The sequence below is a fragment of the Vulpes lagopus genome, chromosome 5 (assembly GCF_018345385.1).
Source record: "Vulpes lagopus strain Blue_001 chromosome 5, ASM1834538v1, whole genome shotgun sequence".
Taxonomy (NCBI): Eukaryota; Metazoa; Chordata; class Mammalia; order Carnivora; family Canidae; genus Vulpes; species Vulpes lagopus.
Genome location: NC_054828.1, coordinates 98662420 through 98772535, shown reverse-complemented (window position 1 = coordinate 98772535; position 110116 = coordinate 98662420). Strand labels below are relative to the sequence as shown.

General features: G+C 41.6%; 2 protein-coding genes, 1 non-coding gene and 1 pseudogene across 3 annotated transcripts; 2 read left to right on the top strand and 2 right to left on the bottom strand.

Annotated features, from left to right (window-relative positions):
* The first annotated feature begins 9593 nt into the window (after positions 1-9593).
* Positions 9594-50479, top strand: LOC121492103 (two pore calcium channel protein 1-like). Its single transcript, XM_041757411.1, is given in 20 exon segments — positions 9594-9617; positions 9619-9669; positions 18222-18310; positions 19322-19436; positions 21673-21801; positions 25466-25582; positions 25679-25797; positions 25997-26098; positions 27644-27770; positions 29581-29782; positions 38029-38173; positions 39570-39755; positions 40831-40895; positions 41715-41799; positions 42383-42452; positions 44608-44827; positions 44966-45056; positions 47432-47545; positions 47783-47907; positions 48692-50479. Coding segments are annotated over 20 exon segments (2322 nt in total). The 3' UTR covers positions 48838-50479.
* Positions 50480-54939: 4460 nt separating this feature from the next.
* On the bottom strand, positions 54940-97111 carry BUB1 (BUB1 mitotic checkpoint serine/threonine kinase). The gene is made up of 25 exons (XM_041755915.1): positions 97023-97111; positions 93355-93414; positions 93137-93275; positions 91943-92139; positions 90252-90295; positions 89354-89454; positions 87405-87457; positions 87125-87309; positions 85749-85900; positions 80336-80595; positions 78529-78587; positions 76692-76820; positions 76486-76596; positions 75623-75722; positions 74494-74575; positions 72140-72314; positions 70305-70389; positions 66386-66624; positions 64671-64814; positions 58373-58488; positions 57868-58029; positions 57531-57688; positions 57259-57433; positions 56608-56714; positions 54940-55248 (listed from the first exon to the last, which is right to left on the bottom strand). The coding sequence occupies exons 1-25, from the start codon at positions 97046-97048 to the stop codon at positions 55053-55055; spliced, it is 3255 nt and encodes a 1084-aa protein (XP_041611849.1). The 5' UTR covers positions 97049-97111; the 3' UTR covers positions 54940-55052.
* LOC121492293 lies at positions 68394-68534 on the bottom strand. The gene has a single exon (XR_005988189.1). It is a non-coding gene; the product is annotated as a small nucleolar RNA SNORA29 (small nucleolar RNA).
* A 3395-nt stretch (positions 97112-100506) lies between the features above and the next one.
* On the top strand, positions 100507-100942 carry LOC121490640 (annotated as a pseudogene).
* The last annotated feature ends 9174 nt before the right edge of the window (positions 100943-110116 follow it).

The window sequence follows — 110116 nt, the reverse complement described above, 5'->3', positions numbered from 1 at the left end:
TGCATCCTGCCTGGTTCCAGTTACATAGCATTCTGGGGAAGGCAAAACTATAGAGACAGTAAGAGATAAGTGGTTACCATGGGTTTGTGGGGAGGAAGAAGTGTTGAGTAGGTAAAACATAGCAGATTTTTTAGGGTGACAAAATGTTACATATGATACAGTAATTATCATTATTACTATAATATTACAGTAACATTATGCATTTGTTAAAAATCCATAGAATTTTACAGCACAAGGTCTGAACTGTAATATATGCAGTATTTTTGAAATTTTTAATTGTGGCAAAATATATGTAACATTACATTTGCCATGTTAACCACTTTTAAGTGGCAGTGAATACATTCAATGGCGTAGCCATTCCAACTCTATTCTAATATCCATTTCCAGATCTTTTTCATCATCCCAAACAAAAACTGTGTCCCCATTAAATAACTCTCTTCCCCTTTTTTACAGCTCCTAGTACCCTTTATTATACTTTCTATTTCTATAAATTTATCTATTCCAGGTATCTCATATAAGTGGAATCATACAGTATTTGTCCTTTTGTGTCTGGCTTATTTCATTTAACATGTTTTAAAGGTTTTTCCATATTGTAGCATGTGTCAGAACTTAATTCCCTTTCCCAACTAAATAATATTCTACAGTATAGGTAAATACCACATTTTCTTTGTTCATTCACTGACAGATGGGTTGGGTTGTTTTCACCTTTTGGCTTTTATGAATACTACTGTTATGAATGTTGGTATTCAAGTATATGTTTAAGTCCTACTTTCAGATCTTTTGGGTGTATATCTAGAAGTGGAATTTTTGGATCATATGGTACTTCTGTGTTTAGCTTTTTGAGAAAATCCCACTGTGTTTTACACAGAGGTTGCCCCATTTTACATTCCCACTAACAATGCACCAAGGTTCCAATTTCTCCATCTTTGCCAACACTTGTTATTTTCCTTTTTTTTTGGTAATAGTCATCCTAATGGGTGTGAGGTGCTATCTCATTGTGGGTTTAATTGGCATTTCCCTGATTAATGTTGTTGAGCATATTTGCATGTGCTTAATGGCCATTTGTATGTCTTCTTTGGACAAAAGTCTTTTTGAGATTTTTGCCCATTTTTGTATCATGTTGTTTGCACTTTTTTGTTGTTGAATTTAGTTGCTCTTTATATATTTTGGATACAGATCCCTTATCAGATATACACTTTGCAGACATCTTCTCCCATTCTGTGAGTTGTCTTTTTACTATCTTAATAGCATCTTTGATGCACAAAAGTTTTACATTTTGATCAAGTTTGATTTACCTATTTTTATTGTTGCCTGTGCTTTTGATGTCATATTCAAGAAATCTTTGCAAGTCCAATGTCATAAAGATATTCCCCTATGTTTTTGATGAATTTTGAGTTAATTTTTATATATGGTTTGAGATAAGAGTCAAACTTCATTTTTTTGCATGTGGATATCCAGTTGTCCCAGCATCATTTGTTGAAAAGACTGTGCCTCTCTCATTCACTCTTGCTGAAAATTGATTATATATGTGAGAGTCTATTTGTAGATTTTTTTTTTATTTGTAGATTTTTTAAAAAGAGTTTATTTATTTGAGGAAGAGAGAGAGATAACAGGGAGGGGGAGGAGCAGAGGGAGAAGCAGGCTCCCTGCTGAGCAAGGGGCTCAATGTGAGATTCAGTCCCAGGACTCCAGGATATGACTTGAGCGAAAGGCAGAGGCTTAACTGACTGAACCACCCAGGTGTCCATATTTGTAGACTTTGTAGACTGTTCCATTGATCTATCTGTCTGTCCTTATGCTAGTCCTACACTGTTTGATTACTGTAGGTTTGTTGTAATTTAAAAATCAGGAAATGTGACCATGCTGGGTGTGGAGCCTACTTAAAAAATCAGGAAATGTGAGTCCTCCAACTTTGTTCTATTTTTGATTTTGTTATGGATATTCTCCTGAATACAAAGTGGTATATCATTGTGATTTTGATTTGTGTTTTCCTAATGATGAATGATGTTGAATATTTTCATGTGTTTATTTGCCGTTTTTTTTTTATCTTCTTTGGAGAAAAGTCCTTTTCCCAGTTTAAAAACTTGGGTTCCTTTTTTGTTGTTGTTGATGAGTTGTAAGAGTTCTCTCTATATTTGGAATACTAGACCCTTATCAGATATAGGTTTTCCCCACTATCCAAAGGCAGAATATTCCTAAGAAATCTAAAATGGTGTAAAGTGAAGAAGTAGTTACTATTAATTTACAGTTGACCTTTGAGCAATATGGGGGTGAGGGGTGCCAACCTCCTGTGCAGTCAAAAATCCATATATAACTTTTGCCTCCCAAAAAGATAAGTAGTAATAGCTTGCTGTTAACTGGCAGCCTTACTGATAACATAAACAGTTAACACATATTTTGTTTGTTATATGTATTATATACTGTGTTCTCACAATAAAGTGAACTAGAAAGAAGAAAATATTATTAAAAAAAATCGTAAGAGAAAATAAATTTCCAATACTATACTGTATTTGTCTCAAAAAAAATCACCATATAAGTTGGGCCCACACAGTTCAAACCCATGTTGTTTAAGGGTCAACTTATATGGAATTATTTTTGAGTGTTCTGAGACCCCGAAAATAACCTCTTAGGCTTTTCGGATACCTTAGGACACATCTTGTTAATGGATGCACAAAATAAGTTGAGATAAAGCACATGTGTTCAAAGACAGAGTTCTTAAGTACGGCAGCTGGATGCTGAGATGCTGAGTGTGGCTCCTAGGAAAGGAGCGTGGTGGCGCCATTCTCGCTGCTCAGGGTACAAGCTGCCTCTAGGTCTCAAAGCAAACCCAATGCTGAACAAATTGGCCAACAGACAGGAAAAAATGCTCAGCATCACTTGGTACCAGGGAAATACAAATTAAAATCACAGTGAGATACCACTTTATACCTGTTGCAATGGCTAAATGGAGTTTGTGGAGATAGGAGAACGCTTTCTGGGTTGTGGGGATGCAAGCTGGTGCAGCCACTCTGGAAAGTAGTATGGAGGTTCCTCAAAAAGTTGAAAACAGAGCTGCCCTATGATCCAGCAATTGCACTACTGGGTATTTACCCCAAAGATAAAAATGTAATCATCTGAAGGGGCACTTGCACCCCAATCTTTTATTTTTTATTTTTTTAAAAGATTTTATTTGTTCATTCATGAGAGACACGGGGGTGGTGGCGGGGAGAGAGGCAGACATAGGCAGAGTGAGAAGCAGGCTCCATGCAGGGAGCCTAACATGGGACTCGATTCTGGGTCTCCAGGATCACACCCAAGGCCGAAGGCGGCACTAAACCACCCGGGCTGCCCACACACCAATGTTTTAGTAGCAATGTCCACAATAACCAAACTATGGAAAGAGTCAAGATGTCCACCAACAGATGAATGGATAAAGAATTAGTATATATATATATATATATATATATATATATATATATATATATATATATAATGGAATATTACTCAACCATAGAAAATGAAATCTTTGCCATTTGCGATGACGTGGGTGGAACTAGAGGATATTATGCTAAGTGAAATAAGTCAGTCAGAGAAAGACAATTATCATATATCTCACTCGTGTGGAATTTAAGAAACAAAACAGAGGATCTTAGGGGAAGAGAGGAAAAAATAAAACAAGATGAAATCAGGGAGGGAGACAAACCTTAAGAGACTCTTAACCACAGGCAACAAACAGGGTCACTAGAGAGGAGGGGGCAGGGTAATTGGGTGATGGACATGAAGGAAGGCACATGAGGTAATGAGCCCTGGGTGTTATATAAGACTAATGAATCACTGACCTCTATCTATGAAACCAGTAATACATTATATGTTAATTAATTGAATTTAAATAAATTTTCTTAAAAAGGAAAAATAACCCAATGCTGAATGCTGCTTTTGCTTTTCATCTTTTTCATAACAACGAAAATCCTCTTCGGTTTTCTTTTGGTTAGTGAAAACAGATACTAATGTAGGTCTTTCAAAAAGGCTAAGTAAAACAAGCAAACAAATAAACAAAAACAAAACACCTAAGTGGCTCAATGAGAACTTTCAAAAAGCAGAGGATACCTGTGTATGATTTTAGATACAGTATTTTCCTCATTCTGTGGGTTGCCTTTTCACTCACTGAATAATGTTCTTTCATGGACAAAAGCTTTTTTTTTAAAATTTTAATGAAATCTAATTTATCTATTCTTTTATTTATCTATTTTTTCTTTGGTTGTTTGTGCTTTTGGTGTCATATTGGAGAAGCCATTGCCAAATCCAAGGTCATAAATATTTGCCTCTATGTTTTTCTTCTAAGAGCTTTATAGTTTTAGCTCTTTTTTTAAAAATTTTATTTATTTATTCATGAGAGACACGGGGAGAGAGAGGCAGAGACACAGGCAGAGGGAGAAGCAGGCTCCATGCAGGGAGCCTGATGTGGGACTCGATCCCAGGTCTCCAAGATCACGCCCTGGGCTGAGGGCAGGTGCTAAACCACTGAGCCACCCAGGCATCCCCAGACCAGGGTTTTAAACAGCAGACTTCATTTTTGAACTCTTTCAGGGTTCAAAGAATACATAGCTAGGTCAGACTGCAGCTCTGGCAACAGCCCTTCTGCTTGAGGGAAATAAACAAGTGACCATCTCTCCATCAGGGCACAGGTAAGATGCAAAGTGGGGCTCTGGGCCTCCTAAGGGAGGGGAGGAGGAAGCCTTGAGAAAAGTGTCATTTGGAAATAGCTTCACACTCCTCTTTTCTGTGGTCGATTGCAAGGTATTGACTGAAACCATTTCATACCACTTCTAAAAATTCTCACTCAACAAATACTTGTTGCGGGACACCTGGGTGGCTCAGCGGTTGAGTGTCTGCCTTCACCTCAGGGCATAATCCTGGATCAGGGGATGGAGTCCCACATAGGGCTCCTTTTTTTAAAAATTTTATTTATTTATGATAGGCACACAGTGAGAGAGAGAGAGAGGCAGAGACACAGGCAGAGGGAGAAGCGGGCTCCATGCACCGGGAGCCCAACGTGGGATTCGATCCCGGGTCTCCAGGATCGTGCCCTGGGCCAAAGGCAGGCGCTAATCCACTGCGCCACCCAGGGATCCCCCCACATAGGGCTCCTTGTAGGAACCTGCTTCTCCCTCTGCCCATGTCTCTGCCTCTCTCTGTGTGTCTCTCATGAATAAATATATAAAATCTTTTTTAAAAAATGCTTGTTGCAAACCTTCTATTTTTCAGGCCCTGTTGCAGATGCTTGAGAAATATTTATGGACAAAATAGAGATTTCCGCCTATATGGAGATGCAATTCTATCAGGCATAAACAGGCACTCAACAATAAACCTGAAATATCAAAAATTATATGGTGCAGTAGAGGTGATAAGGGCAATGTCGGAAAGTAGAAGATCAGAAAAGGAGAGCAGCGGGAGAGCAGGAGTGGATTAAAACATTGAGTAAGTGGGTCAGGGCCCATCTCCCTGAGGAAATGGGATCTGAACAAACACTAGAAGGGATGGAGAGTTGGGCAGGTGGCTGCTGAGGGATTGGTTGGAGCTAAGGCCCTGCAGAATGTTTGAAAATCAGAAAGGGGGCCAATGAGGCTGGGGCAAAGTGAATAAGAGGAAGGAGAGGGAGATGGGGTCAAAGGCTAAGCAGGCCTTATGGATGCACAGTCACGTAGATGAGTTGAGAAGATTTGCCCTCTACTGTCAACTATGTTGTCTTCACCCACATATCCTGACTCCGGCATCTTGGTGTTTAAGACACTGCACCGGGGCACCTGGGTGGCTCAGTTGGTTGAGCATCTGCCTTTGGCTCAGGTCATGATCCTGGGGTCCTGGGATGGAGTCCTGTATCTGGCTCCCTGCTCCGTGGGGAGTCTGCTTCTCCCTCTCCCTCTGCCCTTCCCCCTGTGCTCACATTTCTCTCTCTCTCTCTCTCTCTCTCTGCCTCAAATAAATAAATAAAATCTTTTAAAAAAAGTAAAACATTGTACCAAATCTCATATGATTCTAGGAAATAATTGGCAAATACAATTAGGTAGAATCTTTTGGTTAAATATGGACTAACTTTTTCTCAGCTGAAACTACCTTATAGCTACTTTTTTTTTTTTTTTAAGATTCTTTCTTTCTTTATTTATTCATGAGAGACACACAGATAGAGGCAGAGACACACACAGAGGGAGAAGCTAGCTCCTCACAGGGAGCCCTCTCTCTACAAGCCAAGGAGAGAGGCCTCAGATGAAACCAACCCTCCAACACCCTGATCTTGACTTCTAGTCTGAAGAACTGTGAGAAAGCAAATTTCTGTGGTGTAAGCCCCCCAGTCTGTGGTATTTTGTTATGGCAGCCCTAGCAAACTTACACAGTATCCCAGAGGTACTGTTATGGGGTGCGCTTTTTGGTAACTGGTGTCTAAAAGCTGTGCTTTCTAAATCTGTTTCATTCTTTCCCTGCAGAGGTACATTCTCCCCACCAGCAGAGATGCTGCCAGGAACAGACATTCTCAGGCACGGTTACCAGACTTTTAATTTTTTTCCATTACAAAATAGACAAAATCTTTCATTAAATAGACAAAATTGCCATTTAAGCTCCATCCCTCCATCTCTGTTGATTTTACTATATACAAACATATGAAAGTAAAATAGTTAAAAATGAAACCTTGTAGGAAAGTGTAAGAGGGAAAAATTTATCTCTCCCTTCAAGCTCCTACTCCCTGCTGTGTGCTCAAAGGAAAGCACTGATGACAATTTACTTATGTATCCTCCCAGGAACATATTTTATTTGTTTATCAGAAAATATAAGTAAACACGACCTTTACAAAATTTATACAAAAGATCCCTCCTCCCCCATTTAGTATCTTGTAGATTTTTTTTCCCCTATCAGCCATATAGACCAACTTCATTCTGTCTCCTGGGCTGTATAATATAGCTCACATAATTCTAAGTTTAAAGGTCAGATGGTTCAGGGGAGGAAGGTTCCAAAAAGTAGTCCTTCCATGAGGCCATCAGAGACCTGGCTGCTTGCACCTCTCTGCTGTGCCGTCTGCAGCATCATCTTCACCTGAGACTGGTGGCAAGATGCTTGCCAGTGGCTGTTGGGAATACATGTTTTTTACCTTTGCATTCATAGGACAAGGGGAGGGAAGAGAAAGAAGCCTCTTCCTATGGGCCCTAACTTCTTTTTAGCCAGGGCTAGCCACTACAGAGGCATAACTGTTGCCAGGAAAACTCTCTGTATAGATTGGCCTAAGCCAAGCAGGATCATTCTCTAGCGGGAGATGAAGTGGAGGCCTGACCGAGTCTGGGTTCTTGGGTGGGCAAGGTGTGAACAATAGGTCAGGGGAGTAGGTCAGCAGTGTTTGCAGGGTAGGAGTAATCTCATTTGCATAGAACTGCATTCAAGTGTGTGCAGGTAAAGAAAGATGTAGAGAAGAATGTCACCACAACTGACTAATAGTGGTTATCTTTGATTCATTGTTTCAACTCTTTATAATGAATACATTTACACTTTACAAAAAAAAAATCCATTTTAAAAGACCTGCCATAAGACAACCATTCCATAAGTCACCACATGGGCTAGAAATTGGATAACTGTCTTTTCTCAAGGGCATGCAGAGTTTTAGGTGATTTTCACAATAAACATTATAAGAATTATTTCAGACATACTGCAGACATGGGTCATTGGCTACAAGCTGGTATGAATTCTGCTTTGCCATTTCACCTACTTACCATATGTCTACTCAGGAGGTGGGGATTCAAAGATGAAGGTTTCCTGCTTTCTCCTCCACTGGCAACTTATGTCCTAGTAAGGTGGGACAGCATATAGCAAATAGAAGAACTAAGGCACCATGTGGTGGTTTTCATGAAGAGCATGGGACGACAGAGAGGAAGCAATCCACTGACTGGGAGAAGTGGAGAAGGATTTGCAGGGGATATATTAGAATTATGTGGGAATAATCAGAGGAGGTGGGTGGCGGCAAATGCAGTGCCTAATATGCCCGTGAAGTAGCTGGGTCCACATGGTATTCTCATAGCAGGCCAGCCTCCTGGCTAGAACTCAACTCTGGTGTTGAAAGGCAGGCTGGTGTCCTGTATTCATTTCCTATTGCTGTGTAGCAAATTGCCACAAATTTAGAAGTTTAAAGCAACATCCTTTTATTATTTCATAGTCTATAGGTCAGACGTCCAGCAAGGCATGGCTGGACTCTATGCCCTGAGTCTCAGGTGCCTGATGTAAAGGTGTGGGCAGGGCTGTGTTTCTGGAGGCTGAGGTGGGGAGAATTTGCTTCCAGGTTCATTCAGATTGTTGGCTGAATTTTGGCTGATTCAGTTCCTTGCAGTTCCCATCTATCTTAAAGGCAGTAGAATCCTGGCCAGGCACATTGAACCCTTCCTGGACTTTTAATCTCTCACCTCCCCCTCTGCTTTTCTCTGTCTGATGCTTTTAAGGGCTCATGTGATTCCATTGGGCCAACCTAGATAATCCAGGATAATCTCTGTATTTTTTAAAAGATTTTATTTATTTATTCATGAGAGACACACACAGAGAGAGGCAGAGACACAGGCAGAGGGAGAAACAGGCTCCATGCAGGGAGCCCCACGTGGGACTCGATCCAGGGTCTCCGGGATCAGGCCTTAGGCTGAAGGCGGCGCTAAACCGCTGAGCCACCCAGCCTGCCCATAATCTCTGTATTTTAAGATCAACTGATGAGTGACCTAAATTACATGTTCAAAATCTCTCTTGAGGAGTAAAAGAAACAGATTCACAGTCCTAGGGATCAGGAAGCGGAATCTTTTGGTGGAGGGTAGAAGTGGGGCATGATTCTGCTTGCTACAGTTCTGGAGTTGGACCTTGGAAGCCGTCATTACCTAGCACAGAGTCCTGATGAACCACCATGCTTCCTGCTGGGTGACCAGGGCCAGTCCCAGCCCTGCCAGGCCTCCTCCCTCTCTGGAAAGTGTCAGTGAAGTTGGTTGGTATTGAGCCAGGGACCATCTACCCTGTTGGCCAAGGCTCATGTCAGAATTGGCCTCGAGTATTTTATACGCACTGTTATAATAAATGCATGATCAGCATTTCAAAAAATCAGAAACGGTCTCAGGAAAAATCTACATTTTTGCTTTCTCTGGAAAGTTCATCAGTTCTGGCAACCCTGAGTTCCAGGCCAAGCTGGAAATGGGGACACCGGGGGAAGGGAGGAGGGTCTGCGCCCCTTCTCCAAAGGTGTCTGCCTTAGGAGGCTCCACTAGGACGGGGCGGGAAATTCACCGGGGCCTCGCCACGGCCAGCCACTGAATGTGTATGTATTAACCCATTTAATTCTAAATCGACTATTTTATTGGTGCTTCCACGGCCGGGGCTCTAAGCCAGGGTGGCCTCCCAACCCGTCGGCGGCCCGCCCCCGCCCCCGCCCCCGCCCGCGCCCCCGCCGGCTCCGCCCCCCGCCCCCCGCCCCCGCCGCCGCCCGTCCTCCACCCTCGGGCCCCGCTGCCGGCCCCGCCGGGGTCACGCGAAGGGCCTCCCGCCCAGGACAGAGTCCGCCGCGGCCCCGACGCTCGCGCATCCCGGCCCCCCGCGCCGCCGCCCAGATGCCCGGGGCCGGCCGAGCCGCGGGGGATGCGCCGCCTGCGCCCGCAGCGCCCCCAGGAGCCGCCCGCCCGCCAGGTAAGCGGGCGAGGCCGCCGGGCTCCGGCCCCGGGACCCCGCGCTAGGGCCGCGCGGGCTGCGGGGGCGCGGGGCGCGGGGCGCAGGGACGAGAGCGCCCGCGCCCGCCGAGTCCGTCCCCCGGGCCGCGGGAGCCCTGGCGCGGGCCGCTCCGCTGGGAAGCGCGCAGGCGGCGGGAGCTCTCGGCATCCGCGCCCCGGAGTCCGTAGGGCGGCTCCGGGTCCGCGCCGCCTCCCCGGCCGGGGGCCGAGCTGAACCCGCGCCCGAGCCCGCGTCGGGGCTCCCGTGCCAAGACAGCGCGCGCCCCTGCGCTTCCCGGGCGCGGGTGGCCCGTGCTCGCCGCACTGTGCTCCATGGCGGCAGAGAAACGTCCGAGGGTCCCCTTGCAGGAAACGCCCGGGAGGAGGCTGCAGGATGTGGGGCTGGGAGTTGCTGATGCAGCCCCGGCTCTTCTGATCCCCGCGGGACGAGGCCGCTGGGCTCAGCCCTGCACTTTGGAAGACGTGGAGCTTCCCAGCAAACCATTCCTGGGCTGTTTCCTCTCGCTGAATAAGAAAACTCAAGAGTGCAGAGGGAGCCAGAACTCCAGTCGTTGGAGCCCCAGCTCTGATCCAGAAAAATCCTAACTGTGAATTACAGGATGAGGGGGCCCATTACCTGGTGGAGCCTCTGGTGTGCCCGGCTGTAAGGTGGAGATGATAAGTCACATCCCCTTAGAGGAGTCTGAGGACCTGTCAGGCCCAGGGCACAGCGCCTGGCACACAGTGTAATGACAGCCAGGCTTCAGGCGGCTGGGAACGTCCATGTGTGCCTCATTTCCTTCGGGTTGTGCAAGCGTGTGGGAGGTGAAGGGTGCCTTACTCCCCTCTTCCTCTCCTTCTTGAGCTGGCTTCTTCAGCCCTGGCCTTTCTGGTATCGCTCCTGCCTCTTCTCGGAGGGCTCCCTGTAGCCTGCTGGCTCCTTGTGTAGGGTTGGAAAGCCCTGCCCGGTGCATTGGCCTCCCTCTTTGGCCTGCTGGTCTCTCAAAGAGGCCTGGCCACTTCCAACAGGCGAATTCTACTATGTCTCCTTAGGGGAGAGGAAAGCAGGTCATGGAGAGAGAGGAGGGGAAGGATTCTTGGTCTCCAGCTCTGACCCAACCCAGGCTGTGCTCTCTTCGTACTGCACAGCCACAGACCTGTGATCACCAGAATGTTCTGTGACAAGAACATCTTTTTAGATTGAGATTGTCACTGTCCTCCTTCTGTGTAATGTTTCTTTGTCTAAATAAGAGAAGAATGTAAGAAACTAATAATAACTTGAGACCTCAAAAAATGCAAGAAGGGTTGAAAATAGCCCAGAGTCTTGATTAAGCCCTGGGTGAGGCTTTTGGCTTAATGCGCGCATGCAGGAGTCACATACTTATGTCTCAACATCTTTCAGAGACTGCTCCCAGGGGGACAGGCATAAAAAGTGAGGAGCCTGGTACCAACTGGTAATTCTAGCAGAATCCCCCATTTTCTGAGATAACTGTGATGATTGAGTCATTGAGCCAAGCAAGGCTCTGACCTGAGACACTTGGTGGCTACCATGACATGGTTTGTTTGGGTCACTTAATAAAAAACTACCTAGTCATCTGAAATGCATATCCACCCTCTCCTTTCAAGCAGTTTTTTAGAACCTTTTTCTGCCTGGTGTTTCTTTGGGAAGATTCTAAGATGGCAATCCACTCCTTTGACCAACATTTTCAGCTTTGAAATTGAAATAACCCAATGCTAGTGATTCTCAGCCTTACTGTTCTTTAGAATTCCCTGGAGAGTTTTGAGAAATGTATCTGGGTTTGGGCCCTACCCCAGAGATTCTGCTTTAATTGGTCTGAGTGTGGCCTGGGTAACAGTAACTTTAAAGCTACCAAGTATTGAAAGTGCAGCAGAGGCTGAGAGCCCATGTCCTGTATGCTGTTACTTTGTGATCTATATGTGATTACCTCTTGATATTTCTGTGCTTCTCTTTGAATGTTCTTATTCTTAAAACTTTTCATTCAAGTCTTAGATTACCTGTCTTCAGGCTCTTGGTCTCCTAGTGTTCCCTTATAGTGATTTGCAGAGAAGTTTTTTTGCAAGAGGAAAATGGAGTAACCAGGAAGGCTTGGGAGAGTATTAGTTAAATCAGGTAGTCAGGGACACCTCAGTGGCTGAGCATCTATCTGCCTTTGGCTCAGGTCATGATTCCAAGGTTCTGGGATGGAGTCCTGATTTGGGCTCCTGGCGGGCAGCCTGCTTCTCCCTCTGCCTATGTCTCTGCCTCTCTCTGTCTCTAATTAATAAATAAATTTTAAAAATCAGGTGGTCATAAGCTGAAGTGCCCACAGGGGCCAGGGAGGGGCATAAAACCAGTGGCCTAGGTGAGAATGACTCAGCTGGAGAGGAAAGTGGGGCTTGTGGTGACATAGAGGGCATGTCTTTTGCCTGAAGAAGATCTTGGTTATCCACCTCCAGTTGGTTATAGCTACAGGGGCTATCAGAGATTGCAAAAATGGCCACAGACTCTTCCCATCCTGGCTACAACCTCATTTGCAATGAGCCTTTGCAATTCCTTACATCAGGAGATGGAGTCAATTTCTCTAGCCCTTGAGACCCCGACCATGAGACTTGCTTTGGCCAGTGGGATGTTAGCCAATGTGACACAAGCAGAGACATGAAAAATACTCGAGCATTGGTGCTTACTCTCCTGATGCTTCTTGGAACCCTTTGACCACCAGCATCTGGAAGAGCCCTGGCTAGCCCGTTGCATGGTACACATGGCCAAGACATGTGAGTGCAGCTGTCCTAGGCCATCTCCTCCAGATGACCACACAGATCAGTTACGTTGGCCTAGACCAGAAGGACTGCTTGGCTGACTCACAGAATTTGAAAAAATAATGAGTGTTTATTCAGGTGACCTGAATATCAGGGTGGGTAGCAAAAGCATATTGAAACAGAACTCAGCATTGCCAGATGTTATGACCTTTCAAAGAGAAACCAGAAGTTTCACATTTTTGTGTAAGCTCCAGTTTTTTAAAAAATTTGTATTAGTAGCCAGCATCCATAAAGCACTCTCAGGGCCAAACAAAACACATCTTTAGGCTGCCCTTGGCCTGCAGGTTGTTGGTCTCTCTGCACAGAGGGACATGAGGTGTTCATACTAACAGCTAACTGCCACCCTGTTCTCTCACTGTCTCACCATGGCTGCTATGCCCCAGCTTACCCTCAGCAGCTAGCCTTTTTTTTTTTTTATGTGAAATGCCCACAGTATACTTTATAACTCCAGCTTCTTTTGGCAGTCTTTCCTTTTTGATTTGGAAGCTGCTGGTATTGCCAGTCTTCACGGAGGAAGTGAGATTTGATGTGGGTCCCCAATGAAGGAAAGTTCTAGAAAGGGTACTCCAGGTTTTAGGTGAGCAAGAGATCAGGCATGGAAGTGGGGTTGGCAGTGGGACAGTGGACAATGCATGCACTAGTTTTGGCTGGAGAAGAGGCTACGGAGGGAAATAAGGGAGACAAAGTTGGAGAGAGGGGAGATCGTGGAGTCCCTCAATGCCAAGCCAGGAGTTTTACATTTGATTCTTCAGGCACTCCTGGCAAAGAGAAGTCACTAGAAGCTTTTGAATGGAGGTTGCGTGGGAAAGCAGGGATCAGCTCCATTCCAGGCATCAGTGTGCCCATAACCAGTGGGGGGAAGGAAGGGAGGCAGGATGACGCGGACTGAAGATATACTGTTAGAGGGAAAAACTGAGATGGGAGAGAATATTCCTTAACATTTATGGTAACTTCTTTTTACCTTAGCTTATGGTTAGTTAGGTTAATTTTCTTATATATTGAAACAAAACACACTGGCTTTTTTTCAAAGCCATTCTAGCCACAACTTTGTCAAGGTTCTTGTCTGACTTAAAGGTGTCTGGAGCTTCCCATTGTTTGTTCCTACACTGGGGGCTTTGGGGAGGAACTTCCTAGCTCACTACTAAGACTTCTGGAAATGATCATTCTCTCCCCTGCTGTGCTTAAGGAATTCTAAGTTATTCACCTTTCCTCAGAATGAAGTTTCCCAGGATTGAGCAGGTTGGAGGAGAAAAACCCAAAAATCTTAAATACATTTTCCAATCTTGGGGAGAGGAAAGAAAATGTCACAGCTAGAAGAGGAGAGAAGGAAAATCCAGAGAAGTCAGTTATTGCCCTAGTGCCATGAGAATACAAAGCATACAAGAAGCTGGGCAGCCCGGGTGGCTCAGCGGTTTAGCGTGATCCTGGAAATCCGGGATCGAGTCCCATGTTGGGCTCCCTGCATGGAGCCTACTTCTCTCTCTGCCTGTGTCTCTGCCTCTCTTTCTTTCTCTCTCTCTCTCTGATGAATAAATAAATAAAATATTTAAAAAACAAAAAACAAGGCAGCCCGGGTGGCTCAGCGGTTTAGCGCTGCCTTCAGCCCAGGACGTGATCCTGGAGACCTGGGATCGAGTCCCACATCAGGCTCCCTGCATGGGGCCTGCTTCCTCCTCTGCCTATGTCTCTGCCTCTGTGTGTGTGTGTGTGTGTGTGTGTGTGTGTGTCTCATGAATAAATAAATAAAATCTTTAAAAAAATAAAAAACAAAAAACAAAGCATACAAGAAGCAGTGAGACCAGTGATTTTGCATCTTACCTGCATGTTGGGAACTTCACTGATTCATCCTGGGTCTCACTTCTTGAGGTTCTGATGCAGTTGGTCTGGGCAACGGGATCTTTTGGAACAAAGCTTTGGAGGTGGTGGTATGTGCTGTGGGAGTTCAGAACTGCTACTCAGGCAGGCATTGGTGCCTCCTCAGGGCCACGGCAACTATTTCGAGGTGCAAAGCCATCTATAAGCTACATCTGGGGGAATACTGCTTTTCAGTCTTTGCTTGTTTTCATGGTAAGACACAGTTCGCATGGAAACTTGAAGTATGCAGTTTTGAAACAGCATGTCTAACACAAGCCACATTCTTGAGTTGGATGAAAATGATTTGTTTTATGGGAAGATCCAAATGGCCTTAGTACTAGTGAGAAAGCTCATTACAGTAAGTTTGCTTGTTGAGAGAACTTCTTCCCATGCAAAGAGGGGCAGGCACCTTAGAAGTTGCAAACAAATAGGATGGAGAGAGGGAAGAAAGTAGAAGCAGAAGACAGAGCAGATGAGATTTTAAAAGAGGTGTCAAAAATGCAATAGCTAAGAATGGGAAAGCTTGGAAATATTGCAAAGGTATTGCTGTGGTTGAAAATATCAGCATATTTGAACGTAACAGGCATGAGTTCAGATGGCGAGGAGGGAGTTGGAAGAGGTGCCATGGTGCTTATATCATTCAGTATGGGGAGCCTGGTGATGTCTGAGGTGATGTCCTAACCCCCAGGGTATGGCTCGCCGAGGAATTGCTGGTGAGCATTTTAAAAAATTAGTGTGCGTTCATTAAAAAAAAAAAAGCTCTTGTTGATACTAGCCATTTCTACCTAAAACAGATTTCTAAGTATATCCTGGCGAACTCTAGAGTTCCTCAGTGTTTGGGATATTCAATGGAAAAATACTTGGTATTAATAGATTGCCTACTGAAATATTTTTTAAATATGTAAAAGAAAAATGTGTGACAAGTGTTTAACACATTTATATGGTGCCTCTTAGTTTTTAAAGATTTTATTTATTTATTTATTTATTTATTTATTTATTTATAGCACAATCGAGGAGGAGGGGCAGAGGGAGAGGGGGAATCTCAAGCAGACTCTACACTGAGTGTGGAGCCCAATGAGGGGCTCCATCCCATGATCCTGAGACCGTGACCTGAGCCAAACTCAAGAGTCAGATGCTTAAACAAATGAGTCACCCAGGTGCCCTAGTGCTTCTTAGTTTTTAATAATCTGCCTTTAAGGATTGTTATACCAGCTCTGAGATGGCATAAAACTCAAGAGGTGATGGGTTCGTTCTTATAACAGTTAATTCATCTTTGAGATTGTTGCTCCACATCTATTTTTAATCAAAATGTTTATTTTTCTTTTTTGGCCAATTTTTAACAGTTTTATTGAACTATAATTGATATAAACTACACTTATTTAAAGTGTGCAGTTTGATGAGTCTTGGTATATGAATAAACTTGTGATATTAATACCACACTCAAGGTAATGGACATATCTGTCACACCTACAAATTTCCTCATGGCTGTTTCCAGCCCATCCCTTTTCCCATCCCCTTCTCCCTGTCCCCAGGCAACTTATCTGGTTTCTGCCACTATAGATTAGTTTGCATATACTAGGGTTTTATATACTCATATATAGTAGGTATTTTTGGTGGGGGACAGGAGTTAGCTTCTTTCACTCAGCAAAATTATTTTGAGATTCATCCATTTGGTTGTGTTTATCAGTAATTCATTCCCTTTTATTGCTGAGTAAGCTTTCATAGTACACATACACCACATTTGTTTATCCATACACCTCTTTGTGGACATTTGCTTCTGGTTTTTGACTACTAAGCTGCTATGAACATTTGTTTACGATCTTTGGAATGATGTTCTAACATAAGCCACATTTTTGGATTGGATGTAAAGTCTTCGTATAGACCTATGCTTTCTTTCTCTCTCTTTGGTAAATACTTGGGAACTGGAATGGCCAAGAAGCCACCAAACTGTTTTCCAAAGTAAATGCACCATTGTCCAATCCTACCAACAACGTGTAAGAGTTCTAGTTGCTTCACAACCTTGGCAACACTTGGTGTGGTCAGTCTTTAGTTTTAGTCATTGTACTCAATATGAAGTGGTATCTCATTGTGGTTTAAATATGTATTTCCCTAATGACTAATGATATTGAGCATCTTTTCATGTGCTTATTTGCCATGTAAACATATATCTTTAGTGAAAGATCTGTTAAAAGACATATCTTAGTAATTAACTGATGCTTGTGATTTTTAATGCAATATAATTTACTTTTTTTAAAGTGTTGCAATATGAAATAAATTTAGGAAATGCAGTTCTACTGTGTCTACAAGTATGTATTTTTTATTTTAAATTTTAAAAATGATTTTATTTATTTATTTATGGGAGACACAGAGAGAAAGAGGCTTAGACATAGACAGATGGAGAAGCAGGCTCTCTGTGGGGAACCCGATGCGGAACTTGATCCCCCGGGATCACGACCTGAGCCAAAGGTCGATGCTCAACCACTGAGCCACCCAGGTGCCCCTACAAATATGTATTTTTATATATTTGTATAAAGTTTCGAATCCTTTGACCTGTCTGCATACTAGATGTGTTTGCAAAATTGACTTGCTTGAGCAGCGATGGATTTCGATTCCAACTCAGACAGGAAGATGGTCTATGTTTTGAGGAGGTAACTCTGGTAATTGAATAGATAATCAGATTGTTTCTCTCCTGAAGTACATAGGATGGTCTAAATAGCTAGTCTGCGTGTGTGTGTGTGTGTGTGGTTTTTTAAATCTTATTTATACAGAATCAAGTGTGAGTCATCACAAATGGGGCTCAACTGTACTGGTCATGAGGAGATGTAAAGTCAGATCTCAAGATGCTCCTTTGGCTGATTGATTATAAATCATTTTCAACTCTATGAATGTTGGTGAGAAGCAAGAAAACATGATGCTCATGTACCATTTAGAGTTATATCAAAGCTGTAACTTTGGGGGGAACAATTTGGTAGTATCTATCAAAATAAAAAATGCAAATACCTTTCATTCACAAGTTCAACTCAATCCCACAAAAACATTCATATGGCATAAAGATATGCATGTGTGTAATATGTATTTTTAAATATTAAATGTAATTGTGTTCAAAATAGAAAAAAAAAAGGAGCCACTGCTACAAAGGAACAAGCATTTGTTAAAAAAGAATGGGGTAGGTGTATATGTACTGTCATGAAAAAAAATGTCCAGAATATATTGTATCATACAAAGACAATTTTATTATTTTTAAATTATGTGTATGTATAGAGTGGGGTCATACCTTAAGAAGAAGTTAGCTTCAAAACTCATCAAGCAAGGCAATAATGCATGTGTCAAAATTACCCTTGAAAAACAGTCTAATCAGGCAGCCCTGGTGGCTCAGTGGTTTAGTGCCGCCTGCAGCCTGGGGTGTGATCCTGGAGACCCGGGATGGAGTCCCACGTCGGGTTCCCTGCATGAAGCCTGCTTCTCCCTCTGCCTGTGTCTCTGCCTCTCTCTCTGTGTGTGTCTCTATGAATAAAAAAAAACAAAAACAAAAAAACTCTAATCACCCATCAAGTACTCTAAATATAACTTTGTGTTTCTATATATGGGTGTGTGTAGTGTATGAATATACCATTTAAGCACATGTATACTATTTGGTGCTTTCTTGTTTTCATTTCTTCCTCTTCTGAGAGTCTATGTTTGAATTCAAGAACGTTAAGCATGCCTGTGTCCAGCCTCACTGCAGGGTTCCAGTGCTTGATTACCTCTGGCAAGAGTGGGATGGGAGGGAGATGGGGGTCGAGTTTCTTTTTGTACTTACGTATGAAAAAGAGAAGTGTCCTTTCCTATTCTAATATTCTCTCCTTACTTTCTCCCACGGAGGACGAAGACCTTCTCTTAGCAGCTGCCTATGTTTCTGATGCCCAGTACAACAGAAATGTTCCATTTGAAACATCTCCTCGGGCCATCAGGTAATTAAAGTGTTAAACTGTCACATAGAGCAAACTGTCCTTTACTACTTGAAGTGAAACCCAAACAGAAGGCAGAAGACGTTGTCTACACAAACATTTTGAGAGGTCTCTAGGGTATGGCACATAGATTTGGATAGAATCCTAAAATTTAATGTTTGTTTTTTTAAGTTATAAGAGCATGGTACCTCACACACAGAAAAGCATTCAATAAATACATTAAAGACAGATAAATGAGTAAATGAGAACATCCAGAACAGGAGATAGGACATCCAAAGTAAAACACATATCATCTTTTCCTCTTAGACATGGTTTGTCCTCTTCGAGCCATCTAAATGAAAAGCTTTATTCTTTTTTTTTTCTGTTCCCTTGGGACGTAATCCATACATTTGTTCTTTTCATAAGAATTGCACCTTTTCTCTCTCCCCCCTAAAGGTTGAACTAAGAGCAAAGATTTGGCTCAAAATAAAAGAAATCATTTCTTATCATCAGGGCTCAGCTCCAGTGCCTCCAAAAGCAATGAACGCTTCATTCCTGGAAGCTTCGAGCAGTTTGGGGAGACTGTCCCCCACCCCCAGGAAGAGAACTGTGTGACTTCGAGATCTCTCTGAGTCTATCATGTTGAGATGGGATGATGCACATTTTAAAATTGGTTAGGCTACCATGCCGCATAATGATAGGTCACTTTAACTGAGGGTTTGCTCTGTACTGGTCACTGTTCAAAGTCCTCTAAAAGTATTCTCTTATTATTGTCACAATCACCATAAGGAAGGTACTAATCCTAGCTTGAAACTGTTAAGAGACTGTGCTATGAGAGATGATAATATGTTGATTTTTTTCTGTTAGTGTTTTGTAATGTGCTCAATGCAGCACTGTCTCTTGCTCCCTAGAATTTAAAGGAAATGTGGCCAGAGCCATAGTTTGTATTTTATCTACCAAGTCTTCGTGGGAAGCTTGAATGCTGTTCAATTCCTGCTCCTTGATTATAAACATCTTTATTCTTTTCGTCTTCAGACTTTACTATTTTTATAACCACTGGACAATGCAAGTAGCCATCTACTTCTTTATTTGTGTAGACCTTTCTCTCGCCCTGTTTGAAGAACCTGCGCTGTTTCCACTGCCTTTCTTGGTAAGCATTAAGACCAAAATGGCTACCCAGACTTTGCCATTGCTGAGCTGGGTCCCATTCCTCTTCATCCCCCCTTCCCGCCCCGATTCCAATAAATATGAACATGGTTTTATTTTTATTGCTGGGGATTGGAATAATTCTCCCTACCCATTGAGCTGATGCTTCAGTCATAGGGCATTTTCAAAGGAGTAGAAGTTAAATTGGATAGACACATGATATTTTCTATTTTTAAAATTTTTTATTTAAATTTTTTAAAAAGGGGGAGGTGGAGCAGCAGGCAGACGGAGAAGGAGAAGCAGACTCCCCGCTGAGCAGGGAGCCCAGCATGGGGCTCGATCCCAGGACTCTGGGATCATGACCTGAGCTGAAGGCAAACACTTAACCCACTGAACTACCCAGGGGCCCCAGACAAATTATATTTTCAAAACATATCTATTAAGTGGCAAGTAGATAATGTCATGATATGGTGGAATATGCAACTTCTTGTGCTTGTCACATTTCCAGCTTTTTCCATAGTCCTAAATCACTAGAGTATTTATTGGTGGTTAGTAGCTGATCACATATGATTTTGAGTAATACATCAAATTAACCAACTATTCTAAATCAGTCTAAGTGATAAATTGATGATCTACTCATGTTAATTCCCGACTTGGTGCTGTCCTGCCTCTGAGAGTAGTTATAACATAGACAGAAGGACTTGTAAAGTCCTTCTGACAGAATATTTACTGTCTGGTCCTTTAACAGATAAAGTTCATTGACATCTAGCCCTAAAGAGCAGGCTTTTATTGCCTCCCATGATTCTGTGGGTAACTGGGCCTAAGTGGGCAGATTTTCTGTTCGTGTGTTATTAGCTGGGGTGGTGGATAACTGGAAGCTCTGTTGATTGCAGGCAGCTGACAGGTGCTGCTGGCCATCAGCTGGGAGTTTGCCTGGGTAGAGTGGTGGCCCAGAGTGACCTGCTCTCTTTTGCACAGCTGCTGCATGTGGCTTAGGCTTCTCTTGGATGGGGGGAATCCAAGAAGGAGCATCGTGGTCTACAAGCACTCTGAGCTCAGGCAGCCCAAAGCTGTGCGTAACCACTAACAAACAGAAGGGTGAGGCCTCGGCAAGAGAGGCAAGGGGCTGAGAAGACAACCCCAGGGAAGGCTCATTGAGTCCAGAGCAGGCCTTGCTAGGGAAGGACTAACTGGGTCTGCATCACACTTACTGATGTTCTTGTTGGCTAAAGCCTCTCAGATACTGGAGTCCTGAGTCACCACGGGAGGACCATCACCCAGAGGGCTGAAAACTGGAAGCATGGTTCATGCAGGGCCACCAAAGTGATGGTGTAACCCACTTCCGTATGATTAAGATGCCACAATTGATGGAATCTCTGAATAGAAAACTTGTAGCCCAGTGACTATCAAACACAGAGTTGGACAAAGTGGAGCTGTAGTGGCCCAGAGTCTGCCCCTTTCTTCCTGTCCCTTAGGGAATCCATTCCTCCAGCCCTCACCCCAGACCTTTCTGTCTTCCCAGTCTCTGCCAGATTGCCCTTTCCCTATCTCTTCCTGATGTGCCACCCTCCTCTCCCCGTGATGGAGATAAGTGCCCTGGCTAGGGAGGACTTACTGCCTCAAGGCAATCACAAGACAGCATGTGCTGCGGTTACAGGCTGCCCATCTGGCTGGCTGTAGGGATTTTGGAGCTGGTGTCCCGTAACCTATGGAGGAGACAGTGAGGACTTGACACTGGGGCTCAATGGCCTCTGTTGTTTGCTCTAACCAACCACACACAGGCAGAGGGCAGCAGTGGCAGAGATGGCTAAGAACGACCCATATTTCAAATCCCATCTTTGGGGAGTACTCTAGTATTAGAAAAGCTGAATGTCTAGATGCCTACTCTAAATATGAGCATGGGGATTGGAGAACACAGAACATGGCTGTTTCTATCGTCCCTGGCCTCCTTTTTCTGGGGAAATGCTTTCTGAGTCCCTTGCCTACTGATTAAGCCCCTCCCAGGAAGCCCTGCCTGTTGGGTCATGGGATTCATGGCTCAAAGGCAGGTTTCCTTTTAAGAGGAAGAAACCATCCCAACCAGCAAAGAATTTGGCTGCAACCATCAGTGGGATTAAGGGACACGCTGATTCTCAGAGGGTGGCATCAAGGTGGCTGGGGTCTGGGGCAGTTACAAGAGAGCTAAAGCTGAAACTCCCCATGGCTGGGGGCTGTGTTTCTTCTCCGTTTTCTGCATGCAGGCTACCTCAATAGCAGAAGTGCTCTGTCTGACTGCCTTCTTTGGGAGACTTGTACATTTTGCAAAAGTCACTCCCCAGATGGTTTTCTGGAAGGATACGAAAAACATCTGCATCATGGTAACCATAGTGGTGAGTGATCATTATAGTGCCCTGAAGAGTTTGTGATCAAAGGCAGAAACTATGAAGAGAAGAGGTGGAGTAGATTTGACTTGGTTAAAGCAACAGTGACAGACTTTGGCACAGCAAACACCACTAGCACAAGTACAAGTGAACCCCAACTGTGAAGCAAATAAGGCAAAATATGACAGTGTGAATGCTGTAATTGAAGGTAGCAAGAGCACTTCCAAATTGAAGGGGGGAAAAGAAAGAAACTCCAATAATGCTGAAAATAGAGGAAGGCATCTTGTAGAAGAAAAAGTAAATAATGGTAAATATGAAAAAGATGTATAATTTCATTACTTAAGAAAAATATATTAAGACAGCAATTAAAACACCATGTGTTTGTCTATGAAGTGGTGTGAGCAAAACTGCGAGAAAAAAGAACCTCTTACACTCTACTGAAGGGACGAATAAGCTGTCTTTCTGGAAGGCTCTTCTGCAGTTCCTTTCAGAAGCCTTCAATGTGTATTCCATTCCTGGGAATTTATCTTTAGGAAAGGAGGATGTGATCAAAGATATAGCCACAAGAGTGGTCATGGCTGAACTGTTCATAATACCGAAAAATTGGAAACAACTCCATTTCCTGACAGATACATGTTAAAGAAAAGGTGACACATCCACTCAGCCCTTTAAAATAGTGCTGAAGTAACATCCTGTGTCTGTTCCCAAGGGGAGGTGCTTATCATTCATTAGGTCAAAAGAACAAGTTACAATAGAGCTGAATCTCATCTTGGTTAAGAAGAAAAAGGAGAGAAGGTGTACAACATTCACAGGGCAATCTGGGAGGATATATGTTAGGCAGTTATGCCCAGAGGGCTGTACGTAATCCCCAGGGAGGCCCCTTCAGTGATTAGATAAAGGTACTTGAGAGTTAGCATATGGCAAAGCAGCCAGCCTGCCTGAACCATGGTTCTTTCCAATTAACCCCTGGCTCAGCCTGCAGGCCTCTAAGCCATCTGTTCTCAGAGCTTCCACAAACACTGATAGGTAGGGGTCCCCATGCTGTAGCTGTTACCCATTTCGCCTCCGAGTTTCTTTTGTCTGTGGCCAACTGCTTGCTAGCAGTTTCTACATCTGCGTGTCAACACAAACCTAGTGGGATGAGACCCACTGTCTTTGACTCCAGCGCTCCCCTAGCTGTTTGTGCCTTAGGTCCTGACACCCAGTTCCTAGTCCTCTTAGTCAAGATTCCCTTTTCTTTCTTGCATCTGGCCTCCCCAGAGACCCTCGCAACGCCTGTTGCCCCGTGTCCATCCTCCCTGCTTGGACTATTGCAGTAGTCTCTGAGGTGGCCACACATTGTCTCTTTGTTGCATGCCATTCTGTTCCCACAATGTGGTCCAGGCCCTGGCCACCCCTTTTGGGAACTGCCACGGTCACCTCAACCTCAGTTCCCTGGCTGATAATCCATTTGAGATACCGCAGCTGGATTAATTCTCCAGAAGCACATCTTCGATCATTTCCCTCTCACACTCAAAAATGTCTGTGAGCTCCAACAGACAATTCAGTGCCTCCAATCCTGCAAATTTGTTCACAGAGGCCTCTTCACTCTAGCCAGCCTGAGTCGCCTGCCACCCTACGCACGTACCATTCACCCCTCCTCAGGCTGCGGTGGCTCTTGTGCCTGAAATACCCACGGCCTCTTCTCACCTTGCTCTTAACATTTGTTTTGATCTCCCTTCACGCATCTGCTGAGCCCTCAGAATATATAGACTATCTATCTGTGCTTTTCTTATTTTTAGAAATATTTATTAAAATATTTGTGGCACACTCAGTCTGGGAGGGGTACCTGTGACCACAGGCTTGGGTTTGGTCTACAATGCCATCCATGCTGCCCGATGCAGAATGGCAGAAGATGGAGAGGGGAAGTGGGAGAAGGAGGTTATTTTTGGAAGAAAGAACAATCCAAAAAATCCTGAATATATAAGATAGAGGCAGATGCTCCTGCTAATCTCCTCCCAAAAGAGGGTGTTCTTTCACAACCTCATCTGCTGCTTGGCCCCCTCCTAGGCCAGGGTCTGATGTACCTCTGTATCTCCTAAAACTCCTAGCCCAATGCTTAAGATACTGTGGGCACATAGGCACTCTAAAAATTTAAGTCAGATCACGGTGCTTCCCTGCTTTGAATCTTCCAATGCCTTCAATCTCACATTGTAGAAAAGCCAAAGTCCTTGTCACAGCCCAGGCTCTCTCGTCCTCTCGTGTCTTCCACCCACCCCTTCCCACACCCTCCGTGCACAGTGGGGCTGCTTCAGGCTGCTGAGTGCACCCTCAGCCCTTTGCCACACCCGGGTGTTCTCCAGAGCACAGACTACCACCTGCTGCAGAGCATATTTATCATTGGGACTGTTCTTTCTTACTGGAATGAGTGCTCGTGAGGGCAAGCACTGCTCACTAAGCTCTTTGCTCTCTCTCCAGAACTAGAAGGACACCATACACTAAGACACACTCTGTAAATGCACGGATGGAGTGAATCGAATGAGAATGCACTCTTGCCCTATCTGGGTTTGTCCATCATCTGTTCCCTGGCATCTCACTCCTTTGCCTTTGATGCCCTCATTTGAAAGACTTCCAGGATTCTCCTGGTCCTGGGAATAAGACTTACCCTTTTAGCCTGGCCCTCAAAGCCACCTGCCACTAATCCTCATCACTTCCTGCTTCATCTGACCGCACCCCACAGGGCCCTCTGCTTCCCAGACACACCAGGACTGTTCCTCCCTGAGAGTCCCTTTACTATGTCTTATTGCTGTGGCTCTTGACTTATTTGAGTTTTATACTTTTCAAACTATCTTTGCTTTAAGATTGCATCAAGGAGTGCCTACCCATGTAGCCTCCTCTAACGCCATAATGTTTGGTGATTGCCTGTCCCAAGGGAACAGGAGCCTGTCCCCGCTCCCCTGGGACAGGCACACTGGGTTCCCTCTGGTCGGTGCCCAGCACAGCTAGCCTCCTCCTATGTCTGTGTCCTGTCTCTCACCCTGTGTTGGATCTTACTGGGGCCTCTGTGCCTTGCTCAACAAACACTTTGATGGTGGTAGATTATTATTTTTTACTTACATTTTCCTAGAACACACTAGGTTCTTCTTTTGCCCTGTTCTCAGGTGATCACAAACCCAGGCAATAAGGATCAGTAAGGGTTTTCTGTGTTCTGGATTTTTCTACCTCTGTTGCTAGGCAACATAACCTCTCTTTCATATGTCAAATTGAAGAAAAGTTAGTTAATTAGGATGTAGTGTGGAAGCATGTAACAGTGCAGATAACTGCATGGGCTCTGATGTCAAACTCCATGGGTTCCACTGTCAGTTCTGCCCCTTCCTAGCTATGTGGCCAGGGCCACATGCTCACCCTCTTTGCGCCTCAGGGGTCTCTATCCAGGGATAGTGCCCACCTCAGAGGTGTGGTAAGGATAACAGAGAATAATTATGGGAGGTGCTTTTTATACTCCATGGCACATAATAAATACACAAATGACAGCAATTATTAATCTTCTATTACAAAATTAGAATTATACTTTTTATGAAACTTGCATTAGTGACCTTCCTTCTGGGTCAGCGAACGCGCATCCACACTGTCACTTCCTGTGTGTGTCCTCTAGCAGTGTGACACTGACGGTTTTGTCCTGTGTCTCTTACAGCTGACCTTAATCGATTTGATTATCTATGGTTCCCTGGAAGCCGTTAGTATCCACAGCATTCGGTGGTCCAGGGCCCTAAGGCCAGTCTTCCTAATTAACTTCCCTGAAAGCCGTCAGGTAAGGATATACCTTAAGGATATGCAAGGGTTTGTTTTTGTTTTTGCAGAAAATTAGCTGATTTCTTGTACCTGAAATTAAATTTCATCTCCACAGATCCGAAGAACTTTCAGAAGCATCCGGAACACTCTGCCCGATATCCTCTACGTCTTCCTCTTGTTTATGTTCAGCGTGCTAATCTTCTCCCTTATGGCCTTGAAGCTTTTTGGGGTTAGGTGAGCACACTGCTTTGGAAGTTTCTGCCTGTGAATTCTCTCCTGTGTGGGTTCAGCCTGATGGTGGCAGAGTTTGTCACAGGAGTCTTCCTCATTCAGACCCTCCAGGAGTGCTCTTGAAAGGGGAAAAATGCATCAGAAACCACAACTTTATTTATGTGTGTGAGTTCCTCACTCTGTGTTTTTGGTTCCTCCTTAGGAGTCTTAAAACAGTGGAAGGCTTGCCCTACTTCACAGATATCCTGGAGATAGCGTTTGAACTCTACGTGCTGGTCACTACTGCGAATAGCCCCGATGTCATGTACGTCCATCCCAGCTCACGTTCATGGACATTTGCTACCAGGACAGACTTCACTTAGTTAAAGACGGCTGTCTGCTAACACCAGCAGGCCTGAGAAAGGCGAAATAGTGATTTTTCTATGTATTCATATTCATTATAAAAATTTTCAAGGAATGTGAAATGTTTACACTAATGATAGCCTACCTACCCTCTTTATTTAAAACTGAATTTAGGGGATTAAAAAAAAAACCCTGAAAGCAACAGAAAACATTTCTTGAGACACAACTCAAATATTTGAGCCCACTTTCTATTCCGGGACTTTTTTGAGTCTTAAATTTAAGTAGTAAGACATCTGTATGAAAGAGTCATGGCTTGACCTCCTAAGCATTGGTGTGCTTCTCTGGTTAAAGGAAGCGAGAAAGAAATGTAAAGATTCACAGTTGTTGCTTCCTCCCCAAAATGCCAATTTCTCCACACAGGCGGACTTTACTTAGGAGGAAAACATTATGTGGGGTTGTTTTTTTTTTTTCTTTCCCTAATGTCCTTTGTATTATGGATTAGCCCTGTTTGTGGAAGTGAAATTATTAAACAGCACTACGGAACTCTAACCACAAATGTCAGTCCCAAATCATGCTGTACTGCTCTTTGGGACAGGTGCAGGTTTTCTGTCATCTAGTTCTTTTCTTTTCTTTTTTTTTTTTTTAAGATTTTATTTATTAATGAAAGACACAGAGAGAGAGGCAGAGACATAGGCAGAGGGAAAATTAGGTTCCTTGCGGGGAGCCCGATGCAGGACTTGATCCCAGGATCCTGGAATCACGTCCTGAGCCAAAGGCAGACACTCAACCACTGAGCCACCCAGGTATCCTTGTCATCTAGTTCTATGTGGGATCATCACGTTGTTCTGGGTTGTTGCTCACTCTTGAGCCTGGTTCAGACAAAACACAGGCAAGGTACAGTTCTGGCCAAGGGTTTTCTCTTGGATCTTTCCCTCAAACCCTGCCAGCAGTGCTCCCCCCCCCCCATTTAAAATATGATTTCCATTAAAGGTGGAGTAAGCACACATCCTGATTTATGCCTCTCATCCTGGTGCTATTATTATGGTGCCCCTTTCCTTCTCACTGTCCTAGAGTGGATAGAAAATTATTGGGCCCCCCAGCAGAGCACCCTAGTGTCCCTGAAGAGCCTTGAGTAGAAGCCCAAGCCACACTGCTTTGAGAGTTCTGGGCAAGTCTGTGTCCTTTCTAGGCTTCAGTTTTCTCATTGTGAAGGGAGGGAATGGGATCAGGGAATCTCCAGGGTCCTAGATGCCAACTCTATAAGGCACTAAGAAATTCAGAAGGCAAGTTCTGAGTCAGCTAGTTAGCGTTAGGGCTGGTGATGGGTCTGTGGCCCCATTGGATAGCGGATAATGATGCAGCATATACAGGGCAGTGAGAGTGAGAGAAGGTTTTGCTATGCCTTGTGCATGTGGATTGTCCATCCAGGATGGCACCTGAGGCCAGCCTTTTATGTGCTGGGGACCTAAGCTATGAAAAACCATGCAATATCATTCTTTCCTTCTAGGATGCCTGCCTATAACTTCAGTCGGTGGTACTCTCTGTACTTCATCACCTACATCATCATCAATACCTACATCTTCATGTCCGTCTTTTTGGCTGTGGTCTACAACAATTACAGGAAGCACTTAAAGGTACCATATATGAGTGAAAGGGCGGGTGGGGGTCGGGGGACTGGGCATCTGGGCTGGGTCCACAGGCGGGGAGGCTGGCAAATGCATGTGGTCAATATTTGAAAGTGTCCTTTTTCATTTTGCTTTGGCCAATCTGAAGACTTATTCAGTGTCTTGCTCTATTCTGCTAGGTGGGTCAGCTCTTTACCAGTCTAGTCATGGGTCTAACAGTGAGTCTGGACATTGTGGGCAGTGACAGGGCTCTTGCTTTACTCCTTGCTCTTAAGGCATGAAGTTGCTCATGGCTCCTTGAAGTGTTTTTCCTAAGAATGGGGGTTGGGATATTCTGCAAGCTCCCAACTCCTTTTCCCCTCTCCAGCAGAAGCAGAAACTTCTTAAAGCCAACAGTTCCTGCCCTGGTACCTGCCTGTTTGATTTATGTCTGGAGAATTCCTGGAGGTGTTGGGTGGGCAGAAGCTTCTGAGTACTCGGAGTGGAGTATGTTTTATTTCCAGCCCAGAATCCACCAGGATACCTCAGCCATGTCACCCCTGCACACCTCTCTCCTTGGTTGTTTTTTCATATTGCAAGACTAGCTGCACAGATAGGCTTTTCATCAAAAAATGATTTTCCTTAAGGGAAGACTTTGCCTTTTGGCTCATGATCCTTTTCATTCTGTCCTGAGTTTTTCATTGCATAGGGCTGCTGCCACCAGAGAACAAGAAGAAAGTCAGGGAGAACTTCAATAGTTTGCGGCTAAGGAGAAACAGATGGTAGGGCTGAGCCTGAGATTTGGCCCAATTGGCCTTTGAAGATGTCTGACCTGTCTGGGCCCTGATGAGTCTATGCACTGTGGGGCCTTGGGCTACCCCTGCCTCAGACACCAGGCCTCCAGGGACCTTCCTATCCCGACTTCCTCCCTCTGGGTGGAAAGAGGCTGTCACAGAGGCTGTGTGCCTCTCCTCTTTGCCGCTGCTGGACAGAAGTGTTGCTCTAGCCCCCACCCCCACCCCCAACCCCAAGGAAACGTTTCTTTGGGTAATCCTCTGCAACAGGGATCCATCAGCAAATGTCTTAAATGTGCTTTAGGTGCCCAGCACCATTCAAAGCTCTGAGAAGTCAAAGACGATTAAGACACAGCCCACACCCTTTAAAAAGTCACAGTCTAGCCACATAATCAATTAAGTGAAGATGTTATTGGGTAACAGGCTTACAGTGAGCAGTAGGAGTGAGCATCAGGTGGCTGACATAACCTGAGGAGGGCCACCCAGCCTATTCTCTCTTCGGGAAGATTCCCGAAGCTCCGGCCAGATGGCAGCTCTAGGCAGGCCAGCTGTTCTTCCTGCCCTGGACCTCTTCCTTCCGGACCACTTCTAGCCTGGTTTCACTTCCCCCACTTTTCTCCTCCCCCTCTTGTCTTTCTTGACTGACTTAATGGCAGCTCTATCTTCTCCCTTTCTGGGTTCTCCCTGTGTCTCAGCAGCACACCCGATTTCCTTCCTTTCTGGAATCTCCCTTCCTCCTGGGCAGAGTGGAGTTGGGATCAGTCTGCCTCCTGCTGCTCTGTTTCTCACCACACAGATTATCCTTCACAGACTCCCTCATTTCAACTTGGTAAGATGAGTTTTGTTTATGCAGACGGGTTAGCTATGCATACCTGCAGCCGGGGAGGGATTGTATACCTTGCTTCATAGACCCATTGGTGCCTTCTCTTTGGCTTGTCAAATACCCTGAAACATTTAGGGGAAAGAAACAAGGCTTTCTTGGATCTTTCTCTTTCAAAAACCCACAATCCTATTTTTTAAAAAACCCACAATTCTGTTTTTTAAAGAATGAGATTCTCAAACTGGCATACCTGAAACGTCGCAAAATGATAGAGGCTTTCAACATTCTGAAAGTCAAGGTGGGCACAGAGTTTGTGGTGACAGAGGCCCAGTGGAAGCGGCTGGCCAAGATCGTGATGCCACACATCAGCAGTCCCCACCTGGAGCTCCTTTTGAGGATCTCCGACGAGGGACAGAAGGGGCACGTGGGTAAGAAGCCTTGGCCTCTGACATTCCTCTTTGCTGTATGTTAAAAAATGGGTGACTCCTGAGGGTGATTCATAAAACAACAGTATATTATTTTTTAAGTTTGCAAATAAAAATGTATGCTGGTGCTCCCTGCTGGCAGCAATTCAGTGGAACTTGGGTCTTCACGCTGTGTTCCGACAGGGCTGTCCCCATACGAGTTGTCAATGTGTAAGGAACCATCCCAAAGCTCTTACCTTGTCACAGTCGTTCCACTGCTGATCCTGCCTTAAGGAAATCATCTAAAATAGAAGAGAGCTGTGGAAATGAACATCTATATCGCATTCAATATTTGAAAGCAAAAAGTTGAAAGTAACCTGAAATTCAGGTGTTAGTGGTGGGTAGCTATTATGAATGGCACTTCATATCTGTGGCATGTTTAGCATGTGTGAGCCATTGCCATGAATGTTTTCAGCACACGGTGTATATGTGATCACTGAGGTGGGATTTTTGTCATCCTCATTTATCAGTATGGAAACTGAGACTGGAAGAGGTTAAGTGATTTGCCCAAGGCCACACAGCTGCAAAGTGGTCGAGGCTCTCTGATTCTCAGACCTGTGCTTTGTGTTAAACCGCCCCAGATTCTGATAGTCACATAATGGGAAATCTTGGTGACATTAAGAACGACTGTAAAGATGATATGTCAATATGGAAAGATGTGAAGTGACTAAAATACATCCCAAATTGTAGCATGACCTTGTTTCATCCGTTTCCAGAAGAATCTAGATGGGAACAGACCCCAGGGGAGTGGTAGGTTCTACAGGATGTAAATTTACCTGAGACAAGGACTCTCAAACTAGTCCTGCAGAGCCATAGGCCTAATGAGGACTCCATGCCCGTGGGAGAAAGAGATGACAGCAGGTCTCTGGAACCTATGTAAAAAAAAAAAGAACAAAGAGAAATGTACAGTAAGGCACTGGTCAGTGGGTGGTGCTCACATCTTCCAGTGTGAATTTGGGATCTGGGATAGAAGACCACCTTTGCCCTCTTGAATTAGCAGGATTTGACAAGCACCTTCCATTGAGCCCTGAACCGTGTCTCCTCAGCCACCCTGCTCAACATAATGGCTCTGAGTGTCTGGTCGGGAGCCAGGCTGGTGACCCCTGTTAAGGACTGGTGGTGGTTGCCTATGCCATTGAGCATGTCAAGGTTAGGGTTCTGCCGGTGGTGGGGAAGGGCAGCTGGTGCCCTGGGCAACCCCTGAACGTGGTGCTTCCTGAGTTGTGTGTAGTGAAGCTTCTTAATTTCTCACCTGTCATAGACTGTCCCTTTGGTAAAATACAGCAAAAATTAAATACTCAGAAAAATGAAATTAAAAAGTGTAAAACCCAAGTCCCATCTTTTCATTATTAGAATCAGTGAACATGATCCTGGCAATTGTTTGACAAGTTTTTATATTCAGCACTTATCCCACAAAGGGTGGGGAACACAAGAACAGAACCAGGGACCACTATTTGAAGACCACTGCTCTAGTACTTAGAGGAGAGGGTGGCACTTGAGTCTCCTTGGATGTCCCACTTCAAGAACCAGGGTACTGTGGCTGGTCACTCTAGTCCAGGTGTTCCCAAACTTCAGCCCCTCTGTTTTTGAGAATTCCCCTTTGGTGATTTTTTAGTACCTCTGTTGCTTCTAGACAATTGGGACTCTGAAGGTGTTGGTGAATCTTTAGGGCTTTATGAGCTTTCTTTGCAGTTCCTTCTGTAAAGTTAATTCCTAGATTAGTAGCAAAAGGTCAGATGTTCTAAACCTAGAGATGGGAACTTTTAGGAGTCTTTGTCATGCATGAGAAGGCCCATATACTTGGGTATCTCCGGCTCATCTAGAAAAGATATACATAGTCCCCAGGAAATACTCATACGAATGTTTTTTGGTTGATGGGGTCCATCTAACTTTTGATAGTCATCTCTCAAGTGGGAGGATGAACAGCTTTTTTGTCTTGTCAGCTTCTTCCATGTTCTGGGCTGTAAGTAGGGTAGCTCTTAAACAAACTGTTCGGTTGTATAGGATAAATATGGAGCATACCAAACACATCCAAGTTCTCCTGACACCCCTACTTGTTTGGATGTATCACTCTATGAATTACATGAGCAAGAGGAAGGAGGAGCTTTTTAATGCTACCCCACAACTTCCTGGAGAGTGCCAATGACGATCTGGATACCAGACACCACCACCACCACCTGCCCGTCTGTAGAGGTTCTTTTCTGAATGTGGGTTGTGATCTTGTACAGGGTGAGATCCGTAAGTGTTACCGAAGGAGGCTGGTCAGTGACAAAAGGGAGCAGAGGAACCTGACAATGAGGCATGGCTCAAACCCGCTGTGCTATAGAATGTTTTCATGCTGGCCAAGAACAATCATAACAAGGGAAATGTGTGGACCAGCTGACATTATATCTCCTCCAAAAGTGAAAAGCTTCGTGTCTTTACAGTGGTCCACAGTCATCCAAGAGATAATGAAAGTCAGTATAAGTGTTGCAGACTTGTGAGAAATAAGAGAATCTCCGTGGGCAAGGGCTGCAAATCCAGATCCCTGAGCAGAAGACAGAGATGGCAAGGACCAGCCTTCTGTGCCTCACATGAAGAGCATGATGAACCTGTTCTGAATTTCATCTATTAACTAAAATATACGTTATCATAGACACATACACAGATAGTCATACCAATGAATATGCTTAAATGCCAGTGTGATTAAAGCTTGAAAACTTTAGTTTTTATAGCATAATGTGAGACAATTGTTGCATAATATGTTAATTTGAGTGCCCTGAAGAACAAATCTATTTATACATAGGGACATGACATTTTAACTTCTTTGAAAGTCTTAGGTAAATCCAGGTTGTTGACTATTTTTCTCAACATTCATTCATGCAATGCCCCCAACTCAATTAGTAATTTTAGGAAATACACTTTAAAAACCATATTGCTGACACTAAGGATTTGTCAGAGAAGAAAACTCTGCTTGCTGTTACCACACGTTGAAGTGGGCAACTCTACAGGACCTTGTGATTTATAATATTGTGTAAGATTTACACAAGATGATTGATGAAGATCTAACTTTTTATTTTTTATTTTTTATTTATTTTTATTTTTATTTTTTTTTTAATTTTTTATTTATTTATTTATGATCGTCACACACACACACACACACACAGAGAGAGAGAGAGAGAGAGAGAGAGAGAGAGAGAGAGGCAGAGACATAGGCAGAGGGAAAAGCAGGCTCCATGCACCGGGAGCCCGACGTGGGATTCGATCCCGGGTCTCCAGGATCGCGCCCTGGGCCAAGGGCAGACGCCAAACCGCTGCGCCACCCAGGGATCCCAAGATCTAACTTTTTAAACCACAACAGTTTAAATCATGCCACGTGGTTCTAGCCGATGTTTAGGTTTATGGATGCTTAAATGTTAGTTGAGATCATGACACCGATTGACCTACAAAGGTGAAGGGTGTGAGTAGTTCCAGCCATTTTAACCTCTTTGGAGAAAAAAAATTATATATGAACTAAAATACCATATTTATAGTTTGTATTTACATTGGAAAAATCAGGAAAAAGACATGAAGCCACATTTTAAACCCTAAATCATAGAACAATGTACTAGTTTTTCTTTACAGGGAGCATTAAATCAATTTGGTTTAAAATTTTAAATTATTTTAATTTGTTTAATGAATTAAGTTTGTAACATTTTAATCTTCATCACAAGTCTTTAGATTTCAACTTTTTAAACCAGATCTTTAAAATGTGTCTTTTTACCAATAAAATTAATGAACATTATTTTTCTCTCCCAGTGGCCTTTCTGCAGCAATTGATTGTTGGCCTATTGTTAATTTATACATCTTTATAAATAATTTTTTTAACTAGAGACATTAAGAACATTAAATAAAGCTAGAATTTCCTGGTTTCTCTCTGATTTTCTTAAGAAATTATAGGAATACTGTTTAAATTAATAGTTTGTTGTATATATTTTATACTTGAGGTCAGACTTTATAAACCAATTTGTTAATTCAGGGTTTTATCTGGAAGACATGTGTGTCAAGGAGAAAATCATTTAAAAACCTGTTCATATTATACTTTATTTCTTTAGAATTTTTAATATGTTTGTGCAAGCTAAGAGTTTGTCAAGGATTTTGTTAAAAGAAGCAAAAAAGGTGATCACTGAACTTGAAATTCCCCTTTTCTTCACTCTAGTGGGTGTTTTGTTTGTCAGTTTGGTTTATGATTTTTTATAAGGGGTGGATAGCACATTTAAAGTATAAAGAATTTTTTATTGATTTCTTAATTTTGTGAGAGTCTTTAAGTCTCCATTCAGAACTTTAGGAAAGAAGTGTTTGCTTTAACATAATCAAATTAACAATGAGTTGAGAAATTTCCTGGTTGTGTTGGTTTTCCAGGGCAGCCATGACAAAGTACCACACACTGGGTGGCTTAAACAACAGAAATTTATTTTTTCATGGTTCTGGATGCTAGAAGTCCAAGATCAAGGTGTCAGCAGAGTAGGCCTCTCTCCTTTGGCTTGTAAATGATTGCCCCCCCTGCATCTTCACATGGTCTTCCCTCTGTGTGTGTCTGTGTCCTAATTGCCTCCTCTTGTGAGGACACCAGTCATATTGGATTAGGGCCCATCCAGTGACCTCATTTTAACTACCTCTTTAGAAGCCCCTTTCCAAACACAGTCACACTCGGAGGTCCTTGCAGTTAATACTTCAAAATATTAATTTTGAGGGGACACCTGTCAGCACATAACACCTGTTTTCCTGATTCTGGCCAAGATCGTTGTCCTCCTCTAGAACTTTGTTCTATCTAAGGTTTACCTGCCCCCACCCTTCCACATAACTAATCTTTGATATTTACATTATCTAAATCTCAGACTTGAGGGTGCCTGGATGCTCAGTGGTTGAGCTTCTGCCTTTGGTTCAGGTCATGTTCCCAGGGGTCCTGGGATGGAGTCCCACATTGGGCTCCCAGTAGGGAGCCCGCTTCACCCTCTGCCTATGTCTCTGCCTCTCTCTCTGTGTCTCTCATGAATAAGTAAATAAAATCTTTAAATAAATAAATTTATAAATCTCAGACTTGAGCATTTGCTTCAGGAGGACAGAACTGTAGTAGTTGTAATTCATCTGCTGCAGATTTACCTATTCATGTAAATGTGACCTTCTTGTCCAGGCTTCAGATGACACCACACTGACAAAACTAAGCTACACCTGAATGTAATTCTCTTACTCTCTAGTGGCTCTACAGACATTCAGCAGAAGTAGCTCATGACCTTCTGAGCAGGTGAAGGAGGTAGGCAGGCACTCCCGGGACACAGCCCTGGGACCTCGATCTCTATTTGGTGGCTCATGATTGGGAGTCAGCAAGGAGTCTGGGTCATCGGCCCTTCATTCTGAGAACTTTCAGAGATATGACGAGAAGAAGGCACCAGTGAGCTTATGGCTCAGTAGACTCCCCAGTATTTTACTTTTTGCCAAATAGCATGGTTGATTGAAATATTGTTACCAATGCAACCACATCTTTACATGAGACAGCCAATAAGATTTGTCAGCTTTAAAAAAAAAAAGAAAAAAAAAAGATTTGTCAGCTTTTAGGAACCATAGGGTATATTTGATAGGATACGGCAGTAATTTCTAAGTCTAGATGTCCAAAAGACGCCTTTGTTCAACTAACACTTTCAGAGACAGTGTTAATAACAGAAAGTTGAACAGAATTACATGCTTCATGGTAGTCTCCACTCTGTACGAGCAGAGGATAGCAATACTTCTGTGAATATTTTATCTTTTCCATTTGATCAGCAGTTATAAGCATTTGTGGTTTTCAGGGCTAAACACTGGAATTCTATTAGTACCCAAAGTGTTTTTTTTATTTTTTTAATTATTTATTAATAATAGTCATAGAGAGAGGAGAGAGAGGCAGAGACACAGGCAGAGGGAGAAGCGGGCTCCATGCCAGGAGCCCGACGTGGGACTTGATCCCGGGACTCCGGGATCGCGCCCTGGACCAAAGGCAGGCGCCAAACCGCTGAGCCACCCAGGGATCCCCAGTACCCAAAGTGTTAAAACTTAATCCAGTATTTAAACTGAAAAACACAAACTTACCAATATGGGAAGAAAAGGGCTGAATAGAATTAAAGAGAATATGGCAGAAGTAATGTATCTACAGCAATAGTTGGCAGATTATGGTCGATAAGCTAAATATGGCCCCCCACCTGTTTTGTAAATAAAGTTTTATTGAAACACATCCATGCTAATTCATTTGTGTATTATTTATGGCTGCTTTCACGCTATAACAGCAGAACTGAGTAGTTAAAATTGAGATCATTTGACCTACAAAGCCTAATATATTTACTATCTGGCCCTTTACAGAAAAAGTTAGCTGACTTCTGATCTTCAACATAAGACTGTCCGATGAGTATAAGTTCCTTCTTAATACAAAATTACTATTGATTCTCTTTTTGTTGTTGTTGTTGTTCTACTGAATCTTCTGGATGAAAAAATGTGAACCGGTGAGACTAATAGATTCCCTTTTGGTTAGGTTGCTTAACGTATGATGTTTTAGCTGGGTTCCTGTCAGTAGGTCACCCAAATCCTACCCATGCTTGTCATGTCATTGTCTCCCTAACTGGTGATGGTGGGGTTCATGCAGCCCAGGAGCTTGGATCCAAGTTATCCTGTCACCTAATTCTCCAAGTTTGCACTTCCGCCTGAGTAGGTGTTCCATGCCTTTGGCTATTAAGACATGTATGTATATTTTCTTTCTAACTCTGAAGACTCAGGAACTTGGATATCCTAAGACATCTATGTGTGTGTTTTTTTTTAATTTATTTACTCATGAAAGACAGAGAGAGAGAGAGAGAGAGAGAGAGAGAGAGGCAGAGACATAGGCAGAGCGAGAAGCAGACTCCATGCAGGGGGCCCAATGTGGGACTCGATCCCAGGTCTCCAGGATCACACCCTGGACTGAAGGCAGCGCTAAACCCCTGAGCCACCCGGGCTGCCCCTATGTGTGTTTTTTCATCTAATTTTATGGATTCATGTTCTTTTGTGTTCTTAGCACCATACAACTGTTGAGGAAAATAGCAACATGAATGTGTGACATCACTCAAGGCTGTATTTGATTCAGGCTCATCACTCAGATGAAGCCTCGCTTCTGCCAGGACTGAAGCTTGTTCTTTGCTTGGACATCTGTTGATGGCAGTTCTGCGTCATCTTTCTCGCACAATCCATGCTGTGCTAACTGTAGAGCCATCATTCATTGTTTGCTCCTGAAAACTGGAATGGAGCTATGGATATCTGCCAGGCCCTCTGAATGAGAAGACTTCTAGGATAAAAAAATGCCCATCCCAACCTTTGCCTGTTGTCTCAGCTAGACCCAATCTGCACTGGTGATTTCTTTCAACAGTTTTTTTAAAGTTTTCCAAACATCAACTTTGTTTCTAAGCGTCAACTTAGTTTTCAAAGAAAACTTGGAAAGAAATTATAAGAAGAACTTTGTAGGAAGCAGTAACATCCTTTACATATCCTGATTTCATCTGTTGGGATGAAATTCTTTACATTGTATGGAGCAGAAAGTTCATACACAAATGGGGTTGAAAACCAACCCAGTTGAGTCATAGTCAGCATCCAGCCTGTCTGGTTGGAGAGAGGTGGACATTTGGCAGATCTGGAGAATACTGGCTCTGTAGCCACATGGGGCCAGGCTGGTCAGAAAGAGTCCGGTGAACTTTGGACTGGCTCTTGGGCCAACTTGTTGTGGAAGCTGTGGATTTGAGTGAATCTCTGAGGAGGGGCAGGGAAGGAGGGTGGGCAGAGAAGAGGATAGGAGCTTGAGGGAAGGGGAAGGAGGTGGATTACAGCTACTTTGGAGGCTTGGTGGAGAGGCAAGAGAGGTGGAGTGGAGGCTGGAAAGGTAAGTCAGGCAGACACTGAAAGTAGGGATGGCCCATGTGAAGAGGTAGGTGGGTAGAAGGCAGGGGGTGAGGTAGCAGCATCTGTGAACTACCAAAATCACATGCTAGTGTTGGCTGCCTTGGGTTGGCTGCAGATCTGAGTGAGGACAGGTGGCTGTGCCATTTGATGGCTCCTTGGCCTTGGGCCTTCACCTTTTGAAGCTTCAGATCTTCACCTAGGAAACGCAGAAACAAGAGTCTGCTAACTTAGTGTCACCCTTTGAACCTTAGTATCACAGTGGCCGTGCATTTGGGATCATTTTTTTTTTTCCATTGCAGACAAATTGAACTTTCTACGCTTGGCTGACCTCCTCAATATTCAGGTAGTTGCCATCAACATCAGGAGACACCCACTGGAAGACTGGATGCCTCGGGTATACCAGTCGTCTGCAAGCCTCTCAGTCCAGAGAATGGTTCGGCACAGGCAAGTGAGATAGGGCCTGTTTTTTCTCAAGTTGCTTTAAAAAGAGAGGAGTTTGCAAATGCTGTTTGGACTTAATATATTTCATTACTGAAGCTATAAATCATCCCCTTGCTTGCTGCTTTTTGTTCTGGACATGCTATGTTTGACCTTAACCAAAAGGACAGGCTTCTTTTTTTTTTTTAGGACAGGCTTCTTGATTATGCTTCCTTCTGCCCTATTTCCTAAGATGCTCAAGGGCCGCAAACTGGATGTGCTCTCTGAGCCAGAGAAGCTGACCGCTCTCTGAAATCAGAAGGTTCCAGCCCCACCCAAATCATTAGGAAGTTAATTTCAGATATGGTGCTCTGACTTTGTAAAGTGCATAGTAAGAACTCATGCATTTGAATTATTGGAATGATTGTTAAGAAGGCCAATTAATTCTCTTATTCTCAAATAAGTGGACTCCAGAAAGAATCATTCATTCTAGTTGCAGATCTTAGGTTTCATATGCGTGGCCTGGAGTGTTCCTATCATTAGTGGCTCATCCTCTTGCTGTCCTTGAATTTAATGTTTCATGGAAGAGAATGGTTGAGAAGTCCTGGAAAGTGGCTCAGCCTGTGACATTTGATATTTATCAAAGCTCTTTATGTAGAAGCTTCTTCCCATTAATCCCAGCCTTGAATTACTGATGTGTTTCATGTGCTGGAGGCTTGTGTGTCCACATGTGGCATCCAGGGTCCTAGGTCTACAGCTTCACAGAGAACAGTAGGGTGGGAGCCCCTCCTGTCTTCCCAGTGCCATCCCAGGGTTCACCCGGGGTTCTCTGCAGCATGGGAGACAGCTACCTGAGCAGAGCAGCCTGCTCTTTCATTGGAAAGTTGGGGCCGAGCCCACTTCAGACTTGGTGAGGATGATGGACATGTCAGTCCCCTGAAAGGCTTGTGTGCCTTAGGGGTAAAGAGTTTTTCAGCAGCTTTCTTAGTTAAGGATGTTAATTTTCCAGGGGCAAGCGGGAGAGATATCATGATCCCATGCTAGGCCCTAAACCTTCTACTTGCCCCAGTTCTGCCTAAGCTTTCATCTGAGTCAGGGACTATGCCACCAGAGGGGCACCTGGAAAAACCACACCTCTATTCCCCCTGTCCTTGATCACCAGGTCTTCATTTTCTCCTTGGTCAGAAGGACTGCCCCAGTGTCAGGGGGAGGCAGGTGGATTTCAGGACCCTGGCCGTGCTGGAACCATTACGTACTTGAGTCAGAGTGTGCTCATGTGTGTGTGCCAATTTTGGGATGGGGTTGAGAGGCATCTCAGAACCATGACATTGTCGGGAACACAGAGGCTGCTAGAAGGTTCTGACCATGCTCCTTTCACTGAAATGTGTGATGACAGAATCTCTTCTTTTTTCCCTCATGGCAGGATTTTTGTCTGGGTTTATGATGTCATCATTCTAGTAAATGCCATATTCATTGCTCTGGATGAGAAAAAACCCTTCATCTCTAACGCAGAATGGCTTTTTCTTTCTCTATATATTATTGAAATTCTCCTGAAACTGTACACATATGAGCCCAGAGCCTATTTTGGCAGGAAGCAGTTCTGGAACTGGTGAGCATGTGTGTTCTGGGGAGTGGAGGGGGGCTTAGAGTCCATGGGCAAAGGGGGGGGGTCTCTGTCCATTTGGGGAATATTGTTATAGTTTCTTCAAGCTCTAGCTGCCTAGTTTTGGGGTATCTGATAATGAAATCTTGAGAGTGTAGGAACATCTGGTTCAGACCAAGCTGTTATTTATGATGTCAGTTTCAACTGACTCTAGCTAAAATTAGAATCACAGATCACAGCATCCTGGTTTTGGAAAGGATATTGAACATCATATCCAAGAAGTTCCTTCCATAGCTCCCTTGGCCCACTCCCTAGTCTTTTTATCAGAGAACTTGGCACGTAGGCCTGGACAAGGAGATTGTTAACAAGCTCTTTCCTACATGAGATGTGTCACCTGTGGCCTCTTTCTTCTACAGACTGTGTACCTCGTGGTCTTGAACCATCACCCATGTGCTGCAGACCATCTCAAATGTCACTGCATGTTAGAAATGGCAGGACACAAAGATACAAGGCACACACACACATGCCTGTCTTAAGTAGCGAACAGCTTGGCAGGGTTGGATCTCTGCGATCACTGCTTTTGGTGCCAGGAAACTCACTAGCATGCGCATGTGGCCAAAGGGGAACTAGCTAGTCTTGTCCAGTGCTTTGGCACCATTGTCCTTTGGTACTATTGTTAGGCAGAAGAGTAACGATATGATGGATTTTCCCTTTAGTTACAAAGTTACCATGCACTTATTAAAATTAATACCTAGAAAGATTATACTGTGTATTCTGAAAATGTGCCAAAATATTCTTGCAAGCATATAGCTATTTTGGAAGACAAAGTGACAAGAATTGGCTGATTGCTACACATACCCTTGGGTGGTTCATTAGAGCCACTAGTGAGTGATCACTGGATCATTCAAATGTAGCATTTCTTGCTTCGTCTCTGTTGTTCAAAAATTATGGAAATCAGTTTCTTGGCTGAATCATTGCTTTGCCTAAGATACTGGATTCAAAGTTTTCTTGGGATCAGTGGCATCCTGAACTTCCAGGCTTTTCCCTTGATCTTTCACCAACTTTGCTTCTGCACCATTAGGTTTGATACGCTGATCATCATCGCAGCCCTGGTGGCCACTGTGGCCAACGCCACCATTCAGTCAGGTCAGTACCATGGACCCTCGGCCTCACCACCTCCTGGGATCATGCATTCCATCCATAGTCTTTGTGGAACTTCCACTGGGTGGCAGTAAGGAAGACATTGGAGATGGGGCAGGGGGTACCCAAGGGAATTAATAGAAGTGTTTCATGTTCTGGAGAGAGATGGTAGCTTAGTGTTTAGCTGTATGTTAGAGGTTATATTTGTATGCATCCATCACACCAGATCCTGCCCTGGTCACCTCCTCTCCAGACCTGCCCTCAGTCTCATGGCTTAACCTCCATGCCTCTGACCCTCAGCCCATCTCGGCCCCCTATCCAGGGTCCAGCTGGAGCTGGAATTCTGCATAGTTCCTTGCCCTCTGCCCTCTTGTGTCTACTCCTCCTCTGGCTGCACCCGCACATCCCACCCCACCATGCACACTCCTTCTGTAGACAGCAGAAGGTGTTATTTAGAGATGGTGCAGCTTCATAACACAACTCTCTGAAAGGAGTATTGTGAAAGGAAGGGCTTGAAGAAATGTGTTCTGTAGAACCTGATGCACAGTCATTTCTTAGATATGGCCTGAAGCCTACACCTGCTCTCATGATTCTCTAGCTCTCAGGGGAGGAGGGAATGCCTGGAGTGGCTTGGCTTTGCTAGGCGAGTGAGTGATTCAAGGTGGCACTTGCTTCCTCACAGCTCAGAGCCACTGTCCTGCTCTGGAAGTGAAGCCGCGTCTCTCCCCTGAACCCACAGAGTCTCAGACCTCATTGAATACATGGGACAAGCCAGAGGCACTCACAAAATGGAATGTTAAACAACTGTGGTTTCTGTCCTAGCAGGAAATTACAACAGTCAGCAGATACTGGATATTGTCTTGATATTGAGGATACTCCGGCTCCTAAGGATCATTGTCAGTATTCAGAGGTAAAGAGGGAGTCATGTGCACCCGAGTGGTTCCCACACTGGGCCCTGCTGGAAATCGCTCCTGCCTCAGAATGATAAACACCCCCCCATTATGAGCCTGGAATGGAACTTGTATGGAGGACCCAGCCCCCTCTCAGCATGTCAGGGCAGGCAGGGGAGCCTTCGAAGATGGCAAAGAGCACTCAAACGTCAGCTTCCTGAGGGCAGGGGTTCAATCGATCATTTTCATCCCTGTGGCCCCTTCCCTTAACCATGCAGGCTCTACAGTGGCTGCATAACAGTGGCTGTGGAGGCAGCTAATGCTAACCTGAGTATGCCAACCATTGTCTTGTGAAATTCTTCCAACAACCTTTGAGAGGGGGGCTTTTCTTAGCCTTTGTTTACAGGTGATTACAACGAAGCTCAGGGAGGTTAAATAATTCCCCCAGTGGTGCACAGCTAAAAAGGCAAATTCCTGACAGTTTCTGAACAGATCCAGTCCTGGGGGGAAGAGATATTAAATGAAACCTGCTCGCGTGGTGTCAGCTTTACTTTCTGGCTTCCCCTTTTGCCGCCTTGTGCTAGAAACTTTGTTTTATCCTAGATTCCGGCTTATCGTGACCACCTTAATTAACATTGGCCCCACGATACTGACGTTTGGTGGACTTGTCTTGGTAAGTGGCTTGTTCTTGTGGCTGTTCTATGTGAACTAAGCAGTATGATGTTCGTTCTTGGCAACTCTCCGTAAGCCTTATTTTAAGCAAGGAAAAGAAAGGGAGATTAAGTAAATGAGACTCACTGATTTCGTGTAATCCTTTTTAGAAATATCCAGTGTCTGGAAACACTGGGCATATACCAGCTAAGGTACACCAGCTACTGTGAGAGACACCAGAACTGCAGTGGGTTAACTCGGCCATGATTTCTTTGTCACCCACAGCCTGGGTAGGTCAGCACGACTAGCAGATGCTTCTCAGGGGTGCAGGCTCCTTCCGGCTCATGGCTGCCTGTCCCTCCCCCACCCCCCAACCTCAGATCCTTCTTTGTTCTGCTTGTGGCTAAAGCCCACCTGCTCCTCACATCCCCAGTGGTGAGAACAGCCACCCAGGGATGCATGGGGGCTGTCGCCTCCTGCTTAGGAGAAGTTCCACACTGTGAATGAAGGTGGTCACTCTGCCACAGGGTACTCACTTTGCTTTCCTGTTCTCATGGTAAGAAATTCTATTAGTACAGAAGAACAAAGGGCAGACTCTAGGTCACCCATTTCCCTTCCCCATATGTGTCTTTCCTGGAGATAACCATTATTAAAGTTTTCCTGTTCCTCTTCCTCAATATCTCCATGTACACAACAAGTATAATTGTGTGTATGTATCTAGTTTATTGTTCAGTCAGATAGAATAATCCACACGAATGCTGCACGACTTTGAGGACACATGCATCGTGTAGGCTCTGCTATGATTAAAAGTGTCCCACTGAGGGAAGACTCTGGAACACGTCCAACTAGCCCCTCTACTGACAGACCACTAGGAGGTGTCACTTTCTCTCCACCACAGCTGATGTAGTGAGGTCCTTGCACCTGCATCTTAGTGCCTCTGTTCCAGCTGGATGCATTTCCAGGCAGCAAGGCTGGGTCAAAAGGTAAATGTGTTCAAACTTTGGTCGGCCAGTGGCTCCGTCCAGAGTCATGCTTCCTGTGTAGTCCAGACGACAGCATGTCACAGCCTGTGCCTCTACACCCCTCACAGCCGGGGCTTATGAGTCATTGCACGTCTTCCAGTCCGATGGGACAGAATGGTGCTGTGTGGCTCTGACATGCACTTCTGTCCTGTTTCACAGGCCTGAGTGTCTTCTCCATGTTCTTTTGGCCACTTAGTGCTTATTTTTTCGGTAGACAGTGTGTTCATATCCTTGGTCCATTCTGTTAATTTAAAAATATGATTTGCAGGAGTGTTTTGCCAATTCAGGAAATAGGCTATCGGTAAGTTGTTTCTAGCATAATTACTTTTCCTTCTCTGTCACTTGTTTTTTGAGTTTCTATTTTTTTTCCTTCACCTAAAGGATTTTTGTCTATTTTGGGAGCTGTATAATCATTTAAATTAATTATATAGTCGTCTTTGCTAATCTTTTATTTTATAGATTATTGTATAATCTTCTATCTTTTTTAGTCATGCTTAGTGGGGACTTCTTCTACTCTATTTTTTTTTCATTGGACCCTATGGTACCTTTGAAATTCATCTTATAAAAAATGGGATTAAGATACAGCCTTATTATTGTTTTCCTAATGGGCCAACTGTTGTTTTGGTTTTTTAGATTATTTATTTATTTATTCATGAGAGGCACAGAGAGAAGCAGAGACACAGGCAGAGGGAGAAGCAGGCTCTCTGTGGGGAGCCCAATGTGGGACTCGATCCCAGGACCCTGGGATCACAACCCAAGCTGAAGGCAGACGCTCAATCACTGAGCCACCCAGGCATCCCCCAGCTGTTGTTTCTTGAGGATTTAACCCACTAACTTGCCCAGCAGCTTTGTTTTGGGCTGTAGAAGCCCACTGGAGAGGCGGTGCTGTGGTCCAGCTGGCTGGGTCCTGTGTCTCCTCCGTAGGACCGCTCAGGCTTCTCCAGCAGAGAAGAGCCAATTGGTCCACCCTTCCCCACCCTGACATGCTTGAAACTCGGCTGGGGCGGGCAGCCACTCCGGAATCACAGTGTGGCCCTTCCTGCCGGGTCCACCCGCATCCGTGTCCATGATTCTCCCGCCCCTCCTGCTGGCTCCTCGCCGCCCTGCACAGCTGCAGCTCGATGCGCCCTTGCTGACCTGTGCTGCCCCTCCCAGGTGGTCTACTACGTCTTTGCTATCATTGGGATGGAAGCATTCCAAGGCAAAGTCCGGTTCTTCGACCCGAATTTCACCACTCCCGAAGCTCAGGTGTGTGGGAACCCAGCCTTGACCGGCTCCGCATTCGCCCGAGACCACTATTGCAAGAACAACTTCAATGACCTCGCCTCCTCATTCATCGTGCTGATGGAGCTCACGGTGGTGAACCAGTGGCATGATATCCTTTCTGCGAGGGGACGGACTCCCAGGGCCTGCCTGCTCCCTGGGTTTGGGGGGGAGGGCACCGAAAGGAACTTCCAGGAGCATCCTGGTCACCTGCCCAGTTCCCTGAAGCTTTGATTCCTTAGCTTTGCACTCCTCGCAGGTGGCTTCGCCCTGGTGACTCACCAGGCGGCAAAGCTGTACTTCATCAGCTTCCACATTGTGGTCGTCATTCTCATTGTTAAGTGAGTTTACTCCTGCCCCGTTGGCAATTCCACATCTTCATCCCTTGTTCTGGCCACCTAGTGTGCGCCATGCGAAGGCACCGCAAGGGAGGAGTGTCACTTGCGTTCCTATTTGTGTTCATCGCTGTCTGCCGGTGCCGTGCACATCTATAGCTCATGCATATCTCATAGTTTTATAAGTTGTTTGGGTCAGAAGGACCCCAGGGTCCTGGCCAGTCTCCCTCTCCTTCCTCACCCAGACCAAATCCCTTTAGAGCATCCATGTGAATACGGTTCACCCTCTGCTTAAATCCATGCATCTACTAGCTTCTTAGAGCCTCAGAGGCTGTTCCCTAGTTGTCCATCTCTGGTACCTCTCTGTCCTTGCACAGGTAGAAGGCACTGGTACAGTCCTTTCATTGGTTCTAGGTCTGTCCTGGTCCCTCTTCCAGGCTAGAACTCAATCACTGAAAGCTGCTGTGACATCCCATTACTCTAGAGGGCTTCTGTTCCAGCTTAAGAGTCTCTGATTCTAGCTCCTTGGTTCCTCCATGGGACCTGAACCTGAGTCCTCATGATCACTAGAATTCTCTTCTAGAGAGGTTTTCTGGTTGTCATACCCCTCTCACAGCCTGGGGTCTGCAGTTCTTGGGGTGACATCCCAGCACCCAGTGCCTTCCTTATTACATCAGGCCTGCTTTGGCCACCTACTGACTTTGGCTCAAGAATGACTCAAGAATACTGGCTGAGAGGCACCTGGGTGGCTCTGTTGGTGAAGTATCTGCCTTTCACTCAGGTCATGATCCTGGGGTCCTGGCATCAAGCCCTACATCAGGCTCCCTGTTTGGTGGGGATCCTGTTTCTGCCTCTCCTTCTGTCTGCCACTCCCCTTGCTTATGCTCCCTCTCGCTCCCTCTCTCTCTCTCTCTCTCTTATAAATCAATCAATCAAATCTTTTTTTAAATTATTTATTTATTTATTCATGAGAGGTACAGAGAGAGAGAGAGAGAGAGAGGCAGAGACACAGGCAGAGGGAGAAGCAGGCTCCATGCAGGGAGCCCAATGCGGGACTCGATCCCAGGTCTCCAGGATCATGCCCCAGGCTGAAGATGGTGCCAAACTGCTGAGCCACCAGGGATCCCAATCAATCAAATCTTTAAAAAAAAACAACAAAAAACTGGCCAAGGGAGGAGAGGGGAAGAAACCCCACAGGTAGCTCTGATCAGGCTTGCTTGTCCTTACACAGCCTGAATAGAATATGTAGTGGGAACACGAGAGAAACGCCTCTCCGGGTGGCTCTCACAGAGGTTGCCAGAGTGCTGGGACCAGCAGAGGCAGGGCTTCTCTCCTCTCAAAGCGTGTGCCATGGTAGGAGCCCTGGGCTCCATCATCCCCGTAGGTCAGAAACAGCGGAGGGTCTGAGGTTCTTGCCTGCTTGCAAGCCAGCAGCTTCGTCTGCAAGCACATGCCCCGTATACACACCATATATACACCGACAGAAGCCACGGCCCCCTGGGTCAGAGACAAAGTTTATTAGTTGTGGCAGAAGCGGCCACAGAGCAACACACCATGTCAGCTCCCTGAACCTTCGTCCCCACTGGAGAAGGAGGAGGAGGGAACCCTACAAGGAGGAAGGTGAACTCATTATAGGGTTGCTGGGGACCTGCCTGTCCTCCCTTCTGCAGAGAGAGAGAAAAAGAGGGATTTTAGTTTCACCTGGAATATAAGCAGATCCCCAGGGAGGGCAAGGTGAACTTTTTATCTTTACTATCCAGGACTGTCTCTGAGGGGAAGCATCTTGGAGCTTTCCAGCTTACTGGAATGTCTTGTGGATGAACCTTCCTAAATCAGCTCTCAGTGCCTTTGCTCAGACCACCCAGGCTGCACCTTGAGATATTCAGGGAGAACTGTCTACCGGCAATTGTTGGGCTTAAGCCCCTGTCCATCCCAGAAATAAGCTAGATTTTCTTTTTTTTAAGATTTTATTTTGTTTATTCATGAAAGAGAGGCAGAGAGAGAGAGGGGCAGAGACACAAGCAGAGGGAGAAGCAGGCTCCCTGCGGGGAGCCCGATGCGGGACTCGATCCCAGATCCCGGGATCACAACCTGAACCAAAGGCAGACACTCAACCACTGAGCCACCCAGGCGCCGCTATAAGCTATGTTTTCTTTTTAATATTCACTGGTTAAATAGGTTGTAAAAGAAAAATGTTTTTTTCCCCAAATGAATGAAAGTTGTGTCCAGTCCTTGAGAGACACCGCTGTTTCTCTCTTATACGTTGCATTGTCTTTGCAGCAATAGGCTGCCTTCCTGTTCAGGCTCAGACACTCTTTGGAACTGGGATTCCTTGTTGCCTAGACCACAGCCTGCACCCTCTACCTCTCACTCTTTCTCAGTATTTTCATAGCGTTCATCTTGGAGGCATTTTTTGTGGCATACTCCTTAGAAAAAAGTGAAGTCGAAACTGCTATCGAGAAGAAGATTCAAGAGCTTGGAGTGGGAGTTCAAGAGTGAGTAGTGTGTTCCCCTCGATATCACTTACAGACTTTGGGAAGCGGACTGGCCACATCTACTCACTCAGGGCCCCATGGCATCCAGCATGGTCCTATGTGCCAGTTCTCAGGGACCCTCACTGGGCAGAGGAGAGCCCGGATGTGGCTGGACAGTGACCCGGGGCTATGGCTGGGAGGACATGTGAGGGACTCAGTGAGGGACTTGACCCTGTTCATGTCTCTTCTTCCTTGAAGAGAAGAAATGCAGGATGGGAAGCTCATTGATAACATGGATGCCAAAGACAGTGGCTTCAGTGGGGATGATGGAGACAACAAAAGGAAGGCCTTGAAAGGATTGTACTTCAGAATTGCGTCTAAAAGTAAGTTTTAACCCAGTGCAAAACTTCTTCCAATCCATGCTCTCCTCACTGCAGCCAGTGAGATGTTTCCAGAATGCAAATCTGACCTTCAGTAGCTTCAGGATAAAGACAAGCCCTCCTTTCATGGTTTCTGCGGCCCTTATGCCTGAGTTCTCTCTTTCTCAATCTCCCTTCCTTCCCACCATGACCTGCCATGCTGGGTGGATGCCATTTGTCATTAAGTGACAGTTTGGTCACCATTTGTCTTCCTTGTAGACTCCATGTGTGCTGGGCCATATCTTCTTGCCTTCTGTGGTGTCCCCAGGGCTTCACTATGTGCCTAGGGCACAGGAGCCCCTAACAACTATGTGTTTAACTACTTTATTCGCAATGAACCAGTGGTTGGCTGAATAACCCAGAGCAACCTGACTGTCACTTTGGGCAGGGTGCCTACAGTAAACTCAGGATGAGGAGCATGGCATAGATTGCAGGGACCGTGGCATGAGCAGGACACCCTTCCCAGGTGTCACCCTCCTCAATCCCCCAGGCAAGACCTTTTTTTTTTTTTTGGTTTTCTTGAGCTTTGCTTGGCCCCAGAGCTCAGTGGTATCTGCACCAGCAGAGATGAGTGATTATTTCCTGACTTTTTCATCCTTTCTTTCAAAGACTATCTGGGTAGCCGTGCTGAGAGCATTGTCTTTGACTCGGGGGCCATCCTTCCAGAAAGCCTCGCCCTGCCTGGGCTGGATGCTCCCCTCTGACCCCAACACATTTGAGTTCCACGTGCCTTTCTCCTTCCTCCTAGAGTACAGGACCGTGGACGCCCTGCTGCAGCAGATGTTCGAGTCCGAAATCACTCCAGAGGATGAAGGCCCTTCCTTGGATGAGATTCTGAACTTGTCACCCAGTGACATATATCCCAAGAATCCCAGTTTTGGAAACAGTGCATGATTCTGGACTGGAAGGGTCCACACCTGGAAACCAAGCCAAGCTAGCATCACCTCTTGCATATGCTGTCTAGAGATGGCTTTCCCCAGTGAGTTGTCTCTGTGGCCTGACCAGCCTGGGCTTCAGCCCCGCCTGCCCTGCGAGGTCAGCTGAAAGGTGTGCAGAGGCTGCCTCTGTGTGGCCTGCTGGGGGTGGTTCTGAGGTCTGTTCAGAGCAGTAAGGAGGAGAAGATCTATGAAGAGATCATGAGGAGCACTTATCGTACGCCTGTACATATGTGTGTGAGGTCCTTTCAGTGCATATATGAAAGCTTTTCATTTATTTTTATATGATATTTTGCTATTCTGTTAAATCCTGTGCTACATGTTATGCGAATGACTTTTGAATATTTAAATATAGTGAAGGAATATATCTAGTATAGCAGCTCTGAGATTCAGGGTTTATTCAAAAATGAAGAAAAACATGAATGTGAAAATAAAATTCTGTCAAAATTGCTTCTTTTTCAGAGGAAGGCTCTCAAAGCTTCTTTAATTAAATTACAATTATAGCAAGATTTTGAGTAGGTCACTCTCCGAGGTCACTTTCCCCAGCTGGAAATCTCCCAATGCAGCCACATGCTCCTTCTCAGAAATTAAAATCATTTTATTAACACAATTTTTAATTGTGGTAAATACTCAAAAAGTCCCCATCATAACCAATTCTAAGCATACAGTTCAGTAGTTTTATGTATATTCATATTGTGCGACAGCTCTCCAGAACTTTTATCATCCCAGATACAACTGTGAGCAGTCATTGGTGACTCCCTAGTCCCTCTCCCCCCAGGCTCCCCCAGGCTCCCCTAGGCCTGGCAGCCACTACTCTACCTTCCATCTCTGTGAATCTGACTACTGTACCTCACAATTACATTTTAAGCAAGATGTCAGGGTATCACTCCTCATTCTTCTGTACCTTGTCACAGGCCCCACTCTAAGGCACAGGGTCCATGACCCGAAGTCTCTGAGCTCAGTGAGGCCTGAGTCATGTGTTCTGTCAGGGTGACAACTGAAGCTAGCTTGGGAGGGCCATCTTCCCCCTGAGGCCCCCTTCCCAATGGTGATGCTGAGTTTGTTGTTTGTCCTGGAAACACACCGATCCATTTACAGTCATGTCTGTCATGCATATAAATATATGATGTACCCTCGACCGACACGGTGTGGAGGGAGTAGGGTTGCTGACTCCAGAGGAGTCACAGATCTGCATAGAACTTTTGATACCCCCCCAAAACTTTACTAAGAGCCTACGATTGACCAAAAAACTAGTAACATAAACAGCTGGTTAACACATAGTTTACATGTAACGTGTTTATATATTATATTCTTACAATCAAGTAAGCTAAAGAAAACGTTAAGAAAACCATAAGGAAAAGAAAATACATTTATTATAATACTGTTATAAAAAATATAAGTGGACCTGCTTATGAGTTCAAACTCATGTTCAAGGGGCAACTCTAATTGCATTTTTTATCCTAAATGGGATGTCATGACATTTTTATACATATTGTTCAAGAACCTTTTTTCAGAGCAGCCCCGGTGGCGCAGCGGTTTAGGGCCGCCTGCAGCCCAGGGCGTGATCCTGGAGACCCTGGATCAAGTCCCACGTCAGGCTCTCTGCATGGAGCCTGCTTCTCCCTCTGCCTGTGTCTCTGCCTCTCATTCTCTCTGTTTCTATGAATAAATAAATATCTTTAAAAAAAAAAAAGAACCTTTTTTCACTTAGCAATACTTTTCATCTTGAGATACATATGTGTACATTGGTGTATACACACGCACACACACAAAGTGCTGCCAAGGATTCCATATCATCAGTGCTTCGTGGTTTATCGAAAACTTTACTTATTCATGGGCCCGTATGTCATTCCACCTGTCGGACATTAAACATTACAGAGTAAACCTGGTCATGCAATTTACTTCATGTGTGAGCCGCTGGCTGGGAGAGACTGGATCCCATGACCACTGCCTGGCAGCAGCCCCCGTGGCCACCAGGGGGCCCCAACCACGCCCTTCACCACCAACAGTCTAAGATAAAGGGGAACCACAGAAGTTGGGGCAGCCCGCCCCTTTCTGCAGGTCTTTCTTTACCCCTGCATTTTAGCACATGGTCTCCCAGCAGGAATCAGGCACGTGATTCCTGTCTCCCCCGCAGGGGGACGGGGCCACATGATTGTGTCAGCCCCTTCCGAAGCTGGGAGCCCAGCAGGAGCCTGCACCTCACTGGTCCTGCCCTTGGGAGCAGTCTCTCCCTCTTCTCCACTTCCTGACTGAGAATGGCAACAATCAGAACATCCTGGAAGCCGCCTGTGGAGGGTGGCAGAGTCAGTGCTGGCATACCCTGTCCCCTGACTGTAACAGGAGACTGAAATCACTTGTCTTCTCCAAGCTACTGTGGGAGGGGGTGGTTCTCTCTTACAGCACCCTAGTCTGCTTATAACCTAATCAGTCCAGAAATGGGTTTGTCCGAAACATTCCAGAATGGAACCAAGAGAGATGGATTGACTCAAGGGAGGAGGGAAATGGAGGACTCCTAGGATCAATGGCAGAGAAAGGTGTGGAGGATAGTAGCTTGCAGGTGTGCTTATAGACTGTGCCAAGTGCCCAGCTAATTAGGGGCCACCTCTTCTGATAGGCAGGAGTTATGCTTGTAGTTCCTTAGCCTGAGGAAAAATAATTTTAGAATCATTGCCTTCAACCACAGATGTGATCCAGAGGGAAAAGGCACTGATAAGAGGAGTCTCTGAATCTCCTAAGTGACCAGATTGGTTCTTAGCTAGAACTTAAAATGTGGAGCGGGGGCCAAGGATGAATAGGCAATGCCTTATCCGAAGATAGATATTAAATCTGAACCTACACTGAGTCTCGACAATGTCTGAGCACTTAACAGGACCTGCACCCCTGCTCAGCTTTGCAGGAAACACGGATGGGTAAGACCCACCTCTATCCTCAGGGAAACTTCAGTCTCCTTACTGGAGTGAGCCGCATTTCCTCCCTCCGAGTGCTGACTTCTCACGCATCTGTTCCAGTGGTCCTTTAGATAGAGCTTTTTCCTTGTGCAGATAAACATATTTGTGTGTGTGTGTGTGCAATGCAGACAGGTCATGGATAATTAAATACAGATGATTGCTATAGTTTGTACCAGGTAATGGACACACACACAAAAGACTATTTGGCTGAAGTGCTTAAAGTAACTCACTTTGTTCAGATGGAGCCTTTCTCCCTGGAGACAAGGCTGTTGCTAGGAAATGAGTGTGTGAAGTTTATTTAAGTAAAGCCCTTGGCATAGAGCAGACACCAGATGGGCCACAGCAGTGCTGGGACGACACCGTGGTCAGACTGAGGTTGTTGGTGTGAATAACATGGAGGATATTTGGAGTGTGTTGGAAATTGAAGATCCAGCAATAGCAAACAGGCTGATGGGAACAAAGGACATGTCAACAGGGGCCAGACACCAAGTGTCCTCCCCGCCTAAGCTTGGCACCCACAGCTGCCTTTCATGGATGGACACATTTCACTCTTAGTTAAATAGCACCCTTATCTTCGTCTTGCTTTCCTCTCAAAACGGTCATTGTCAAAAGGGGAAAGAAACCCCAAAACCCCCACAATCTTGGCTTTATCAGTGCTTGATTATTTTGACACTCTAAGAGTCAATTTAATGTTAGTTTTTCTTTTTTTTATATATAAATTTTTATTGGTGTTCAATTTACCAATATACAGGAAAACACCCAGTGCTCATCCCGTCAAGTGTCTGCCTCAGTGCCCGTCACCCATTCCCCCCCACCCCCCGCCCTCCTCCCCTTTTCTGATGAGGTCTATCCCTGGGTCATTTTCAGCTTCCTTCCAAATTGAGTATGTGTGTAATCAGTTATGTAGATTATATTCTTTATGTTCAAAATAAAACATATTTTAGAATCCCATCCTATTAATTTATCCTGCAGACACATTTGCACATGCACTCACTTTTTTGTAGCAATGAAACTGTGAAACCAGTTGTCTCTAAAGAGATGATTGGTTAAATAAACTATGGTACATTCACATATGGGAATGGCTTACAGATGGGCCAATGCAGATGGAAACATGGGCAAGAAAACTGTGAAAGTGTCATAATTCACATTTGTAAGAAGAAATGGATGGGTACTTCTTCAACATGATTAAAAATGTCTCCTTCAGGCCAGCCTCATGAGCATACCAGATACATGTGAGAAGAGCCTCCACTAAAGCAGGAGGCAGGGAGGCCCAGTGCCACTACTGCACAACCCTCTTCTCATGGTCCTAGGCAACAGCCAGCAAGTAAAAAATGCTATTTTCAGCAATTGAAAAGTCACCAGTGAAAAATTGGGAAAGACATACACATGATTTTCACCGTGAAGATTTCCTACTGGGAAACTTCAAAAGAATCATCTGAAAAGTTTTTTTTTTTTTAATAGAAATCAACAGGCTTCATATATTCAAACTACCAGCTAGAGAAAACAGAAGAAAATTAGATTTGACTGACTTAAGCAACCAAAAGTTTAGTTCTAAGTATTTAAATCAGTACTAGTATCAAAAAATAGAAAAAATAAGAGGAACTTTATTTCTCAATTGAGAATAGCATTTTGAGACACAAAAGCCAAAAAAGGCCATTTAAAACTTTACAAAATCCGTGTATAAAACAAAAATTTAAAACATTTATGGACACAGAGATCTTGAGTTAGGAGGCAGATGACAAACTGGACAAATATTTGTACCTCACAAACAAAGGGCTCCTTCAAATTAACCTGGAAAAGAACAATGAAAATGAAAAAGAGGTAAAGAATAAAGAGTTCACAGAAAAAGGAGAACACACATAGCTCTTGAATTTGGCCTAATTTCAGAAGAGAATGGAAATGAAGACAGTAAGGAGATGCCATTTTCTCAAGTCAGAGCAGCAAGTGCCAAGAGCCTGATCCATCCTATTAGTGGATGTGTGGGGAACAGACTGATATATGCTGGCACAGCCCCTATGGGAGGTTTTTTGCAGATGCTCACCTAACATTTTAAATGGGCTCAGCAGTTTAACCCAGCAGTTTCTAGGAACTTACAGATACATCATAAAATGAAATATTACAGTCATTAACGGAAATGAGACCATCCTATATGTAAATACACATGTTAAATTTTAGAAACTGTTAATTATGCTAGTTGTATGAAAAATATACAGAAATAGGCAAGAATCATTTTTGGAAAGATCAAAAAAATAGTTCATGGGCACCAGGTAGCTGGGAGTGAGGGAAGGAGGAGGAAGCAGTTCACTCTGTGCTCTTGACTTGGGTGTTACCTCCAATTTCTTTTCATCATAATGCTAAGGAAAGGAAGGAGGGATGGAGAAATGAAGTTCAGTTCAGGGAATAGGATCCTTCCAGCTTTAAAAGTCAATTGATGCTAAGTTGGCTGCTATTATCTTAGAGGTACTTAATGATTTATACAGCTTATAAAACTGTTTTCGAAGTGGAAGATATTCCTTTGAATGGTACTTTTAAAAAATAAAGAAGCTTAAGATTTATACCTGTAATATTTCCCAGGAACAGCACTGAAGAATGCTACAATAAAGAACAGGCAAATTTTGGGGCACCTGGGTGGTTCAGTCGGTTAAGTGTCTGACTCTTGATCTCAGCTCAGGTCATGATCTCAGGGTCCTGGGATTGAGCCCTATATGGGGCTGGCTCCCTGCTCAGTTGAGAGTCTGCTTAAGGATTCTTTCTCTCTCCCTTTGCACCCCATCCCCTGCTTTATCTCTCAAATAAATAAATAAATCTTAAAAAAGAAAAAAAGAACAGGCAAATTTTATCCATAAGAACTTGAAGTCCTTTGAATATCTTTGAAGAATTTTTTATTGTATACAAATACAAACCCTCAACTTAGAAAAAAGCTGTCTAGCTCCTTTTTTGGCTTAAAGTGAACAGGTCAGTATTAAAAGTGATTTTAGAGAATGTTCAGATCAAGATTATTCTCATGAATGCCTGCATCTCAAGAGGTGCCCCATCAACCTACTGGGTACCTTACCGGGTTGTAGACTTTGTTGAAATATTTGAAACAATTAAGTCACATGGATATATTTTATGGACTTTATTAAGAAACATTTAACATATAAACAATGAATGTGGAAAACAACAAGGGTCAGAGTGCATAGGCCAGCATTTACAAAGTGATTTTTAGGGAATATCCGTTATTTTATTTTCTAGAACGCTTATATTCTAAGAGCAGTACAATCAGCCTATTACGCAGGGTCTTAATCTTGCTTGAATAGTGTTGTTGAAATGTTTTCTTCAGATTTTGCTTTAACAAATCCAAAGATGGAAGATGATGACAATCTGGTATGTTCAACATGATGTGAAAAAATTCACTCCACATGTCCAGATGAGGAAGCCTGGAGACACAATGAATAAATACAAAGTAAAATGTAGTATTTAACACGTAGGGCAACCTCACTCCAGCCTCTGGCTTCTACATACTTGGATAGCTGAAAAGAACTTCACCTAAACACAATTTAATGCACCTAGAATTGGAATGTTGAATCTATTATAAATAAGAGAAATTAAAGACCCAATTGAATGTCTTATATACACCTTACTCCAAAAAACTGATTTAAGTAGTCTTAGATTAGTAACAGGTCTTCAGTGGAAAAACTTTCTCTTTTATTTTTAAGAAAATCAATCTGCTTTTGGCTACGTTTATATACCACACTGCCAGAATCTGACAATCTGGCTGAGTTGTTCTGATGGGCTTAAATATATACATATGGGCCGGGACCGGGTAGATAAGCTAGACTACCCAGTCCAGATAGAGCTCAGATCCGGAGTTCCAACCACCATAACCATTAAAATTAACTGTAAAATCTCTATGGCATGGAAAGAAGGCAGTGGGGAAAAAAGCAGAACACAACTAAATTTGTGTTTCAGACAGGAAATTCAGCCCATTACTATCAGGCCTGCTGAGGGTTGAGACTTTTCTCTATACTGGTGGTCAGAGACAGAAGCCTTCTGAATAACTCTCTGGTCCTTTGATTATGAGCAAGAGAAGGAATAAAGCATTTGCTAAATTTGATGACTCATTATGTAGAATAAATCATAGCTGTTCTAAGTTTTTCTTCCGGGCCTGAATTGAATCGTATTTAGATACTGACACTACATTTTGTAAAATTACTGCCGACTGCTTTTTCTTTTCCTTTTGTCAGGGTGGGTGGATGTGTATGTGAGGGCTGGGAAGTCTCCGCTTAAATTTCTTCAAGATACAAACATGTAAAACCCCATTTGGCTTTTTGGACACTAAATTTGAATATACTCTTCTACATATGTTTTCATACCTCAAAAAAAGTTAAAGTATAAGTGATATAATGAACATACACGTACCAAATACTTAAACATTACCAATAGCTTATTCGAGTAACACTGTATTAAGAGAGCCATCCATGTTGACAGGAAGAGTTCTAGTCTAGTTGTTAATTTTCACTATTATTTTACAGATGAGAGACATTTGAGTGTGTAGAGGATGCCCACTCCTCAGCCAGTTTTCACTGGTTCTATGAGGCGTTGGCTGCCCCACTCTCTGGAAACAGCAGTTGTAGAGCTATGTAACTTGCCAACTGTGCCCAGCATCCAGGACTATGTGGCTTTGCCTCATGTCCCAAGGCAAGACTTTCCCAGGCAGTGGCAGAGATCTATTTCACCAGACGGAACCCAATATTCTGTTTATGCTCTTTCACTGCAGTACCAATGCAAATACTTACCTCCTAAAAAGCCCTTCAGGCTTCCAGACTCCTCCTTCATTTTTCACTTTCATGTAAGTGCCAAAAAGCATGCAGTACACTGTTGCAGCAACCCCAAAGTAATCAATCTATAAGGAAAATTTAGGTATATATGACTAAAATAGTAATTTACACATGAGTAGATTAAGATGTCTAACTTAGGCAGCAAGTTATATAGTCACAGGATTTTACTTTTAAACAATTTGGGAAGACATTTGTTCAACGTCCCACTGATACCCTGGTGAATGCTGTCTAGGCTTTGCTGGAGGCTTCCTAGCCACCGCCTCTGGGCTGGTCCCTTGGAAAGCTGTCCTCCCTGAGCTACCGTGTCCTTCTCAAGTCCCTTGTTTTGCTACCCAGGGGCAAACACAGCACCCCAGCTCCTCTTCCACGTGGGCAGCTTAGAAGTCCTCCCACCTCCCTCCCCAGGGCTCTGGTGGTTGGCCTTCACCTGCGCTCTGAAGCCTCTAGCTGCAGGGTGTGCCCATAACTAAAAATGACACTTGAACTGGTCTTAAATCCAAGGACAGAAGATGACTAGACCAGCTCAAACTAATTAGATCGCCAAAATCATTTCTGAAATATAGTAAGTATAAAGAAACAATTTGTAAACCTCTCCCTTTAGTTCCGTACCTGGTAGTTCCATGGTTTGTTACTGAGCATCTCAATACACTGAAAACCAGATGTTTCACACTTTCCTGTAAATGCAGTTCCTTTGGGAAAAAGTTTCATATCTATACTCTGACCCAGGTCAATCAGTGCCAAGCCAGCAGATATATCATCATCTTCACCATCCTTTTCCAAAAATCTGTATTAAACACAAATAAGGGCCAGGCAACATGAGCACAAATCATAAAAGGCTGCTGGGGATGTGGCAAAAACTGTGTTAAAAGTGCAACACTTGCCTGCTCCCAAGTATGAAATTGTCTGGCTTAATGTCTCCATGAATAATTTCACAGTCATGCACTTGTTCAATCATGCAGAGCATCCTGATCGCAAAGGAGAGGACTAGAGCTTGAGGCATCACTTTTTCTGGGGTGTTTTTATAGAGGTTAATAGCATTCTAGAAACAACAGAGTGGAATCTTAAATTGGTTGCAAATGATTGATGAAATTTCAAGTCAAGAGCTTTGCTCCCATCTTCCACTTCAATAGAAGCTCCAACTACAAAAGATACATGCAAGGCACAAGGCAAAAATGTACTTCAAACTCATGTTGTCCTCATGATAATGAATATACTTACTAGCAACGTGCCATAGCTGTAGAGATCTCCTACTAACACACTGCCATTCTGGAATAAGTGGGCAGAATAGAATTTGATGAACATGTGTCGCATGCTTGGCTTTAATCTCTCCATCAGCTGGGTCCCAATGTAGAACTCCCAGGGGTTGGCGGGCTTCTGGACCTGCAAATCAGATGTGTGACATTCACATCTGGCCTCACATTCTGGAAAATGATAGCCAGAAAAGCAACTTCGACTCCAACAAAGGATGTGGGGTAGAAAGTGATGACAAGTTATGGACTGTTGCTGAAGTATAGGACTTGCTCTGAGAGCACTTCTGTGGCAAGGCCATTCTAAATACTTGCCACATAGTTTTTGTTTCTTAATTGTGAACCAGAAAAAAAAAAAATTGTGAACCAGAGACCTAAATGAAATTACCATTGTCTAGAAAAAGAAAATGAGGCCAATAAAATCAAGTTCTAAAATTCAGTTCTATACTACACAAAGAATTGCTCAGATTATTTACCTTTAAAACAAATTTCTGTTTATTTTTGGTATCATTCACCTCTCCATGGGTAACTTCATAGACTTGGGCAAAGGCCCCTTCTCCAAGAAGGTGATCGACATAGACCAGCAAGGAACCTTAGAAGACAGATGTGTCAAAATGAAAAAAAAGGGCTCAGAACATTATTTTTGGTAAATTTTGTATTTATAGAATTTTCTTGGGTGCATGATTGCTTTCATAAATACAAATGGATATAACTCCCTCAGGAAATGTTTTTTCCTGTCTTAAAGGAAAGTTAAACACCTGCCACAAAACAGCTCCCTTTTTTAAATGATGTGCCAGGCAAATAGAAGCAGCACTGCTGGGTGCCAGGCCAGCCACTTAAATGGCAGGAACAGGGCAGACATCCTCTCTTCATCAATATTTTCATATTAAAGGGATAATGCCTTGGCAAGACCATTGTAATGTTAGAAAGAACATACAAAGATCCTTTGTAAAGTGCTAAACAAAGATCTACCATATGCCTTTGAAAATCACAAGTGTTTTACACCTGGATAAAAAGGGTAAAGTATATTTGCACTAATATTTCTAATAGAATAATTACAATTTTGTATTGAAGTAAAAATTTTATTTTAGAATAGTTTTCAATTTACAGAAAAGTTGCCTCTACTGTTACCAATTTCCTCTACTGTTAGCATTTAATAACCATGGTACTTTTGTCCCAAATACAGAACCCACATTGGTAGGTTACTAAATCCACTCTTTATGTGGATTTCACTAGTTTTTACCTAATGTTTCAGGACAAATCTGTCAAGTCTCCTTAGCCTCCTCCACTAGGTTGGAACAGTTTCAAACCTTTTGTTTTAGGAGACCATGATAGTTCCAAGGAGTACTAGTCAGATAAATTGTAGAATGTCCTTCAAATTGGATTTGTCTTGCTATTTTTAATCTTTTTTTTTTTTTTAATTTTTTTTTTATTTATTTATGATAGTCAGATTATGATGAGAGAGAGAGAGGCAGAGACACAGGCAGAGGGAGAAGCAGGCTCCATGCACCGGGAGCCCGATGTGGGACTCAATCCCGGGTCTCTAGGATCGTGCCCTGGGCCAAAGGCAGGCACAAACCGCTGAGCCACCCAGGGATCCCATGTCTTGCTATTTTTAATAACAATGGGGTTATTGGTTTCGGGAGAAAGACCACTGAGATAAAGTTGTTAATAGATTTTCAAAGTAATTTTTAAAAATCCATATATTCAAAATCAAGTATAAAAAAGTAGACTTCTGGTTTCTAATCTGGCATGTTAAGGAGCTTGGAAGTCCTCACTCTACCTCCACAATAAAACAACCACCACCACCAAACTGAAAATCAGCAAGTCTTCATAGATCCATTAAAGAACTGAAGTCATAGGGCAAATTGCTGTCCCCGAAATTGGGGAGACAGATTGGTGGATACAGAGAATAACAGCTTGCCAGAAAAGAAGCCCAGGAACAGAAATCACCACTGGAGCCAGTACCAGGAGGATTATAACACTACAAATGCCTCAGATCTTATTTAAGAACAAGTCTTGAGGGAAACCCAAAGCCAACAAGGGAGTCAGAAATAAGGACATGAATGAAAACTTTAGCCTCTACATTAGCAACAAATAGTAAACACAGCTTAATCTTAAGTCAGATAAATCCTACAGTAGAGGCCTATTTTATCTCAGTTCCTTTTACTCAATAGATCAATCAATAGATCAATTTTTTCTAACAAAAATTATAAGGTATACTAAAAGACAAAAAAAAAACCACCAGTTTGAAGACATAGAGCAAGTATCAGAGCAAGACACTGATATAACAAAGGTTTTGGAATTATAAAACCAGTTTTTAAAATTATGATTAATATGCTAAGAATTATAATGGAGAAAAGGATAATATGCAAGAACAGGTGGGAAATGTAAGCAGACAAACAGAAACTCTGAGAAGGAATCAAAAGGAAATCTCACTATAACAGAAACAAAGACTATCTTCGATGAGCTATTCAATAGGCTATACATGGCTGGGTAATGAATTAGTCAGCTTTTAGGTACGTCAATAGAAACTTCCAAAACTGATTTGCAAGGAGAAAAAAATTTTACAAAGATAGAAAAGAATGTTCAAGAGTTATGGGTTAATTACAATAGGTGTACCATTATGTGTAATGGAATGTTAGAAGGCAGGGAAATGAGAAAGGAATAGAGAAAATATGTAGAGTATTAATAGTTGAGAAATTTCCAAAATTAATGACAGACTAACAAATCAAGGATCTAGAAATCTCAGAGAACACAAGGCAAGAAAAATAGCCAAAAGTCTATACCCAGGCAAGCTGTATTCAAACTGCAGAAAATCAGACAAGAAAAAAATATTGCAAGAAGCCAGAGGAATAAAACCACCTTACCTATAAAGAAACAAGGAGAAGAATTACATTGACTTCTCTTTGGAAACCACACAAGCAGGAAGCAAGCAGAATGTTAAAAGGAAAAACTATCAATCAAAAATTCTGTATCCAATGAAATGATTCCTTCAAAAGTAAAGAAACAAACCCTTGCTTACACAAAGATTAAGGTAATCTGTCATTAGTAAGCCTGCCTTGCAAGAAATGTTAAAAGTTCTTCAGAGAGAAAGACAAGGAGATGATCCAGAAACTTAGATCATAAGAGTACAGGAAAAAGGAATTAAGTGAAGATAAAATAAAATATTTTATTTTTCTTATTCTTAATTGATCTAACAGCTAATCAAAATAATAATTGCTATAATGTATTCAGTTAAGTACAGTTAGGATAAGTGAGAGAGAGCATCTCTTATTAACATACACGTTAAAAAAATCTCAACAAAATATTAGCAAATCAAATCCAAAACATGTATTAAAAAAATTATTTACTATGACCAAGTGGGATAGTGCAGGTACACAAGGCTGGTTCAACATTCAAAAATCAATTAATGAATCTGTCACATGAACAAACTAAAAAGAAAAATCACATGACCTTATCATAAAAACAGAAAGTGTTTGATAAAAGCCAATACCCATTCATAACAACTTTCTGCAAACTAAGAGTAGAAGGAAGCGTCCTTTATTTTATTTTATTTTATTTTATTTTATTTTATTTTTTAGAAGGAAGCGTTCTCAACTTGATAAAGAACATCTACAGCTAACATTACTAGTGAGAAACTAGCTAAGTATTTTCTCACTAAGATGAGGAATAAGGAAAGAATTTCTCCTCCCACCATTTCTACTCTGGAAGTCCTAGCTAAAACAATAAAACAAGAAAATGAAATAAAAGGTATATAGATTGGGAAGAAATAAAAAAAGTCCTTGTACACAGATGACAAGCATCATCTAGCCAGAAAATGCCAAAGAACAACAACCAAAAATCCTCCTGTAATTAATACATGATTATGATTACAGTAAGATTGCAGGATGCAAGGTCAATATATTAAGTCAATTGCTTTCCTATGTACCAGAAATTAGTAAGTGGAATTTGAAATTAAAAAAGCACAATACCACTTACATTAGCATCCTCCCAAATGAAATAATTTGGGTATAAATCTAACAAAATATATATAAGATCCATATAAGAAAAACTACAAAACTTTGATTTAAAAAATCAAGTAAGGGCAGCCCGGGTGGCTCAGCAGTTTAACGCCGCCTTTAGTCCACGGCGTGATCCTGGAGACCCAGTATCGAGTCCCACATCGGGCTCCCTGCACAGAGCCTGCTTCTCCCTCTGTCTGTGTCTCTGCCTCTCTCTCTGCCTCTCATGAATAAATAAATAAATCTTAAAAATAAATAAAAAATCAAATAAGATCTAAACAGAAATATTCCATATACATGGATAGGAAGACATGATATTGTCAAGATGTCATTTTTCCCAGCTTGATCTTTAGATTCAATGCAATTCCAATAAAAATCCCTGCAAGTTATTTTGTAACTACCGACAATTGATTTTAAAGTTTATGTGGAAAAGCAAAAGGCCCAGACAGCAAACACAATATTGAAGAACAACAAGTTGGAGGACTGACATTATCAAACAGCAAGATTTACTACAAAAGCGACTGTAATCACAACAGTGTAATATAGATAAATAGACCAATGGAAAAGAAGAGAGAGCCCAGAAATAGAGCTAAGCAGATAGTCAACTGATCATTGGCAAAGGATCAAAGACAGTTCACTTAAGAAAGGATAGCCTTTTCAGGCAGCCCCGGTGGCTCAGCGGTTTAGCGCCGCCTTCAGCCCAGGGCGTGATCCTGGAGACTTGGGAATGAGTCCCACATCAGGCTCCCTGCATGGAGCCTGCTTCTCCCTCTGCCTGTGTCTCCGCCTCTCTCTTTCTCTTTCTCTCTCTCTGATGAATAAGTAAATAAAATCTTAAAAAAAAAAAAAAAAAAAAAAAAAGAAAGGATAGCCTTTTCAATAAATGCTGATAGAACTGGACATCAACATGCAAAAATTAATCTAGACCCAGAACTTATACCTTTCATAAAAGTTTACTCAAAATAGATCATACACATTAATGTAAAACATTTTTAGTTTTAACTATAAAATTCCTAGAAGGTAACAGAATAGGTAGGTGACCTTGGGTTTGCTGATGACCTCTTAGACACAACATTAAAAGCATGATCCATGAAAAGAAATAAATTGATAAATTGGACAAAATTTTAAAATTTCCACTCTGCAAGACACCGTTAATAGTATGAAAAGATAAGTCAAAGACTGAGTGAATATCTTAGTGAAACACTTAAGTGATAAAAAGATATTCAAACTCTTAAAGATACAACAAACTCTTAAAACTCAGGAAAATGGGGGAAAAAAAAAACTCAAAACTAAGAAAATGAACAACCTGGTTTTTTAAAATATGGGCAAAAGATCTGAATACATAACTCACCAAAAAAGACATACAGATGGCAAATAAACATATGAAAAAAATGTACAACATCATATGTAACTAGAGAACTGCAAATGAAAAGCAATAATGAAATACCCTATTGCACATCTATTAGAGTGGCCCAAACCCAAACTACTGATAACACCAAGTGATGGTGAGGATATAGAGCAGCAGAGCTCTCATTGATTGCTAGGGGGAATACAAAATGGTACATATTCAATTTGAAGGCAGTTTTGGCAGGTTCTTAGAAATAAACATACTCTCACTTGTCCCAGAAATCACAACTCCTTGGTATTTATCCAAATGAACTGAAAACGTATGTCCATACAAAAAGTGCATAGGGGTTTTACAGCAGCTTTATTCATAACTGTCAACAGTTGGAAGCAACTAAAATGTCCTTCAGTAGATGAACAGATAAGTACACTGTGGTACATTTGGACAATGGAATATTACTCAGAGAACGTATAGATAGAGCTTTCAAGTCATGAAAAGACAGAGGAATCCTAAATGCATATTGCTGAGTGAAAGAAGCCCATCTGAAATGCTTGCATAATGTATGATTCCAACTCTATATGACATTCTGGAAAAGGCAAAACTGAGACAGTAGTAAAAAGATTAATGCTTGTCAGAGTTTTAGTGGAGGGGAGAGATGAATACATTTGTCAATCCCCATAGAACATAAAATACAAAGAATGAACCGGAATTATGGACTTGAGTTAATAATGTATTAATATTGGCTCATAAACTTTAACATATGTACCACACTAATACAAGATGTCAATAGGGAAGCTCTGTGTGTGTGTGTATATGTGTTTATGTGTACACATACGTATGTAAAGTATCTTGTGTGAAGTCTTGCTCCACATCCACCCTGCCAAGCATTTTTATTAGTTTTGAGTATGCTTCATGGGCTCTCCAGAAATAGCATCGAATATATGTTATCGTCCCCCTTTTTAAGAAATAAAAGGTAGCATATAATACTAGTCTGCCCTTAACAGCACGTTTTGGACATCATTCCCTATCAGTACAAAGCAAACTATATTTTACTGTAGAGCTGTTCTATAATTTAAGAGTCTTCATAGACACCTATGTTGTTTCCAATGTTTTGACATGCACATATGTCATTTTGAACGTATGTAAGCCTATCTGCAGGAAATTCTTAAAAGTAGATGTCTAAAAGTATATACATTTTTATTTTGATAGACATTACCAATAGCAATTAAAATCTTACCATCATTGCTTAACAAAGTGTTCTCATCTTAGTGTTACAGATAATTTATAACTCTTTTCTAGAGGTCAGAGTGGGTCATAGGTACTAGGTGGTACTAGGGATAGTACCAGAAGGAGAATCACACACTTAAGAGTTACCATCAACTTCCCATATAGAAGCAAGAGTTTTATTACCCATATTGTCCTTACCCAGTTGAAACTCAGTCTTGGGCTTGATGGCTGGAAGTTTACACTGCCATTCATAAGTATTTGGATAGGATCTCACTGGTTTAGAAAGCCCAGATAAAAGTTTGAGAATCAACTCATCATCCCATGGATTCTCAACAGTAAAGTCTTAAAAGGAATGGGAATAAAAGAAAAAAAGAAAATGAATTCATTATCCAAGAATTTTCTCAAAGAAACTATAGCCAAAACAAGTAGAGACATTCATCAAATAAGCTTTCAAAAGCCTTATCTTTAAAAGAGCATTGATTCAAGTAATAACCATTTGCAAAAAATCAAAATGGTTCATTCTGCACAGTTCATTATTTGTTATTTTAGATAAAGAAATTTATATCAACATTCAGTGGTGACTAAGGAAATGAACACCAGAGTGCCTGGGTAGTTCAGCGGTGAGCGTCTGCCTTCGGCCCAAGGAGTGATCCTGAAATCCTGGGATCGAGTTCCATGTCGGGCTCCCTGCATGGAGCCTGCTTCTCCTTGTGTCTCTCATGAACAAATAAATAAAATCTTAAAAAAAAAAAAAAAAAAAAAAGGAACACCGAAGGCATCTGTTCCACTTGCCTGGAATTGCTAGATTCTGCCTTTAACATAATTATCTTAAAGGCAGACCTGGATATTAGTTACTTCACTCAGATATATATTCTGTAACTTGCTTTCCCACTTGTATCTACAAAACGCAATGCTTTTCAAAACATAATGACTTTCAATATTACTTTTTATGGGAAATTTGCATGTATGAGATGGACTTTGGGTTCACAAAAAAAAAAAATCATTTCTAAAGGGAAGAATAAAGTCTCTGTTCAATTTAGCATGCTATAAAAATTCTTTCAGTAGTAGTTATCAAAGACTAATCCAGCATGAGTCACACATACTTAGTGCTAAGCTTATATATATATGTGTGTGTGTGTGTGTGTGTATACATATACATATATATACACACAAATATATATAACCTGTCCTGTGTGCTTCATGTTTGGTCCTTATAAGAAGACTCTGAAATAGGACCATCACCTCCACTTCATAGAAAAGGAAAGAGATCCACAGAAAATTGAAATAAATGATCCTGGCCAAGACCACATGACTGCCTAAGAGTGGGAGCTAGGATTAGAATCTAGTCAGTCAAAAAAAAAAAAAGAATATAGTCAGTCTTCAGAGTCTGTATTCTTTTTTTTTCTTAAAGATTTTATTTTTCATGAGAGGCACAGGGAGAAGTAGGCTCTCTGCAAGGAACTTGATGCGGGACTTGCTCCCAGGACCTCAAGATCATGACTTGAGCCAAAGGCAAATGCTCAACCAGTGAGCCATCCAGGTGCTCCCAGAAGCTGTATTCTTAACCACTATGCAAGACTATCCAAGACTGTTCCTGGGTAACCAGTGTAGAGCAGTTATGCCCTGAGCCTCTTTACTTAAATGAAATGCCTGGCATAGTAGGCTCTCCAATTCTAACTCCCTCCTCTAACAGGAGTGACTTTGATACATTCTAAAATTAAAACAAATTAATCTGCCCTCCAAGAGTGCCACTGTTGTACTGCACTGTGATCCAGTTTGCAAGTTTTGTCTGAAGTTGCATTCTACTCCATGATATTCAAGTCCCTGTCCTTTAAGCTTCTTTTATGGAACAGCTTTCACCAGCCTATTGTTCTTATTCAGGGACACAATAAAGATTGAATATCTGTTCATACTTGGAGCATAGACATTCTCAAGTGAACTAGTCTGCATCCGTTCTGCTTGGTGCCCAGCGCTGGCATCTGGTGGATCTTCTGCAATGGCGAGGTTAGGGTCTGTGAGTTTACAAGCCTCAAGACTCTGTGCTACCTCACTGGTCAGCATGCCACCTGCAGCAGGCTGGCTCACATGGAGCAGGGATGCCGAAGATACAGCTGTAGGGAATGCTGGCTCTAGGCTTTTCTCTTGAATTGGACTGGATGTGTTAAAGGAACAGACAAGAGGAAACAAAACAAATGATTACAAGACTATTAGATTTGATCACAATATTTCACAAAACAGTTTCCTTTTCGTTCTACAGAGGACATTTCAAAACTTCTTTACAAAGAGCTGATTAAAGCATTTTCTTCAGACAAATACATGCAAATACACAGCTTATACAATATGAATAGAAATAAAATCAAAGACATGGAAACATATTCAATAAATAGGTGAGGGAATGGATATTCTCTAGAGGGAAACATGGGAAGGGGTGGGGTTATTTCCCCAAGATGTCATCAACTTGGGGAATCAAGACTGAATATCAAGCTTTATTCCAAAATGGCTCTCTCTACAGCACTGAAACAGAAAATGTCATAATCCAACAATCTAGTACCAATTTCTTTCACATAGAGTTGATCTGTATTATTCATGGATCCCATATTTGTGAATTCTCCTACATGCTAAGACTCATTTGTACTCTCTGAATCAATACTCATGGTGCTTTTGCAGACATGCATGATGGTGAAAAGTTTTGGTCACCCAACATACACATTCCCAGGGAAAGTAGAATAAGGCCATGTTCTGCATTCTTGGTCAGCTTTCACACTGTCGAGTGTCCTTTCGCAGTGCATTTAATAACATGTTTTTCTGGTTTTGTGATTTTTGCTGTTCCCTGAAGCGCAGTGCTAAAGTGTTGTCTAACGTTCCTAAGTGCAACAAGGCCGTGATGTGTCTCATGGGGAAAATCTGTGTTAGATAAGCCGCATTCAGGTATGATTTATAGTGCTGTTGGCCTGGAGTTCAATGTTAATGAATCTACAATATTTATTAAATAAGGTGTCTTTAAACAAAATATTGTGAACAGAGGCTCACAGAAACCTAACAAGGAATGATGGTTCAGTGTTGGGTAATTCAGAGTTTGCAGTGATTTTATACAAAAGAAGTGCAAATAGTAAGACTCAACTGTGCGTATCTCTATTCACATAAACTCTCCTCCATTTTTACACCCACATAAACACAAACACATGTCTAAGTGTGCATCCTTATAAAAATAAATATATACATGCAACTTTATGTTGCATTCTTACTTCTTGGCGGCATTTTTCCTACAAGGAATTTTTTTAAAAAAGAAGCTAGTTTTGGAATAATTTCAGACTTAAAGACATGTTTCAAAGATCTTAGAAAATTCCCATATACTCTCCACCCAATTTCCTCAAATGTTGTCTCACACTACTGTGGCTCCTCTGTCAAAACCAATAAACCAATATTTGTTATACAACTCTTAACTAACCTCCAAACCTCCTTTGGATTTCATCAGTTTTCCCACAGAGCCATTTATTTGCTCCCAGATCGAATCATGGGTACGATGTTGTATCCAGTTGTCTCCTTCCCCCCTTCTCATCTGTGATGGTTTCTTAGTGTTTCTTACTTTCCCAAGACATTGTCAGTTTTGAGGAGTACTGGCCAGGCATTTTGTAGAGTGTCCCTCAATTTGGGTTCCTTAGATGTTTTCCTCATGATTAGACTGTGAAGAATCTTCCAAAGGTAAAAATACCCTTCTTAATGCAAAGACTATTATGAGCCATTGCTTGTGAAATTAATTAACCTTGATCATTTGGTAAAGGTGGTATCTGTCAGGTTTTTCCATAGTCTTTATCATGGATCTTAATCACTACAAACCATTTAATTCAGTGGATGTATGCTGGAATAGAACAATTCCCTGATTCTTAGATATTAAAAATATTTCCAATATTTTAATCAACTAATTTTCTGTTCAGCCATTTCATATAGGAAGAGGACACAAATAAATCCTCCCTCTTCAGATCATGGCAATTTTTAATCTATCCCATAAGCATAGCCACCAAAATCTATTATTGGGAGAAAATGTGGTAGTCAAATGGGAGTATTTCCAATATTTTGTATTACAGCAAAACAGATATTAGGGGTATCCATGCACACAGAAAAAACTGCTTTCGAACTCATATAAATTGTTACTAGCTAGTGGAGTACCAAATTATCATGGGTGCATAAGGTATCAATAAAACCCTTTTCCCTTCTTGAGGATTTGAGTTTTGGTTAACTTTCTAGCTCTTCTCCCCTGAAAACTTGAAAAGGTAAGAGTATCACCGTCACCAATGTTGTTGGTAAAAAATAACCATCACTGGTAACAGAATTCTAGACTAAGAAAATTAGAAATACATGTTGGGGAATTCACAGCTTCAGGCCCCAGATATGAGGACTCTCGTAATGGGCCTATCCTTTGTGGGAACTCTGGATCTAAATCTATGGAGGGTTACAAGAGCCACTGACACCCATGGAAATAAGGCTTCTAAGCTAGGGAAACTTCTGTACCTTGGTCCTAAGTGTTTCCTTTTGACTTGTTTCATGCAGGCCAAAGACAATATTGTGTTAGACAGTAATTCCCCTGGCAACTGATTTTTGTCCTATGTATTTCTATATTAATCTTATGCCAAGTGTGGCTTATGGCACTCTTGTAAATCAGAAGATTAGTTGTATGTAGAAGTTTCCTGTTGGGCAGTAACAGACTGTGTTAAAGGCAAGATCTGTTAATCTGCATTGATTTTATTAATAAGGGACTTAACTATTTTCTACATGCTTATTCATTTTTTTTCTTTTGTAAATTCTGCTCAAGTCTTTTATCCAATTTATTTACTGGAGTCTTAGTTTATGAAAAGGTGTTTAATAACAAGAGGCAGTACAGCATAGTGGTTACAGCAAGGCCTCTGAACCTAAGAGATACAGGTTGAAATTACAGTGATGCACATTTGAAGTTGTATGACTTTAGAAGTTCATTACTTTAACTCTCTAGACCTGGTTTCCTCATCTGTAATGGTGGAAAAGAACAGTTCCTACAACTAAATTTACTGTAAGGTGGGCAGCCCTGGTGGCTTAGGTGTTTAGCATCCCAGGATCCTGGAGTCCCAGGATCGAGTCCCACGTCGGGCTCCCTGCACAGAGCCTGCTTCTCCCTCTGCCTATGTCTGCCTCTCTATCTCTCTCTCTCTCTCTCTCAATGGGTCTCAAATAAATAAAAATCTTAAAAAAAAATAAATTTACCATAAGGATTAATTAAAGGATACAGTACATAAAAAATATCAGCATTACAATGGAATATAATAAATACTCAAAAGATTACAGTTACTTTCCGTGTCTGTTACATTCACTGGACTTGATCAAATACAGTGGAACTTTACTTCTGCAAAGCACTTATGTATGCTACACCTGGATTTTGTATAAGTAGCTTAGAGGCTTAAACATTCTATTGGCTTCCTCTTAAAGGAAAGTTATTGCTTTTCTCAATTAGAATGGGTCTAAAGAAACAAATATGTGTTTGTTCAGCTCTACAATAGTCCTTACATGTCAGGGTCTTCGGCTGGTAAGAGTCTGTGCAGTTCTGTTCTCAAAATGAGTACAAGTCAGTCATGGGAACCACTCTCACAGAGACTCTGCTGCTTCTCTCACTGCCCTGACATATCCACTGATGAGGTTTATCACTGTATGTATATCTCTAGAGAGTACCTACTTTCTGGCTTCTACCTACAAGTCAATAAAATCTCATGTGCCTCAAAGTGTTGGAATTACATATTCCACTACATACTAAAAGCAAAGCCAGAGTGACGGTGGAATGACAGAACCATGCACACCTCACAATACCTGAACTTTCTCTCTTTTGAGGGTTCTACGTTTTCTTCACGAGAATCCAAAGTCACATGGGTACACTCTCTTGCTGCCACATTTTCTGAAATATGTAGAAAATTAGAGAGATATTATGCATGCATATGATTTTATATGGTTATAAAGTCCAGAATTCCTTTTTACAATGACTTTCATTATAATTTCAAAATAGTGTTCCACAGTAAAATTTTCCTTAATATTTTTAAAGTGGGGGAAAAAAATCACTAAAAAATTTTTTTGTGAGCACTTCAACTTTATACATCCAATCCTTCAAGAGAAAAGGGTCCAAAGGATGGCAGGTCTACTGTGGGCAGGATGACCAGCCTGTGGAGGTTACTGGTATGGGTGGAGGGCACACCATGCTTTAGGAGAACCTGATGACAAGGACATGGAGAGTCAAACACTGGAATGCTTCTGGAGAGCAGAGATTTATTGAGTGTCTTACTGTCTATCTAACTGCTTTATTTATATTTAGTATTAAGTCGGTTAGCATTTAGTTGACTAAACTAATTTAGGGTGTTTACATGAGGAAGATACCTGGCAATTCTTAACATCACTCCTTTTAACTAAAAACAAAAAGTTTATCTGCGGAAAGATAAACTACATAGGTGGTACTATGGAGTATATATACTCTATATATATACACACAATACTATAAATAGCCCAGTATTAGACTGAACTGAATTTTATCAGATATTGTGTCACCAAACAGGTGCTAATATTTTTTAGCACTAGAACATTAGCTTCTATTTATCCAACCAAAGTGCAAATACTCCAAGAACAGCCAATATTGACTCTCTGACTCAACTGATTAAACTAGTTTTCCCAAATTTTTTTGTTAAAATAGCAAGCTTATGATGGCATTTAGCAATTGTCCAAGTATCAACTGAACTCTCCTTTAAAATCCAGAAAAGAAAGGTAACATACTGGTTTAGTACTCTAAGAAAAACTTTTTACTCCTTAGTTAAAAATTTTTAGGTCTACAAGTTCGACTTATTAAAATGTGATTCCATGTAGGGGAGTGAAATTCTTTGGCAGTTCTTTCATTATATTGCTTGGAGGAACAATTACTCTTTTTAATTAAAGTGTCAGTAATGATGGAGTTTGTCTAGGAAAAAACTCATCAAAATGGTAAAATGGTCCCAGACCTTATTGTCAATATATTTTGTAGGTTGGTACTTAATAGGTAATAATTAATTATCTGTGCTCAATGGCAATGTCATGTATTAAGGTTCAATTCAGATAGACTTTGATGTAGGAGTGTTGTGTTTAGGGGAAATAAGAACTATCTGCATTTTATCATTACTCTCTTAAAGTTCGTCATTAAAAAAAAAAATAAGAAGAAAATAGGAAATTCCTGAATGTAGTACTTGGCTACAACTCTAAAGTAATAAAATTTGTAGACATATACCAAGGATTAAAATTTGCTATTTGCTACTCTTAAAATAGAAATGTTCAATATTTTTAGCATTCAAATAACCTGTCTGTCCCGGCCATGTAGTTTGCAGTAAACATAGCATAAACCTATATCCTATATAAATGGGTTGGACTTTGTATATCTGCCTTTAAATGCTTCTATAGGTTTTTTTCTCCCGTTCTATCTATAATCTAAGTTACTAAGTTTCTAAAATGCATAGACTTTCGGAAAACAGTATGCCAAAAGAAAAACTCATACAGGCAATGATAAGTAAATGGATTTTAAATTTCCTCTTGATGATCTTTAAACTTCCATTTGGAATCTCTAAGAAGAAAATGTAATCCTGAATGAATTGAAGGTGGCAGAAGACAAGACACTCAAGTGGTGTGACACACACCTTTATCCTCCAGAGCAGGCACTAAATCTGTTGGTGGTCTGTGGAAAGGTGTGGATGCAAGCTGTGCGGCAGCTGTGAAGTGTCCAGGGCTCTTCGGACTCGGTGCCAGGGTTTTGTTGCAGCGGACACCCCAGACGGTTGAGTCATCGGAAAACTCTTCAGTGTGAGGTACTTCCTACAACAAAAGATGAACTGAAAAAAAAAAGAAACAATCTCCCTGTCCTAGCAACAAAATTTAACTCATTGATACTATTTAAGATTTTTAAAAATGAGGAATTACAGAGGAAATAGATGTCACCCCTGGCTAACACAAAGTCAAGGACATCAGAGTTCTGTTTTCCCCAGAAGCAGGACACTTCATCTTTAACACACCCCAGTGCAGTCACACTGTATTCAAGGGTTGCATTTTATTTTCCAATTTTTACTTTTTTTTTTTTTAATTTGAAAAGTCTAGAATTACAGAGGAGTTACGAAGATCATACAGAGTTTCCACGTGCACTTTGTCAAACTCCCTCTGATGTTATTAGCATCTTACAGAATCCTGGCGCATTTGTAAAAACTAAACAATCCTACTAACTCTAGATGCTATCTGGATTTCATCCTTTTCCCACTCATATCCTTTCTCTGTTTCTGGCTCCAGTCCAGGACGCCACGTTGATTTAGTTGTCATGTCTTTTTGGGTCTCCTCAAACTTGTGCCAGTTTATTGGTCTGTCCCAGTGTTTCTTACATGGACATTTCTGAATACTGGTCAGGAGCTATGTCTCTCCCATCTGGGTTTAATTTTGGCCTTTTCTCATGTTTAGAGTGGGATATAGATTTCAGGGAAGAATATCAGGGGTAAAGTGGCCTTTCTTATTACATCACATTAGGGGTACATGATATCAACACAACTTATTACTGATAAGGTTAACCAATCACCTGGTAAAGGTAGTATGTGTTACGTTTCTCCTCTACGAGGAACTGTTTTTCCCTTTCTGACCCTTATTTGTCAGAAGCCTACATGGTCTAGCCTATACTTAAAGGGAGGTAAATTAAGATTCACCTCCTGGAAGGAGGGATATTAAAGTATTTGTGGACATATGTTAAAACCACCACATTAATAATTTGGGTGAGATAGTTCAAATATCATGCTTCTTCTTAAAGTTTCACTCATTAATTTTAGAATTTTAGCATTCCCTGTGGATCTTGCCTGAAACAAGGATTACTATGGTGTTCCAGTGGTGATTTTCTATTATCATTCATTCCTTCTACATTTATTACCTACAATTCTTCTGTAAGGAAGGTTTATTTTGTCCTCTCTCCCATTTGTTTATATCAATACAGATATTTATTTTGTTTCTAAGGTTATAATCCAATACTACCTTATTCTACTTATTTTCTTATTTGAATTGTGCCAGGTTTGGCCATGGGCTTATTCAGCTTGCCTCCTGAGTTCTTTTATTAGGCCATCTTTTTTTTTTAAAGCACTTTCTTACTTTCTGGCACCACAAGATGCTCTAGGCTCATCTTGTATTTTCCTTCTTCAGCCCCAGAATTAGCTATTTCTCCAAAAATGCAATGGTCACATTTTAGAATCAGTACACAAAGACAGAAGCTGCTGAGTCAAAATTGTACTTGGCAAAACCATTCACTTGCTAATAAGGTGCCACCCATGGCTTATATAGTACATAGTTTTTATATATTCAGTCCATTATTTGAAGTTTTTAAGAAGGTCAAGAAGTTCATCAGAAGTATTAGTGAACTGAGTGATAATTCATTCAAAAGAATCCCCTGGGGAATTCAAACTATGAGCCAGGTTTTAGTACAGCTTTCCAGTACTGCTCTCTAATATATCACAGCCAGAGGGCTGGGTAGGAGTGAGTGGAGAAAGCACATCACGTGGTTACACTCAGGGCTAGAGTGGAAGCTGCATACGGGTTGGATACAATTGTTGCTGTGACAGAAGAATGCTTTGGGCCAGTCCACTGCTGACACTTGTCTGCTGAGTTATGCTGATGATGAACTAGTTCAGTTTAATTCAGACTTGTTGGTTTTTCTCATATTCCATTGTAGGCCTTACTTCTTGGGTCTCGGAAAAAAATATATCCCCTACTTGTTCCTCCTGCCACAAGGGAAGGCTTTGAGGGTCAGGATCCTATCATTATTTAGTTTCTTTATCTGTCATAGTGTGTGATACAAAATCGATACTCAAATAATTAGCATACTGTTCCCCAAAACCCACTCTTCATATAACTTTGTATTTTCCAGCATTGTTTTACATACACTATCTCATTTGATTGCCATATCACTTGGTAAAATGAAGAGGAAAGAACTGTAAGATCCATTTCATGGATGAAGCAGTGAGGTACTTACATTGGGTTTTGAAAGAAATCTGCTTACAGAGCGTTCTCCAAAGGTCCTGGCTCCTGCGGGTTTATTTTTAGGCTGTGGTAATCTAAGGAAAGATTTGTAAAATTATAAATTGTAATATACTAAAGGAAATACTACCACTTGAGACTGTTAGAAATATTGTCCACTTATCCTATTTAATTAGTTAATACTTACATACACATTCCTTACTTTGACACAGTAGTTGTAAGAACACTGAGTGCAAATGGAATTAACTTGACTATGTACATAAAAATAGATTTACAGTAACTTAAGAGAGGGTAGAAAAATATAAAATCTCTACTACACGAAGTTATAAATTTTAAGAACAAAAAAAGAGGTAGGGCCACGGCCAAGAGAATGTCATGGATGCCATATATTTTATTTCTTATCTCTAGGACTAGGTCTAGCCATGGAATTTCCCTGAGAGCTGGTCAGACTATTTCCTTTCTACTTCAAGATGAATCTCTTCTACATCATGATACTCTTAATTCATACTGCCACCTCTCTTTCCATGGTTTAAACTGTAAACTGAAAATTGCTGGAGTTACCCCCTCTACTCCCACATATGGCGCCCTAATGTAATGTCTTTCAGCTTGAAACATCTCTCTGCAGCATGACTCAATATAAGACACTTCCTTTTCTGTAACAATCCTACAAATATAATAAACAGAGCATGTATGGATACTTGTACTGGTAAACTCATTTACACCTAATACAATTTCAAATCTATAGAACCCCTCAATTCTCTGATAATTTATAACCATATTGTTTTCCTGTCAACACATGCTTTTGCTATGGAAGGTCTGCTTTCTTGTAACTCCTGTGTAGCAATGCAGATCTAGAGAAGATCTTCAGCAACAATCTTCCCATCACAGGATTAAAAGGCTCACCAGCAGCAGAGCTGGCACTGAGACACAGACCATTTGATCAGCAGGCCACATTTTCTCACTACCTCAAGTCTCAGAGGAAGCTCTGAAGCATTTCATGTCACTGTGACAAGAGATATCTCCCCCAATCCACCATCTCTCTTTCTTCTAACACTGGAGGAAAAACTGGCTAGTTGTTTCTTCAGGTGAACACAGGAGAAAACTATAACCAAATGTTTCTTTACCCATAATTTTCTTTGTTTCCATCTTCAAACACAGGAAAAGCAGATGACAAAGAGGAGATGATCTTATTGACTCCCCAAGCCCCAGAAGAACTTGCATTTTCTGCATTGGAGTAAATAGTAGCATTTTATTAATATAGTAGGAAAAAAACGCTAAGGTTTATGCTTAACTTAACCTACAAATAAGATAATGGAATAACAGCTTTCAGAAAAGAACTGACACATTTTTCAAATACTAGGTAATGAGATAAGTCACTTTGTAGTGAGATGAAGTGACTTAACCATGGTCACAGTGTTTAACTCTCAAGCCTCTAGGTCTTGAGTTCCTGCTACATGCAAAGCGTAGTATTCATCATTCTCTTAAAACACTGCTCTTGTCACCCAATGATGAAAAAAAAGCTCTCTGCGGCCTTCTTTCCCATTTTCTATAAGAAAGAATTAACCTCTTCACTTTCTATTCCAAGGTCTCCCGAGTCTAAGTATCCTATTTATCTTTATCATGATCTCTCTCTCTGGCTTCCAGCATGAAACCTGGGACTCTAAACAAATGTGGGCCCCAACACTCCACCCAGGACATTCCTCTACCGGGGAAGGCTCAAGTCACACCTCGAGCGTTCAGGTTTTCCTGGCCATCCCTTACCAGGATTCTGTCCTTCTGTAGTACTTACTTTTAAGAAACAAAACAAATCTATGACAAACACTGAGTACCTTTTCAAACTCTGTTGTGTTTTTTGTATTTCATTCATTCCCTGCCCTTCTATGACAAGCTAATCAAGGGAAGGGCAATTTCTTGTATAAATCCTTGATATTTTCTGTGGCAACCACCCACAATGCCTGTACCTAGTAGCGTTTAAATAAAGTATTACTTTGAAACTGGGCCTCAAATGCATCTTCATTTTGATCTAGAGATGGCCATTCATCCTTGTCATCAGAAATATCAGGAAGTGTAGGAGCCTGAAACATATTCATGATGAAACCTTAGAAGAATAAAAAGAGTAACTGTAAACATGAGTGGGAAAGTGCTTTCATTAATTTGTTGCCAGATGCTACACACTCAAACCAAAGGCTTTACCTAATGCTTCTTTTGTGTGTACGGTGGGTGATGGCTGCACCCTGGATGGGGTCGCCTGAACCGTTCCCAGCGACGTGTTTGGAGTTGTATGAAAAGAACCTGCGTTAACAACCTTATGTGTTTCAGACCCTATAAAAGAAATGGGGCAACATGCATTACCAGTAGAGAAATCAGAGTGATTTAGAAGGGACACAATTTAAGAAACTTATTATAATCAAAACATTTTATTATTGCTGATAATTATCACTAAGGACTTCTGTTATTACAGTACTTGCATAGCTCTCATTTTTATTTTTATAATATTCTCATGAGGTAGGTAAGGTACAATTATCCTTTTACAGAAAGACATGAAAATTCATAGAGATTAAGTGGCTTGGTCTAAGATCATTATCAAATGTAGCAGGTTGTCATAACTAGTACCTTTCACTCTACTATATCCCAAGAAATAGAGGTTTATTTTTTATTTTTTTTTTAGTTTTTATTTATTTATGATAGGCACACAGTGAGAGAGAGAGAAGCAGAGACATAGGCAGAGGGAGAAGCAGGCTCCATGCACCGGGAGCCCGACATGGGATTCGATCCCGGGTCTCCAGGATCGCGCCCTGGGGCCAAAGGCAGGCGCCAAACCGCTGCGCCACCCAGGGATCCCAGAAATAGAGGTTTAGAGTTACACCATGAATCTTAAGATTGGCTTTCCATCTTACTCAGCTAGAGTCCAGACAATAGCACCCAAGGCCCCACAAAACCTGAGCATGTTCACTCAGACCTCCCCGCCCTCCTTCTCCTCCGATTCACTCTAGCCACCTCTCGGCCTCTTTTGCTGTGGAGCCATCAGAGTCCTGCCTCGGGGCTCTGTACTTGCTCTTCCCTTTGCCTGAAACAGGTTGTCCAAGCTAGCTGCATAGGCAGTTCCCTCCTTCGAGATTTTATCCAAAATATCATTTTCCTTGTGAGCATCTTTTCTGGTCACCTCTGAAACCTTAATCCCCTCCACCCAACACTTTCTTTACTCCTCTGCCTTGGAGGGAGGGGAGGGCGGTTTGTTCTTTCTGTTCATGACTGTGTCCCTAAGTACCAGAATATGCCTGGCATCTCGCAAGTGTTCAGGAAGTCTTGGTTAAATGCGGGGGTTATCAGCTGTTTCAAGCAGGTTTGCTCCCCGCTAGGCTGTCACCGGAGAGGATGCCAAAGTCAGATGGGGGGGAAATCAATACACAATCAAGGTATCTTATTTTGTTCATAAAACTTACCTTTTATGCAAATGCCTCTAACAAAGTATAATACTCCTAACTAAACTTTTAATTACCTCCCCTACCTCACAATATATTAAAGATGACTCTTGTTTTTGATAAATCTGCTGAGAAATTTAATAAAAAAGGTTTCACAAATCAAGTTTCCAAAGGATTCTAATTAATAAGATGTAATCAGGAAGTGGATTTCTTTTTTTTTTTTATTTTTTTTTTTTTTTAATTTTTATTTATTTATGATAGTCACACAGAGAGAGAGAGAGGCAGAGACACAGGCAGAGGGAGAAGCAGGCTCCATGCACCGGGAGCCTGACGTGGGATTCGATCCCGGGTCTCCAGGATCGCGCCCTGGGCCAAAGGCAGGCGCCAAACCGCTGCGCCACCCAGGGATCCCAGGAAGTGGATTTCTACTCTACTTGAGATGGCCTGGGGCTTACCTAATCATTAAATGCTAAGAATAGGAAAGTGAACACCTAAGTTCATTAAGATTTGAAGTCTCTATGAGCCACTGCCACCAAACCGGTCTCTCAGTGACCTGCAGGATTCTAGGCAAAAAGGTCAGGAACAAACTTACTATAATTAAATATTACCTTCTTTTATCTCTGCTCTGCTCTGTGGCTTGAATTCATGAGTACTTTTAGTCACACATCTGAAAGAGAAAACTCTTGAGATATACTAATTCTCAAAAAAGAACAGTGAAAAAGTCTGCAATTACAAGCCTGTTCTTAAAATACAGATGGAAGTGCTTAGGTCTATAGTGTAAGTAAACGAAACATTTTTTTTTCTTTCATTTCCTTTTGAGGTAAAGGCCAGGTACCACATGTTTGCTTGACACAGTGGGCCTGTATTTTAACATCATGATGATCGTTCCTATATGTGGTAGGGCAGAATGGCTTCCAATTCAAACGATCCTATTTATTACATAGGCTAAGGGACTCACACCCAGGTCCAGGCCTAGGTGCCCAGTGCAGCTAGCCAGAGTCATGTTATGGGAAGCACTTGCATGCTTTAGCTGCATGGGCCACCTCTCATGTGATGAACCAGTAGCCACGAATCTTCTGGTTCTTCAGACTTTAGGAGTTATTGAGAAGTTTAAAAAATGGCACAAAAGACATTTATATCATGGTTTGAAGTACAATCATGACAGTGGACTTCATCGATTTAACATTGTTAGAATTCCCTTAGCAGGGACCATGCTAGGATATAAAGTAAAAAGTACAACACACTTAATTTTACAAATCCCCACTAAACTGCCTTAAAAACATTAGTTTTTATTTGAGATTCTAGATAAAGGCACCTTTTCTCTGCCATGGTAAGCTGTCTTGGCTAAATAGAGTATCAGAGGGGTCCATTAGGTCCCTTGCCTGGGCCAGGATCAGGGTCAATCTCAGTTGCTTCTGACTGAGATCTAAGTGTTCAATAGATTAAAGAGTTTCGTTTCACAGTTTTATAGGGTCAACTGGGTCTGGTTTCTCCATCTGCAGGGGCAGTTAGACATTCAATATCTCTTTGGGCCTGTTAACTGCTCTCCTGTTTTTATTATTTTATAATTGCATTAATGATAAAGAACTAATGAAGTCATAGCCCCCAATGACACAACAGTTCTTTTTTTTAAATATACTGTACAACACAGGTCTGAATTATTATTGTAACCTGAGTGAAAAAGCATTTTAAATCTTATTTTCAGGAGAAATCATTGATAAAATTTAGTCTTAAAGAACTAGTACTTGTAAATCATAACCTATGCTAAGGAGTTTAGCTCAAGAAGAGGGTCAAAGTTACACAGTAGCTCTCATTTTTTTCCTAATGGATCAATAGAATTGTTCTGTGTAAAGGGAGCATGCCAAAGTCACTAAAGGTAAAAATTTAAACAGAGCAAGTTATTGTAACATTAATTATAATTTCTGAAGTATAGGAAAATGCTTCAAAATTGAGGAAAAAGGTAAGATTTTGGCATATTGTGTAATAGATATGAATCCCCAATTGCTCCTGGTGAAGACAGAAGGATTATGAGAACACATGTCAAGAGACTGTCTGGACAGGAATAATAACTACATGTATTCAGTTAAAGCCAGCAGGAAAGGCAATTTCAGTTTAATAACTGAATACTTTCCAGTTAGAAAAAGATTGTTAAGTTTCAGTTCACTGAAAATTTTTAATTCAAGGTTAAAGTATGAAATGAAGTAAATACCCTAAAAAAAAAATTAGAGTACTAAGTCTGAAAGATTTGGGGTATTGTGGTAACATGGTTTTTCAACAACATGCCCATCTAAAAATTATTTTAAAAACAGGAAGCACTCATCTTTTACATACTGTTCTTGACACTGCAGAACATGTTAAAGAAGCTAACAAATGCCATTCATGTAGCTATCGTCTCGAGGACTACCTTTGCCTTACCTGGCATCTTTTCTGGCCTCTGTAAACATGGAGTCTGTCACTGGTTGAGCTGGCAAAGGAACAGGAGGAAAGAGACTCTGGCTGATGGCTGGGGACACGAAAGCAGCAGTGACAGCATTTGCCATAGGAGGAATAACAGGAGTCGCCTCTCTGGGTTTCTCTCCTATGTTCTTTGAGGTCTCATGATTGATGGCTGGAAGAGATGGAACTCTCAGTTCCTGCTGGGGGCTTACGCTTGGCCCCATAGATGCTGGATTAACCTTTCATGTTAAGCACACAAACAAACAAACAAACAAAAATACCGCAGCCAATTAAATCCAGGATATTACTAATTAAGTACTACAGCTTTTCAAAGAATGGTATCAGTCTTCAGTGGCTTCCTTTCCCCTTGTATCTCCATCCCCCCTACAGGTATTCTGAAATAAACAGCCAACAACAACAAAGACCACTTTACATGATGGATGCTTCTGTAGCTTTTTTTTTTTTTTTTTTAATTTATTTTTACTTACTTATTTTTTTTTTTTGCTTCTGTAGCTTCTTAACCACAGATACAACTGGCAGCTCATACTTCTAGCCACTGAAATAACCAGCCCCTACAGTTTTATCAGTATTTAAGAACTATCTTATATCTCTTAATTTTGGGAAAGGACCAATGAATCAATGTCATCAAATGCTCATAATGGTATTCCTTCCATTAAAATACACCTGGCAACTATTTTCTCTTGAATGGATAGAAAATGTGAATATAAATTGCAATAATAGCTGCCACAAAAGGATGGATCACAATGGGAAGGTTACCAAGCTCTTAACCTAAAAACCTTTGTTTTTCTACTTACATGTACTTAGACTGTTACCGTGCACTTTTATGTTAAAAAGTTAAAGGAAAAAAATAAATAAAAAGTTAAAGGATACAAGAGTTATTAATTCCTCAGCATAAGAAAATATTCTCACAAATGGTTAAGAAAAGCACTAAATATCTAGGGTAAAAATAGTTATTTCATAAACAAATGGACAAAATATAAAAAGTTCACCTTTACTAGTTATCAAAAAAATAATTAGAAATGATCTATTCCATTTTCTCACTACCAAACTAAAAGATTAAAAATAATCATAATATTCAATTCTGAAGAATTATTTTGAAAAAGAACAATCACACTTTCTATACCAGATATCAAAACTTACAACAAAGCTATGGTAAATGTACAATATGGAATCATCAAGAAGAAACCTTATATTAACCAAAACAAAGGTACAGACATTTTAGAAACTGATTGTGTATATTAAAAATTAGTATGCGATAAAGGTATTTTCAGTCAATGGGGCAAGGCTAAGTTGCTCAATAAATGTAGGGGCAGGTGGTAACACATTTGGGAAATATATCCTTATGCTATCAAAACACAAAGTCCGATGCAGGGAGGCTTTTGGTTAAAGACAGTGGCTTAAACATATGCTTTTTCATCTACTCCCTCTGAAACCTCCCCAAAAGGATAACAAAAAAATTCTAACACCTGAAATAGCAGGCAGAGAAAGCTGATTTGTGGAAAAGCTCATATATTTAGCTACATCTCAGAATGGAAGTGAAAGTAGAGCTAAAAGCAGGAACACCCAAAAAATTGATTTCCTTCCAGAACATCATGCCCAGCCAAATTATTGCCCAAGTGGGAGGCTAGAAGATGCTTTAGACATGCAAGTGATCTCAAAAAAATCAATATTCATGTGAATATTAAAAAAAAAATCACTGTGAATTTAAAAAAAAATTCTTTGGGGGGTACCTGAGTGGCTCAGTTGGTTAAGCATCTGCCTTCAGCTCAGGTCATGATCCCAGGGTCCTGGGAATAAGCCCTGCATCAGGCTCTGCTTTTCCCTCTCTTCCTCCCTCTCCCCTTGCTCATGCTTTCTCTCTCTCTCTTTGTCAAATAAATAAAATCTTAAAATAATTAAATTAAATTAAAAATCTCTTTGAGACTGTGTGCCACCAAAACAGGGATGATAAAAGGAAACGATGCCATGGGAACTATAAAATAAGCAGGGATACACCAGTAGAGAGAAGTGAGGGGAGGACAGCTTGCTTGTAGGCCAACCTGGAGGCAGAAAGGCGGCTCTGGGAGGCATGTGGCCAAAAGAAGTGAAACAAGAGCACATCTGATGCATTTGAACATAACGAAAGCATTATTTCTAGATACTTCCGAGAGTCTAGAGAAATAACTGATAAGTAAGTACCACAAAAACATAGCAAAAGAAGATAATGAAACAATTATTTTAATAATTTCCTGGAACTATCTAGGGAAAAGATAAATTATATAAGAAAGGAAATCCAACTATATAAGAAAAATATACAACAATCCAACAGAAAAAGGAACAAAGTACATCAAAATCAATTTAAAAAAAAAGACAGTCACTAAATATTTTGTTAAAGTCCAAATTCACCTGTGATTGGAAAAAACACAACAGATGGTTGAAAATATTTAGGATAGCTAATGTTAGCTAAGTGTATACAAGACACACATACTTTTATTCACTATTATGTGAGTGTAAACTGGTAAATTTTTGGAGGGGAGATACATAGTATCTTAGGTACACAGACTTCAGCAGCAATTCTACTTTTCTGTATCTTTCCTAGAGAAGTAATGTCACAGGTACAAGAATGCTCACTGCAGCATGGTTTGTAAGTTTCCACATGACACATGCCCTTCCTAAAAGGTAGGACAGAAGACTGCACTGTTAATAAAAGGAGTTAGTTCTCTATGTAATAACAAGGAAAGATCTGTAAGATGGGTTAGATAGCAAAATCAGAAAGTAAGTCTTATTTATATAGAAACTTCAATTCTATACATATTTATCTGTTCATGCTCAGTAAAATTCTAGAGAAGCAAACTACAAGATTGGCAATGAAGAACATTCGTTTATATACATGTAACTATATACATACATGCATACATACATATATATACATCTTTCCACTGCTTTTATAAAATCATATGGTCATGCATATTTACTTATTAAAAAAAAATGTTTTTAACGATTTTATTTATTTATTCATGAGACACACAGAGAGAAAGAGAGGCAGAGAGACAGGCAGAGGGAGAAGCGGGCTCCATGCAGGGAGCTCGACATGGAACTTGATCCCAGGACTCCAGGATCACACCCTGGGCGGAAGGTGGCTCTAAAACTGCTGAGCCACCCAGGCTGCCCTGGTCATGCGTTTTTAGGATTTTCAAAATATGTAAGAAATTAAGGTATTACTGGATAAGTTACATGTACAAGAATGAAACTGGATCAGTTTCTTACACCACACAAAAATAGACTCAAAATGGATTAAAGACCTAAATCTGATACTTAAAACCATAAACTCCTAGAATGGAACATAGACAGTAATTTCTCTGACACTGGCCATAGCAACATTTTTTTAGATGTTTCCTGAGGCAAGGGAAACAAAAGCAAAAGTAAACTGTTGGGATTGCATCATAATAAAAAGCTTTTACACAGCAAAGGAAACCATAACAAAACAAAAAGTCGATCTACTGGGAGAAGATATTTGCAAATGATACATCCAGTAAGGGGTTAATATCCAAAATAAATAAATAATTTATACAACTCAACCAAAAAAACCAAACAACTGGATTAAAAAGTGGGTAAAGGACCTGAATAGACATTTTTCCAAAGAAAATATACAAATGGCCATCAGACACATGAAAAAATACTTATCATCAGGGAAATGCAAATCAAAACTATAATGAGATATCACTTCACATCTGTCAGAATGGCTAAAATCAACAAACATAAGAAACAACAGGTGTTGGCAAGGTTGTGGAGAAAAAGGAACCCTCATGCACTGTTGGTGGAAACGCACATTGGCACAGCCACTGGGGAAAACAGTATGCAGATTCCTCAAAAAATTAAAAATAGAAATATCATATGGTCTTGTAATCCCACTACTGGTTATTTATCCAAAAAATGAAAACACTAATGAAATATATATAGATAAATCTATGTATCTATAATGGAATATTATGCAAGCATAGAATAGGGATGAGAGCATGTCATTTGTGACAACATGGATGGACCTAGAGGTTACTGTGCTAAGTGAAATAAATCAGACTGAGAAATACTGTATGATTTCACTCATATGTGGAATTTAAAAACCAAAATAAATGAATAAACAAAAAGCAAATCAGACCTACAAATACACAGAACAAACTTACAGTTGCCAGAGGGGTGGGAGGTAGAGGGATAGGTAAAATGAATGAAGAGGAGTGGGAGATACAGGCTTTCAGTTATAGAATGATTAAGTCATAGGAATAAAAGATATAGTGGAAGAAATATAGTTGATGACATTTTAATAGCATTGTATGGTAACGGATGGGAGCTACACTAGTGAACATAGCATAACATAGAGAGAAATTGAATCACTGTCTCGCACTTTTGAAACTCATGTAACATTGTATGTCAACTATACTCAAATTTAAAAAAAGTAAAGGAAAGAAAAAGAAAATGAAAGGGTGTGTGCTTGGAATATATCAGGAAGCAAGACAAATACAAAGGGGCAAGAAAACTTTTGGGGTGATGTATAGGTCCACTCTTTTTTTTTTTTTTTTTTTTACAGATTTTAGAGAGAGAGAAGGAGAGAGGCAGAGGGAGAAGCAGGCTCCATGCAGGGAGCCCGATGTGGGCCTCAATCCCGGGACTATAGGACCACGCCCTGGGCCGAAGGCAGGGGCTGATCTGCTGGGCCACCCAGGGATCCCCTATATATATGTTCACTATCTTGATTGTGAAGATAGTTTACGGTTGTATGCATGTCAAAACTTAGCAAATTTTACACTTCTGATATGTGTAATTTACTGTATTTTCATTTACATTTCTATGAATCTCTTAAATAGAAGAAAATTCTAAAAAAGAAGAAATTAAGATGTTAATCTTCATTGTATCCTATATCACAGGTATATATGTACTATGTGAAAGTTTAAGCAACCATTATGTACCTTAAATTTATCCTCAATTTACCCCATCATTAATAATTTTAAGAAAATACATGAGTCTAACAATTTCATCACCTTTCCTCCTTCCAACATGAAACAATGGCAAAAAAAAAAATATATCTTGATAATTACTGAAATAATTACATTCAAATTCTCATTATATGAGATACTGTGCAAAAAAATTTTTAAAGACTACACATATGAATACATAAACATAAATATGTACATATAAAAACATACTCAATCTGTAACTTCCTTTTCTCATTTTACATTTTGAGTATCTTTCTGTGCCCAACTGTAAAAATTTGGAATGCTGGTAGTAGCTACATTAGCATCAGAATTAAGTCTAAAAATATGGCCCAGAAAGGAGCAAGTAAAAAATGAAATCAGTTCCACTGGGCATGGGAAGCACCCAGCAAAGAGCACACACATACCTCAGACCTTTCCTGGAACTCAGGCAGATTCTCCTGGGAAGTCTCCACCACCTGATACAATTTCTTATGAAGTTCATCCATTTTCTGTTTTAACAGTTGTTCTTCAAAAGCATTTGCTTCTTTTCTTTTCATATAATGTCTGTCTTCATTTACTTTAGGAAAGAAAACATGGTTTCCATGCAAAGTTTAAACTCAGGTCATCAGAGGAATACACAGAAAATGAGTGAAACATTATTTTGGGGATGGCAATTTTTTTTACTGGTCTTTTTCATGTGTATTAGGTTATCAGAACAGAAAGGTGTTATTACTTCTTAATTGTAATTTTTACCTGCCTTTAAGTATGGTTACTTGTAGGTTCAGGGCATATAGGTTATAAAAATTTACACACTGATCAATAAAATATTTGGTAATAGCACAGTATGCTACCAATCAGTTCTTCTAAAATAGTCATGGTCCTGCAAGTCATTTGAAAATGGAAGTTTTTAAAAGAGCTAAAATCTCTAGGTGTTTTCTAAAAAGAAACAGGAGCCGAATGTATTGAAAGGTCAGTGTCACTTGCAGTCACTTGTGACTGCTTAACATAACCACCCCACATACAAATCAAATCCCTTGGCTGAGACGTTAGGTCACTGTGTGAAAGAAAAATGAATCTGTGCATGACACAAAATGGGTTCTCCATGAGTGTTAGCTGCCCGTTCTCTCAGTTGTTGAACAAGTGAAAAATGGTAAGCAAAAAAAAAAAAAAAAAAAAAGGCCAACAGAGCAGTTATCCAAATGGCTTAGATGGTATAAAAGCCCTCAATGAACAAAAGTTCACTTTCCTCTCTAAAGTCGACATTGTTACAGCAAAGATGAGCTCAGATGTTGGTGTTAGCATTCCGGGTTTTCCCATGAGGAATGAAACCTGACATGCTATATAGCCATAAACGACATGGCCCTTTGATCAGAGGACTCCATCTGACTGTCTCCTTTGTCATGCTTGCAGATTTTAGACAGTCTCTTCTCCATTCCAGTTCCTCACCTGATCTTTTCATAGTAAAAATAACTAACTTATAGGTTTAAAATTACCATATTCAGAAATTCAAACCCATACAGATAATATTTAAAAGCTTAATATATCACTAAAGGCAACATTGGTATACCTATTTTATCTATATCAGTGCTGTTTCAACTCTGAGCTTTGCTGTCACGACAGCAGTTGAGTCCCTAGACAAATGTGTCTACTTCTATTTAACAAAGATTTCTAGGCTTCTCACAGATGAGCTAGAGACTTTACAGATTCTTTCAGCTTAGTTACCTGTTTAAAAAGGTAGTTTACTCAACGGTTATTATTTTAAATGACAATAGAGTATTTTAAATCATAAGAGTGCAAGTACCCCACTGTTCATGTTTTCTCCGTTGATTGTATTTCTGGGCTCTCAGCTCTTCAAAGGAAAATTCTGATTCTCCACGAATAAGTTTCTCCTTGCAATACATAACAACCTGCTGAACATCAGTTCTGGCTGCTGCAGATGCTTGTGCAGAATAACCTGATTTAGAAATCAGGATCACCCTTTGTTCCCTATAATGGGGAAAAATGTATTATTTACCACAGTATACTACTAAAACAGTTCTTGAAGGAAACTGAGTAATAGATACTGCACAGGTTATACTTGCTTTTTTGACTCTTTATCACAAGCTGAAGACATTACCCCAGAAACTTCTGAACCCTAAAAAGACAGAAAAGAAACATAAGTATTCACTTAACTGATGAGAAACTAGCACCCAAATTATTTCACAGAACAATATGAAAGTATTGGAGGAGCTTCTTAATCATCACTAGGCTTATTTATTTTTTATTTTTAAAAGATTTTATTTGTTCATTTGAGAGAAACAGAGCTACCAAGCAAGCACAGGAGGAGGGGCAAAGAGGGAGGAACCTAAGTAGACCCTGTGCTGAGCACAGAGCCTGATGTGCGGCCCGATCTCTTGACCCTAAGATAATGCCCTGAGCTGAAACCAAGAGTCAGATGCTCAACCGACTAAGCCACTCAGGTGCACCAATCATCAACTAAATTTATATATGTTCTTTAATATAATTATTAGTTATTGATTATTAATCTTATAACTTTTGTAACTAAAGAGTCCAATAAGAAAGTGATTTAAAAAAAGTTCTTCTTGGGGGGTATCTGGGTGGTTCAGTTGGTTAAGCATCTGACTCTTGATTTCAGCTCAGGTCATGATCTCAAGGTTGTGAGATCGAGCCCACTTAAGATCTCCCTCTGCCCCTCCCCTGCCTCACTCCTTCCACCACCTCTTCGATAAAAAAATTTCTACTTGGTAGTAGAGAAGGGCTCTTATTTCCCTCCAACTGACAGACTAGGAGCTGGACCAGTGCCAATGTGTTATGGGATTAATATTCTAAAATTCTTTATCAATTAAAAAAAAAAATCACAAAAATTTCCTCCTGGTACTATTCTATTCTCAGGAGTTCCCAATGCTAGTACTGATTCACTAAATAAATATTTATTGAATATCTCATTCATGTCATGTCCTGAGCTAGGTCCTGGAAATGTGATCATAAATAAGATCCATCTCTGCTGTCTAAAAGTTTACATAATTGGGGCAACAGGAAACAATGAGGCTGGTAAATGTGTAGAATGTAAAATGAGATCGTTTGAGAATCTAAGTTAGAAATGCATATTCCATGTCTAGGAATGTGTTACATCAATAAAACTGGCACATGTGCACTAAGAATTAGTGGATTTAGCTTAGAAGAGGTCCTTAGCAAACTGAAAGAGCAATTGTACCACAAAGAGGAAAGCTTCTGGAAAACAAGGCTGAAGGAAGCAAAGACTTGAGCAGAAGAGATCATAGCAGGGCAAAAATCTCAAGGAGGATGAAGGACAAGTACAAGTAGAAGACCATTTTTCCCAATTATAATGGCAAGGAGGGATGCAGTTACATTTACTGGTCAGTGGCAGAAAATTGACAGATGTCATCTAATGGTTTTTGTTGTCTCATTTAAACACTCTTATTGTCAGCTCCTGAAGGAGAGGTTAGAGACCTCTAGGTCCCAAGTTTGAGAGAAGTGAAGTTTAAAATCACTACAAGGTGGCATTAGGAAGTGAAAGGGGACACATAAATACATAAAACATAAAGAATAAACCAGGAAATTGGAAACATAATTTCTGGAGAGGAGTAAAGCCCTGGTTGAGGTTATAGGCACCATCTTTCCAAGCTCTTGAGTTTTTTAAACAGAGCTCAGGAACCTCTAGGTGGGTATTGTCCAGTGCAGGAGGGATTCCGGGGCCTAAGTGAGGAAGGCTGGTAGACAAAGAAGAGAAGCTGCTAAGGAGGAAGTGAAGACAAAAGGTTACATAGTGGGGGCCCCTAGGCCAAATAAACACAGGAAGCTAAGGCCAGACTGTAAGTTATTTAAATTTAATATTTGAAGTGAGCAGTGTTAGATGACGACAGGCCACAGGTGCAGGTGGCTGACAGAGAGGTTAGAATCAGAGGGATAATGTCAAACAAATGAAATGTCAAAGTGGATGTGAAAGGCACCTAGACGACCGTTAAATGCCATTCCCCATTTCCACACAACCCACGAATGTTATTATTACCTGATTCTTAGAAATGCAGGCTGAGTTATTTCCTGGATTTGATTTTGATGTCATCATTTGGTTTAAAATCTGAGCATTATGCAGAGGTTCTGAGGTTCTCACTATAGGAGGAAAAAAGGATGAAATAAAGAGAAACAAGGGTATCATATTAAATAAAATTATTACAAATACTTTCCCCTGGTCTTTCAGTAAGTAGCATAAGAAATAAAACAACTCATTGACCACCGGCTCAGAAAATTGTAACTAAAACATTTTTTTTTAAGATTTATTTATTCATGAGAGACAGAGAGAGAGAGAGAGAGAGAGAGAGAGAGAGGGAGGCAGAGACACAGGCAGAGGGAGAAGCAGGCTCCATGCAGGGAGCCCGACATGGGACTCAGTCCGGGGTCTCCAGAATCACACCCTGGGCCAAAGGTGGCTCTAAACTGCTGAGCCACTCAGGCTACCCTAAAACACTTTTTAGATAAGAGAAACATTGTAGAGATAATTTAAACAACAGGATAGGATAGTTGATACTTACTGATGTCAAGAACAACATTTCTATAAAGAACAACAACATTTCTTTAAAGGTTGCATTAAACACTATGATACAATTCAGAATAGATGGATTCTCGGATTCTCGAGTAAGTCTTGTCCTCTATCTTGGGCAATTTAAATTTTTTTTTTAAGTCCTAAAAATATAATTAAATCAAGTTTTCTTGTGGGTTTGCTTATTTAAATTGTTACAATAGAGCTCTGCTCTCCAGAGATTTTTTGCAAGGCATTATTACCAGGGCGCCTTCCCCATTATCTAAGACAATACAGTCAATAAATACCAGATGAATTTTTTTTAGGGAGAAAAAAAAGGCAGTGCATATCAGAGACTAACAACTTAGACATTTAGAAAGTACTATTTTACCTTGAGTTGGCAAATGCGTTTCGGTGAGGCGTGCCTGAAATAACCTGAATGACAGGAGTGAAGGCATCAATATGGATTAAATTTAGTTTAATACATATTTGTATTAAAGTGAAAACTATATCTATCTAGATCGATCTAAACCTATCAAGATAATAAACAAACAAACAAACAAACAAACCTATCAAGATAGCTAATCATAAGCTAGTTAAGACTGAGGTAAAAAAAAAAAAACATGAGAGACACCGAACTCTGGGAAACAAACAGAGTCCCTGGATCAAATCCCACATCGGGCTCCCCTCAGAGAACCTGCTTCTCCCTCTGCCTGTGTCTCTGCCTCTCTCTCTCTCTCTCTCTCTGTCTTCTCATGAATAAATAAATAAATAAATCTCTAAAAAAAAAGAAAAGAAAATTCTCATAATAAACTTTAAAAAGAACATGAGCACTGTAGCAAAGCTGAAAACAATGAGTGTATTAAATGCTGGTTTAATAAGTTTTTTCATATGCTGCTAGAGAGGGGGCCAATAAAAAACTGGTATTACCTTTTGAGTAGGTAATGTAGTTATAAGTACCAGAAAACTTAAAAACTCTCATACATCCTTTGATTAGTTTCAATTCTGAGAATCAGAAGGAACAAGATAAAAATAGGAAATATATTGGGAGAAAACTCTGTAATCAAGGAAAAAGACTGAGACAAAGCTGCAGGTGTATTAAAGCCGTGTAAATCCTTTAACAAGCAGAGAAAAACATGCCAACTAAAATGCGAAGTTTCTTCTGTTTCTTTGGTTTTCTGTATTTTTAAAATTTCCTGGGCAGCCGGGGTGGCTCAGCGGTTCAGCGCCACCTTTAGCCCAGGGCATGATTTGGAGATCTGGAATCGAGTCCCATGTCAGGCTCCCAGCATGGAGTCTGCTTCTCCTTCTGCCTGTGTCTCTGCCTCTCTCTTCTCTGGGTCTCTCATGAATAAATAAACAAAATCTTAAAAAAATAATAAATAAAAATTTCCTAAATGAGGTATATTAAATCACAGAAAACAATAAAAGTTGTGAAAAATAAAGTTATTCATTAAAATATTCACTATGTTGCTCTTTATAAAAATCAAAATGTTGGAAACACCTTCAACGTCCATTTAGAGACCACTTCAAATATGACATAACTCTGGGACAGATTTTCTCCTACTTTATAAGTAGTATAAAAATTCATAAAATCTTAAGGGCAGTATAAAGCTCAATATACACAACAGATAATACAGTATGATTTACTGTTAAAATATACAAATCCAAGGGTGCATACATAGGCATAAGAAAAGATAAAAGATAACAGGAAGGCAATGCACCAAAATGTTGACTGTAATATTTCTGGGCAGTTTCCTTTTCTTTATACTATTCTGTATTATTCACATTTTTACAGGAAGGATTTCCCTGTATAAACAGATAACAATAAAGGATTTTTAAGAGCAAACATGACATTTTCAAGTAGGAAATACCATGCAGAGTTTTTTGTTTTGGTGTATTTTGTTCTTTTTTTAAGATTTCACTTATTTATTTGAGAGAGAGAGAGAGAAAGAGAGAGGGCATGAGCAGGGAGTCGGATGCGAGGCCCAATCCCAGGACCTCAAGATCATGGCCTGAGCTAAAGGCAGATGCTCAACCAACTGAGCCACCCAGGTACCCTGAGTTTTATTTTCAAACTACCTGTAGTGTTGTTGCAGCAGCTCTCTTGGTTCAGCCTGGTTTTGAAGTCCTCTTCGAAACACAGCACTGGCATGCTGCAGCTCTCCCTGACCTTCCAGATGCCCCGCCCAGGCTACATAGAGAGGAGACGACATGGTCCCGATCCCATGGTTGTACAGAAACTCAAAGAACTGATGAAGATCACTGTTGTACTCAGCCTACAGAAACCCAAAGCAAACAGATATAAGAACAAAGGAATTGCTGGTCTAGATATGGCCCAGAGCCCAGCCACCTTCTATGCTCGGTCTTCATGGAGGCTTTCTAACAGCAAACCTAAAAGTTCAACTTATTCCTTTTCTTAACATTCAGTGTCCCCCAAATTACCCACACTATTTCCCAGGGTAGTGACTTCCATAATGACTCATGATATAAGTGTTATGGTTGTCTTAATCAAGCTTGCTCAAGTGCCATAGGGTGCCTGAAATACTGGTATTTTGTAATTTAGTGAACAAATCCATTTTAACTCTATCCATTCATGATTACTAGAACTCATGCCCTCAAAGCCTTCAAGACTGAAGAGACCCAACCTTTTAAAGCTTAACCTGAAGCAGCCTTATTCTTTTAGAACTAAATTTACTTCCTGAGAATTAATATTTTCTGAATTATTTACAATGAATCTAATTTACTCCCAGGAACCCTCTGAGTACCTGGCAGTGGGAGCTTATCTTTCCATCCTCACATACCTTTTATACAACAAAACTTTTAATTTAATGATTTCTATCTCATGTCATAATACTTACTTGATAGAGGAGGAGGGTTTTATTTTTTATTTTTTTAAACATTTTTTTTTTAAGATTTTATTTATTTATTCATAGACACACAGAGAGAGAGGCAGAGACACAGACAGAGGGAGAAGCAGGCTCCATGCAGGGAGCCCGATGTGGGACTCGATCCCCGGTCACCAGGATCACACCCCAGGCTGCAGGCGGCGCCAAACCGCTGCCCAGGAGGAGGGTTTTAAAACCAAATTCTTGACTCTAATACAGAAGCCAAAAGCTTCTAAAGTACACATCTCAGCCCATACAACTTTAAAAAATTTTTGATTACAAACAGAAGAATTAAAACAAGATGATCTAAAATGATCTTAAAATCTGGGGAAATAAGCAAAAGTATAATATGATTACAGTTTGATTATACATCTGAAAGTATACTTACAAATTTTAAACAATAATTGATGAATCTTGGGTCATTGTGGTATTTCTTCTTATACAAAAACTCCTTCATTAAATGTTCTAATAAAGTTGTCAAGTATTCCTTATTCTCAGGAAAATTCTCTTCTACCCACCGCATGTAACTAGAAAAATATAGATAGCATTAATTTTCAGGGCAGCATATAGTTTGTTTAGAGGAAAAAAAATAAACTAAATGCTAACCTTTCCCATTCACCAAGTGGGTCATCGCCCTTGTAGCTCTGCATATGGGCTTCAAACATTCTAGAAAAGAGAAAAATATGCACATAACTTATTAGGGATAATTCCTAAAAGCAAAAGATATTTTTTTCATTTTATATGTCTCATTTATACACCTTAACATGAAAATCTTAAATACTAGTTCAGATGCTATATTAAAAATTAAAAGATTATTCACTTGGAAGTGGTCAGAAAACTTAGATGCAGTGTTTTTCCAGAAGAAAGCAAGACCCAAAGCCCCTGAAGCTAGCCCTTATGAAAGAGGCAGCTAGAAGAGGGTCTCAGACTCTATCCCTAAGAATCTCCTTCTCCTGTCACTGATGCCCAATGTTGCTACCATCATGAGGGGCAGTGTCCAGAAGTTGCTATTCCTCACATGATGGACCCCTCCTCTTGCTGCTCAGGAGCTTGGCTAAGACTTTGCTAAGAGACCTGAGGGGGCTTATGAGTGGGTGTGGGAGCCTAGGGCACCACCAATCAGGTTCCCAGATAGTTTGTTTTCTGGGCCTCAATGGAACACAGCATCCCTGAGGAAGAACACATAATGGCAATGCTCATAAATCAGCCACCATGGCTCCCTCTGCTTGCTGCTACTTCTGCATATCCAACCACAGCTTAAAAAGAAAAAAAAAAAAAAAAAAAAAATCAGCCAGGCAATGAAAGTTCTCTAGGGGCACTTCAGTGTTAGGATGGGGGCAAACGAACAAACAAACAGAAACATGTAAAATAAAGTCAGGTGACATTAAGCACTTGGGGAAAAAAACAAAATAAAATGAGAGATGAGGCAAGAGTGTGTCTAGAGTCACAATTTTTAGATAGAGTGGTCAGGGAAGGCCACTCTCTCTGAGGGGGTGACACTTGATCAGTGCCAGGGGGCCATGAAGCTATTAAAGTGTGCTGAGCTGGAAGGATGGGGTAACAACATGTAATGTGCATTTTAAAACATCCCTCCTGTCCCTCCAAGTAAAGGGGACAGAAAATGGGAACACAAGTGGGCAACCAGTCAGGGAGCTACTTATAATCCCAGTGGGTGTGAACTGGACCAGGGTGGGAAGAGAGCAAGTACAGAATTTGGGGTGTTTTGGAGAAAGAAACAATGAGACTTGCCTTTGGGACTGCTTCACTGGGTGTGAGAGAGATTCAAGCTAAGAAAGACGTCAGGTTTTCCATTAGAGAAATTACATGACTTTCGAAAAGAAAAAAAAAAAGGATTTGAAAGCAATACTTTCTTCTGGCTATCATATCAGTATGCCAATGAAATCAATGTTTCTTATGACTCAAAATCTAGAAGCCAAAAAAGAAAAGCTAGATAAACTATATACACACATATATAGTATATATATATATATATATACTATATATGTGTGTGTGTGTGTGTGTGTGTGTATACACACACACACACACACATAAAAGCTTCTACATGTCAAGTAAAACATTAAGAGTCAAAAGAGAAATGATAAACTGGTATAAAAAAAGAGCTTTTAGAAATTGGGGGGAAAACAATGAAAAAAAAAGGGCATTCCACAAGAAAATACTCAACCTCTCTCATAAGAGAAATTTACCTCATTCAGATAAAATTTCTCAGCTACGAGATTGGCAAAACTAAAAAACAAAACAAAACAACAACAAAAAAACATGGCAACCATGTACAGATGAAACAATTGAAACAAGCACTCTCACATCTTGCTTGCAGGTAAGAGTGCTCTTGATCCCTGCCAAGGGAACTGGTAATATCTGCCAAAATTACAGATGGATCTACTTTGACCTAGCAAATCTACTTCTGGGACTCTAGAAAACAGATACATCTGTACATGTATGTGCAAAATGCCACATGTACAAGATTTTTCACTGCAACTCTATTTAGCAAAATGACTGTCAATAATCCAAGGATCCATCAGTGGGAGACTTTTTGAATTGATTATGGTACATGAAATATGTAGTTGTAAAACAGATTGAAAAAGAGCTCTATAAACTGATAGAAATCTCCAAGGATACTGTTAAACAAAAAAAGCAGTTTCTATATGCTTATCTACACTTTACACGAAATACAGGCAGGAACTGCACACACATATACATACATAACACTCATCCATATACACACATACATGTATGCATATATAGATATACTAATGTATTATTATAATATAAATATATCGCAAAAAGAAACATTTGAAAAATAAACTAGAAAAATGGTTATATATCAGGGGGTGGGTGAATAGATACGTATAATAAATCTCAGTGAATACTTTTCTAAATCTTTTTCAAAAACTAAATAAATGTATTACTTACTTTTAAAAATTAAGAAGTAATTACTTCTAAATTTTAATCTCCTTTTCATGCCTCAGACGTGAGGAAGTTTTCCCCAAAATATGTTAATAAATAAGCTGCCCCAAATAAACACTTCATATTCCAATACCAACCACATTTCCCTAGTAAAATGGCCTGAATACACTGTAAATTAATAATGAAAACACCCAGTTCACTGGAGCAAATTAGTCTTTACAAAGTCAAAATAAGGTCAGAAAGACTTGATTTCCCTTTTTAAAGTGCGGGAAAACAAGCTTCTAAAAGTGAAAGTTTTGCCGGCTAGGCTGAAGGCTAACGAAGTCTTAAAGCAAACAGGTTTTTTTAAAAAATAAAATAAAATAAAACATAAAAAAACAGGTTTTTGCTTTGGCTGTACTTAATGATCTCCGCCTTCTGATCCCCAAGAGAGTACATTACCTTGGTGCTGATAAAACGAACCAGTTTTATTTCCTGTCACATATAACTGAACTGCTTTAAAACGCGTTTGAAACAATCTAGATAAATCACCTAAAGTCGTAAAGCAAAAGTGTGGGAATTTAAAGAAATCGCTAGCAGCTTGACATAAATGATAATAAACATAGCTTTAAAAAAAAAAAAAAAAAGAGTTCACGTTATTCACAAGACTTTTTTCAAATTGATTGTGGGATTACGGGTAAGAGCTATTGTAAGTTCTCTCCCTACTGCAGTTTTTGGGTTTTGTTTTGTTTTTTGACTGTCTTTGAACGTTTGTCATGAAACCTACACGCAAAGCTTAGGGTTGTTCCTTGTTTTAAGATTTTATTTATTTATTCATGAGAGACACAGAGAGAGAGACACAGGCAGAGGGCGAAGCAGGCTCCATGCGGGGCTCCCGCTGCGGGGCTCCATCCGGAATCCCGGGGTCACGCCCTCAGCCGAGGGCAGGCTCTCAACCGCTGGGCCACCCAGGAGCCCCAAGAACTTCGGGTGCTGTCGGGTTAGACGTTTTTTTCTCCCAGGGCGGCGGTCCGCCCAGAGGGATTCCCTGCGGAGATCAACCGAGAGCTCGGAGGGCCTCACGAATTTGGCCATATTCCCCTAAACTGCCACCGTGGTGGCGGCCTGGAGGACGAGGGCCGGGGTCTCAGCGGGCAGCGCCAGTTACACGGTCCGGGGTCCTATCCACGACCCACGAGTGGCTCACAGCCTAGCTGGGTGGGAGTAAGGGCGCGGAGGAGACACTCCAAAGCCACGGCCGCGGCGGGGGCCTGCACACCCCGAATCCTAGGTTACCCCACCCCCACCCCGCAGCCTGCAGACGGAGACTGCGCCCCCGCCTACCCTCATCCCACCGGACCCACACTCACTGAAAGACATTTTCCGGGTTATCCATGGCGAGAGGACGCAGGCCAGCAGCGACACCCGCGGCACCAGCGACGAGCCGCCGCGGATTTGAATCTCCCGCGCAGCCGCACTCGGCTCAACGAGCGTTAGCACGGCGTCTGGCGATTGGCCTCGGCTGCAGCCGGGCTGGCCAATCGCCGGGGCAGTTGCCGGGAGACCTTTGTCCCGCCTCCCTCCGGCGCGCCGCTACTTCCTCCCACTCCCGCGCCGTCGCGAGTCCCGCAGCGAGCCCGCGGACCGCTCAGTGCGGGTTGGCTCTTGTCGAACCGCGTAAAGAGGGGGAGCCCTGCGACGTGGGCGCGCGGCGGTCGGCGCTGCAGGCCTGGTTAGCAGATTGTGCACGGCAGGGACGCCCGGGGGGCTCAGCGGTAGGGCGGCTGCCCCGGCCCGGGGCGTGATCCCGGGTGCCCGATCGAGCCCCACGTCGGGCTCCCTGCGTGGAGCCTGCTGCTCCCTCTGCCTGTGTCTCTGCCTCTTTCTCCCTGTGTCTCATGAATACATAATTTAAAAAAAAATCTTAAAAAAAAAAAAAAAGATTACACGTGGCCTATGAAAATGATGGGTTAGCACCCTCGCAGACTTCTGGGCTTGATGTAACAGAGCGGAGGAGGGGGCTGTTTCCTACATCCAAATGCCGATTAAAATAAGAATGGAAGAGTTTGGATAGATTGTAGGATGCCAACAAGGAAACTTTCAACATCTTCTGTGGAACTGGGAGCTCTGGAGACTCAAGTTCTGGAGAATTATAAACAAAGGGACTTGTGAAGGAGTCCAGATGTCTAAGAAGGAATATGTAGTATGCTGATAACTTCCTGCCTAAAAGTGAATTGGGAGAGTCAGCCTCGGCTCCTCTGCCCCTTGGACTTTAATGACTTCCCATCCTGCCTCTTCAGGTTGTTTCAAAAGTCACATAACAGTGCAAGTAAATACAGAGAGTTATTAATCTGATTACCTTCCTTTTGCAGAAGCTGTGTGGGTGTTTGCTCTCTGAGAGCCCTTAACAAATCTCTTTAAAAAAAAAAAAAAATAATAGTGGCTGTTGGAAATCCTGACTCTCACAGTCAAGGGTTCCTTCCAGAGTGTGGACCTATTTGAACCTACAAAAGAATCAGATTTGTAGCCCTTAAAATGGAAAGGGTGCTCACTCTGGGGTCTTTAGGCAAATGTTAGGTTCTGCTAACCATCACAGGAATTAATAGATTGTTGCACTTATTTAGGCTTTCTTTTTTTAAATATTTTTTAAAAGATTTTATTTATTCATGAGAGACACACACAGAGAGAGAGAGAGAGAGAGAGGCAGAGACACAGACGGGGGACAAGCAGGCTCCATGCAGGGAGCCTGTTGCAGGACTCAATCCCAGGTCTCCAGGATCACACCCTGGGCTGAAGGCAGGCGCTAAACCTATGAGCCACCCAGGGATCCCCTCATTTAGGTTTTCAACTTGCATCTGATAAGATGCTCCATCATCAATTAGGAAATGTTGATTATCCATCATATGTATACCAGGTGTCATTGGACACCTAATACCTAATTACAACCTTGTGTTAGACTCCAACAGATCCTTCCTTAAGAAGCTAGGAGCTTTGGGAGATGAAGACACAGTCATAGATACTATTTAAAGGTGGTATACATGTGTATTAGGTGCCATATTACTGTTTGGATTATCAGGGGATCCAGAGGAGGGAGGGTAAATGGGGACTGTCTGTCACATAAAACTTCATGAGGAAGGTGGAGCTTGAATTGGGCCTTGAAGGGGGTGGATCTCTCCCTTACTGGCATAGCAATTTTTAACTAAGTGGCTTTAAAAGTTTCTCATGACACCTGCTCACAAGGTTTAGATTTTTTGTACTTTTTTCTTCCAGAGTGGTGATCTGCCCAGGGTAGATTCTATTACAAAGAATAAAGGAGAATTCCCAGGGCCTCACAAATTGCCCAAATGCCCCTAAAGTGCCATTTTAGCCATAGCCCGGGTGAGGAGGGCAGGGGTGTCAGTGAAGAGTGCCAGTTACATGGTCAGGGGTCCTTTCCTCCACTGGGGAGTGGCTCACAACCTAGTATGGGTAGGGGTAGAGGTGGTGAGGGTGAGGTGTGGACATACTCCAAAGCCAAGGGAACAGGCAGGAGAGGCAAAAGGAGACAGGACTGAGGGAGAGCCTGGAGGAGGTCATTCTTGGAGAAAGCAGGGTTACTGAAGGATCACCCTGGAGAACTGTTAATGAGTAGTGGAGATTTTTCTTGAAAGACTGGTCTGATAGTTTGATGGCAAATCTTAAATGCTAAATTAAGGAATTTGTACTTGATCATAATAGTAATCGGGCCTTTTGGGAGCAGCAGGTCCAGTTATATGTAAAGTACACCTTTCCTGCTTCAGGGGCAGAAATATGCAGTTACAACTTTCTCTTTCTTTAAAACTCTAATTGAAAAAAAATAAAAAATAAAAATAATAAAAATAAAAATAAAACTCTAATTAATCTGCTGATTTCAATATTAAATTACTAATTATGTAAATTGACTAATCGATTCTCTAAATATTTAGGAAGGCCAATAGATAAAGTATTTTTATTTGTATTTGGGTTTTCAGTGACTTGTTATCTCAGTAGCATAATCTCCAAACTTACTGGAGGGATGCCAGGCCATGTCAAGGGATGAACCTCCAACCTCAACTTTTCCAAGAAACAGCAAATGGGCAAATGATTCAAACTTTTTTTTTTTTTTTTTTTTTTAGGAAAGGTGGTGAAAGAGGGCGAGGGACAGAGAGAATCTGCTGAGTGTGGAGCCCAATATTTGGCTCTGTCTCACAACCCTGAGACCATGATCTGAGCCGAAATCAAGAGCTTAACCAACTGAGCTGCCCAGATGCCCCATGACTCAAACTCTTAATCTGGCTATCAGTTTCTTGATCTGTAAAATGAAAAAAGAAATCTGCTTCCTTTTCTTTGTGTTTCTCTGACTTCCACTATGTTATAACCTTACATGTTTCTCCACTTAATTCCCGGACTCTCTTGGGTTGTCACATGATATCAAAGTTAGTGCTCTGTTTAGAAAAGAAAAATGAGTATTTTCCCCTACGTTCTGTCTATTTGACAAATGCAAGTAATCACAGACATACATTTATCTTCCTTCCTCTGGGAATTTAGAGCAATTTAGAGTAGCAGTATTAGATGTATTGCTGAAACATCATATAAGATTGGATATTTATAATTAGAATAGTTACAGAAAGCTTATGAGTGTTTTAAAGGACTATGGAATATTACAAATAAAGTTAATATAAAAAAAAAGAATAAAGTTGATATGGAGGAAGGGAGATACAGAAACCTATCTTAGAAAATGTTTTTCAAAGCAGTGTGAAGAAGAAGAGGCAAGAACGACCTCTGGACTGGCCAAAGCCCACATGCCACTGCATCTTGGAGTCCAGTACTAAAGTCCCACCTGCCGCCATCGCCACCATGTCCAAAAGAAAGGCTGAAGGGGATGCTAAAGGAGATAAAGCCACAGAGAAGATCTGCAAGGTTATCTGCTAAGTCTGCTCCTCCAAAGCCAGAGCCCAAGCCTAAAAAGGCCCCTGCAGGGCAGCCTGGGTGGCTCAGTGGTTTAGCGCTTGCCTTTGGCCCAGGGCATGATCCTGGAGAGTCCCACATTGGGCTCCCTGCATGGAGCCTGCCTCTCCCTCTGCCTGTGTCTCTGCCTCTTTCTCTCTGGATCTCTCATGAATAAATAAATAAAACCCTTAAAAAAAAAGGCCTCTGCAAAGAAGGGAGAGAAGGTACCCAAAGGGAAAAAGGGGAAGCTGATGCTGGCAAGGATGGAAATAACCCTGCAGAAAATGGAGATGCCAAAACAGATCAGGCACAGAAAGCTGAAGGTGCTGGAGATGCCAAGTGAAATGTGTGTATTTTTGATAACTGTGTACCTCTGGTGACTGTACAGTTTGAAATACTATTTTTATCAAGTTTTATAAAAATGCAGAATTTTGTTTTGCTTTTCTTTTAAAGCTATGTTGGAACACTTCATTGTTGTTTTGGGAGAAGGGTATATATGTCACTAATAGAATATCTCTGGAGCTAGATTGGTAACAAGGGGAAAAACACCCTTCCCTTCTAGTTTTGAGAAACCTCCTCTCGGCTCCCTGGCCGGGGTGGGGGGTGGGGGGGATTCCTTGATGTTGACACACATGAGTCACGGTGTGATGATGGTGTGAAAAACTAAAATTCATTTTTTAAATGTCCTCTTCTCCCTCTCTGCCTTCAACATAGACTTGACTCCCTTAAACCCAGAGACCTGACCCTAAGAAATGGTTCCCAGTATGTCAGGCAATCTGGATTTTAAAGTGTCACCACTGAGATGACATCCCACAAGAGTTCCTTTTTTTTTAGCTTGCATATCTTCAGGTTGATACTTCTGCCATTTTCATTTCATTTCCTGAAAGTCAGGGTCTGCTTGTGAAAAGTTGTTGAACAACATGCTAAATGTGAACTGTCAACCCTCACTCTAAACTTTCCCTGTTCAGAGCATCACATGAAGACTTCACTGGGTTTTATAGTGGCTTTCTGATTTTGGTAGTCTATTGAAGAAGGGAGTTTGAAAGTTGTATACTGTTAACCATTGTCTGCCCATGTCCTGCCTGAAATACCATGACTGTTTATGAAAAGTATCTCTAATAAAGCTGGATACAGTTTTGCTTAAAAGAAAATTTTTTTCTTCTGTGAGTTATGACTTCAGAAGATGCCTCTGTTGTCCAAACCTCTGTCGTCTACTCTTATGGATAAGAACTGTATGTATTTGGTCTTTTGGATGACCAAAGTATAATTCACATATATACTTGGTCTTTCTCTGCAGATTCTGTCTTATAGTTCACAAAACCTTTGGAGTTTCCTTGAGAAAGTGTGGAGAATGGTAAAGGTGTCTTTTGTTACGTTAATGAGGTAACTTTTGAGAGCACTTAAGGGATGCTGCTGGTTGCCCCACAACCTCAGTAGAGGCGAGGGATTGAAGGTTGACACAGCCAATGGCTAAAGATTTAGTCAATCATGACCCTGTAATGAGCATGTATATAAACCCAAGAGTTCATTTTTTGGTCTTTTTATTTTCAGAGAACCTCCACACTTGGGGAACTAGAATGCTTCCATGTGTCACCAAACACCACCAAGTCCCATGGGGACAGAAGCTCCTTTGTTCAGGACCTTACTCTCTGTATCTGGTCATCTGGCTGTTGATTTTTATCCTTTATCATATCCTTCAGTAAACTGGTAAACGTAAGTAAGTGTTTCCCTGAGTTCTGTGAGCTACTCTAGCAAATTAATAAAACCCAAGGAGGAGGTGGTTGGAACCTCTAATCTGTAGCTCGTTGGTTAGAAGCACAGGTGGCAGCCTGGGGCTTGTGACTGGTATCTGAAGTGGGGCTGGGGGACAGTTTTGTAGGACTAAAACTTTAACTTGTGGAATCTGATACCATGTCTGGGTAGATAGGATCAGAGTTAAGTTGAATTTTAGGATGCCCTGCTAGACACCCTGCTAGTGTCTGGAATTGCTTGGTGTTGTGGTGGAAGTATGTGTGTGGGGTCTTCCCTTGCCATGTTGGAATTGGATCCAGAAACCTTAAGAATCCCGCATAAAATTACCTTTACTTCAGATGCCAGCCACAAGTTTTAGGGGTTCTCTGTTACCCACACTTCTGGCCAATTGGCTTCAAATTCAGGGGTTCCCACAGCCTTCAACAAGTTTGATAACTCACAAGAATGATTTACACACACACACAAAAAAAAGAATGATTTACAGAACTCAGGAAGCTTACCATTACAGTTTTAATATTAAATATTCACATAGAGGGTGCCTGAAAGGCACAGTTAGTTAAGCGTCTGCCTTTGGCTCAGGTCATGATTCATGATCTCAAGGTCCTGGGATTGAGCCCTATGTTGGGCTCTCTGCTCAGTAAGGAGCCTGCTTCTCCCTCTCCCTCTGATCTTCCTTTCCTGCTTGTGCTCTCTGTCTCAACTAAATAAATAAAATCTTAAAAAAAAAAAATTCACATAGGGTGAAGTCTGGGAGAGTCCTGGATTGGCCTTTCCATGTCCTCCCGCTGTGGAGTCCAGATACATTATGTTCCTGGGACATTAATGTGTTTTTTTTTTTACATTAATGTGTTAACCAACCAGGAATATCCATTGGGCTTCAGTGTCCTGAGTTTTTACTAGAATTTCATTATGTAAGAATGGTTGATTAAATCATTGACTGTGTGTGTATTTGTGTGTGTAAGTGAACTCAATCTCCAACCTACCCTCTTCTCTCGAGGTTGCAAGGACTGGTTAATATCCTGTGGCTCCAAGCCTCAATCTTCTAATCAGTTGGTTCATCTTTGTGCTGACCAAAGTGTACTACATTACACATTCGACCCCCATCCTAAAGCTGTCTGGAGACCCATCATGAGTCACCTCGTTGGCAAAACAAAACATCCTATTACTTAGAGAATTCCAAGGGCTTTTGAAGATCTTCCAGGAACCCAGGTCAAAGACCAGACAAATTTTTATTATACCATAAAGTGATGTGCATGTTTGAGCATAAGCTCAGAATTTCATTAGTGTTAATAGCTTCTGTACTTTATAATATCAGTACTTTCAGGACAGCAATTCTGTCCTCTTATGAAATTGGTAACCAGTTGGTGTTCTTGCTCAGATTGGATTTGCTTCCAACTCTTCAAAGGGCTGGACACTTCCCAAGCTAGAGAAAAGAGTTAAATCAAGGCTCAGATTTAGTGATTTAAAAGCATCAGTTTTGGAGACAGTCCTGACAGATGTTTACATAGCTAAGCACTGATAAAATTCTTGTCTGAATTAGGTCCTTCAGCCTCTCCTTTTTTTTTTTTTATTTTTTTTATTTTAAATATGATAGTCACACAGAGAGAGAAAGGCAGAGAGACTAGGCAGAGGGAGAAGCAGGCTCCATGCTCCGGGAGCCCAATGTGGGATTTGATCCCAGGTCTCCAGGATCGCACCCTGGGCCAAAGGCAGGTGCTAAACCACTGCACCACCCAGGGATCCCAGCCTATCCTTTCTTAAACAAGGGAATGGCACAAGGAAACTGAAGTGATACCATGAGTTATTGGTAGCCTGGTTTACCAGATGCTTAATTTACACACACATACAGTATTAAGATGATGAAAACAATTTAGGTGATCCAGACTTTAAGACTTCAGGAAGCATGCAGTCTCCATCCTCAAGAGTCCAGAGAACTGTGAGGTGTGTGAGGCAAGTTTTTGTGCAAAATGAAGAAGGAAGAGAAAAATTTTAAAAGGGACAAGGAAAACATTGGAGTTCCTTGGTGTTCAGGGATCAGTCTCCTGGATAAATGTGGCTTCTGGGCAGCTGGAATCCTTACAAGCATGTGAAATTTTGAATGTTAGGTTTGGGTTTGCGGATCTAATCTCCCTGAATTGATAATGCCTGGTCTACTGAGGAAAGTAATGTTCTTAGGTACACATTAACTTAAAGTGGCTGCTCAGCCTCTGTTAGCATTTACCTAAGTTGTATTTCTATCATATAAGGCTCTCTGCCTTGCCTGCTACTGCTGTAGTCACTGTTTCTGTTGTCACTCTTACATTGTCATCTCGTATCCTTGTATCTTTGTAGTCTCTTTGCTTTTGCATACTGATGTACTACATTACACTTTTGACTATGAGACACTTCTTTCATTTCATTAATACAACTGACTCGCCTTTCCATCTGTTGCACTTTGCAATTTCTGTGCTGTATTAGATTGCCTAGGCCCTTTCCATAGGCTAAATGTTTGAAAGACTGGGTAATGCTGCTTTTTTTCTGCTTCTCTCTTGGAGAGGTCTTCGGCCTTCTGTCTAAAAAGACACTTAAATGATGACCCCACTTTTTTTTTTTTTTTAACTATTCCATTTTGGCTTCCTGACTATCTTGAACCATTAACATCTCCTCCAATCCATTTTCCTGATTATCTCTGACCTTTGGATTTCAGTGTCCTCTTGGGCTTTGCACCAGCATTCTGAGAGAAGCTTTTTATTTGGTTCACATACTTAGGAGGTGAAAAATGAGGATATTTGAAGTAAAATTAACCCCAACAGGAAACAATGAACCCTTTTACAATCATTTCCTGTATTCATATTAAATATTTCCTATAGTAGCCACTTAAAAGTTCCCAGACTTGCATTCTCATGGTTTCAGCCTTGTCAGTATTTTCTCATTCTTTAGCCGTTTCTATATCCCTGGATATATGTTATATACATATCCTGCTTAGACCCACTTGGCTTGGCAAGGATTTTAATGACACTGAAAATTTGAGATTTATTCAAACTCCATAGAAATCTATTTTGTTATCCTTATTCCCACTTGATAGCCTCTTTAATTTTTCTGAAAGTGCATCTTGGACAGTATCCCTTCTCTTGGACATTAATGAATTTGTCACAGTATGGTAATTGATGCATACTTGGCAGTGACAACAGTAAACATCAGTGATTTTATAGAGAAGCTTATAAATCTATCCAGATACTTTGAGTCACAATTAATAGAAAACCTATGGGTGCCTGGATGGCTCAGTCAGTTAAGTGTCCGACTTTTATTTTCAGCTCAGGTCATGATTTCAGAGTCGTGAGATTGAGCCTTTTGTCAGGCTCCCTGCTCAGGACAGAGTCTGCTTGAAATTTTCTCTCTCCTTCTGTCCCTCCCCCTGCTCTCTATCAATCAATCAATCAAACAAACAAACAAACAAATAAAATCTTTTTTAAAAACCCAGAAAACCCAAATCAAGCTCACTTAACAACAGTAAGAACTTAGTGGCTCATGTAACTGAAGAATCCATAAGTATGTGGGTTTTAGGTGCAATTTGATCAGGATTCTTACACTTTTCCTCTGCTGTCCTCTCCACTCCACCACCTCTTCTTTGACTTTGCCTTGGGCTGAGTTCCTTTATGGTAGCAAAACTATTGCAGGAGTTCCTGGTCTCATGTACTCCATAGGGCCAAGTAATCTACCAAATGTCCTGTGTCACTCTGCATTGGTTAGGTCACATGCCTTCCCCTGAAGCCTCCTCTGAATCACATGGATATATACCCAGAGAAAGTCAGGGGTTTGGGAAGTTAAATGGCTGAGAAGACAACCAACAAATGTCTGGACAGTCAGTTCCTAGCAAGCAGAGCTCTCTGTCACTCTGTCACTCTGTGCTCTCTGTCACTTTGAAAAGGAAATTGGAAAACTGCTGGAAGTGAATGGGGTCACTTGAGCTGCACACTGCAAACTGCTGACCCAGAGCTGCAACTAGTGACCCAATCACTAAGTGGTGATTCTCTTTGGCATCTTCTGAATATAACCTCCTTGTGACTCATTCTTAGAGGAATGATGAAAAGAACAAGTCTGTCCAGAAGCCCAACAGAAAAGAGGCTGGAATGGCTATTAGATATACCAGTCATGGATACCACCATGCCTATTGTGTGGTCATTGTGCCTTCATGGCATTTGGAAACTGAAAAAAAAAAAAAGTTTCAGAAAACAGAATAACCTCTTCTATTTGTGTTAGCTTTTCTGGTAGGTTAGCTCCATCTCCACAGAAGTCAAAGAGACTGTTCTGGGCTGAATTGTGCTTCACCCTTTGCCAATTCAGATATTGAAATCCTAACCCCCAGGACTTTAGAATCTGGCCATACTAGAGATAGGTCTTTAGGGAGGTATTTGAGTTAAAATGAGGTGATTGGGGTGGGCCCCAGTCCAGTATGACTGATGTCTTGAGAAGAAGAAATTTGGACACAGACATGTGCAGAGGGAAGACAGTGTGAGGAGGTGGGAGAAGATTGCCATCTATAAGCCAAGGAGAGAGACCTGGGACAGGTCCTTCCTTCATGGCCTTTAGAAGGAACCAATCTGATGATACCTCTAGAACTGTGAAAAAGTAACATTTCTGTTGCTTAAGCCACCCAGGCTGGGATACTCTATTATCCCCAAAACTAATTGGTTCTAGAAAACTAATACAAACTCCAAAAAACTCCCCAGTTTGGCCACATTTCTCTTACCCCAAGTATTAACTTCTAAATGCTATTTGTTTTCCTAACACCAGTTTTTCAAGGCAGGTAAATGAAGTTCTGACAGGTCAGGACATCTGAGGAAAGTTACCCAGCCTTTGGTGGAATGCAGGTCAGCTAGTCACATCATCTTTCCCTTATGAACTTAGTTTCTTCAATGGGAGAAAGAAAAAAGCAGCTCATGATAGCCAAGAGTTGGCACTAATAACCAAGCTATAGTGTTCTAGGAACCATTTTAAAGAATGTTCATACCAAACAAAGCCACAGATGGAATTACACGTGCTTCCTTAACAGCACCCAATCCAGAGCAAATGCCTGCTTCCTTGATCCCCTCCCTCCCAATCACCTAACACAAGCCCAAATCCTGTAATAAGTTCTTCCTAACATTTCTTGGGGAGATGCCTCCCAATTCCCCATAGTATGCTGTCACTCTTATGGCAGTGAGCCAGCAAGCCTAATCTTGTTCCTAGTTGTCTTTGACTAAAAGGCATTAACAAGAGTTTCAGATCTTGGATTTCACATATAATAATAAATAATAACATCAGTATTGGTAAATAATAATAAAATTTAATAAAATAAGCATGTATACAGTATTCTAAGTTTACTTTCCTTATGATTTTCTTAATAACATTTTATGGTTAATTTATTGTAAGAATACAGTATATAATACATATACAAGATATGTGTTAATCAACTCTTTATAAAGTTATCAGTAATGCTTCTGGTCAAAAGGGAGTTATTAGTAGTTAAATTTTGGGAGAGTGAAAAAGTTGTACATAGATTTTCAAGTGCATGGTAGGGTCGGTACCTCTAGCCCTTGTGATATTCAAGGGTCAACTGTAGTTCTTTTGCCTTTATTGGGCTGTATTTCTAGTGGGCTGTATAGTCAAAGTAATGAATTTAAGATTAATTAAAATAATTTTCTCTTGTGGTTATGCCACTAACTTGAAATGGAGTCAAGTATGTTTCAGTTTGCTTTTGGTTTTTAGGGACTGCTTTTTTTTCCTGGTAGATTTAATGTTTTATTTTTATTTTTTTTAAGATTTTATTTATTTATTCATGAGAATACACAGAGAGGAAAGAGAGAGAGGCAGAGACACAGGCAGAGGGAGATGCAGGCTCCATGCAGGGAGCCTGACATGGGACTCGATCCCAGGTCTCCAGAATCATGCCCTGGGCTGTAGGTGGCGCTAAACTGCTGAGCCACCAGGGCTGCCCAGATTTAATGTTTTAAAGTTATATAACATTTACCAAGTTTCAAAATCAAGTTTATAAAAAAAGGTATATTCAGAGAGGCTTACCTTCCATCCCCATACCCTCCCTCCTTCTATAGTTAACAATTTTATTACCTTTTGGTTTATCCTTATTTCTTTTTGAAAATATAAATAAGAGTACAATATACACATTCCTCCTATTACACAAAAGATGTCAGATTTTACACATTGGTCCTTACTTGTGCAAGTAGGGGTAGACATATTGGTGGGCAGTGGGAAAGGGAGAGAGAATCTCCAGCAGTATCCCCGCTGAGCACAGAGTCCTGGCTGAGCACAGATTCTGGCCTTGGCCTCGATATCATGACCCTGAGATCACAACCTGAGTGGAAAACAAGAGTTGGAGGCTTAACCGACTGAGCCACCCAGGAGCCATGCTCACTTGCTTTTTTCACAGTGGTACATCTGGCAGTCCCTGCATGGCAACACACTGAGAAAATCCTCCATGGGAGGAACCGTGGAATTCGCAGAGGGAAGCTTAGCCTTGGACCAGGAATTTGTCTCTTGGAGGAGGGATATGGAAAATCGAGCTGGCCTCAGAACTGAGTCTTGCTCCTCAGTCTTGCTCTGGGGAGACAGGGAAAGACACCATCACAGGTCACAGCTTGATTGTTTCCAAAAATGGGGATCCATGGGAATCAAGCCTGCAGCCCCTGATGTTAGATTGTCTGCTATGGGCATTCCCAGCATGTGCCACTGCTCCCTGTGCAGTGGCAAAGACTCCAGGAGCCCACCGAGTCTCTTTGCAGACTTTGTCCTGGGGGAAAAGGAGGCAGATTCATCAGAGGTGACCCTGTAATGAAGCCATGGGTCTTTGGAGGGAAGGGCACTCCTGAGGACAGTGTGGTGGTTGTTTCTGGGATCTTTCTGGGATCCCTTCCCTTCCCCTAGACACATGTCTAGCTCCTGAGGTAAGAGAGGCAGTAAGGAAAATCTGCTTTCCCCATTGCAAGCTATGGTGGAGGGCCCTGGTTTGTTTGTTTGTTTGGGTTTTTGGAGGGCCCTGTTTACAAGGTAACAACATAAAGGGAAACCGTGTCTCCTGGCTCCATTCTCCACATACCATCCAGGCAGGGTCAGACTGTCCAATGTGGGAGGCAGCAGACCTGCTCCTGGTCACATGGGAGAGACTCCACAGGGCCCCAGAACCCTTGGCAAGATAGGAAGGAGGGGCTTATCAGGGGGTCAAGGTTCTGCATCAGCAGGTGATGTAAGGGTCAGGTAGTTCTGAGCTAGTACCGGTACTGGGTCTTCTGAAGTACTCAGATTGGGAAGAACTGGGCAGCATGTGGGACGCTATAAATCAGCTTCCCAAACTGCCCCATTTCCCTCCTCAAACTTTAGCATGGTGGCCAGACTACTCCATTAGAGGTCATGCCCTGCAGTGTCCTCATCCAAAAAGAAAGGACTGTCTGGACAAGTTCCAGGGTGCTCCCTCCCAGCACAGATATTATATGGTTCCATGATTTCGACAAAACAAGCTGAAGTCCCCTGAGAACAGTCTGTGTCTTACTCAGAACCCTGAGCCTTGGATTGTAATGTTCTTGCCCCAAGCCTCCATAAAAAAAGGCATCCATAAAATTCACCGAGGCCAATGGGTCAGTCAGTCCTGTCTGGGTAGAGTGGGATGTAGGGGGTGACTTAGAGTCATAAAAGCCCTGGATCCTCTGCCCTGGAGAGCAGTGTGCCCTTGGGCAAGTCAGTTAACATTATAGTCACTCATCTGTAGAAGGAGCTAAAGAAACCTGGCTGTGTC

Bases quoted from the DNA above. Each gene is read 5' to 3' on its own strand.
- BUB1 (XM_041755915.1), bottom strand. From the start codon at position 97,048: ATGGATAACCCGGAAAATGTCTTTCA. The intron at 90,296-91,942 runs GTAGTTTGAAAA...CCTGTCATTCAG, and splicing joins CTGCTGCAACAACACTACAG to GTTATTTCAGGCACGCCTCA. The intron at 89,455-90,251 runs GTAAAATAGTAC...TTCCTCCTATAG, and splicing joins AACGCATTTGCCAACTCAAG to TGAGAACCTCAGAACCTCTG.